This window comes from Lagenorhynchus albirostris, chromosome 19, assembly GCF_949774975.1.
Source record: "Lagenorhynchus albirostris chromosome 19, mLagAlb1.1, whole genome shotgun sequence".
In the NCBI taxonomy this organism is placed as follows: domain Eukaryota; kingdom Metazoa; phylum Chordata; class Mammalia; order Artiodactyla; family Delphinidae; genus Lagenorhynchus; species Lagenorhynchus albirostris.
Window position 1 is genome coordinate 8,985,736 of NC_083113.1, and position 136,772 is coordinate 9,122,507.

Below are 136,772 nucleotides of genomic sequence, written 5' to 3' on the forward strand. Positions count from 1 at the left end.
GACACTTACACGCGGGGGTCTGATTCCACAGCCTAGGCCCAGAGCTGCCACTCTTCTTTACACCCCCTGGTTTTACACAGACATCCAGCACATTCACCACTCCTCTCGGGCTCATGCAGCTCCAGTCCAGTGCACCCATTTTAAGGATGACAACGAAGAGCTTCTAGGACCCACACTTACCTAGGGACCCCCAGGCAGTCTCTTTCCTGAGGGCAGTGGGGAGAAAGCTGGGAAGGGGGAACAGAGAGCCGGGCCTGATGTGCCCTTACTCCATCCTGTTCCTAGCCTGTTCCTGCAACCAGCACGCCCGACGCTGTAGGTTCAACTCTGAGCTGTTCAGGCTGTCAGGCGGCCGGAGTGGGGGTGTTTGTGAGCGGTGCCGCCACCACACAGCCGGGCGGCACTGCCACTACTGCCAGCCGGGGTTCTGGAGGGACCCTAGCCAGCCTATCAACAGCCGCAAGGCCTGCAGGGGTGAGTGCAGCCTGAAGCCCAGCCTAGAGGGAAAGGAGGCAGGCAGGTCTGAGGGGGGAGGGGCCGGGGGCCTGGATCCTGGGTCTGAGGGGGGAGGGGCCGGGGGCCTGGATCCTGGGTCTGGGGGGGAGGGGCCAGGGGCCTGGATCCTGGGTCTGGGGAGGGGGAGGGGCCGGGGGCCTGGATCCTGGGTCTGAGGGGGGAGGGGCTGGGGGCCTGGATCCTGGGTCTGAGGAGGAGTGGCCAGGGAATTCCAGTCTCCTCAGTCCTTGGGGAGGAAGAGGCTGGGAGCCTGCACTGCACATCCCCAGCTCCTCTCCTCATGTAGCCTGCCAGTGCCATCCTATCGGGGCGACAGGTGGTACCTGCAACCAGACCAGTGGGCAGTGCTCCTGCAAGTTAGGGGTCACTGGCCTGACATGCAGCCGCTGCGGTCCTGGCTACCAGCAGAGCCGCTCCCCAAGGATGCCCTGCCAGCGTGAGTCCTGAGGGACAGGGCCCAAGTCTGAAGGGGGGTGGGAAGGAGACATCCCAGATCTCCAGGGGGCAGGTGTTGTGAGGACCTGCTCCGTAGGAGACGGAAGCTAGAGAGTGGAGGCTGGACTCTGAGTCCTTAGGGAGGTGAAGACTGAAAGTCCAGTCTCCTCCATCTTGGGGACGAAGAGGGTGGGAGCCTGGATACCTGGGTCTGAGGGAGGAAGGGGCTGGGGACCTGGGCTTCTGAGTCTTAAGAAAGTGGCCAGGGACCAGGACTCCAGGTCCTGGGGGAGAAAGGCGAAGTGTGCTTCCACTCTTGGGCCTCAGGGGAATAGACATTTGGGGTCTGGAAGCCTGCTTCCTCGGGGGGAGCGGGCTGCGCATGGGAGGCACTAAGGCCCTGTCTCTCCTCTGCTCTTTCACAGGAATTCCAGAGGCAACCACCACCCTTGCTACAACCCCTCATGCTTACAGCTCGGGTAAGACTGGCTGGCCTAGAAACCCCTGGCACCAAGAGGGATCAGGGATGGGCTGACTGGGCCTCCAGGTGGGGATCCAGGGGTGTTCCACCGAGCCCAGTCCCCAAGGGTTCAGGCACCCCAGCTGTCCGTCAAGATGAAATGCAGGGGATGGGCAGGGGCAGAACGCTGTAGTCCAGGCCTCAGGAGCCCACTGCAGCCTGACCCTCCCCAGACCCTCAGTGTCAAAACTACTGCAATATCTCGGACACCAGGGTACACATGAGCCTTCGGAGGTACTGCCAGCAGGAGTACGGTGAGTGCTGGGGAGGAAAAGGGCCAGCAGGGGCTCTGATCTGCTGCAAGCCACCCCCTTCTCTGGCCTTCAGTTTCCTCAGCTTAAATGGGAAGGGGTGTTGGACTCTACAGGGCCTTTCCTGATCTAGAACCTAACAGGACAGCAGACAATGGGCAGAAGGGGCGGTGGGGAAGGGGCGCTCCCTACCGTCCTAGGTCTCCTCTCTCCCATGTTATTGGCCTTGCAGAGTTTCACTATCTCCTTCAGCCTGACGTCTCTGAGGGAGGGAGGTGGCCTCCTGAGGATGGAAGGAGAAAGGGCAACTGGTTGAATGGAAGGGATCCTTGCACCGTCTTGTCTGTCTCAGACCCCCTGCCTCCTATCAGGGTCTGAGATATCGGAGCCCCACTCCCACAGACTCACCCCACAGTTCCCTAATCCACCAGTCCACACCAGCCCCCGACCCCAGGGCCTGTGGCTGCAGGCTCTCTTGGACAATGAGTTCAGCCCAGTCCCAGTTACTTCCCTCAATGGTATAGGATCCCAGACCTCTCCTCCCTGAGGCTCAGCATCTGCCCACTAGTGTCCTTGAACTTCAAAGGTGGAGGCTTCTCCCCCCACCTCCCACAGGGATCTTCTGCCCCAAAGACCCAGCTTGTCTGCCAGAGTCCTGCTCCCAACACGTCTCACCTCACCCTCTCAGAGAGGACACGTCTCTGAATCACCACTAGTATGACCTCGACCCTCAGCTTCCAAGGACTGATCTCCTTCTGGCCCCCAAATTAATCCTAAATGCAGATCCCTCCCATGGCAATACCCCTGTTTTCCAAGGGCTCTGTCTGCTCCTAATACCTTCTGACCCCTTGGCATTAGAGATCTGGACTTGCCTCTTGGGCCTTGTTCCCAGCCCCACCCACTGAAGGGTCCTCCTGGGACCTCTAACCCTTTAAGTAATCCCTGTACCCACTGCTTCTAATATGACCCCCAAAGCACCCCATCTGGCATATTCCTGGTAGGCCCCTGGGTTCCTCGCCCTGTCTGGCCTCCCTCTCCAGAGTAACCCCCATCTCCCCCGCCTTCCCAATCACAATCCTGTGACCCAACCTATCGCTCCATAAGCCCCACTCTCCTTGCTTTGACCCATCTCCCCAGAAAGATCGCACTCCTCACAGCACACAGCCAGACCCCCAGACCTCTCACCCTCAAAGGTTCAAGGTCTCTCCCTACTGATGCGATACCGGAAGACCACTCTCGGGTCCCGGGCCCCGGGCCCCTCCCCACCAGGACTGACCCCACGGGACCCGGAGCCTCCCCACCGCCCAGGCCTGACATCTCCCCTCCCCGCAGTGCTCCGTGCGCAGGTGCTGGCGTCCGAGGCGGCGGGCCCGGCGTGGCAGCGGCTGGCCGTGCGCGTCCTGGCTGTATACAAGCAGCCGGCGTGGCCTGTGCGCCGCGGCGGCCAGGACGCCTGGGTGCCCCGCGCCGACCTGGCCTGTGGCTGCTTGCGCCTGCGGCCCGCCACCCACTACCTGCTGCTGGGCAGCGCGGCCGCCGGCCCCGACCCCGCGCGCCTCGTCCTCGACCGCCATGGCCTCGCGCTGCCCTGGAGGCCGCGCTGGGCCCGGCCGCTGCGGCGGCTGCAGCAGGAGGAGCACGCTGGGGGCTGCCACGGCCTGCGGCCCTCGAGCCCGAGCCCCGAACCCAGGATCTAGAGCCGGAGCCAGGCGGCCTCAAACTCCAAGGGAGGGACTGGAAGCAACCGCCAGAGGAGTCTTCTACCTCGACGGTGCGTCCCCCAGCAAGCCAATCAGACGCCGCAGAGCCCCTGACGTCACTTGCATGTGCCAGCACCGAGGAGGCATGCGGGACGTTTAAATAAAGGCGGCAGACCTCTTGGTCTCTGGCTAGGACACTCGACCTGTGACCTACGCAGCTAGTCCCCTCAATAAAGTCTCAACTCTTGGGGAAAGTCGGCTACAGACCCCTGACCTGTGCTGGGAGGGTATCTGAGGGGCAAATGAAGAAGGCCACGAGGAAATCTGTGGAGCCGAATATGGCTACAGCTCTCTGACAGAATAGCCAATCCAATGAAAAAGCTGGTATGACGTCACTGGGTGCTAGTCAGATTTATATTGCCTGACGATTAGTTAAAGCCGGTGGGAGGGGAGGTGGCTAGAAAAGGCGGGAAATACACCTGAGGAAAGCACAGCAGTGTCAGATTTCCAGAAAGTTCCAGATTGAGAAACACTTGGTTTCTGATGGCCCCAGGATGGTCTCTGAGAAAAGAATAATGGAACTTTGAGTGACTATCTGAAGAGGGTTCTCATGGGTTCACCTGGTCTTGAAGCACAGCCTAAACCCTTTCCTGAGGGAATAGCCAATTGGGAGCCACAGAGTGGTGTGACGTCACTTAGTTCTAAGCAGAATTCGATTCCACCCAACAGCTGGATACCTACAGGCCAGAGGGATGGGGTTAAAAAGGCAGGAAGCTTAGGTACTATGGAATGGAAGGCCGTCAGGGCCTATGATCTTCCTTGTCACCCTGGCCTCTGCCCCCACAATCAACAAAAAAATTTCAAAGTTGGGTGACCTTGGTAGGAGAGAAAGTGAGCTAGTACTTTGAAGGAATCTCAGACAAAGTGATATGACTTAAGGTCCACTGGTGCCTAGAGAGCAACCTATTCTTTCCCTGAAAGAAAAGCAGGCCTCTTAGCCAGTGGGGAGTCAGGCTGGGCCATGATGTCATTGGGTGCTAGGCAGAGAGAACAGACCCTCCCGCCAATGTTCTGGGTATGCTCTTGAGGACACTAAGAAAGGCAGGAAATAGCCTTCAGGAGGTGGCTGACCCCCAAGCTACCAATACTATCCTATATATAGGGAGGCTTGCCTTTGGCTTCAGTGCGGGCATATCTGAAGTGCGGGGTGCGGACATATCTGAAGCAGGAGTTAGGAGTCTTTAAGGGGTTTTCTAAGAAGAGTTCTGTGTTTCAGAAAAGTTCTAGATTTCTTTATCTTGCTCTTTCCATCCTTTCTCAAAATCAGTTCAATTGGGCACTTACCCCACTACTTAACCCTCACATCTACTTACAACTTTAATAATATATTGGCCAGGGACTTCCCTGGTGGTGCAGTGGTTAAGAATCCACCTGCCAATGCAGGGGACACGGGTTCGAGCCCTGGTCCGGGAAGATCCCACATGCCGCAGAGCCCGTGCGCCACAACTACTGAGCCTGTGCTCTAGAGCCCGTGAGCCACAACTACTGAGCCCTCGTGCCACAACTACTGAAGCCCACGCGTGCCCAGAGCCTGTGCTCTGCAACAAGAGAAGCCAACCTCTCATTGCACATTGCGTGTGCAATGAGAAGCACACGCACCGCAACGAAGAGTAGACCCCTCTCGCTGCAACTAGAGAAAGCCTGCACACGATGAAGACCCAATGCTGCCAAAAATAAATAAATAAATTTAAAAAAATATATTGGCCAGCTATTTTACCAACAAAACTGAGTTTATTAGGGACTAGCAGAGAAATCACAATCAGCGATATGCAAGGATGGGTGACCATAAGCAAATACAGAGAACAAGCAAGGGGAACATGGTTTTATAGGGAAAAGAGGAGAGTTGGGAAGGGCTATAATAACCAGAGTCCATTGGAGGAAACTGGGAGTCCAAAGTATGGAGGCTTCACATTGGTTGGCCTGCTACAGCCTGACTGGCTGAGCTGCCCTGGATGGAGAGAAGTTATCTTCTTCCTTCTGATAGTAACCTAGAGGTAACTTCCTATCACAGATGTAGGTTTACTTCTCTCCTGTTAATTGAGGTCTCCTGGCGGGATCTGAGAGCGCCCCCTACAGGCCTGTCCCAACTCCAACTCAACTGAGGTTTCTTCAGTTACACATAGTAAATATGTTCATAATTCAGCCTTTTTTCTTTTTTTTTACCATGTCCACTGCTACCACCTTGATCCAAGCCATCACCACTCTTTGCCTGGATTACAGGTAGTCCCCATACTGGTCTCCCCACTACCCTCTTAGAGTCTTCTTCACACAGAAGCTAGGATAATGATTTAAAACCTAAGTCAGACCCCTGACCTAGGCCCCAGTGGACCGTGCTGTTACTATGCTCAAAAGTCTTGTCTTCCCATCTTTCTCAGAATAAGATCCAAAGTCCTTGCCCTGCTCTACAAAACCTTACTTGATCCACTCCCACCCCATACCTGACCTCACCTCTTACAACTTTCCCTCACTCACCCCTCTGCAGCTACACTGGTCTCCTTCCTGTTCCTTTAAAAACCAAGAACACTCCGCTTCAGGGCCTTTGCACTTGCCCTTCTCTCTTCCTGGAACACACTGCCTTGTATAGCAGCAAGCTAGTTCCCGTACTTCATTAAGGACTTCCATTAGTCAGGTTAGGCTAGCCCTGTTGGCTTGACACAACGAGAGTTGATTTCTTTCTCATGTACCTGTCCCATGCAAGTCAGCAAGGGGCGATTTTCCACACAATCATTGAAGCACCCAGGCTGAGAGGCATCCACCGTCTTGTCACTGCATCAGCTGCAACCCATGGTATCCTTGATCACTGAGGAGGGGGGAGAGAGAGACAGACAGACAGACAGAGGGTATTGAATGGTCCCACACAAGAAATAGATGCGTTTGGGCTTCCCTGGTAGCGCAGTGGTTGAGAATCTGCCTGCCAATGTGGGGGACACGGGTTCGAGCCCTGGTCTGGGAAGATCCCACATGCCGTGGAGCAACTGGGCCCGTGAGCCACAATTACTGAGCCTGCGTGTCTGGAGCCTGTGCTCCGCAACAAGAGAGGCCGCAACAGTGAGAGGCCCGCGCACCGTGATGAAGAGTGGCCCCCGCTCGCCGCAACTAGAGAAAGCCCTCGCACAGAAACGAAGACCCAACACAGGCAAAAATAAATAAATAAATAAATAAATTTAAAAAATGAAAAAGAAATAGATGCTTTAGCCCAGGAACGACTCTAGCCCTTCCACTCACAGCTCATTAGTCAGGATTACAGTTGCACAAAGGCAGGAAAGCAGAATTCTCCTATGTGCCCAGAAAGAGAGAAGAACCAGTGTATTAGTTTTCTATTGCTGCCATAACAAAGTAACACAAATTCAGCTGCTAAAACAACACAGAGTTATTCTCTGACAATTCTAGAGGTCCAAAGCCCAACATGGATTTTACTGGGCTGAAATCAAGGTGTCAACAAAGCTGCATTCCTTCTGGAACCTCTAGGGAAGAATGTTTCCTTTCCATTCCCTGCGCCTAGATGCCACCTGCATTCGTTGGCTCATGGCCCCTTCCTCTATCTTCAAAGCCAATAATGGTAAGTCGAGTCCCTTTCACACTTAAGATTTCTCCTGCCTCTTCTCTTTCTCCTCCTCCTCTTCCTCCTTCTTCTTTTTCCTCTCTTTTTTAATTTTTTATTGTTTTGCGGTACGCGGGCCTCTCACTGTTGTGGCCTCTCCTGCTGCGGAGCACAGGCTCCGGACACGCAGGCTCAGCGGCCATGGCTCACGGGCCCAGCCGCTCCTCGGCACGTGGGATCTTTCCGGACCGGGCCACGAACCCGCGTCCCCTGCATCGGCAGGCGGACTCTCAACCACTGCGCCACCAGGGAAGCCCACAAATCTAAATCTTAAAAAAAAAAAAAAAGAAAGAAAGAAGCAAGGATAGAGGCAAGGAGACTTAGCATCCATCACACAAGTAGCTGGCAAGTAGCCGGCATTCAAACTTAGTTCTTCAGAGCTGAGCTTATCCAATCAGTAGCCACTGCCACATTGGTGGTGGGTGGATAACATATCCGACAGAGCAGATAAAGAATATTTCCATCATCGCAGAAACTTCTATTGGACGGCACTGCTCTAGAGACGATTTTCATGAAGTGCATGGCCTCTGGAGCCAGACCGCCTGGGTTCTAATCCCTCTCTGTTCCTCAGTTTTCTCATCTGTGAAATGGGGGTGGTGATGATGATGATAATAGGAAGTAACCCACAGGGCATATTATGAGGATTAAATGAATTAACATGTGTAGGTAATGGGCTTAGAACAGTGTCTGGCCAGAGTAAGAGCCATTGGAGTTTGTTTTTATTATTTAAACACTGGTGGCCACACATCCCCCAGGAGAGGCGAACCCAGGAGGTGAGAACACAGATCGGGAGGATTTTTCCCAGGCTCCCCCAGAGAGTTAAGAGCAGGGAAGGAGGGGCGAGGAGGCCAAGAGGGGCTGTGGGAACCACCCGGGCCCGGAGAGTCCTGGCCTTGCTCCCTCCTACGCAGGGGTTGGGGACGTAGGAGACAAAAGTGAGGAGCGGGGCAAGCCGCATATGTTCTTTTTGACCCAAACTTTGTTCCCAGTGCCTGAGACGAATAGGCGTGAAATTCACATCTGGGACCCACCTCCGGCCTGGCCATTCCCTCCCGCCTCTGGGCATTGAGCCCAGTCTGTCTTGCTGCTATAATGGAAGCAGCACAGGTGGCTTCCAGAATTCAGAAGAGGCCCCTGCCCACCGCAGCATCACTGATGGCTTCCTGAAAGAGCAGACTCCTGAAATGCATATGAGCTGAGCACGAATTTGCCCAGCAGAGGAGGCAGAAAGAAAGGCCAAGTTAGAAGTTACAGTTTGTGCAAAGGTCCAGAGGCCAGAGGGCCCGGTGTGGTAAGAGAGGAGAAATGAGGCTGGGGATAGGGGGTAGTCAGGGCATGTGGGGCCTCTAAGACCAGGCTGAGGGCCTGAGTTTTTCCCCAGTGCCTCTGGGGAACCCTAGGTGGTCTATGACCAGAGGATCAGCCCTGTATGAGAAACAAACGTGATATGGACCATCACAGAGGTGGCTCCGTTCACTGGGCCAGCCCCAAGAAGGCCTTGAATACAGCCTGCAAGTCAGGAAACTTCTCTCAGAGGATGTGACGTCTGAGGTAGGTCTTGAAGGACAGAGGAAGGATTTGGACATGACAAGAAAGGTGGAGAGGTGGGGACTTTGTCCAGAGGTGCTGGGGAGCTATGGGAAGGCTATAACTAGGGGAGAAGTGAGGTCAACTCTGAATGTAGAAGACCCCTCCGGGGTCCCTGGAGGGTAGACTGGAGGGGGAGGGAGACTGCGGTGGGGGAGGGGCTGGAGGGAGGATCCTGGTGGGAGAAGATGAGTTCTGAGCCAGGGCTGGGATGTTATGGGGACAGAAAGAGGGTCAGGAAAATGTTACCTACACTGGAAGACTTCCTCTTACCCCCATGTAAGAAAATCTTTTTCTTAGCCATTTCTGAATGCAATGCCACAGTCCCTATATTTCATTTCATTCACTCACTTATTCATTCATTCAACATATTCTCCCAAATTCTCCCTGGGAAATGCTGGGACCAGGACCTGAGTCAGTCCCCGGATTTGCCCTGGAGGAGCTCCCAGTCTGGGAGGGTGAGGTAGGAGAGAGACCTGGGTACAGTCACATTGGTGTGATGTGTAATAATGGGGGCAGCACAGGGCCCAGGCTGAGAGGTCAGGGAAGACTTCTTGGAGGAGGTGAGGCCCTCCCTGGGCCTTGAAGGAAACCCAAGTGTCTCCCAGGCTGATGGGAGGGGTGAGAATCTCTAGGGAGAGACATCAGGAGCATCGTCTCATTCAATCACGCCCGACTTCTCTCCTGAGGACGCCCATGTCCTTTATGTAGGGTGATGCCGGGGACCCAGAGATAGGTCAGGCCTGGGCCCTGGAGGAAGGGCACACAGGGACACAGTCCCTCTCCTAATGAGATCTGTGCTCTAATGGAGGTACCCAGGACATTGAGAAGGTCCACAGAAGACACAGACCTAGCCTGAAGGTCAGGGAGGGCTTCCTGGAGGAGGAGAGTCAAAGTGTGGGGAGAGCCTACTCTTCCTGTCATGTCAGTCTGTCTTCTCTCCCTCCGTGTATCTCTGGTTCCTTCATTGGCTCTCCCTGTGATGAGTTCCATGTCTTTCTCATGATGTCTCCCAACCCCTGGGGTAGGCGGCTATAAAAAATTACACAAACTGCACAGCTAAAAATAAGAGAAATTTATTCTCCCACGGTTCTGGAGGCCAGAAGTCTGACATCAAGGTGTGGGCAGGGCCACAGTCCCTCCGAAGGCTCTAGGGGAGGATCCATCCTTGCCTCTTCCAGCTTCTGGTGGCTCCTCGTGTTCCTTGGCTTGTGGTTGCATCACCCCAATCTCTGCTCCGTCTTCACATCACCTTCTCCTCTGTCTCAAATCTCCCCCACCTTTCTTTTCCCTTTTTCTTTTTTTTAAGTTGAAGTATAGTTGATTTACAATATTCTGTTAGTTTCAGATGTGCACAAAATGATTCGGTTATATATATACATATGTATATATCTATGTAGATATATGTCTATATTCTTTTCTCCTGATTCTTTTCCATTATAGTTTATTAGAAGATATTGAATGTAGTTCCCTGTGCTATACAGTAAATCCCCGTTGTTTATCTATGCCTTTATAAGAACTTATCACTGGATTTAGGGTTCACCCAGACAATGTGGGATGATCTGATGTCAAGATCATTATCTTAATTACATCTCCAAAGACCCTTTTGCCAAATAAGGTCCTATTCACAGGTTCTGAGTGGGCATGTCTCTTTTTGGGGGGAGGGAGGCATCAGTCAACCCATGACATGTTGGGTGAGTTACTTCCTTCTCTGAGCCTCGGGGTTCTATCTGTATAATGGGGCTAATACTAACCCCCACCTGATGGGGCAACTTTGAGGGTTAACAAAACCTAAAGAGTGCGTGGTACAGCCCCAGTGTCTAGAAAACTCTCAATCAGAGTGGCTTCCATTTATTTATTTGGTTGCGCCGGGTCTTAGTTGCGGCAGGCAGGCTCCTTAGTTGCAGCTCGCAGGCTCTTTAGTTGTGGCATGCATGTGGATCTAGTTCCCTGACCAGGGATCGAACCCAGGCCCCCTGTATTGGGAGCGCGAGTCTTAACCGCTGCACCACCAGGGAAGTCCCTGGCTTCCATTTCTTATTGATTTATGTGTCTGTCAGAGCTGGGTTCTTCTGCCAGTCTTTTCCTGCCACTTCCCCGTAGTCTCTGCACATGTGTCTCCATCATATTTTCTCCATCCTTCTTTGCTTCCTTCCTGTATAACTCTGGGCAAGCCCTTTGAGACTTGGCTTACTCATCTGTAAAATGGGATAATAACATTCATAGAGAGGCTGTGATGATTACATGAGTCAGTTCATAGAAAGTGCTCAGAACTTTGCCTGGTATGTAGTAGGTACTTCATGTGCTGGCTGCTATTACTGTAATTATTATTATTACTACTACTGCTCTGCTTTGGTTTCCTTTGTCTTGACTCTTTTCCCTGTCTCCGCAGCTCCCTCTGTCTTCAAGAGTCTCTCTTGACACATTCCTGCCTTTCTGAATAAGTGTCTCACCAACCTCTAAGCCTCACGGGTCTTTAAGAGTCCGTCTCCATTCCTCTCTCTCTTCCTCTCCCCACCTGTGATGGTTTTAAAATAAGCCCACATTCTTTGATACCCCTCTGTTCAAGAGGAGGAGCTTAATCTCTTTCCCTTTGAATGTGGGCTAGACTTACTGTTTCACCTCCAATGAATAGAATAAAGAAGTGGTGGTGTCAGGAATTCCCTGGCGGTCCAGTGGTCAGGACTCGGCGCTTTCTGCTGGGGCCTGGGTTCAATCCCTGGTCAGGGAACTGGGATCCGGCAGGCTATGCAATGCAGCCAAAAAAAAAAAAAGGGATGATGTGTGACTTTGGACATAGGTCATATAAGACACTGCTCTCTCTCTCTCTCTCTCTCCCTCTCTCTCTCTCTCTCTCTCTCTCTCTCCCTCCCTCTCTCTCTCTCTCTCCAATCACTCGCTCTGAGGGGGAAGTCAGCGGCCATGTTGTGAGGACACTCAAGCAGCCCTATGGAGGGGCTCACCTAGTGAGCAGCTGAGGCCTCTTGCCAAGTACCATGTAGGTGAGCTTGGAAGTAACCTTCCAGCCCCAGTCAAGCCTTCAGATGACTGCAGCCCTGGCCAACAGCTTACTGCACCTTCATGAGAGACTCTGAGTTCTCTGTTGTTATCTGAGCCAGAGCCACCCAACTAAACTGCTCCAAACTTCCTACCCCTCAGAAACCATGACATAATAAATATTTGTAGCTTTAAGCCACTGAGTTTTAAGATAATTTGTTATGTGACAAGGGATAATGAATATACCTTTCTTTCTCGTGTTTTCTCTGTCTCTCCATTTCTGACTCTCCTGGGTGTCTCCATCTCCCTCCATCACAGGTCCTTGAATGTCCATCTCCAATTCTCTATCCCTGAATGACTCTGTGTTTCTGAATTCTCTTTAGTCTCATCCTTCATGTCAGCTGACCTGTTTCTGGGACTCTCTCCCCCTATCTGGGTCTCTCTGTCTCTGTCCATCTGTTGGTCTCTGTTCATACCTCTTTCTCTGCATGAGTGCGTCTCTTTATAGATGTGCACGTGTGTCTGCCTCGTTCTCTGTCTCCTCCTCTCTCTGCCCCTTGCTCTGGGTGAGTGTTTCTCTGTCGCTCTGTCTTTAGATCTCTTTTTCTGTTTCTGTCTCTCCCCACACACCTCCTGCCTGACATCTTGCTCTTCCATCTTTAACCTGGTATGTGGGACTCTCTCTCTCCTCTCTCTCTCTCTCTGTCTAGGTCTCTCTGCTTCTATTTCCAAGTTTGTGTGTCTACATCTGTGCCTCTGTGGGTCTCTGTATCTCTTTCTCTGCCTCCATCTGCATCTGTCTCCTTTTGTATTTTTTTCCTGTCATCCTGGGGGGTCTCCCTCTCTCTGTATCTCTCTCTCTTCTCGGTGTGTATTTGTTTCTGTATCTCCTTCATTCAATGTATGTAAGTCTCTCTGTCTCTCTCTCTCCTGCCGCCACCACCTCCCCCAGCAGCCCCCCAACCGCCCCAGCCTGCCCTCTCATCTCTACCCTGCATCTCCCTCCACCACGGCTCTCCGTATCCATCTCAGGCTCCCCTTCCCTTCCCAAGCCTCCACTGTTCCCTGACCTCACCTCTGCTCTCTCTTCTCTGCCTTCCCGGCTCCTCCAGCCTCTCTCTCTCCCTCTCCAAGTCTCTGCCTCCCCCTCCTGGTCAGCCGCCCACATCGCGCGCCAGTCTCCCAGGGGATCCCGCCGCCGGGTTAAGGGAGCCCCTGGCGGAGGCCCGAGTGATGCATTGGGCGGGGGGCTGCAGGCACTGATGCAGGCTCCAACCTGGGTCCCCGCGAGCTGGGAGACGCCGGATCCTCCGGGGCCAGCGGCCCTGAGAGGGAAGACATCCGAGGACTCTTCCAGCTCCACCTTAAGCGCCCCCCTTCCCCCTTCTGCGGAGGATGGAAACTGCCAGCTCTTGGGCCCCAGGTGTCCGGGCCACCCCCGCCCCCATGGCCCCAGCGCGGCTGGGAGCTGGGGACCATCCCCCCAACGACCCCTCCATTCTGCCCCTGGGGCATCCCACACACACACCCACGCCAGCCCGAGGAGGAGGGTTTTCTGCTGTGAGAGCTCCCCCCACCCCCAAACAACGATAGAAAAATTAAATAACAGCAAGAGAGAAAAGAGAGGGAGGGGGAGGAGGGAGGAAGGGAGGAGAGAGAAGAGAGAGACGGAGAAACCGAGGAGGCAGGAGAGGAGGAGGTGGGGAGAGGGAGAGGAGCTGGAGGCCGAGCGGGAGCGAGGGAGGAAGAGGAGAAGGGGAGAGAAGCGGGATGGAGGTATGGAGTTAGGTGGCTTGCGAGAGCGTAATGAAAAGAGAACGAAGAGGGGGGTGTGGATTAGAGACCCAGAGGTAACCCGAGGGAGAAGCATAAGGCAGAGAGAGTAGGAAGATCGGGAGGTAGAGGGAGAAGGAGGGTTCGGGAAAAGAGGAGAGGAAGGGGAGGCATAGAGAGGGAGGAGAGGAGAGCGGAGTAGGGGCGTGGGGGCGTCTCAGTCCCCGGCTGCCTCAGTAACTGGGGAACTGGGACTCCCTGTGGGTAGGAGAGGAAGGCTGGAAGTCCGGAGGGGTCGGGGTTCCACAAAGAGAGGAAGAAGCTGAGAGAGGGCGGGCCAGGGCATTGGGAAGGGGTCGCCCCGAGGCCTCCCGGGGATGGGGTGTGCAGCTCGTCTGAACGCCCCTCGAGCGCTGCTACTCTGGGCCGCACTGGGGGCGGCAGGTAAGGCCTGGGGGTTGGGGCAGGAGCCCCTGACTGGGGTGGGGGAAGGGTGCCAAGGAGAGGGGTTCAGGCTGCTCTCTCCCCAGCTCACATCGGACCCGCACCTGACCCCGAGGACTGGTGGAGCTACAAGGATAATCTCCAGGGAAACTTCGTGCCAGGTGCAGCCAGGGCGGGGACCCAGGAGTCTGGGCTGCCGGGCGCTTTCTTCCTGAGACCCAGGAGTTCTCTCCTTCCCGCCCCCGACCCCCGCAGGACGCAGGAGTCCCATCCCCTTCCTTCCTCCCTCAGGAGGCCCAGCTTCTGAACCCGAGGGGCTCAGCATGGGACATTATACATTAGCATTTCAAGTAGTGAGTGGGAGGGAGTGGAAGGTAAGGGAGTGTGGGGCTGGAAAAGTGTGTGTGTGTTTCCTGGGAAAGAGGCAGGTAGGTCCTGGCTCCTAGTGAGAACCAGAGGTTCAGTGGCCCCGTTGCCCACCTCGTCCAGCCCTCTCTTGCAATTCCTTCTCCCCACTACATTCATTATCCGGCTGTGGTACAAGTGAGATGAAAAGAACTACAACTCCCATGGGCTCTGGGGCAGGCAGGCACTGGATGGGTAGGCTGGCAGTCTAGGGGCTGCTGGGAGTTGTAGTTCCTTCCCCAATGACAATTTAAGATAGTTTGATCAAAGAGACTTGGAGGTGTTGGGGGGGGCGGGGCGGTCCTTAGGAAACTCCTCCAAGATTCTTCTAGGACCTAGGATTCTGGATCCCAGCCCCCTCCTCCCTCAAAGCCAGGAGTCCAGATTCCCAGCCCTTCGTCTCCTGGGATCCAAGGAGTCCAGACCACAGCCTTCCCAGCAGATCCCAGCCTTGGGATCCAGTCCATATTTCTGACTCCCTTTCCTCCCTGCCCCACACCTGCTCCCAGGGCCTCCCTTCTGGGGCCTGGTGAACGCAGCCTGGAGTCTGTGTGCTGTGGGGAAGCGACAGAGCCCCGTGGATGTGGAGCTGAAGAGGGTCCTTTATGACCCCTTTCTGCCCCCGCTGAGACTCAGCACAGGGGGAGAGAAGGTAAGGGGCCTGGAGGGCGGGGTTACCGAATCCACTGGGGCTGGGCCTGAGTGGAGGTGGGGGGGCAGGGCTTTCAGTTGGGAAGCTGGCCTTGGGAAGGAGGCCTACAACACAACGGGTGGAGAGGAGGCTACTTATACTCCACAGCGGATCACCAATTGTTCCCTCCTCAAACATGGCTCCTAGTCTTCCCATCTCTTAGAATCAGTGGTAAAACAGACTCAGTGTGCCAGGCGCTGTTTTCAAACTTGATAAATCCTCTAATTTTCACAACAACCCCATGAAATAGGTACAATTATTATCCTTATTTTATGGGTGCAGAAACTGAGGCACGGAGAGGTTAAGTTACTTACCCGAGGTCAAACACCTAGAGAGTGCCAGGGCTGGGATTCAAAGCTAGCAGTGTGGTCCCAGAATCCATGCGTCTGCCCGCTTTGCGATACCATTTGGCCGCGCCCCGCGGCATGTGGGATCTTGCTTCCGCCACCAGGGATCGAACCTGCACCCCCTGCACTGGAAGCGCAGAGTCTTAACCACTGGACCACCAGGGAAGTCCCGCAATACCATTTCTCATAAGAGGTGGCACTACCGTTCACTCAGCCAAAAGTCTCAGAGCTATTCCCCATCTCATTTCCTCTCTCACTCCCATTTCCCATCCATGTCCTTTCTAGTCTCCTTGCTAAACAGCATTTCACTTCTTGTCCCTCCACTGCTCCCACCATCATCTTGCACCTGGACTGGTGCCATTGCCTCCTTGCTGGCCCGCTTCTCTGCCTCCTGCAATCCATTCTCCATCCCACAGCTAGAGAGATGTTTAAAAACACAAACCAGATCATACCACTCTCTCCTACTCAAAATCCTTCTATTAGGACAAGTAATAACAGCACACACTTACACAGTACTTAGCACGTGCCTGGCACTGTGCCAAGTGTGTTACATACATTCAATTATTTAAATAAAAATACAAAATACCCCATCATTGCCCACAAGGCTGTGCACCATCTGGCTCCCATCACCACTCTCTCCTTTGCTCACTGGGCTCTGGTCCCACTGGCTTCTTCACTGTCACTAAAATAGGCCATCTCAGGGCTTTGCACTGACTGTTCTCCCTTCTGGAATGCCCTTCTCCCTGCTCCTTGCAACTAACCCCTCCTTATCCTTCAGGTCTCCATTCAAATGTCACTTCCTCATGGAAGCCTTTCTTGACACCCCACCCCCATCCCAATCTATGGGTCGTCCCCCCCTTTTTTTGGCTGTGCTGCTTGCAGGATCTCAGTTCCCCGAGCAGGGATTGAACCCAAACCCTGGCAGTGAAAGCGCAGAGTCCTAACCACTAGACTGCCAAGGAATTCCCTGGGTGTCCTATTATACTTTATCAGAACTCCCAGTTCTCCCCAGTGTGAGCATAGGATGTAATTAACTAAGCATTTACTTATATGATTCAGAATTTATTGTCTGCCTCTCCTCCACTGGAGCAGAAGCTCCATGAGGCCCAGAATTTTTGTCTACTTGCTCATTGCTCTCTTCCTGGCATCCATGGCACATAGTAGCAGCTCAATAAATATTTGTCAATTAAATTCACCACTATTGAGCACCTACCATGGACCAGCCCAGAGTCTGGAAAGACATTAGTGTTCAGACTATGCTGAATGATTAAATGTTTGTTGGCAGAGGGAAATGTACGAATGGAAAACAGTAGGGAAAAGGTCTTCTCTCTGCATCCCTGTGAAGGCCTCCACCTCTCCCACAGCTCCGGGGAACCCTGTACAACACCGGTCGCCATGTCTCCTTCCTGCCTGCACCCCGGCCTGTGGTCAATGTGTCTGGGGGGCCCCTCCTTTATAGCCACCGACTCAGTGAACTGCGGCTGCTATTTGGAGCGCGTGATGGAGCTGGCTCTGAACACCAGATCAACCACCAGGGTTTCTCTGCTGAGGTGATGCCTGTTAACCTCTGACCCTCGACCTTCACCCTGAGTCGACCCAGTTCCTCCCACCTCACCCTCCTCTTAATGCCTCATCCCATCCTCCTCCACAGAACTACCCCCGCAACCCTGAACACTAATCCTTAACCTGACTTGGGACCCCAAAGGCCCAGAGCTGCACCCATTGCCCATTCTGTCCCCCCTGTCTGCCAGGGGACCCCACTCTCTGTGCTCCCCTCGCAGGTGCAGCTCATCCACTTCAACCAAGAACTCTACGGGAACCTCAGCGCCGCCTCCCGGGGCCCCAATGGCCTGGCCATTCTCAGCCTCTTTGTCAATGTGAGCCCAGGCAAGATTCGGGAGGGAGGGGCTGGAAACTGGGGTCTGAGAAGAGGGAGGCTGGAAGGCCCCAGACTCCGGGGTCCTAGGGGAGGAAGGAGTTGGGGGCTTGGACTTCCGGGTTCCTATCTCCTCACCTCATACCTCCACACAGGTGGCTGGTAGCTCAAACCCATTCCTTAGCCGCCTCCTTAACCGGGACACCATCACCCGCATCTCCTACAAGAGTAAGTCCCTGGGCATTGGAGGGTGGAGAGGGTGGGGCTGGGGTGTGCACATAGGGGAGTTCAGCAGGGGCACCCCTCTTCACTCCGACCTGATATTCCCGCAGATGATGCCTACTTTCTTCAAGACCTGAGCCTGGAGCTCCTGTTCCCCGAATCCTTTGGCTTCATCACCTATCAAGGCTCTCTCAGCACCCCACCCTGCTCGGAGACTGTTACCTGGATCCTCATTGACAGGGCCCTAAATATCACCTCCCTCCAGGTGACCCTGGCAGCCCATTGCGCCCTCCCTGCCACCCCCAACCCGTTCCTTGGCCTGGGTGTCCCCTTGCCTCACCTACCCTCCTACCCCCGGTTGACAGGGAACTGGAGGGGATTCGAGAGTCTGACAACCCTGGAGCATCTGGTGGGGGCTGAGCAAGACCCCGCCCACCCGCTCTCGGGGGCAGGGCTTCCTGCGTGACGTCACCAGAACCATTCATTATTCACTCCCAGTTTCCCACCCCGCTTCCACGGCAGATGCACTCCCTGAGACTCCTGAGCCAGAATCCTCCGTCCCAGATCTTCCAGAGCCTCAGCGGTAACGGCCGGCCCCTGCAGCCCTTGGCCCACAGGGCCTTGAGGGGCAACAGGGACCCCCGGCACCCCGAGAGGCGCTGCCGAGGCCCCAACTACCGTCTGCATGGTATGATCCAGTCTGCACCCCCTCCACGTCTTGGTCTAACCCGCCTATGTGTCTCCCCTTGGTGTCTCAATATGATACAGTCCTACCCCCCTCTGCTGCTCTGTATGATCCAGCCTCTTGAGCTCTCACTCGCTCTTTCTCCCTTCCCCCTTTGTGTCAAAGTGGTACAACCCACCTCCCGGTCATAGACCATTGCTGGTCCATGATTTGTCTTCTTCGCTGCTTGCAACTTGGTGTATAACCCGAGCCCCCTGGTTTCCTTATGGTACGATCAAGTACTGGTCCGTGGTGCCTATTACTATGGCTTTCCGAAATGGTACTGCCCGAATCCTTTTCCCTGTTTTCATGTGGTACAACCCACCTCCCTTACTGAGAAACAGCATGGTACAATCCCCTCTCCCCCCCACTGCCTCCTCGTGGTTCAGCCCAGTGATCTAACGTCTACCTCTCTGGCTTCTCAACATGGTACAGCCCATACCCCCCACCCATGAATACCTTCACGTAGTTCCACTAATGCTGAAACCGGATGTCCCTATTCCACCCTCCTGCTGCCTCCCTATGGTTCAGCCCAGTGCAGTATAACCATTTCCCCCAGCTTCTCAACCTGGTACATTCCGGTTCCCCCTTCGCAGCCCTCCCTGTGGTAGAGCCCCGGGCGGCCCACCCACCCACCCCCATCCCCGCCCCCTGCATGCTCCCTTCAGGGTCCATCCTATCGTGCCCTAAACTAACGCCCCCCACCCGTGTCATCTTACAGTGGATGGTACCCCCCATGGTCGCTGAGACTCCCCATCGAGGATTGCGCCTGCCTTTCCCAAGCCTCCCCACAAGGGGGGGAGTCACCCCCAAAACAAAGCTATTAAAGGGACAGAATACTTCCTGTATCTCCGTGGTCTGATTCTAGGGGCGGCGGGGAAATATTTGGGTATTAAAGAATAGCAGCCTTCTTCTAGAAACCAATCTCCGTCTTCCTAAACCCCACTACTCGGTTTTTTGGCTTCCCGTTTCCCGTCATTTGGATTCGCGGCTCCTTTAAGCGGCTCTTCTCCCCTCCCACCCCTTTACCCACCCTCCCCGTCAGGCAGCACGCGCAAAGCCATGTGCTTCCCCCTCCCGTCTGCCTCATTGGCCCAAACTGGGTCACGGTCCCGCCCCCAACACCGTCTCCCATTGGGTGAATGTAGGTCAGGGTCCCGCCTCCCTCCAAAAGGCAAGGTAACTTCACGCACTGAGACCCTCTCTCGCACTCCCAGGACTTGGCGGATCCAGGGGTCCCATTGGCTGTGCGTCTAGAGGGGTCAAGACGCCATTGGCCCGCGCTTTCAGCCGGAGGGAGGCACGCGGCTGGGGTGCAAGGCCGGAGTCTGGCGGGGGCCGAAAGGAGGGGTGCGCTCTGTGGCGTCGGGTGTTTTGGTTTGGCTTTTTTTTTTTTTTCCGCGAAAGAAGTTTGCTTTGGCCACGCCTCAAGGCAGCCGCCTCCTCCTGCCCTCTCCCCGGCCCTCCGCGCACACCTCTTGGTGCAGATTGCAAACCTCCTTCCTAGGAGAGGGCTGCAGATTTTACAAGAGCCAGGCTCACCCACCTTGTAGAAGGAGCGCCTTGTGTCCCCTTGAACCCTCGGTTGCAAAGAGCCGGCCGCCTGATTTGATCAGCCCCTCACCCAGACTGTATGGTCTCCTGGGACCCTCTTGAGTTGCACGTTTCTGCACCGAGGACTGCAAATCCCCGTCGCTCCTAGGATTTGCAGTGTTCTGGATACTGGAGGCTTGCAAGCTACTCTCGCCCGCCCCTGGGCAGACACTCGCCCGAACCACAGGAGTGTGCTGCTGACTGGCAAGCCAGCTGTTCGCCTCTCCATGAACCCGTGAGCCTGCGGGCAGGTGCCGGGCGATGGCGCGGCCCGTGAGCGACAGGACTCCGGCCCCCCTGCTGCTGGGCAGCCCGACCGGGGCCCCCCCTGGCGGGGGAGCGCTGCTTGGGCTGCGGAGCCTTCTGCAGGGGACCAGCAAGCCCAAAGAGCCAGCCAGCTGTGAGTTCTAGCCCCCATCTCGCCCAACTCAGACACCCTACTCCCTTAGTGCCGGGAGGGTCCACAGCTACCTCCTACGTGCCAAGAGTCCATCCTCCCAACCTTTAGCTACCCAAATATTATACTTAGGTGTTTAGGCCCCTAGATCCCTCAGCACCCAGGACCCAAAAGTACCGGTTCTCATGCCTGTCCACTCCCAGGATTCAAGACTCTAGGCCCCAGCCCCCTCTTCCTTTTGGTTCCGAGAGTCTGGACCCCTGGGGTCCAGGGAGAAGGGAGGGGGGTGTGTCGGATGCTCACACGGTTGTTACACGGGCTTGGGCGGGGCCTCCTGGGGTCACATGGAGTCTAGGGATGAGGAATGTGCCCCAGGAATAGAGCCCCTTCCTGCCCCTTATTGTGTGGGGGCAGGGAAGAGGGGGTACAGTGCGCAGAGAGTGGGGGGGTTGTAGATTACAGAGGAATTAACAGAGCTGTCATTTTTAAAATCTCTCCTGCCCAACCCTCCACCTACCTCTGTCTGAACTTCCATCCCCCTTCTGTGTGTCTATCCCTTCCTGGGTCTCTGTCCCCATCTCTCTCTTTGCGTCGCTGTCCTCCCCTCTTTTTGAGTCTCCCTTCCTCTCTATCCCTTTCTCGGTCCGCCACCCCCGTCTCTTGTCTATTCTCTCTGGGTCTCTCTCCCTCTCTGAGCCTCTGTCCCTTCCTCTCTCTGGGTCTTTGCCCTACCTCCCGGGTCTCTCCCCCACTTCCCTCCTGCCCCCCCCTCTGGATCTCTGCGGTGTGGGGCTCCATCCCCTCGTTCCTCGTGTCTCTCTCCTCTCGGAGTCGCTTCTTCATCTCCGTCTTTCTCCTCCTCCCCACCCTGCCCGCTTTCCCTGGCCCGCAGGTCTGCTGAAGGAAAAGGAGCGCAAGGCGGCCCCGCCGGCAGCCACGGTCCCCGGGCCGGGCCTGGAGCCAGCGGGACCTGCGGATGCCTCAGCTGGGGCGGTAGTGGGCGGCGGGTCCCCACGGGGACGCCCTGGGGCTGCGCCCGGCCCGGGTCTGTTGGCGCCGCTGCTGTGGGAGCGGACGCTGCCGTTCGGCGACGTGGAGTACGTGGACCTGGACGCCTTCCTGCTGGAGCATGGGCTCCCTCCCAGCCCGCCGCCCCCCGGCGGCCCGTCGCCAGCGCCCTCGCCCGTGCGCACACCTGCACCCTCCCCAGGGCCCGGCTCCTGCGGCTCGGCTTCCCCTCGCTCCTCGCCCGGGCACGCCCCCGCCCGGGCTGCCCTCGGGGCCGCCGGCGGCCACCGCGCAGGTGCGACGGCTAGGGCGGGGCAGGGCCCTGGTTGGGCGGGGCTTGGACTCCAGAGGGCGGGGTTGTGAGAATCTGGGGGTCAGGACGGTGGGACTGGGGCTGCATGCCCGAATTCCGGGTCCCCTAATTGGGAGATGTCGGGAGAGGAGTCCGGATTCTGTGTCCCCTAATGGATCAGGAACTGCGTATCCTGGACCTATAGGAGATGAGGGACTTGGGACCCCAAGTTCCAGGAAGCCTGCCCAGTGGTGAGGTCGTGTGAATTTTACGTGGGACATGAGGACAGAGGCTCTGGATACTCGAGGAGTAGGGATTGGGGTCCCAGGACAGTGGAGTTATTTACTGGGGAGTGGACTGCACCCCAGAATCTGGACCCGGAAGCGGTGGAACTGGGGTAGGACCGGAAATCCTAGGCCCTCTACGAGGGAGGAAGACGAGGGCCGGACACAAACTTCTGTTTCCCCAGGACAAAAGGGACTGGCAGCCCTGCCTCCTCGGCCCCCCCATCCCAGTGGAGAGGGGTTGGCGCCCCGGGTCCCGGAGTCCTTCAGAAGGGACCTTCATCCTGGGTCTTCCATTGGGGCAAGGACCGAGCTTTCTATATTCCTGGGGTAGGGGCTTGGGGTCCCAGAATCGTGTATATCCTAGTGGCGAGGACGTTTGGGGCCTGAGAATATCGAGGGGGTCGGTTCTCGAGTGTTCCCTAGAGAGCAGAGAGGTCTGGATCCTTGGCGGTTGAAAGGTTCGAGCTGGGAGACCCCAGGGAGCAAGAGGAAAGGTGTGCTCCATCTGGCACCTTGGGGTAGCCAGGGGTGGACTGCAGGTTGGGGATTCCTGGACACACCTGCTCCTGGTCCGACCTCCGGGCAGGACCAGGGCCCTCCCCTTCCCAGTCGCACATTCCCGCGCCACGTGAGTCCTCTCCTCCCTCCTCCGTGCTTCGTGCTTCGCGCACGCGCGGTCACGCGGGAGGGGGCGGGACTGGGGAACAGGAGGGCGCCCGTGGCGGCAGGGGGGCGGGGCGGGAAAGCAGGCGCCAGCACGTGACTCGGCCCTGAACCTGTGTCCTCGGTTGGCCCCAGCTGGCTCTCTCTTAAAGGTACAGGCCTCTCTTACGCTTGAACCAACCTGGAACCTCAGAGCCCTTTATGCTTCTTGTCCCTAATTCTTTGGACTTAGCAGCTCTTAAGGAGCTAACCTGAGGTCTTTTCGGTGCATTAAATTCCTTTTCTCTGAACAGCGGGGGGTCTAGGCTTTGGTTGGGGATTCAGTTAAGAAGCGTAGGACTATAGGGAAGGAAGCTAACACTGTAACTCTGAAGTCCTGAGGTTTTAGAAGCAATAATTCAGGTTCCTGTGTTACTTAGGGCAAGTCACGTATGATTGGGCCTCAGTTTTCCTGTGTGTAAAAGTGGAGCTGGTTTCATGATTTCTAAGCATCTTTGTGGCTTAAGGAACCTTCATATTTTATATCAGGGAGGTTGATCCCTGGCAGGCTTTACGTTAAACCCCATAAGGGCCTTCCTTGTGGTGGATATGATACCTGAGCAGGGGGTAGCCTCTGGGAACCCCCTCCCCAAAATAAATACACACTCAGGTGGTACATTCTATTTCCCCAAGGCCTGACCTCTCGGGACACACCCAGCCCTGTGGACCCAGACACGGTGGAGGTGCTGATGACCTTTGAACCTGACCCAGCTGATTTAGCCCTGTCAAGTATTCCCGGCCATGAGACCTTTGACCCTCGGAGACATCGCTTCTCAGAGGAGGAACTTAAGCCCCAGCCAATCATGAAGAAGGCACGGAAGATCCAGGTGCCAGAGGAGCAGAAGGTGAGCATTGCTGGGTGTAGGACGCAGGCTTCGTGGGTGCTGGCTCCGCAGCCAGGGATGGCCCTTTCTTTAGTCAGACCTGGGTTTCTCACTTGGGATTAGCTCACATTCTCCTAACCTACAGCTAAGGACCAGTCCTCCTTGGCCAGGGGCTGCACAAGGACAGAGGTTTGGGCTTGAGATTTGTGAAAACCGTATCGTTGTGGGATTCAGACTCAGCGAGCACTGCTGGGACAGTTTTACAGGCTTGGAGCTTCTCCTGTCGGTTGGACCCAGCACCCTCATTGGGGCAGGCTTCAGGCTCTACCAGGCCCAGTTGCTAAGGATAGCATCCTTTAGGAATGTGGTATCAGCTTGTTTCTTCTGAGCAGCCAGCTAGGCAGGGGTTGGTCCTTGAATCTCTGAGCTGGGGCATCCTTCAGGGCAACTGCATCTGCCTAGGATGAAGCTTTGCCAGCCCCTCTAGGCCTTGTTTTCTGGACTCACTGTTAAGAGGCCTCAGGTTCTCATTAGCGGCCAGGGCCACATTCTGATTTGGGGTGCTTTGGGCAGTGACTGCATCTCTCTAGCATTCTGTCTTTGTCAGTCCTGGGTTTTTCCCTAACAAGAAGTACCTGGGCTTGTCTCACAAGACTTTGGCATGTCCTTGTGTAAGACACAACTACTTGAAGTAGTGAGTGCTGGCCTGTAAACCAAATCTAGACCAGTGGTTTCTCTTGCCATGAGGCCTTGTTGCTAGGGGGTGGGTTTACCCTAGCTAGCAGGGACTAGGCTTTAATGAAATGGGGATGGAGGGGCATCTTTCAGAGCTCTGGGTCGTCCTTGTACTAAGGAGTGGTCCTCCTCCACAGCCAAATTCCAGGACTGGAGAACTCTAAGCATAATGGTGTGGGGAGGTCTCAGGATAGGCCCATTTGCAACCAGGGACTGTTGGGGAGGAGGCAGCTCCCTGGCCTCTATTCAAAGCCAGTGGGTCAGAGACTGGCTGTGGTCACTGGGACCACTTACACCTCACTTTTGTTTGCTAATGAGGGGTGAGGTTGCCTTGGCAGCAAGGTCAGAAGGGCCCAGCTCTGAGAGGATTTTACGGGACACCAAACCCCATCACTAGGGAACCTAGGCTTTCCTTAGCAACCAGGATCTGGAAAGGTGATGTATAGGGCAGTGCTTTTCAATGGGAGAAGTCTTCAGACCCTGAAGGTCTTGTTGCTAGGGAACAAGAATCCTTAGCAAACCAGGAGCTAACTGCAGGCCTTTTGTCAAGTGAGAAGAGCTGGGCCTCCTCTGCACAGTGGAGACTTGAAGCTCAGTTGCTTGGGGTGGGAAGCTATCTCACGCCTTAGCTGTTGCTAGGGGCCTGCTGTCCATAGCAGCCGGGGCCCTAGAAGGCCAGATCCTTGGGTACCCATGCAGGGGAGATCGGGTATCCTCTAGGCCCCACTGCTGGGTGAGAAGCAGCCCGGGGTGGGGGTGGGGGGTAGGTTTCTTAGGTGCACTCTGGTCCTTGAAGTCAGAAGCAAAGCTGCTCCTCCCTTCTCTCGCTGGGCCGGGGCCCCTCTGGACCTCAGTGCTTTCCCACCCATCCAGGATGAGAAGTATTGGAGCCGGCGGTACAAGAATAACGAGGCAGCCAAGCGGTCCCGCGACGCCCGGAGGCTCAAGGAGAACCAGATATCGGTGCGGGCGGCCTTCCTGGAGAAGGAGAACGCCCTGCTACGGCAGGAGGTGGTGGCCGTGCGCCAGGAGCTGTCCCACTACCGCGCCGTGCTGTCCCGCTACCAGGCCCAGCACGGAGCCCTGTGAGGCCGCCCCCACCCCAACAGGTGGAGCTCTCCTCCGCCTCACTCAGACTTGCGCCCTGACGCCCTCTTCCCTCCCCGCCCTGTGGCCCACGGGCCGGCCAGCTGGGTGCCCCAGGGATGTGATGATGCAGATAAATACATTTATATTTTTAAGAAAAAGTGAGCCTCCCCGCTCCCTCGCGGGGGCGGGGAAGGTCCTCAGTGTGTGCCCCCCGGCACGTCGGGGACCCCATCCTCCCACCGCCTCCGTTAACACGATCCTGAATAAATCTTGAGAACCCCAGAGCCAGCTGTCGTGGGGGAGGAGGCAGCTCCCTGGCCCCAGTTCAAGGCCAGCGGGTCACGCTGGCCGCAGTCCATGGGCAGGTCTGGGCTTCGGTCCATAAAAGGCAGGAGCTGCTGGAAGTGCCTAGAGTCTGTTCCCTCCCACGGGTTGCTGGATGGAGGAAGGGGCGAGGGCCTGAGAGGAATGAAGCCACTACCTTTATTGCATAGACCTTTTCAATTGCTTTGAAGATTGGGGCTGGGGGACGCACAGAAGACGGAGGAAACGAACTTCCCCGCCCCCACCCACGGGGGGAGGGACATTAGTGCAAATCGGAGCGCCGCCCGGGGAACTTGCCCCTCCTGGGCTGATTGGCCAGCTTGGTGGAGACACCGGAGTAGACGGGGCCGGTTATCTAAGGCCTCCCCAGCCCGTACATTCCAGGTCACGTCACTGGACTACGCGTTAAGACAGGCTCCGCCCTCAGCCGACCTGGCTTTCTACGAGCCGTTCTCGAGGGTCTGGAGTGAACCCGCCCTCGTTGATCAGGCACTACCCTTGGGGCGAGCCCATTTCTCCGTGACCGTCAGGACCCCAACCCCCGGAATTCAGGACATCCTCCAGCATCACCTCTGGTCCCCTAGGGTAGGGCGCAATCCTGAGACCAGGCAGGACCACTGTAGCCTCCGCCCTGACTCTAGCAGCCACACCACGACCCCTAGCTCAGGCTCCGCCCCCTCAGGAATGTAAGCCCCGCTCCGGGCGAGTTCCAAGCTTGGTTGGAGTTAAGGCTCCCGCCCAGGGCAGCCTGAAGGACCCGTGAGCAGAGTACCGAGGCCGGGATGCACCTGCGCCTGTAATGGCCCATACTCCACCTGCTCCCCGTCCACCGTGAGCACGCCGCGGGGCGTGAGCGGCTCAAGGCGGAAGGCACGAGCCGCAGCGTAGCCCAGCTGCGGACAGCCCAGGCTGAAGTGGCTACCGCGCTCCATGGCCAGAAACAGGCGCAGGAGCGCCGCCCGTGAGATGCCACCGCGCACCCAGCACAGGTGCACCAGGCCGTCGTCAAAGCGCGCGTGGGGCGCTGCCACTAGGTCAGCCCCCAGGTGACTGGGTGAGATGGCCAAAATAAGCACAAAGTCCCCCTCCATTGTCACCCAGCCTGGGGGTAGTGGAGCGCCTAGAGGAGGGAGCAGGTGGTCAGGTGGGCCCCCAGCAGAGATGGCTACCCGGGCATCAGGGGTGGGAGGTGGGAGCCCAGAGGATGCTGGCATTTCTGAGGCCCCCTCGGTGATGGGTGAGAGTTGAGCTGCCTTGGGGGAGCCAGGCGGCGAGGGCAGCAGTGGGTCTGGGGACAGTGGAGCATCCCCGGCCCCACCCCAGTCCCCAGCCAGCTCTGGGCCCCCACCGTTGAGGGACAGGATGGGCAGGGGTTCAGGTGAGCCAGGGGAGGTCAGGGCAGGCTGAGGCAGGGGCAGGGGCAGGTCAGACACTGAGCGGTGCAGGGGTGAGTGGGCCACGGGTGGAGCTGGGCCGGGGGCTAGGGTCAGCTCTGACTTGGCACGTGGCAGGCCATGGGCAGGGGCGGGTGAGGCAGGCTCCACCGTGGCAGGGAGGTAGGAGAGGCGGCCGCGGTAGGTGTGCAGTGTGGCGAGGCCCAGGACCGTGCCCAGCGTGAAGCGAGCACTGCCCAGGGCCCTGAAACGCTCGCTCTGGATGTCCACATCTGACACAAAGCCCCAGGCCACAGACAGGAAGGAGAAACAGCGGGAGCCGGAGGCCAGAGTGACGGAGAGCAGGTCCAGCGGGTGGCTGCCACCCCGGCAGAGCAGCAAGGAGCAGTTGAGCAGCAGGTCAATGCCCAGGGCCGGCTCAAACCTTCACAGTCAGACATGGACGGATACGGTGGGAAAGAGCAAACAGGCTGGGTGAGATACACAGTGCCAGGCGGGGAGGAGAAACACACAGACGGGTGGGGCAGCAGACAATGGGGAGAGGAGGCCGGGCATGTCCTGGGGCCTGCCCGCAGCCATTTGGCCACCTCCAGACGGACTCTTCTTACTGAGCCAGGTTCCCTGTCAGTTCTTTCATTCCATAAGCATTCACTGAGTGCCTCCTGTGTGCCAGGCACAGTTCTAGGCACTAGGGAGACAGCTAGGAACAAGACAGGCAAAAATGTCTGGGGGGTGTGGGGAGCATCCCTCAGCCAGACTGACCTGGCTGAGGGGAAGATGTGGCGCAGATGTACCAGGTCCCTGTTATCCCAGGAGGGCTCCTCCCACCTACCCCCCGTGCTGGTTCACGGCTCCTGCCAGTGCGTTGCCCGAGCCACAGGGAAGGATGCCCACGGGGGTCTTCACGGCCTCTTCCCAGTCGGGGCGTTCTAGGAGTCCATTCAGTACCTGGAGGGTGGGAGACCAGACACCTGCGTGTTGGCCCTGGCCTCCGCAGTCCCGCAGGGCTCAGGCTTGGGGCAGGGTGGTCCTACCCTACCTCATACAGCAGCCCATCTCCGGAGACGGTGACGATGCCATCCCACTCGCTCAGGCTCAACCCCTGGACCAGCTCCCGGGCATGGTTATGTCGTTCTAAGGTGGGGAACCAGGAAGTGAGGCAGGCTGTTCCACCCCTGACCCACCACCACTCCCCAGGACTCAAGAGTCCTAGCCCCCAGCTCCCGCCTCTATCATGACACTGCCCTTACCTGTCTGGATGAGGTTGAAGGACAGCCCCGCTTCAGAGATCATGGGCAGCACATGGTTCTTACACCACTGCCAGGCCAGGCCCCGCCCCCCAAAGGGATTGACCAATAGGAGCAATCGGGGAGGCCTTGGCAGAAGGTCGGGGGTGATTTCTGCAGAGAGACGAGAAGGAGTCTACAGAGGTCAGGGCACCAAGCCCCTCACCTCAGAAACAGTAACTGCAAATAGCCTCCAGTGGAGGTGGTGGAGGGCTGGCATCAAAACCTGCTGGGAGTTGAAAGTTATTTTCTCCCCGGCCTCACCAGCTCAGGCCCAGGTGTACAGCCCGCCCCCCTCCCAGGTGCTGAGACAAAGGCAGGGATCCGGTGTCTAATCCCAGAGCCCTTTGGACTCACTGGGTGTGGGGGGGGGAGAGCTGTGGTTTCCACCTTCCACACCCCCAAACACCTGGAACCCAGGAACAGGTTACTCCACTGTGAGGGCCTCACCCCCAGCCAGCCAGGACCAAGGAAGGCCCGCCGGCTGGGGACCCTGGAACCTTTACCTTCCTGTGCCAACTGAGTACCCTAGGTGGGGGCCTCTGCCTGAAAGCCTCCTCTGAATCCCCACAGCTGGATTACATGCCACCTCTGGGCTCCTGAGACGCCCCAGGGGACCTCTGCGAGTGCCTGTCATCCAGGGTGGTGACTGAGCATATCTCACTTGGCTGCTCTCACCAGCCCGGGAGCCTCTGACTCATCTGTGGTCAGGACCCATGAAAGGGGGGAGGGGACAGAGACAGAAATCTCATGAGAGCAGCAGACCCAAATCCTTCTCTGCCTGGGATTTTGCCTTCTGTGCTCATCCCTGTCTGTGCATCACTCTTTCAGTATGAACCCAGAGAGACACATCACACAGACAGACACACAGAAAAGTAGAGACAGAGATGCCCACAGAGATGCCGCAGAGGGAGATCTGCGGAGACACCAAGGTGGCCTTAGGACAGAGAGGCCGCCCAGTGCCTCACCCCCGTCCCCAGGTAGTGGTAGTCCGCGGAGCAGACACGTGAGGGCAGTGGCCCAGCGCTGGGCCTCAGCACGGTTCTCCTCGTAGGTGGCCGCCCCGTCGGCCCGGAAGGTGCGTGCAGCTCTGCGCCGGCCCCCACGCCGGCCCCTCGGGTAGGTGTAGATGCAGAAGTAGGCTGCTGAGTCCGAGGGGCTTCGGCTCCGCAGGGTGCAGCAGCCTGAGACCTCAGCCAGCAGGACCAGGCCACCCCGGGGCCGGGCTTCAGGCTTTGGCCGCAGCCGTTGTATGTGCAGGGCTTGTGGTGTGAGAGTGAGGGCGAAGCGTGGGCCTCGGGCTGGGTAGGAGCCAAACTCGCCATGCAGGAGTGGGGTGCTGGGGGTCAATGGCAGTGGCGGTGGGGGGGCCATGGCCTTGACCCTGTCCAGGGCGCTCCTAGGCCTGTGGCCCCAGCTCCAGGTCAGCTCCTGCTCTGGCCTCTGTGGGGAGGAAGGAGGGTAGGAGTCAGAGTCCAGGACCCCCATGGTGGGCAGAGGGAAGCAGGGGCAGGGCCTGTGGATAAGAGGAGACAATGAGGGGTCCTGACAGGCAAGATGGGAGCACCAGACAGGCCCAGACAAAGTGTGGGAACACTGAGGACGCAGGGCAGAGGTCAGCTGGCCAGGAAGGCCAGCATCCTGGAGGGTCCACACCCAGGCATGCAAATATTCATTCCTTTATTCCCCAAATATTTATTCAGTAGTATGTGCCAATCATGGTGCCAGGCCCAGCAAACACAGCAGGGAATAAAACAGACAAAAATCCCTGCCTTCGTGGAGTTTATATTCCAATCAGAAGACAGGAAAACAAGATAGACATAAAATACATATTGTGTTGGATGACAATTAAGGACTTTGGAGAAAAATAATGCAAAGGAGAGAGATCAGGATGGTGGAGACATATAAATAGACATACAAAGGTAGAGAAAAACACAACAGAACACACACACACACAAACACCCCCACACACCTACACACAGTCAACTCCAGATGGAGAAAGTAACAAGGAAGAGGCACTCAGACACAAAGAAAAAGGTCTGAGAGCCAGAGAAACACTGAGAGGAGACAAACAGCTTCAGTGAGATGAAACCTAATATAATGAAAGATATTTAGGGAGCAGAGTGAGAGTTTAGGGGCTCCAGAGGCCCTCTGAGAGTCAGACAACAGAGTTAGGAGAGAAAGAGCAGACAGGAGAGGCAAGAGGTAGGGGATGTAGTAGCTGGAGACACTGAGAAAGGGGTGTGACATGGAGCAACTAAGGGGTCAGAGAGGTAGAGGAGCCACATGCAGGCACCTGCAAGGGACAGGAGCCAAGAGCTGGACCTCAAGCACTGACCTGGGTGTCTGGCCGCCTGCTCTCCAGGGAGAGAGTGGGAGCTGGGCCTGAGGTCCCCTCCCCCTGCCCTCTGCCCAGTTTCTGCCTCCTCCTTCCAGCTCACCTTTGTTCCCCACTGCCCCGCCCACCCAGTCACCTATCAGTTCTGCCCCTCACCTTCCCCAGGCGCAGAACTGCCCCAGACACACCCCCATCTGTGGACTCACTCTCAGGAGCCACCTCTGCCCCCTACCCTGGGCAGCTCTTCAAGCCCCACCCCTAAACTTGCATTGACTCCCCCCCCCACTTAGAGCCCTAGATCTCCCCCAGTTCTGGGGCCTGCGCCTTGGTCCCTAGGTCCCCAGGTCTCTGGCCTGGTCTCCATTCTCTCCACCCTCCATGTACCCCAGACCAGGGCCTGGGTCTCCATCCATAGGTCCCCCCAATCCATAAGCCTGAGTCTCTGTCTCCGGTTCCCCGGGTCCCGGCCCTCCATCCCCACCCCAGTTCCAGACCTGGGTTTTCATTCCTGGATCCCTCAGTCCTGGTTCTGGCTCTCCATCTCCATCCCACACCCCTAGTACCCAAGTCCCGGGCCTGCGTATCTGTTCCTCTTGCTCCCTCAGTCGTCCTGACTCGGGTCCCTGTCCCGACACCCCAGACCCTCCTCACACGCCGGATCCTCCTCCAGGCGGCCACTCAAGTCAGCACCAACTGCCCCCCATCAGACCCAAGGGTGGGGGGGAGGGTGTGCATCCGCTCAGCCAATGGCCGCGCGGCCGGCCTAAGTTGCACCAATAAGAGCGTTCGGGGGCGGGGCCAGCAGGCTCGCGAGCTTGGCGCAGGGGCCTGCCGCGGGAGAGCGGGAGAACTGGGCGGGGTAGCGCGCTTCGCGAGATCAGCCGCCATTGTAGGTGAGGGCACACGCGCAGCAGAGGCGGCTTCACGGAAGCATGGCCAGAGCCCCTGTCGCCATCTTTGTTGAGGGCAAGTGGGCTTCTCCCATCCTTTGACTTTATAAAGAGAAGGGGCAAGGGGGAGAAGGTCTTTAACTGCAGATAGAGAATGACCCTAACACAGTTAACAAAGACCCAGAGATATGCAAAAACAGTAAAAGGGAACAGTGAACCAGAGTCAGAGGCAATAAGAGACTTGAAGAGAGAGTGTTGTCTCTTTTTCAGACAGTTACAGAGAGTCAGAGAGATAGACATAAAGAAAAGCAGAGATACAAAGAGACAAAGACAATGGAATTAAGAATGTGCAAGGTGGGCTTCCCTGGTGGCGCAGTGGTTAAGAATCCGCCTGCCAATGCAGGGGACATGGGTTCGAGCCATGGGTTCTACATGCCTCGCGGCAACTAGAGAAAGCCCACGGAACGAAGACCCAACGCAGCCAAAAATAATAAATAAATAAAATAAATAATAGATTTTTAAAAATGTGCAAGGTAAGGACATAAGAAAACCCAGAAAATGATGGACACAGCGAGACATGGGGACAGACACTTTCAGAATGAAAACCAGGGAGGAGAGGCTCATTAATTCACAAACTATTTACGTTGGGCACAAGCTAGCGTGGGGGCAGCATGACATAAATATCTGCCCAGTGAATGACCCAGTTACACGGTAAGACGGAGACTCAGGAGAGAGACTGGGAGTATCTGAGAGAGACCTCTAGGTCAGGGGTGAAGGACAGAGAGAATATTAGAGGCTGAGAGGAACTGAAGCCAAGAGACAGAAAGCAAAGATGTTGACAGAGATACAGAGAGGCAAAGACACGATGAAATTGAAAGAAATCATGGCAAGAATAATATCAGGTGACCAATCAATGTACCTAGTGTTCAACTGAGGACAACAACAGCACCAGATAACATGTGCCAAAAAGTAACCCGGAGAGAGGGACAGAAACCCAGAAAGATGGAGAGACAGGGAAACACAGTGCGTGTGCTTAGGGCTCCAGGGGAAAGAAAGACAGATACAGTAATCAAAGAGGCCGGGACTCAAAGACCAAGGAACAGGGTCAAGGAGGAGAGAAGGAAACTGTGTTCCATCGTATGGTGATCTGGACTTTCAGATGGACACTTACCTGGTCCTGCTGCTCCTCTGCTTCAAGGTGTCCATTCATCTGCAGGCCCTCTGCTGTGTTATCACATCAGTAAGACCCTGGCCCTGGGTCGGAGGCCATGGGAAGGTGGTATGGACAAGGAGTCAGGCCTCATGGTGCAGGCCTGGCCTGTAGGAGCATGAAGGGCAGAGGAAAGGAGGCCAAGCTAGCAGTGCTGCAGGGCTTCCACGAAAACAAGTGGACAAGTCAGCTTCATCACTGCCCCAACCAGTCCATCTGGTCCCATCCAGTAAAGGCTAATAACAGCAATAGACGCCCCTTTTTGCAGATAAGGAAAGTAAGGCACAGAGAAGTTACACGACTTGCCCCAAATCACAGAGAGGTTGCCCAAGGTCACACCATTAGTAAGTAGCAAAGCCAAGAATTGAATTCGGTTACAGATGGTATCACCATCTTTCTGTCTCTTCTCCTCCTTGGATCTCTACCTTCCCTCTCTTTCTAGGTCTTCTAACTCCCCGGGTCACCATTTCGCCACCCTTGGTCTCTTTCCACTCCCCTTCTGGGTCTCCATTCCTCCTCCTCTTTGAATCTCTGTCTCCCTCTGAGTCTCTCCTCCCCTCTCTTTCAGGAGTTTTTTACTCATCCCTCTCTCCACCCCATCCCCCAAGCCCCGGGGGCCTCAGTTTGCCTCCTCTGTGCTCCAGTACCTTGCACGTCCCTCAAACCGAACCCGCTGGGCCACTTGAATCTCTCGGCTGGGAAAAGCAGCCTCCAGGTAGCAGGGGCTGAGTAGGGTTCAGGGAAGGGCCATCTGGGGGCAGAGGGAGAAGCTGAACCTAAAAGGTGGAAATACAGAATGCCATAGACTGGGCTGCATCAAGAAGATCTCGGATTAGACCTCAAGTAAGACTTCCCGAGCTGCGGCCGAAGCTGGGAAGCGCAGCACGAGATAAGGCAGATGTGAGCCTGATAAGGAAACGCCCAAAGCCTGAGGTCAGAGGTTTCCCGAGGTCCCGACTAGCCCCGCCAGCCCCGCCTCCTCACCTCCAATACTCGGCCCTCTAGGTCCTCCGGGAGCCACAGAGAGGCCTTCGGCGTCGGGCCAGAGCGTCACCGCACGACACGTCTTCCTAGCTCCGCGCGACATCTCTCTGGCTCCGAGATCCCCTTCTGCCGGAAGACTATCAAGAACAGGGACTGGATAGGGCCAGAGAGGCCTCCGACGTGCTGGCCCTTCCCTCCTTGGCGTAGCGCTTGTTCCCCTTTAGATGTTCCTCCACCCAATTCCGGAATCGCCCATCTAGCTGGTCCTCCGATTCACCATAGAGAGACATGAGTCAAGGTAGAGCGCCGCGTCGCGCCCGTGTGACGTCACGTAGGCGCCACTCGCTGAAGGCTTTCCCCGCCCATCCTAGTTCTGTTCTCTCTTTCCGGACCTGGCTAAGGAGGAGGCGCCATCATGGTGAGCGCGTTTTGCGGCGTTCGGGGCTTGATCATCCGCTGCCATCCGCCGCGGTCTCGCGCTGGGGACGTTCCACAGTGAGGCAGGGGTTCCGGGGTGTTCGAAGGAGGCGACTCCCGCTGTGGGGAGCTATTTTGGGAGCCCGAAGACCAGGAATGGGCGTTCTCAATCTCCCGCCCCTCCCATAATTCTGTATTATAGGTCCTATCGAATAGATGATCAAATCGAGGGGCAAGGAGGTTAAGTAATATGACCGGGGTCACAGTGCCAGTAAGTGGCGGAGCCAGGATTCGGACCCAGGCGCTGCTCCCACAGCCACTCTTGCCTGTGCTGTCCCTGGATCCGTCACTCCCCAGCCTGAAAAGCTGGGTTCTGGGGCGGGGTGGGGGGGTGTCAAGCGTCCGGTGCCCTAGTGTGGGGGCCAGGCAGGCTTCCGTTCGAGTCTCAGTTCCCTACCCACCGTATCATCATTCCTGTGCGCAGAAAGCATCTGTTAATTGGAGACCCAGTAATTATGCCTCAAAGATGTGAGTTCGAGAAGAAATAAGTCAAAGGAAGTGCTCACCACGGGTCCCTACATACATTAAGTGCTGGATAAATGAGAACAATTAATAATTAGGTAGTTCTTTATAACTCATGACACAGCCTGAAAAACTTGGAGGAAAGCAGGCAGGGGATGTAGTGGAAATCGTGGGCTCCCTTCAGTTTTAGCACTACTGTGGGAAACGATACTTCATAAAGAGGTCGTTCTAGGGTTGGTCTGTGCAGAGTAAGTTCTAGAAAAAAGGGTCGTTTCCTTTATAAGAACTTGGAGTCTGCCCTTGGTTTAAATGTTTTTGATAACGCTCCACGCATGGGAGCAAGGTTTGGGAGCTTAAATAATACTTACGTTGTTGAAAAATATAGTTTCTAAAGAAGTAAAAACTTGGGTTAACGCGGCTGCTGTGTTAAGGTCTTTCACGGTGCTGTGTGCCGTGTGTTGAAGGCTTTTTGTGTAGAATTAGGCGTTCCCCTCCTTTTTTTTTTTTAAACAAAGTCACTTGAGGCCCGGGGAGTTTTAAGTATTTTCCCAGAGGGTTCCCAGTGGTGATCTGGGATTTGTTGTCTCCAGAGACTGGGGCTGTAGCTGTTTCTTAGAGGTGAGGAATAACTGTTTATGGGGTGAGGAATCTGCCGGATCAGAGTTGGGTTCATGGTCTTCCCTTCACCCCTGCAGGGAGTTGACATCCGCCACAACAAGGACCGAAAGGTTCGACGCAAGGAGCCCAAGAGCCAGGACATCTACTTAAGGCTGTTGGTCAAGGTGAGGTTGGGGCCTAAGCCCTCTAGGCAAGGCCACCCTGGAGATATCAATACAAGTTCTAGAGCCTCCATGCTGGTATTGGTCCCGGGCTCCTTGCAGGGGCCTTCAGGGCAGGCTCAAATCTGTGCTGCTTTCCCTTAGCTTCTGGAGATTCCAGTGTTTTCAGCCTCTGGGCTGGTTTACCAGTGGGGAGGGGGATTTTCTGGGTCCCTGGCCAGGAGGGACCTAGGCCAGCTCTTTCCCGTGGGCTTAACGGGATGGGGCAAAGCCCTAAGTCACTTCTTTGCCCCTTCGTTAGAAAGCTGAGAGGGAGGGAGGGGGGCGGGTGGGCTGCCCCGGGTTTAATGCTCGTTTTCCTTCCCCTCCAGCTGTACAGGTTTCTGGCCAGGCGAACCAACTCCACCTTCAATCAAGTTGTGCTGAAGAGGTTGTTCATGAGTCGCAGCAACCGGCCACCTCTGTCCCTTTCCCGGATGGTGAGGGGCTGAGGCGGAGGGCATAGCCAGCCTGGGGAGCGACTGGATCGTGTCTGGAGCTGGACTTCGGGTGGAAGGGCGGGCTTGGAGCTCTCTGGTAGCGGCTTGGCTATCAGCTGGCTTAACCTCATCCAGTGGTGGGTGCAGAGCTCTGACCCTCTCATTGTAGCTGAATAGTGGGGGCATGGGACTGGCTTGGCCTCTTGGTCTCATTTTCCTTCTCATTGTGTGTGTCTGGGGGTGGGTTACAGTGGCTTTATGAGATCTTCCTGAGGTTTCAAGTTATAGAGCATCTTCTGTGTCAGAAGCTTTCTGTAGGAGAGAACCGTGGAGGAATCTGTTTGTATTTTCTTTGGAGATTTTCCCAGACTGGACCTGAGATTAGGCTTGTGCTAGCTTGAGAGGTGTGGCATGGGTAGGTTTAGCCCAAACGGGACACAACTGTTGGTTCTTGGGATGCCTGAATGGGTGGGATTGGATTTAACCACCACAAGGGACTTGTTTAATGTGCATTTCATCCCCACCGCCCCAGATTCGGAAGATGAAGCTTCCTGGCCGGGAAGGCAAAACGGCTGTGGTGGTGGGGACTATAACGGACGACGTGCGTGTCCAGGAGGTGCCCAAACTGAAGGTGAGCGGGGAGGGGGCTCAGGAGCGTGTTGGGTGGGTCACGGTGAGCTCCTGTGGACCCGGCTCAATTTCTCGTGCCGCCGGCAGGCTCATCTCACCTCTGGGTAAGGCAGGCGTCGTGCCTGGGTTGAAGGGTGGGGGGGGGTTGTCCCTCACATTGTTGATAGCAGGTATCCCTGGACAAGCCCCTTCTGGGACCCAGCTGATGATACTCGCTCTGGACCCAGACAGCCAGAGTTCAGACCTGGATTTCTCTGCCACTTTGTAATCTCTGGACAAAGTCCTGGATTTCTTTGTGCCTCAGTTTCCTTATACATAATAGCTTCAGGTTGCGGTGTTGAAGGGGTTTCTAGGAGTAAAGTGGTAAGAATGGCTGTCGTGAGCTCAGGAAGCTGCCTCCAGTAGTTGGTGGTGTGGTGATCGGGCCGAGGAAGCAGCTGGGACTCCTGCTGGGCCTGGGCAGTGGACAGGAAGTCCCAGCAGCCCCTGGGTCGCCCTCCAGGGGGCTCTGGCCACACCTGTCCTCTGTGTCCCCAGGTGTGTGCTCTTCGAGTGAGCAGCCGCGCCCGGAGCCGCATCCTCAAGGCAGGGGGCAAGATCCTCACCTTCGACCAGTTGGCGCTGGACTCGCCCAAGGGCTGTGGCACTGTCCTCCTGTCTGGTGAGTGCTGCTTAGTGGCTTGAGGGGGTCTGTAAAGAGCTGTGGGACTGCTAGCAGCCTTTACCTTGCCAGGCCTGGGCGGTCAGTGACACTCCCACCCCCCCCCCAGATCAGCCTGAGCCACCGCTTCCTTCCCTTCCCCAGGTCCTCGCAAGGGCCGAGAGGTGTACCGGCATTTCGGCAAAGCCCCAGGAACCCCGCATAGCCACACCAAGTGAGTATACCTAGCCCTGGACCCCAGCCTGCAGGTCTAGGCGTTGCCACGCTTCCAGCTGCTTCTGTTTCTCCCACTAGTCTAGCCTCAGGTTTCTCTAGAATTCCCCCACCCTCTTACCCGCTTTTCCTTCAAGACTGCCTAAAGTTCTGTTCCTCGGGTGTTGAGCTCCCTGCACAGCCAGCATCACAGATGCAGGCTTCCCAGGGCCTGTCCCCGTCTTTGTGGTGGGGCCTGCATTCTGTCCAGCGCTGGGGCGCCCAGGTGGATGGCCCCAGGGCCTAGTGCAGGCGCTTCAGCAGCCACTCCTGCCAGTGTTGCTTCCTGCGCTGCCAGGCTCTTCCAGCAGCGGACTTGGTGTCACCACTGACGCTGCTTGGGTTGAGCGAAGCCCCCTTCTGGTGTCCCTGTGCTTCTCTGTTAGAGCAAGCAGCTCTCTTCTGAGCTCCCAGCCAGACAGGTGGCGGGGGCGTCCCTCACTTGTCTGTAACGTGTGCCTCTTCTCATCCTCCCTTCTCTCTCTGCAGACCCTATGTACGGTCCAAGGGCCGGAAGTTCGAGCGCGCCAGAGGCCGACGGGCCAGCCGTGGCTACAAGAACTAACCCCAGATCCTACCTTGTTATTAAAAAGATTTTGGATGCTAATGGCTTTTTGTGTATTATTGGGGAACGGGGTTGGGGGAGGGAGAGGATCAGAACCGGCAGTGAGAACGCCTTTGTTTGGGGGAATGGTTGCCACGCCCCTTTCTGGGGAGACCAGCCTTTGGGGTGAACCCCTTCCGCTGTGCTGGGGGACCTGTGCTGGGGGACGGAGCCTACCGTCCCAGGTGTGTGTGGTCACTGCCCTAAGCCTGTTTGGCTCCCTTGGACCTCGCTGCACCGTTGGGACCTGGCAGCCATCTAAGGCCGAAGCCCCACCTCTTTCCCAGGTGTGTGGTGAAGCACCTGCTGTTTTCTCCAGTTAGCCGCGCCTACTCTTAAAGGAACCGCACTCCCCTCCCGGATCTCTGCTCGGGATGGCTGGCGGGGCTTGGACCAGGAAGTATAAATGGGGCGGGCCGCCGTGGCGGAGGGGGCACGTAAGAATAGGTGATGGGCTCCCCCTCCCCCGAAGCTTGAGTCAGGCGGGCTGTCAGTCTCTGGGCGAAGCCTGTTGAGTGTGTTCCTGGAGCTGGGACCTTACTGTCCTCTGTCTCCAGGGGCCTGTGTCAGCCCTACCCCTGTGTTTGCACAAGGGGCCGTGGTCCCCGGATCCCGGGAAGAAACCCGGTGAATAAGGCGAGGCGGCCGGAAGAGCCGCAGAAATGAAAGGAGGTCTCCAGGCCCTTGATCTGACTGTTCTCTGAAAAGGCAAGAGAAGGAGGGGTAGGGGTTGGAGACCTGGACGCAATGGGGGCGTCTGGGGAGGGCAGGAGGGAGAGGGAGTGGCCTGGCTTTATTCCCCTTCTCTTTGCAGGGCTGGTCGCTGCGGTCTGGAGGAAGGGAGCAGACGGGGTGCTGGGATTGGAAGGAGGGCTGCTTGTTGGCAGGGATCAGGGGTCCACCCACCAGAGGCAGGGTCAGGATCCTCAAAGGGGCGTCTTGGGAGGGAGAGACGCAGGGTGTTCCTTGTTTAGGAATAAGTGGATGGTCCGATAGCAGGAGATAGTGGGATTAAGGCAGAAATCCAGGCTGGAGTCAGCATTGATTAGAGGACAGCCAGAAACAACCCGGTGGCCCAGGAGACAGGCAGGGGCAGCCGTCTGAGGAACTGTGGCTAGTTAGTCGGCCCCTCAGTCTAGATGGGCTGGTTCCATGATAATCAAACCCCCTGTAGAGGGCATCCACCACTGCAGCAGCCTGAGTGGGTGTGAACGCTCAGGGAGCAGAGTCCTCAACCGGCAGAGGAGACAGACCTAGTTCCCCAGCTGGGGAAGGTGATACCGAGGTTTAGGGCTGCAGTGCATTCTTCCGAGGCTGAGAGGGGAGATTCAAAGAGAAGTCTTCCGGGATGGTCAGCCCGTGAGCGCTGGTGAGCCAGCCAGCTGGTTGTCGGGAGAAACCGGTTCTAACGGAGCCAGCTGGGGGCCCCACTCGGCGGTCAGATACTGAGAGTGTCAGTTGGAAGCAATCGGTGTCTTCCAGACAGACAGCCAGAGAGGGTCGGTTAGATGTGCTGACTGCCAGGGAGAAACAGGCATCTCGCCCTGCCTTTAGTTAGGGACATTTGGGTGCTCAGAGACGGGCAGACAGCCTGTTGCCTGAAGATGGGGAAGTCAGCCTGAGCCAGCCGAAGGGTCAGTTGGGGCATCATGTAGCCAGCGGGCTGGAGGTGGCTGGTGTGTCGGGGAGCAGAGATGGGCAGCTGATGGATCGCACAGTTGGAGACAGTGTCAGGTGGTCAGCCTGACCAACACGCAGGGCCAGTCATAGGCTCAGCCAGACCATCAGAGGCTGGCAGGAAGCTCAGATGGCCGGTGGGCTGTTGGTCTGAGCAGAGCCACGCAGCCGGTGGTTAGTCACTTGGGCAGTCTGATTATCAGGACGGCAAGCCAGGGACAGTGCAGGGAGCCATTTGGACTTAGGGCTGTCCTGCCTTGCACGGCCACACAGACTCTGTCGGGAGACCCCCAGATGCTCAGTGCCCAGAGACGGCCAAGCCCTTGGACATCCAGCCTCTCCGTCCTCCCACCTGAACGGCCTGATGGCAGCCTCCCAGCTGGCAGCACTGGGAGGAACAGAGTCAGGGGCCGGGCAGCTGCCCCTGACCGAGGCCACTCCCAGCTTCCTGTATTCCGAGGGCCAGAGGCTGGCGCTAGAGGCTCTGCTGAGCCAGGGTGCGGAGGCGTTTGAGGCCTGCGTGCAGCGCGAGGGGCTGCGGCCCTTCCTGAGTGGAGATGAGCTCCGGGGCCTGGTGGCGACGGCTGAGGACTGGACAGCAGCGAAGCAGGAGCCTAGCAGGGCAGCAGAGGGAGCCACCGCCACCGATGGGGACTTGGGCAGCCTGACCTACTGGCCTGGACAGTCAGAGGAGCCGGTGCCCATGCTGCGGCTGGGCTGGCCGGAGGACTCAGCCTGGAAGGGTATCACCCGGGCACAGCTGTACACGCAGCCACCTGGCGAGGGCCAACCGTCCCTCAAGGAGCTGGTGCACCAGGAAATCCAGGCCGCCCACAAGGTGGGGGCCTCAAGGGCCTAGTGTCCCTTCCTCAGACCCGGTCATCCTCACATGCCACCCCCCAGATGTGGGAGTGAGTACACATCACTTGGGAGCCAGGCATTCTGAGCTGTGCCCTCCTGGAACTTGTGTGTCCACATCCCTGGAACCCAGGAATCCACACCTCCCAGCCCCCAGGACTTGGGCATCCATACCCCCCAGATCTCATCCTCTCCCTCTTACATATGGGGGGGTCCCATCTTCTCCCCAGGACCTGGGTGCCTTAGGCATCCATGGCCCTTGGACCTACTTATGACCCCCCTGGTCTCAGTCATCTCCTCTACCACTTCCACCACCAGGGTGGAGGTCTCCATCCTCCTTTCGGGGAGGGCCCAGATGTCTCCCCTGCAGCACCCCCTGGACAGCACTTTTTTTTTTAACAGTTTATTTAGTTACATATTTTATTTATTTATTTATTTATTTTATTTTATTTTCAACTGCGTTGGGTCTTCATTGCTGCTCACGGGCTTTCTCTAGTTGCGGTGAGTGGGGGCTTCTCTTTGTTGTGGTGCGTGGGCTTCTCATTGCGGTGGCTTCTCTTGTTGTGGCGCACGGGCTCTAGGCGCGCGGGCTTCAGTAGTTGCGGCACGTGAGCTCAGCAGGTGTGGCTCGCGGGCTCCAGAGCACAGGCTCAGTAGTTGTGGTGCACGGGCTTAGTTGTTCTGCCGCATGTGGGCTCTTCCCAGACCGGGGCTCGAACCCGTGTCCCCTGCATTGGCAGGCGATTCTTAACCACTGCGCCACCAGGGAAGTCCCCCCGATTCTTTAACAATTTTTCTGTTACTGCTCCCATGCTAAGTGCTTTATATGAGTTAAGCTGCCTAATCCTCAGGAGGACCCTGTGAGGTTGAGACTTAATGTGCCCATTGAGGAGATAGGGAAACTGAGGCACGGCAGATCGTCTCTTGCCTGTGCGTGGCCGAGTGGGGATCTGAACCAAGGCTGTCTGGCCAGTGAGTCAGGGTTCATCACCACTACCTTTTTCCGCCTGCAAGATCCAGGCCTTCAGCACCCCCCAGTCCCCAGAGCTCGCCTTGGTGGCCTGGCAGGTCATCCCTCCCGAGGACCCAGGTGGGCAGCTGCCCACAGTGCCCTGCGAGGGCCTCCAGCCCGCTGACCTCTGGAGCAGGGCAGCCATGTAGCAGTGTCACAGCTCAAGGGATACGGTTGCAGACATGTGATTTATGATAACAGTTTTCAAGCAGTTAGAGGTGTGGGTCTCGAGGAAGGGCTGTTTTCTTCTCATTCACACATAGGCGCTGCATGAACATAGTGCATGTCTGGGGGGCCTCCCCCTCGGGCTCCCTGAACATCCCATGGAGACTGGGCCCTTAAACTCTCCAGAGCACGTCACCCTCTGCATGTCCCCCTAAGCCCTAGGCTCCACCCACAGCCCCTCTCCCCACCCTCAGCTGGTGGCCGTGGTCATGGATGTCTTCACTGACCCAGACCTGCTTTCGGACCTGGTGGATGCTGCCACACGCCGCTGGGTGCCCGTCTACCTGCTCCTAGACCACCAGCAGCTGCCTGCCTTCCTGATTCTGGCCCAGCAACTGGGGGTGAACCCCTGGGCCACTGAGGTAGGGGCCTGGCAGGAGGGACCCCTGAGTCCCCAGTGCCCTGGCACTGGGAGCATCAGACGAAGACCCTTCCATGGGACCCTGGGTCATCGAGGTGGATGCCAGCTGAGAGGGTCCCCTGAGATGTGATGCCCATGACAGGGGTGAAACTGGGGTCAGCCTTCTCATGGGGTCCCTCTGAGTCAGGAATATCTGCAACAGACCCCTGAGGCCCTGGGGAAGCTGGGACAGAACCTTCCAGAGAGTCATGGGCCACTTAGGTAAGACCAGCCTGTAGGGATCCTGAGCCCTCGGCACTGGGTGGAGGTCTGGGGGGTCGGCCTGAACAAAGGCGTGCCTCCTCCACCCCAGAACCTGGACATCCGAGTCGTGCGGGGCTGCAGTTTCCAGAGCCGTTGGTGTCGGCAGGTGAGCGGCAACGTGCGGGAGAAGTTTGTGCTGCTGGACGGCGAGAGGGTCATCTCAGGATCCTACAGGTGCGGCTACCCCCCCCTCACCACACTGCCCGGTCTCCTGTCCCCAACTCTCCCTCAGTGGTTTCAGACAGCAGTTGGCATCCCCTTTCCCAGACTCTCTTTCCTCATCTGTAAAATGGGTCTAAACCCCCTGCTCGGGAGAGGAGGCGTCCTGTAGCAGAACAGGCTGGCACTGGCCCTGCTGCTGGGCTGTTTAGTGGCTTGGGGGTAAGTCTTCATCTCTGTGACCCCTGTGTTTCCTCATCTGGAAAACTGGGCTCTCACTTGGTGTGTGGGAGTTTCCAAGCCAGGGGGACCTGGATTGAAGTCTGAGCTCTGCCTTGGGTGAGTAACTCCACCTCTCTGAGCATCTGTACAAAAATCAGAGCTGGGGCTTCCCTGGTGGTGCAGTGGTTGAGCGTCCGCCTGCCAATGCAGGGGACACAGGTTTGTGCCCCGGTCCGGGAAGATCCCACATGCTGCGGAGCGGCTGGGCCCGTGAGCCATGGCCGCTGAGCCTGCGCGTCCGGAGCCTGTGCTCCGCGACGGGAAAGGCCACGACAGTGAGAGGCCCGCGTACCTCAAAAAAAAAAAAAAAAAATCAGAGCTGGTATGCAAATGGCCCAGACCTCAGACCATCTCATGTCCCTCCTCTGCTCCCTTTGGGGTCTGATTGACCCTGGAACCTGGCTCCGTGACTTCTTAGTTCTGTGACATTGGGCCTTCCCCACTCTGAACCTCAGTTTTCCCATCTGGAAAGTGTGAAAATAGCAGCATTTACTTCCTGGGAACAGCATGTCAGGGGGCACGTGGACTCCGGGTCAGATGGCCTGGGGTCAAATCCTAGCTCGGACAGTTACTGGCTGTGTGACTTTGCATAACTGACTTCCGCTCTTTGTGCCCCAGTTTCGCCCTCTAGACAATGGGATGGTTCAGTTAGTGCGTCTACAGCAAGGTTTCTCAACAGAGGTTCTACTCACATTCGGAACCGGATAACTCTGTGCTGTGGGGGGGCTTTCCTGGGCTGAACTGCCCTCTACCCAGGAGATGCTAGTAGCGTTCCCCCTTCCCCAAGTACAACTACGCAAACCGTCTCCAGACTTTGCCCGGTGGCCCCTGAGGGGCGGAAGTGCCCACTTGATGACCTTTGCTCTAGGCTGCTGGCTTTGAACCTTGAGCAGGCGTCAGAATCACCTGGACGACTTGTTAAAAAAAAAAGCAAACAGATTTCTGATCCCTGCTCCTTTTCAGCCGGGCTGGGATGGGGCCCGAGAATTGGCATTTCTAGCAAGTTCCCGGTTGATGATACTGATGCTGCCAGCCCAGGGACCACACTTTGAGAACCGCTAGCACCGAGACTGGGAGGTTGTTTTTTTTTTTTTTTAAAGGGCTTCAAATGCTTGGCTCTTTTATCTATCTATCTATCTATTTATTTATTTATCTATTTATTTATTTTTGGCTGTGTTGGGTCTTCGTTGCTGTGCGAGGGCTTTCTCTAGTTGCGGCGAGCGGGGGCCACTCTTCATCGCGGCCTCTCTTGTTGCGGAGCACAGGCTCCAGACGCGCAGGCTCAGTAGTTGTGGCTCACGGGCCTAGTTGCTCCGCGGCATGTGGGATCTTCCCAGACCAGGGCTCGAACCCGTGTCCCCTGCATCAGCAGGCAGATTCTCAACCAGTGCGCCACCAGGGAAGCCCTTTTTTTCTTTTTTTTTGTCTGCAACACGCAGCTTGCGGGATCTTAGTTCCCCAACCAGGGATTTAACCCCGGGCCCTTGGCAATGAAAGCGCAGAGTCCCAACCGCTGGACCGCCAGGGAATTCCCGAGATGGGGAGGTTTTGAAGAGAATCCACGTTCCCAGCTTCACTTGGGGATTCAATGAGATAACGATGCCTGGCACGGAACGTAAGAAGTGCTCCATAAACGTCAGCTGTCGTTTATTATTTGTTTTTTACCATATTTCATAGACTCTAAGGTACCACCAAAGCAAAGAAACATCCTGATCAGAATGTGAAATGATACGCGTCTTAGAACCAATGAAATACAACAGCACAGTCAAACCCATAAGGCCTGGTTCCCCACCACTAAATCAGGCCTGATGCTTCGTCGGGCACTGGGCTCTGGTGACAGCCCTAGAACGATGAGGGCAGGGCCACAAGGGGTTGTCCAGGGCCTCTGGCCATTTGACAGGGGAAGGGGATGGAGGCAGGGGGCATGGGGGGGCAGCGCAGGCGGGAGACCAGTCCTGGGCCCTGCCCTCCAGGTTGGTCACAGCAAATGTCGGAGCAATTGCAGCGCGCCCAGCGCCAGGCTGGTGGTGGCCCCTGCCATCCGGCCGCCTGTGGGGTGGGGGGCCCCATTACACAGGTGGCCGGTGCAGCAGTTGGTGGTGAGGCTGTAGGTGATGCCCATGTAGCTGACGGGCTCCTCGCGGCCACACGAGGTGGCCGGCACGCAGCCTTTGTTGGTGATGGGGCTGACGCCGGGGGCCACCCCATGGCCCGTGAAGCAGTCCTCGTCATCGCCACAGCGCATGTGCATGCCGGGACAGATCGTGGAGTCGGTCAGCTCACAGAAGACGCAGTCCTTGGTGCCCGTTGTGCCTGGGGGCAGAGCCATCACCAGAAGCAGCAGCCAGCCGAGGACCATGGTGGCCTGGCGGCGGTGACGGTGCCCAAGCCAGGCAGTAGGCTTCCTGGGCCTCCCGGAACTGCTGAATGGCACTCCTCACGCCCGCAAGGCTTGTACCCCTGGTTCTGGTCTCCCAGGATCAGCACCTGGCGTGTCCTTGGTTCCCAGTGCTCTGCATCCCTCTCGGAAGCTCTGTTGTGACCACGGCTCTCCAGTCCTTGGGTCTCAGAAACTCCACCGGGATGGAGATGAGCCAGTGGCCGCTGCCTGACAAGAGACTTTGTGGAGCGGAATGGGGTGACCTCACAGACCCCACCCAGGGTTCCCACTGACTGCTCTGGGGGTGAGGTCATAGGTGGGGGAGGGGTGTCACAATCTGAGGGGCAGGCTGGCCGGCCGACCTGCCCGGGAGCAAGGACACTGCCGCTCCACCTAGGTAAGGGAGCTCAGACCAACTTTCATCATCTCGGCTGCGAACTCATCCACTCTGCTGGGCGCTGGGTGCTGTCCTGCCACGTGCAAGATACACAGCCCGGGGCGAGCCTGTTTTTCCGATGGGCAAACCGAATGAGGCTCAGGAAGGAAAATTGATATGTCCAAGGTCCCCTGAGCCAGGACAAGGGTCCAGGTTCACTTAATTCAAAAGAGAGCATTTACTGAGCACCTGCTGTGTACCAAGACCTGTGCTCAGTGCTTTAAATCACAGCCACTGTGGTCACAGCGATAGTAAGGGCACAGCTCACCACGGCTCGCAGGCTTTTAATGCTGGGCACCTACCAGGCCCTGGGCCGGAGGCCTGACCCATGTTCTCTGATTCTAATCTTCCTACGTTTTAGCTCCATATTACAGATGAACAAACTGAGGCAGGGGGCAGGCACACCTAGAGCCTGGCACACAGCAAGCACTTAATAAATGGCAATCACTGTAGGAAGCAGCTGAGTCTTCAGTCCCTGAGGGTGTCAGAATCCCATCTCTCTCCAGAGGGGGAAACTGAGGCAACCCTCCATGGGGACAAGGCAGAGGCCAGGTTTAAACTCGAGTCTGATTCCAGATGATCATTTAAGTATGTTAACTGATGTTGTCTTCACATCAACCCTCTGGGGTAGGTACTTCATTGTTCCCATTCTACAGAGGTACATGTTGAGGCCAGAGGGATGGCAGGACTTGGCGGAGGTCCCAGAGCCCGCCCTGGGACCAGGTTGGGGCCTGGTGATGGGGGCCAGACCAGGCTTCTGGGGATGCTTGGAGATCCTGACCCCCACCTCTGTGCCCCCCAGCTTCACATGGAGTGACTCACGCCTGCACCGTGGCCTGGTGACCCTGCTGACCGGTGAGATCGCCGATGCCTTCAGCCAAGAGTTCCGGACACTCTATGCAGCCTCCTGGCCACTCCCGCCCGCGCCCACCCCGGGTCCCTTTGTCAGAGCCCTGGGGGGGTTGCAGCTGGCCTACAGCCCGCATCACGTGGCCCGCCGCTGCTCCGTGGCCCCCCTGTTGCCGCCACCACTGCCTGATGGCTCGCTGGCCCAACGCCTGGCCGCCTGCCGAGTCTTCAAGGGGGACAGGCAGGAGACCCTGGCCAAGCCAGGGCCAGCTCTTAGCGACATCCTGAGGAGTGTACAGCGAGCCCGGACCCCCAGTGGCCCCCTGGCCCAGCACAGCCGCTCCCTATGGGACCTGAGCCGCCTGTCCCAGCTGTCAGGCTCTAGTGACGGTGACAATGAGGTGAGACCTGGTGGCTGGCCTGAGAGAGAATAGCTAGAAGAGGATAGAGGCATGTGAGCGCCTGCGATGTGCCTGGCCCCGGGGGTGGGGTGGGGCGGGGAAAAACAAAACTGCTCCCCTGCGTTCATAATCGCATCGTCCACTTCCTGTATCCCTACTGTGTGCTGGGCAGGGGAGCGCCTGGTAACACTGGGCAGAGACCCCGAGAGCCCTGGGTGTGAAACCTGGCAAGATACACCAACTGTGAGAGCTCCGGGCGTGGGAGGGGGAGAAATGCCTTCTCTGAACCTCAGTGTTCTCACCAAGGAAATGGGCTGAGCTAGTGTCCCCATCCTCAGTTTGCTTGGGAGGAGGAGTCAATGAAATCGAAAGAAATAGAATAATCACCATCATTACAATAAATTCCCAAAGTGGAATTTATTTTGATTTCCTGATATCTTCCCAGGGCAATGAAGTGATACTCTTATTACACTCACTTTTATGGATGGGAAAGCTGAGGCTCAGAGAGGTTGTGTTTAACTTGCCCAAGTCAAAGCAACGATCTTTTGCGGGTACCTTGCCACGTGCCAGGCCCCGTGCCAAGCGCTTTCGCAGAGGTGGTTAAATGTAACCCTATGAGGTGGATGTGATTACAGCTCTCCACCCACCCATTTCACAGATGGGGAAACTGAGGCACCAGGGAGGAATTGGACCTTAGCCCTGGTTGCCTCCCAGGCAAGGCTTTTAAATGCTCTGCTTGCTGGCTTCCTAGATTCGAGTGTGCTAGGGGTATTGGGGAGGGGATTAGGGAAGGTCAGGGGGGTCTCCCCTCCCTTCCCCCAGCTGCTTAGACACTGGGGTTCCAGCAGAGCCTGCCCCAGTTCTCTGGGGAACCCTGGGCGGGCCCTCAGTGTCCTCAGCTGTGAAGTGGGCTATGGAGAGGGTAAGGGCAGAGCCACGTGGGAGAAACCGGTGGATTCTCCTTGGATCCAGACAGACCTGGGGTCAGTTCCTCTGTGAGCTGTGCCCCCTCTGAGCCTCAGTTTCCCCATCTGCTAAGTGGGAGCTCAAGGACTCTCTGGAGAGTGAGGGAGAAAGTCCCAGGAATCATCTCCCTCCACCCGGGTCAAGGGGAGAAGAGGGATGGGCAAGGGCCAGGTCCTCACTTCACCCCCGTCCTGAGCCGCCCTCACCCAGCATCAACTCCCTTGGCAAATATTTGCTCCCCCCATGAAGCTGCCGGCTGCTTCCTGTTCCTCCCCCACTGCAAAGCTGCGCGTGGGGACGCAGCTCCTTGCCCCTTCTGTAGGTCTGGGCGTCCCTGGCCTCCCCACTCACTTCCTTCCTGGTTCTGGAGACCCCTTGGACCCTCCCCTCCATCATCACCTCCCTCCGGTCTCACCTCCTTCCTCCTCTGGGCCCCCAAGTGCCTCCTCTCACCTCCCTCTCTTTCCCTCCACAGCTCAAGAAGCTCTGGGGCTCCAAGGACACCCCAGCCAAGGCTCTGATGAGGCAGCGGGGCGCTGGAGGGGCCCCCGGTGGTGAGGCGGACTCTGGTCCGCTGGCCCCGTCCCAGCCCTGGGGTGGCCCCTTGCCTCTCATCCCTGCCCGCCGCCTCCACTATCCGTCCCCGACCCGAAGGCGGTTTGGTGAAGATGCTGCCTCCAAACTCCCAGAACCCAGAGGCATCCGGCAGCCAGACCGGGCCGCCCAGCCAGGACTCAGGGGGCGGCGCTGACAGGAGCCGAAGCCAAATGGGGCTGGCCCTGTCCCAAGACAGTCGGACAACTGTTGCTCAAAGCCCCCCTGCCTCACTGTTGTACCTTGAACAAGGCTTCTGACCTCAGTGTCTGGGAAGTGGAAGGGATTTTTTTTTTCTTTTCTTTTCACTTGTTCTAGAACTTGGGCCAGCCCGGTGCTCACTCTAGACCTCATTGTCACAGCCTAGAAAATGGGCATAAGGTCTCCACTAGCTGGCATCCTAGAACAGCACACATCGTGTTCCGGCCGGGTCAGAACTTCTCTGAGGAGAGGCCTGGCTGAGTGGCCCCCATGCTGGAATTGTGTGGAGTGAAGATGGGGCGTCCCTGGGGCTGAGGGGGGGCTTCCTGCACCTGCCATGCTCGGGAGCTGTGGGTAAACTGAGCTTGGCCAAGGAGAGGAGAGAACCTGACCAGGGGAGCCGAGCTGAATCATGAGGGACCGGAAATTGGTGAGGACACGCCTGTTGGGGAACAGGTCAGGGCCATGGAGAGGGACCCAGCAGGTGCTGGAACTGTTTTGTGGGCGCTAAGGGGGGAGCTGTTAGGGCTGCCTTTTACCCCTGCTCAGAATAAAGCTGCTTCGTGCCAGAAACTTGCATTTCCACAGTCTCATTGGAGACCCAGGAGTCCAGACCTGACCCCCCTACTCCCTCAGACCCAGGAGTCCGGGGCGCCAACACCCTCCTCCCCAAGGAGCCAGGGGCCCTGGTCTGCATCTCTCCGCTTCCCGAGGATCCAGGAGTCTGGGCTGCAGCACCCTGACCCTAGGGGGGTCAGGTGCCCAGTGCTGGCCTCCCTTCCCCCACCTTTACCTCTGGGAGAGGCTTCTGAATCACCGACCCCACTGGCGTGCCAGGTGGGTTAGCGGACCTCGCCCTCCCCAGGCCTTGGGTGCCCTGCTCGGGTCCCCACCCCGGCCTCGGCGGCCGGCAGAGGCGCCCCGTCCGCCCTCGCGCGCCCCCTGCCGCCCGCCTGCGGCACGCCACCTCCAAGGCGCATCGAGGAGCCGGGGCAGTAGCGAAGCGTTTATTCTCAGGGTCACGGGTGGGGTGGCTCGGAGGCCTGGTCTGGGCTGGGACTCGGGTCGGGACTGGGGTCGGGGTCCGGACCGGCGTCCTCGGGGTCCACGTCCCAGGGGAAGGTCGGCAGCCCCCGCATCCGCTCGCGGTAGACTCGGTCGAAGGCTTCGCTCTGCGCCACCGTGAAGTGGTTCTTCCAGTCACCGCAGATCCCTGGAGGGAAGGGAGGGACGGCCGAGGTGAGGAGTATCCAGAGCATCGTCCCCCGCCCCCAAGATCCCAGCACCTTCTTTCCCACCTCCTGGCCTTTGCCTATGGCGTTCCCTTTGCAAGAAGCGCTGGCCTTCCCCCGGCCCCCTCCATCTCCATTTTTGCCCCTTTCCCTCCTGCGATGATGGCTGACAATTACACTGGCAACCAGTCGCCTGGCCAGACCCCTGGGCGCCATTCTTGCCCCCTCCCTCCCTCAGCTTCCTCCTGCCCTACTCCTCCCTCCAGCAGACCTCCTACCTTCCTCCACCGACCTCTTAAATCTCTACCCAGAACATCCGCCGCCTCACCTAGCATTCCTGCACATCCTTCCCAGCCCCTGTATCACCTCCCCTGTGCCCTGTCCCTCACCTCCCTTGCTAGAACAGGGCTTCCTCGCTCCAGTGTTCCAACGCCTCCACTACCTTCAGTATTGCTCTGACACTGGGAACCAGTGCTTTCCCTGCACTTAGTGGGGAAAGTGCATGCCGACCGTTTGCCAGGATTCACTCCTTAGCCCCTCACAGCAACCGAGAAGGTAAGGGGCATGACTTTGCTAGTTCTCTGTGCCCCGAGGTGAGCACTCAGATCCCTCAAGTTTCTTATCGCATGGGATAACCAGGGCCACTAGCCTTTACCTGGAATCCTGGGGCCAAAGTCATTTGGATCACAGTATTTTTTTTTTAAACATCTTTATTGGAGTATAAATGCTTTACAATGTTGTGTTGGTTTCTGCTGTATAACAAAGTGAATCAACTATATGTATACATGTATCCCCATATCCCCTCCCTCTCACCCTCCCCATCCCACCCCTCTAGGTGGTCACTAAGCACGGAACTGATCTCCCTGTGCGACGCAGCTGCTTCCCACTAGCTATTTTACATTTGGTAGTGTATATATGTCCATGCCACTCTCTCACTTCATCCCAGCTTACCCTTCCCCCTCCCTGTGGATCACAGTATTTTGAATTTTAACAAATATACCACATTACATGACACCCCTAGTGAGGTCTGGGGGGCTCCCTGTGGTGGGCTGAATAATGAGCTCCCACCAAGATGTCCACGACATAACCCTTAGAACCTATGAATATGTGACCTGACACGGCAAAAGGGACTTCGCAGATGTGATTAAGTTAAAGATCTTGACGCTTAATGGCAAACATCCTTATAAGAGGATGCAGGAGGGTCAGCGTCAGAGAGTAGAAGATGTTTTTGAAGGTGGAGGAAGGGACCACGAGCCAAGGGATGCAGGTGGGTCTGGAAACTGTAAAGGCTGGGAACCAATTCTCCCCTAGAGTCTCCAGAAAGAACACGGTACCGACACTTTAATTTTAGCCCAGTGAGGCTGATTTTGGACCTCTGACATCCAGAATGGTAAGGGAGTGAATGTGTGTGGTTTTCTTTTTAATCTTTTCTTTTTTTTTTTCTTTTTTTGGCTGCACCGTGCGAGATCTTAGTTCCCCAACCCCGGGGCCACGGCAGTGAGTCCTAACCACTGGACTGCCAGGAAATGCCCTGAATGTGTGTGGTTTTTTAAGGCACACAGTTTGTGGTATTTGGTTCCAGCAGAAATAGAAAACTAATACACTCCCACCCTCAGCCTGTAACCCAACACTTGAATATTTCTGGGGTGAACTTTAATGCTAAGAAGGATTCCCAAGGACTCCAGATAGCCTCACAGCGTTCAGAGCTGGCTATGGCAACGCCCTGATGCGTCTTCTTCCCACGGGGAGCTCTCTGGGGGTGGTGGGTCTGAGACGGCAGGCACATCCGCAGCACCAGCCGTGTGCCAGGCCCCGTGCTAAGCCCTGTGTGTGGATTCATGGGTCCACAGTGACCCCATGAAGGCAGCTCTGTTGGAGCATCCCCATGTAACAGCTGGGGAAACAGGCCCAGAGAGGTTAAATAACTGGCCCAAGACACACAGCCAGGTGGTGGCCTAATGGGGCTTGGAACCCCAGGGTCCCCTCACCTTTCCGGAGGAAGGCACCATGGCTCTGGTCCAGCAGGCTGGGGGGCAGCAGGGAGAAGTTGGACATGGTGTTGGCTTTCATGGCTTTGAAGGCCGAGTGTGCCACGACGGACTCCAGCGCTTCCTCGCCCAGCGGCCGGCCCAGGAACTGACAGATGCGCTGCACGGAACTGTGGAGATCCTGGGGGCAGGGGAGAGGGGTCAGGGGATGAGTCAGCGGAGGGAGCGGAGCCCAGACCAGGAAGGAGCATCAGTCCCAGAGTTTATTTGCCTGACTCCCAACCCAGACCTGGAATCTGGGTGATTCTGCCTCTTTGCCTCAGTTTCCTCACCTCCAAGCTGAAGGGTTGGGCTATGGCCTCTGAAGGTTTTTGACAGTGTAGGGTTTTGGAGGGTTCTGTGGGTGGGAGGGAAGGGGTGGGCCTGGGTCAGAGGTCACAGCAGGGGGCAGAGGTCAGTCCAGCATCTTATGGAGAGTCACCCTCTTTCAGGTTTGAAACAGGTGTCAACCAGTCTGTGCCCCAAACTGCCCCCCACCCCCGGTCCCCATCCCAGAACAGCCCCGTCATTCACCCAGAGCCAGACTCCTGGCCCGGCCTCACCTCCCCTTGCCCCCTCCCCCTCTTGCCCCTGTCAGTCAACAGCCCGGTCTCTCCTGCTTCACCTCTCTGCCATATCCCCTCCTCTGTGTCCCCACAGCCCCTAGCACTGGCCAGGCCTCGTCCTCTCCCTCTGGACCCTCGCCTCACCCTCCTCCCCGGCCTCCCTGCCTCCAGTCCCTCACACCCAGAGCTCACCCTGCCCCTCCCCTGTTCCCAGCCCTCCTGGGCTTCCCAGGGCCCCAGTCCCCGGGCCTCGCTTTTAAGGACAGGCGTGGCCTGGTCTTTCCTCTCCTTCCCTGTGCTTTCCTCCCTGCAGGCCTTGGCATGGGGCTGCCAGGAATGCCCTGCACCACCCTTCTCCACCTGATGAACTTACCCATCCAGATGCAGCTCAAGTATCACCTCCCTCATGACTGATGGTTCCAGTCACTGTGGATTAAGCACCTACTGTGTACCGATCTCTAGTCCAAGCCCCTCATGTGTATTTTGCCAATCCTCCCAATAGCCTGGCAGGGGGTGTCATTACCCCCATCAGTAACTGGAGGCCCAGAGAGGGGAAGACACTTTGCAGGGTCACACAGCCAAGGAGGAGCTCAGATTTGAGTCTCCAAAGCCCACAATCCTCTCTTCTATCTCCCTGACTTCCCTGATACGCAGCGCCCGGCACAGTCAGCCTTCTGGTCAGTTCCACCGACCCCACGGCCCAGATTTTCCAGGTCATTCTTGGTTTCATAAGCCTCCATCCCTTTATCCTCTTGAACCACTGACGTGTCCCAGAAATTCTAACATGTTGGCAGCTCCTCACACTCAGGGGCAGCCCAGAAGCTCGGTCAGGCTGCGTGGCCCAGTTTTTGGTTCAGAGAACAAAGCTTGATGGAAAACAGAGGGGAGGGGTGATGCCGAAATCTTTTCTAGATCTTTCCATCAAAAGAGATTTACCAGGGTGGAAAAAAAAAAAAACCAAACCCATGGGGTCTGCAGTGAAGAGCTGTGCGCCTCAGGCAGTTTCTCAACTCTCTCGAGGTTATAAGCCCCCACTTTCCTCCTCTATAAAATGGGGGCGATAATAATATTGGGGTGAACCATTTAAAAATTATCATATTTTGCAGTTTGAGAGGCGGAAACATTGGCTATTATGGTTATTATTAATCAGATAGGCCCTTGCTCAGAACCTAATTACTCTTACTTTGGCACACTATACTAACACTTTGCTGTACCTTGTCAGACGGTTACAATATGCCAAAGCCAGGTACTGTGGTCCTTAAGAACCCTCTGAGCCAGCATTTTCCACCCATTTTAAGGATGAGACCTCTGAGGCTCTGAGATTTTAAAGAGGGTTTTAACGGCTTTTTGAACACCAAAATCCAGGCTCTTTCTGCTACACAAAGTACCAACAAAAAGGAGGATACGAAAAATACATGAAATGCACACACAGGAAGAGAACATGTCTGGGGCCGTTGGTGAAGGAACACGTATTGGGAACCGCTTAGATTCCCAGCCTCTCAGAACAGATCTTTGTTAAGAACATAGAAGAGTTGGACATGTTCACTGTGGATTGGTCCATCTGGAAGCCCAGCGTCCTCCTTACAGCCGGGCAAAGTCGTAGTCATTCTGCATGGTCCCTTCTTCCAGGCAGCCCTTCCTGATTGCCCCAGCCAGAAGGCCTCTCTCTCTCCCAGGTGCCTGCCCCAGGGATGTTTGACGGGGTCCAGACAGGCTCCCCGTCTGCCTCCAAAAGCTGTCTCCTTCCACTGCTTCCCTCTGCCTTTCAGGTCACAACCATAGTGAAACCATCATCACTTCCCATGGGTCACAGTTTTGTATCGTCTCATTTAACCTATCACGTCCCCTGCTCAGAGGCCACCTGTAGCTCCCACCTACTCAGAGAAAAGCCAAAATCCTCACTGTGGGTCCCATCCCCTCTGTGCCTTCATTTCCCACCCTACCCCCTCTCAGCTCTGGCCACTCCAGCCTCTTTGCTCTCCTTGGAACACATCAATCACACTCTCATCTCAGGGCCTTTGCACTGGCTCTTCCCTCTGCCCGAAACACTTTTCCCCAGATAGCTCCATGGCTCTCCCCTGACCACCGTTCTGAAAATCGTGCCCACACACATTCCGAATCCTCCTTCCCCACTTGCCTTTTCTCCTTAGCTCTCTGCCATCTGGGAAGGGGAGCTGGAAGCCGTGAAGAAGGGAGGAGTGAGGGGGCGCTGGGTAGAGGTGCGGGAGGGGGAATCACCTGCTGCAGCTCCTCGTAGGTGATAAACAAGAAGTTCTCTTTGCCCTGCATCCGAATCCAGCCCTTAATGTGGTCGAACCAGGAGCCGAACTGCACTGAGGGCAGACAGACAGGCAGGGTGAGGGATGGGCAGCTGGGCCAACCCCCGCTGGGGCTCAGAGGGGCCCAACTAGCCCCACATGGCCCCAGGCTTTGGCCCCGTAGAGCTGGAGGCCTCCCTCCAAGCTCCCCATCCCTGCCTCTCCCCAGCTCCTTCTTATCCCTCCTCTGTCCACTAGGGGCTCCCCCCACCTCACTCTGCCCCAGTCCTCACCTTCGCCTTTGAGGAAGTTCTTCAGGAACTGGTCAGGCGTGCCAGGGTCCTTCAACTGCCTGGCGATCTTGGAGTAGTGATAGAGTGAGACCACCACGTCCCGGGGGTTCCGGCCCATGTAGATCACCTGTGTGTGGGTGTTGGGAAGAGGGGAGAAGATGTCAGACCCCGAGGTTTCGTGCCCTCGAGACCTCTCTCTTCTGATCCTGCAGCAGGACGGACTCAGGGTAGACTTCTCAAGGGACTTCCTAGCTAATGGGAGTTCAGATCAGATCACCTCAATCCACAGGAGGGGAGAGCTCCCTCCAACCACATTCTAGGAAAAGAGAGGGACTGTTTCAAGACCAGGTGGAGGGACAATTTGGCTTCAGGAAATAAAGAGTGGAAGAGGAAGGCCTGGGGTTCAGGGTAGGGGAGATCATGGTGAGGGGTGTTGACCAAGAGAAGGACAGCCACCCTTCCTTCCCATTCCTGCAGAGGAGGCCCCAGCCTCCTCCCCTGCCTCCCAGCCTCCACACAGCCCCAGAAGGTCTTTCTGTACCCAGAGCTGACCGTGCCCTCCTCGGCTCTCCAGCGCCCCAGAGTGGAGTCCCAGACCCTGGGTCTGGCATTCAAGGCCCTGATCACCTGGTTCCAATCTGTTTACCGGCTTGATAGTCCACAACTAACCCCACTCCAGCCGCATCAGATCTGTCCTTCCCCAGGACCAAGGTCAGCCACCCAGGTGGTCAGCCATGACTATGTGGCCAACCTCCAACAAAAACCCTGCATGCCGAGGTTCGGGTGAGCTTCCTTGGTGATACTCCGTGTATGTTGTCACATGTCATTGCTGGAGGACTGAGCACTGTCCATGCAGCTCCACTGGGAGAGACATAACTTGAAGCTGGTGGCTGGTCTCACCCTCCCCCAGGCACCTCTTCCCTTCATCTTTTTTTTTTTTTTTTTGCCTCGCCACACGGCTTGTGGGACTTTAGTTCCCGGACTGGGGCTTGAACCCGGGCCCTCGGCAGTGTGAGCACAAAGTCCTAACCACTGGACCGCCAGGGAATGCCCACCTCTTCCTTTCATTGACCTTAATCTCTGTCCTTCCTCCGTGGTAAGCTATAATCGTGAGTATAACAGCTTTGCTGAGTTCTGGAGTCCTTCTAGTGAATCACTGAGACTGAAGGTGGTCTTGGGGACCCCTAGATTGCAATCTGATCTCTTCTCTGTCTATACTCACTTCCTTCCTTGGTGATCCCACCAGTCTCCTGGCTTTAATTTCTCTGTCTCTGTCTCTCTGTCTGTCTCTGTTTCTCTCTGTCTCTGTCTCTCTCCATATATATATATACACATCTCAATAGGTTGCAAATAGATGTGTCCAGCCCACATCTCTCCTGTCAAATCCAGATTTGTCTATCTCACTGCCCATTGGCATCCTCCACCTGGGTGTCGATGGGTCACAGCAGAACCATCTTCCTCCCAAACCTCTCCTCCACAACCTCTCCGTCTCAGTTCATGGCAGCTCCATCCTCCCAGTTGCTTAAACCAAACCCCCTGCAGTCACCCTTGACTCATCTGTTTCTCTCACACCCACATCCAACCTGCCAGCCACTCTTCCTGGTTCCATCTTCCAAATACACTCCAAACCCAGCCCCTTTTCTTCACCTCCCTGTGGCCACCATCCTGTTTGCCTCCATTGTCACCTCCTCCCTGGCACCTGGCTTCTGCCCTCACCCTGATGGTCTGTTCCCTGACTTGCAGCCAGAGGGCGCCTGTGAAAACCTAAGTTGGATCCTGTTTCTCCTTGGCTCTGAGCCCTCCCCTGGCTCCTGTCTCAATCAGCGACAAGAAAACTCCCCACCGAAGTCCACACAGCCCTGCACATTTTGGTCCCTGTTACCTCTCTGACCTCATCTCTCTTCCTCTCTCCCTTGCTCACTTAGATGCAACCACACAGTCCTCCTTGCTGGACCTCAGGCATGCCACATAGACCCCAGGGCCTTTGCACCTGTTCGTGCCTCTGCCGGGAATGTTCTTCCCCCAGACACCCCCTTTGGCTTCCTTCCCTCACCTCCCAGGTCTTTACTCAAACCACGCCTTCTTACTGAGGCCTCCTTTGACCACCCTATTTATAATTGCAACCCGTACCCCTAACTCTAACCCCCATGTTCCCCTCCTTCTCGATGTGAACTGATCACCTTGGATGTATTCAATCTTTTCCTTATTTACTCCATCTATTCTTTGTCTGTCCCCTTTAGAATGTGGGCTCATAAGGCAGGTGTTCCTTGTGTGTGTATTTGCTGCTGTTCTAGATCAGGGCCGGGCACACGGTAGGTCCTCAATAAATAGGTGTTGAGTTCATCAGTTAGTTATACTTTGCCCCACCAACACACACTCCCCTCCATCCTCCCACACCTTGGCCTTGGAGTTGAAGAAGGCCTTGGTGAAGAGCTGGATGGGGAGGTGAGAACTCATGAGGCGAGGGCTGGGCTGGTCGGGGAGGCTGAAGGCACCCATGATGGCCTCACACCAGGGCGACCGCTTCCAAATGGGCACTGAGCGGATCCAGGAGGGGTCCCCGTCCTTTAGGATTAAGCTGAGGATCTCAATCATCCAGTTTGTGCCTGTTGGAAGAATTGGGCAAATTAATCAGAGGTGGGGAGGGGTGAAGGGGGGGATACAATCAAATTCATAATGGCTGCATTATTGTACAATTTGCTACATATGTTTAATGCATGGATTCCTCACACAGCACAGAAGTTAGGATTGGTTATGTTTTTTTAAAATTGAAGTATAGTTGATTTACAATCTTGTGTTAGTTTCAGGTGTACAACAAAGTGATTCAGATATTATATATATATATATCTTTTGCAGATTATTTTCCATTGTAGGTTATTACAAGATATTGAATATAGTTCCCTGTGCTATATAGTAGGTCCTTGTTGTTTATCTCTTTTATATATAGTAGTGTGTATCTGTTAATCCCAAACTCCTAATTTATCCCTCCCTCTTCCCACTTAGGGTTGGTTATCTTTATTTCCAAAGCAGGAAATTGAAGCTCAAAGAAACAAAGTTGCTAACTAAGGCGGCAAAGCTTGGAAGTGGCAACTGTCCACCCAACCCCATTTCGTTTCTCTACCGGGAATATAACAGGACGACATTTTTCCAGCCTCCCCTGAAGCTACATGTGGGACCGTGGGACTGAGTTCTGGCCAAGGAAGTGCAGTGGCAGCCATGTGCAGCCATTTCCAGACTCGGCCCATAAACACCGGCCACGTGACCCCTCCTCTCCACCCCCACCCCCACCCCCGCCCCCTGCTGGCTGAGTGCAGAGATGCCAGTGGAAACTGGGGCTCCTGGGGATGGCAGAGCCAGAAGATGGAAGGAGCCAGGATGCTGGAGACTGCATGGATTTCCCCCCCACTTCCCCCCATCTATCCAGCACTAGCTGGAATTTACAGGAATGAGAAATAAATTTCTTTTTTTTTTTTTGGCGGCGCCACGCATCTTGTGGGATCTTAATTCCCCAACCAGGTATTGAGCCCGGGCCCTCGGCAGTGAAAGCATGGAGTCCTAACCACTGGACTGCCAGGGAATTCCCAAGAAATAAATTGCTATTGGGTCCAGCTTCTGAGATTCTGAAGCACTCCATTAATACATAGAGGAAGCTGGAACTGAATTCAGGTGGCTAGACTTGAAATCTCAGCTCTTTTCACTGCCCTTTCATGGGAGTAAGCCCTTGATTTCTTGAGGGAGCCACAAACGTCACATAGTAGGAAGGAATCTCATCCATGACCCAGTTCACAGGTCTGGATTCCAGGAGATTACAGGTAGGTCAGATGAGAAATCATCGTAATGTGAACAATCACCTGGCATTAGTATTATATTGTCCTGGATTCTAAGAACTACCCCGTGCCAGTTCCCAGTGTATTGCCTCTCAGCTCCAAATCCACTCTTGGTTGCCCTGCTTCGTGCCATTGGAGCTGTGTAAACGGATCTCCTTTGCCACCTAGCGCAATGTGAAGCTGTGTCAGTAGAGGGCGCAGAGGAACCCTGCAGAAGGATGGGATTTCTCCTCCTGGTTCTCCTGGGCTTCTCCCAGCCAGCTCTTGTGATGGACAGCGGCCAGCAGTGCAGTAGACCCCAGTGACACTTACTCCCCCTCACCCCGCCCCGCATCCCAAAGCAAATTTCCTTGGGTGCTCTCTGCTTCAGTTCTAGAGGGAGGGGCTTCGCCCCGTATTGGCTCTTCCTGTATTGTTTAGGGTTCTCTTTACCCCTTGGTGTTTTAATCCCCTGTTACCACTTAATAATTCTTTTTTTGTGGGTATGTGGCAAAAGATACCTAACATGAAATTTACCAATTTAACCATTTTTAAGAGTACGGTTCTGAGGCATTAAGTACATTCACATTGTTGTGCAAACATCACTACTACCGTCTATCACCAAAGCTGTTTCAAACAAAGCTTGCTGTTTGGGGAACAGTTTTCCACAACTTCTGTGGAGGGAAATTTGGCTATATTCATCAAAATTGCAAACGCACAGAGGCTCTGACCAAGCAATTCCATATCTAGGAATTTGTTCTACAGATAAACACATACGTGTGCAAATGACACTTGCACAAGATGTGGCATTGTGTGTAAAGTTTATATGGTGTATAAATGCAAAAGACTGGGGACTTCCCTGGTAGTGCAGTGGTTAAGAATCCGCGTGCCAATGCAGGGGACATGGGTTCGAGCCCTGGTCCGGGAAGATCCCACATGCCGCGGAGCGACTAAGCCGCCACAGCTACTGAAGCCCGTGTGCCTAGAGCCCCTGCTCTGCAACAAGAGAAGCCACCACAATGAGAAGCACGTGCACTGCAGTGAAGAGTAGCCCCCTCTCACCCCAACTAGAGAAAGCCCAGCCCACGTGCAGCAAGGAAGACCCCAACGCAGCCAAAAATAAATAAATAAATTTTTAAAAATAAATAAATGCAAAAGATTGGAAACCAGGAAAAGCTAATCAGTTAGGAACTAATTAAACAAGAATTCTTGTACATCTAATGTTATGCAATACTATGGAACTGTAAGAAAAAACAAAAACCAGGAAGCTCTTTGTTTGCAGTTCTAAGATAGGATGATATCAAAATACAAGGAAAAAGAAGCACAACCATAAAACAAAACAAAACAAAACAAAAACATGAGGCAAAATGGCGTGTATCGTGTTAACCTTTGTGGGAAAAAAGTTAAAAAAAATTATGTACACTTTTTTTTGTACATGCAAATTCTGGAAAGATACACAGAGACTACTGGTGACTGTGGGAGAAGAGAGATATTACAGTGTAAACCTTTTTGTACCTCTTGAATTTTGAACTATGAATGCATTACTTTCTAAGAGAGAAAGTAAGATATTTTAAACTTTAAAAAATAGCTAGAATAACTGGACAACCATATGCAAACAAAGAACCTTGATCTATACCTCATACCACACATAAAAATTATCTTAAAATAGATCATAGATTTTAGTGTAAAATCTAAAACTGTAAAGCTTCTAGAAGAAAATATAAAGGCCATCTTTATGCCTTTGGTTTAGGAAAAGATTTCATAGCTGTGACATCAAAAGTCTGATCCATTAAAGAAAAAATTGACGATTGGAGCTCATCAAAATTTAAACTTTTGCTCTGAGAAGACACTGAAAAGAAAATGAAAAGACAAGCCACAGACTCAGAGAAAATATTTGCAAAAGGCATATCTGATAAAGGATGTGTACTCAGATTATATAAAGAACTCTCAAAACTCAATAATTAGAAAACAAACAACCCAGTTAAAAAGAGCAAAAAAAAAAAAAAAAAAGTGGAACAGACACATTACCAAGAAAGATAATGATGGCTAGTAAGCCCCTGAAAAGATGCTCAACATCATTAGCCACTAGAGACATGCAAATTCGAACCACAATGAGATACTAGAACATGTCTGTTAGAATGACTTTTAAAAAAACTTGACAATATCAAGTGCTGACAAGGAAGCAGAGCATGTGGAGCCCACCTATGTTGCTGGAGAGAATGTAAGATGGTAAACCAGCTTGCCAAAAGTGCAAGATGGTTTCCACTATGGAAACCAGTTTGACAGTTTCTCATAAAGTTAAGCATACATAATTCCCATAAACTCAGCAATCCCACTTCTAAGTATTTACCCAAGATAAACGAAAACGTATTTCCATGCAGAGACTTGTACACAAAACTTCATAGCAGCTGTATTCATACTCATCCCAAACTGGAAAAATACCCAAGTGTCCTTCAACAGATGAATAGATAAACCCACCATGGTCCATCCAGCTGATGGAATACTCCTCAGCAACAAAAAAATACAACTTGGTTGGATCTAAAATGCATTATGCTGAGTGAAAGAAGTCAGTCTCAAAAGCTACATAGGGTACAATTCCATGTATATGACATTTTGGAAAAGCCAAAACTATTGGGGCCGCAAACAGATCAATGGTTGCCCGGGGCTGGGTTGAGGAAGGAGCTGACCACAAAAGGGTGTGAAGGGTTTTTTTGTTTGTTTTAGGTGGGTGATGGAAATGTTCTATATCTTTTTTTTTGGCCATGCCACATGGCTTGGAGGATCCTAGTTCCCCCACCAGGGATTGAACCCAGGCCTCCTGAAGTGGAAGTGCCAAGTCCTAACCACTGGACCGCCAGGGAAGTCCCTGAACTGCTCTATATCTTGATTGTGGTATATCTTGTATATGTCTCTCAAAACTCATAGAACTCCAAGAGGAATGAAAACACATCCACAGACAGATTTGTATATCAATGTTCCCACAAGCATTATTCATAAGAGTCAAAGAGTGAATACAAACCAACTGATTGTTTATCAACTGATAAATGAATAAGCAGGATACAGTATAACCATATCATGGAATATTATTCGGCCATAAAAAGGAAGGAAGCACTGACAACAACTTGGATGAAGCTCAAAAACATTACTCTAAGTGAAAGATACCAGACACAAAAGACCGTGTATTGTATCATTCCATTTATCTGAAACGTCCAGAACGGGCAAATGTATACAGTGAGAAAGCAGATACCTAAGGCTTAGGGATGTGGATGTGGGGATTGGGAGGTGATGGCTAATGGGTATGGAGTTTCTTGTTAGGGGTGATGAAAATGTTCTAAAGTTGACTGTAGTGATGGTTGCACAACTTGGTGAATATACTATAGCCATAGATTTTTACACTTTCAAATGGGTGAGTTGTATGGTATGTGAATTATTTTTTTTAATGTTACCAAAAAGCAAAAAAACCCTCATCGAACTCTATGCTGGAAAAGGTGAAAATAATATTTTGAAAATTTTCAAAAATATATTGAAAAACATTAAGAAGGCAGCTCCAACATTTTAGAGAAGAACTCCCCCACCCCCTGCCACCGGGCCTCTCCTGTCACTCCCTCCACCGCAGTCCCACTGACCTTCTCTTGCTTCCTCAAACTCACCGAGCCACCTCCCACCTCAGGGCCTTTGCACATGCTGTCCCTCTGTCTAGGATACCCTTTGCCACTCAAACTGCTCTGCAGATTCCAACTCTCTGCATGAACATCTTCTCCCCAGGAAGCCTGCCCTTATCCCGCAGACCTTCTTATTACCTACACTTAATGCTCTCTTCACCTTTCCTTGGGGGGGAGGGGACCCACCCTAACCCTAATTAGATAGTAATATAGGCGACTGCATGTTTAAATGAAGCCTGTATCTCCCAACAAATGTCTCCTTTGTTCAGAGCTGTGTCTCTGCACGTGATAGACAAACAGTAAGTAGCATTTCAGTAATCGAATGGAGAAAATTAAGATCTTTCTTTCCTTCCTTCCTTCCCTCCTTCCTTCCTTCCTGAAATATTTATTGAATAAGTTCCAGGCACTGTTTTAGGTTCAAAGAACACAGCCACGATCAAGATAAACCGGAATATCTGTACTCACTGAGCCATGTTCTAGTGAGGAAGCCAGACTAAATCAACAAATGAAAATACTATATAGTGGCCGTCAGTGAAGAAAAATATGAGGGGCGTTAAGGGATAGAGAGGGACAGGATGGGGACGCTATTTTAGCCAGGGAGGTCCGGGAAGGCCTCCCAGTGGGTGTGAGAGCCAGCCCGGTGGAAGGCAGGGAGCGAGGCACACAGGGATCTGGTGGGAAGGGTGCCCCCTGGCGGAGGGACCTGCCAGTGCAAAGGCCAAACTCACCTCGGTTCTGAACGGACCAAGGCGTCCCCCATCCGCCCCACCCCCTCCCTCTTTCCTCTTCCATTCTCCTTAGTGTACCCTTCTCATCACCCACAGCACTCTCCGTAGCACCCCTGCCCCGGCCCAGCGGGTACCTGACTTGGGGTAGGTGATGATGAAGATGTCATCGTCCTGCACTTCCGAGTTCTCTGCGATGCTGATGCTCTCAGGTGAGTAGATGCCGACGGGGAAGAGGATGCCTTTATACCTGAAGTATTCGCCTGACAAATTCTGGCTGTAGGAGGGTGGGGGAGGGACACCGTAAGGACCGGGAAGGAAGCGAGGACAGGTGTCACCCCTGGGAGAGTGGGGGGCCAGGGGCCTGCTTTTTTTTTTTTTTAAGGTCGGCTGCAGGCGGGATCTTAGTTCTCCGACCAGGGATCGATCCCGTGCCTCCTGCAGTGGAAGCGCGGAGTCTTAACCACTGGACCGCCAGGGAAGTCCCACGGGGCCTGCATTTGAGTGTCCTTCGAGGTCCCAGGAGCCCGCACAAGGGTCCAGCTTTACAGCTGAGGCCTCCAGGACAGATGGCGGCAGAAAGTGGCGGAGGGATCTCGGGGCAGGTGACGGAGGGCGAGCAAGGAGATGGGCGAGGTGCACCCCGCTCGCTGGTGGAACACTGGCAAGGAATTTTCTCTGCGCCCTTTTCCTCATCTGCAAAGTGAGGATGATTTACTAACACCCCATAACAATCCTATGAGTTGACAATGATTATTATCCCCATTTTCTGGATGAAGGAAGCGAGGCACAGAGAGGTTGAGTGACTTGCCCAAAGCCACACAGTTGGCGGGACAAGCAGCGCTTCACCTCTGCAAAGTGGAACTAAGCACTTTCCACATGTTTACTCTTCACCCCAACCCTCCCGAAAGGCAGCACCCCCCATTTTACAAACATAGGCCAAAGAGTCAGGTGCCCTGCCCATTCCTAAGCGGCCACAGAGCGGTAGGGCCACCTGCGAAAACCAGATGTGGAGTCCCTGGGAAGCTGGGGCAGTCTTAAGCTTCAAACCCCTCACTCAAGCTGCTTTTCCCAAAACCCTGCAATGTGTTCACATAACCATACAAGGAACTACAGTTTTCCAAAGTGAGATGTATTGAGAACAATCCGTTTAATTCGATCACTCTTGGCTTTGCCTCCTCCCTCGAGATCTCCTGACCCTGGCGTGGGAGAGCGATAGGTGTTTTGGGGACCTGGCTAAGGTAAAGCCGAGCTGGGGATACATTTCATTGGACCTTCCTGGGATATTTACAAGGTTTGCGGTCATGTCTGTGTGTAGTTATGGGATGGCGAGCTGGCTGGGTGCAGGATTTGCTTCCGGGACACTAGCTGGGCGCAAGTAATGACAGGAAGGCTGGGGACACGGAAGTCGGATCACGCTATCACATGCCCAGGGGCGCTTGGCACCAAAAGTATGGGGTGGAGGAGGAGACTCAGGTTTGAAGCCAGAAGCCGGTGTGTTATTTTTCTGGAATATTTGGAGTGTTTGCCAGCTTTCAGAATGAGACAAGTCACTGTAATTTCTTTGCTCGTTCTAAACAAACATTCCTTCTTCCTGATGTTGCAGTCACACGTACTGATTCTTTCTTTCTTTTTTTAAAAAAATTATTTATTTATTTTTCTGGCCGCGCCAGGTGGCTTGTGGGATCCTAGTTCCCAGACCAGGGATTGAACACGGGCCCCCTGCAGTGGAAGCGCAGAGTCCTAACCACTGGACCGCCAAGGAATGCCCCTGATTCTTTTTCTTAAGGGGAATCCCCTCAAAACAGTATAAGCTTCAGGACCCATGAAACACGGATTTGCCCATTCTTAGCCGTTACTCGGTGCTAATTTCCATTTGCGGTCCTTTCTGGTACACTTAGGACAATACATCGAACTGGGGGAAAAATTATGCGTGTAAGTGGATTATACTGTCTGTGGATTTCATTTCAGGAAAGTGAAGAGGATTTATAGATATTGTGAGGATTTATAAAGAGGGCTAGGGTCCCACCACACAGGTAAAACTCAGAAACAAAATGTTGAACGGGGGATGAAGGACACAAGAGAGTCTAGATGATCTGATTCGAATTAGGGGAAGTTCAAACACAGGGACAAATCACCTATGATGTTAGAAGGCAGGAAGATGGTTACCCCTGGGAAGTGGGGGCAGATGGGGGCGGAGCTGGTTACAAGGCGCGCCCTCTGCAAAATTCCTTGGGCAATTGACTGAAGCTCTGTTCACAGCACTTGTGTTTTACTTTAATAAAACTTGCAATGCACCTATGGTCATCTTATCTTTGATAAAGGAGGCAAGAATATACAATGGAGAAAAGACAGCCTCTTCAATAAGTCGTGCTGGGAAAACTGGACGGCTAGCTACATGTAAAAGAATGAAATTAGAACACTCCCTAACACCATACACAAAAATAAACTCTAAATGGATTAGACACCTAAAAGTAAGACTGGACACTATAAAACTCTTAGAGGAAAACATAGGAAGAACACTCTATGACATAAATCACAGCGAGATCCTTTTTGACCCTCCTCCTAGAGAAATGGAAATAAAAACAAAAATAAACAAATGGGACCTAATGAAACTTCAAAGCTTTTGCACAGCAAAGGAAACCAGAAACAAGACGAAAAGACGGCCCTCAGAATGGGAGAAAATATTTGCAAATGAAGCAACTGACGAAGGATTAATCTCCAAAATTTACAAGCAGTTCATGCAGCTTAATATCAGAAAAACAAACAACCCAATCCAAAGATGGGCAGAAGACCTAAATAGACATTTCTCCAGAGAAGATATACAGATTGCCAACAAACACATGAAAGAATGCTCAACATCATTAATCGTTAGAGAAATGCAAATCAAAACTACAATGAGATATCATCTCACACCAGTCAGAATGGCCATCATCAAAAAATCTACAAACAATAAATGCTGGAGAGGGTGTGGAGAAAAGGGAACCCTCTTGCACTGTTGGTGGGAATGTAAACTGATACAACCACTATGGAGTACAGTATGGAGGTTCCTTAAAAAACTAAAAATAGAACTACCATAGGTCCCAGCAATCCCACTACTGGGCATACACCCTGAGAAAACCATAATTCAAAAAGAGTCATGTACCACAGTGTTCACTGCAGCTCTATTTACAATAGCCAGGACATGGAAACAACCTAAGTGTCCATCGACAGATGAATGGATAAAGAAGATGTGGCACATATATACAATGGAATATTACTCAGCCATAAAAAGAAACAAAATTGAGTTATTTGTAGTGAGGTGGATGGACCTAGAGTCTGTCATACAGAGTGAAGTAAGTCAGAAAGAGAAAAACAAATACTGTATGCTAACACATATATATGGAATCTTAAAAAAAAAAAAAAAAAGGTCATGAAGAACCTAGGGGCAGGAAGGGAATAAAGACGCAGACCTACTAGAGAATGGACTTGAGGACACAGGGAGGGGGAAGGGTAAGCTGGGACAAAGTGAGAGAGTGGCATGGACATATATACACTACCAAATGTAAAGTAGATAGCTAGTGGGAAGCACAGGGAGATCGGCTCAGTGCTTTGTGACCACCTAGAGGGGTGGGATAGGGAGGGTGGGAGGGAGGGAGATGCAAGAGGGAAGAGAAATGGGGTTATATGTATAGCTGATTCACTTTGTTATAAAGCATAAACTAAAACACCATTGTAAAGCAATTATACTCCAGTAAAGATGTTAAAAAAAAAAACTTGCAATGAATGAATAAAACATTAAAGGGAAAAAATTACGCTTCCCACTAAAACAACTGTTTTTAATAAAAATGAGGCAAGGGAAAAAAAAATGGAGACGAGGTGCAGGGCCCAGTGAAGGTGAAACCCCAGCTGTCTTGCACAGGCCTTTTCTGTTAGTTTTCTCTTGTGCGCCCAGTTGACAGATGAGGAAACTGAGGCCCATTGAAGGCTGTGACTTGCCCAGGGATCTCCCAGTGTCTTTCCTGAAGGCCTCCACCAGCTTCAGAGATTTGAGGGATGGGGAATTTCTCCAAGGCTTGGCACCAGTCTCAGGCTTGCAGGAGAAGGACAAAAGCTAGAGAATTGTTTCCTCTGCCTGGGGTCAAAGGAGGGCTCTGGGGAGCCCAGGTAAGGCTCAGCCCAGCCAGGGTTTCCAAAGGGCAGTGTCCCAAGGCGGGGCCGGGGGGAGGCTACGGAGGAAGCTGGCATGTGGTCTAGGGTCTGTTGGAAAAGGCCCCCTTTGTTCCTGGCTGGGGGATGTTCCCCAGGGGACCAGGAAGGAAGGGCTGGTCACCTCAGAGGGGTGGTGGCAGGGGCTTTGCAGGCCCTGTTTCTAAGTAACCTAAGTAAGACAGATGTGAGAAATATTGTGTTTCTGGAGCTGGACATCGCAGGCTCAGAGTCTGGCTTTGGCACTCTCTAGCAGAGCTGAGGCCTGGGGCTTAATCTCTCTAGGCCTCAGTTTCCTCAACTGTAAAATAGGGATAGGAGAAGTAGCATGGTGTCTTGGTTAACGGCATAAACCCTGGAGCCGGAATACCTGAGTCTGAATCCTACCTCTCTCCAGTCATGTGGCTGTGGGCAAGTCATTCATCCTCTCTGTGCTTCAGTCCTTCCATCCATAAAATGGGGATAATAAGTAAACATTACCTCATAGGATGGTCGTGAGCATGTAAAAAGTGCTTAGAACTGGGCCTGACATAGGAATATACACTATATAAATGTTTCTTAATTTTTAAAAAATAGAGATAGTGGGAGGGTTTAATGCACCCATAGAAATAAAAATGATTAAAATAGAGCCTGGCTTGTGGTCTGCATTCGATAAATCCAGGCTAAAATTATTGTTATTATTATACTTAGTAATAGAGGCAACACCGGGCATCGTGTGAGCCCAGAGGAGGGGCTGCTTGGCACCGCCTTTGGCACACAGTAGGCCCTCAGCTTATTGTAATTACTTTATTGTTCAGTGATGTCATAGGTTGAGCGCAGGCAGCAGAATTAGTGATGTCACTAGTTGCCAGGCGGATTTAGGCCAGTGGGCAGGGCTGTGAGGCCATCAGTCACTAGGCAGATTAGCTGCTAAGTGCCTGGGTCTTGGCTCTGGTGGGTCACATGTGCTCTCTCTGTGCCCTGGGCAGCAGATCTCACCTCTTTGAGCCTCAATTTCCTCTTCTGACACATGAAGATAACAGTAATCTCAACCTCAAGGTTTTAATCCTACCTAAAGATTAAAAGGGATAATATACATTAAGCCCCTGGCTCCTTATAAATGCTCAGGACACTGAAGCGCCCTTTAGCGTGCAGCGCTATTTTTGTCTTTGATCTCACCAACAGCTCCTTGAAGGAGAAGTGTTCTCCCCAGCTTACCGGAGAGGAAAATGGGGTTGCCAACCAGGAAAAGATACTGTGCCCTTCAGGAGTCCTTGAAATAGTCACTGAATGCATACATGAATAAATATGAGGGTGTCCCGCCATCCCCCTCAGCACTTACAATCTCCAAATTGCGGGTCCAGGGTGGAGGCCAGGGTGGAATCCACAGTGCCGGCACATTGTTGGTGTCCAACCAGTATTTGACTGAATGAATGAACGTGTGAATGAATGAATGTGTGGTTGAATGAATGTGTGATTGAACGAAGGTGTGAATAAATGAATGTGTGATGAATGAACGTTTGAATGAATAAATGGGTGAATGAATGAAGGGGGTTACCAGGAAAAAAGTTAAGGAAACTCAAAGAGCACTTGTTACCTCCTAACACCTGCCTCTGTGGTTCTCAGCCCTGGGCATTTTAGAATCCCCTCTGGGGACTTTAGAAACTTCCAAAGCCTGGCCTCATTCCAGGTCAACAGTGTCCAGACCTTACCATGCGCCCTCTGGGCCGAGAACAACTATTGCTCGGTAAATGACTGAGCATCAACGTTTAATAAATAATCGAGACGTGACTGGGGGAGAGCTGGGATCTCCCTGCATGTTATGAGGCGACAGGTGAGAAAACGGAGGTTGAGGGAGGGGAAGCGATTTGGCCAAGGCCATGCGGCAAGTACCGAGCAGAGCTGAGATTTGAACCTCAGCCCCGTAGACAGTTCTGTTCCAGGCCCTCCTTCCCCACATCCCCCTACTCCAGTCAAAGCCCCCCAATGCACCAAGCACTATTCCAGCCTCTGGCCTTGCATCAGCTGTTCCTCCTGCCAGGAGGCTGGAGAGGGCGGACCCCACCTGGCTTCCTGCTTGGCTGGATCTTACTGTGTGTCCCCAAACAGGTGCTGTGTGTCTTCTCTCCCCACCTTGTAAATTAAATCTGGCCCTGGGGTGACCTTTCCTCTCCTTGGGCTCCGAGCCTATTCTTTTCCCGTGCCAGGTCCAGGGCCTGGCATGCAGCTATTGCTTGGTTGGAGCAGAGGAATGAAGGTGACAGCTGGGCTGGGGCAGAGACCAGCCGCAGGAGGAACAGCGGACAGAGCTACAGCCCACATGACAGGCAATGGGCCAAGGACGTACTTAGCCTCCTCGAAGGGGCCTGGCCTGCTCTGCTAGGGAGACCCCAGGACATGAAACTCTAAGAATGGCCCAACCTGGCGATCCTCCTTCCTCCCATCCCCCCGCCCCCCAGTCCACCAGGCCTTAGCTCTTCTTCTCTGTCCCCACTACCCCTGTCCAGCTCAGGTCTCCTCCTCGCCCCCCTGGACCCTCAACGCAGCCTCCTCCAGAGTCTCTTGGCCTCCAGTTTCTCCTTCTTGTTCATCCCCCACGTGGCCCAGAGCTCAAGGCCCTCCGTAGCCTGGGCGGGGGGGGCGTTCTGTCTGGATTGCCAACATATCAAAACACGGAGAGCCTCCCTCAATATTTATGAAGAAATACAAATAACACTCACAGTGCCCCCTGGCCCGACACTCCTCACTACATTATGTGCCTTAGTTCGTTTATTTCCTCAACAACTCTAGGAGGCTACCCGCTATAGTATTTCTATCCCCGCGTTACAAATGAGGAAGTAGAGGCACAGAGAGGCAAAGTCACTTGGCTAACATCACACAGCGGCAGACGGCAGAGCTGGGCTTTGAAGCCACCCAGTGCCATGGGGTAGCGCCTCGCCAATCGTCATACAGTTGTCCTCAGGTGTGCTCATTCTGGGCAGGGGCTCTGGGGTCTTGGGGGTGGGGGGCGGTCAGGAAGACCTAGGTTTGACCTCAGGCAGCTTACATGACCTCTCTGAGTCTCAGTGTCCACCTCCTTCCCCTTGGTCACAGGAATATTTAACTCCTAGGTGTATGTTATAATTATTATCATTATATTGTATTATATTCGATATTGTATATCAATTGACCTCAATGAAATATCTTAAGATAAGCACAGATTTTAAAGCAGAGTTTCTCCTTCTCCTGGGAGTTCACCCAAGAGAAACAAAAACTCTTTTTCACACCAACGTCTGTACTCGCATGTTTATAGCTGCCCTATTCATAATCGCCAGAAACTGGGAGCAGCGCAAACGTCCGTCAGCAGGTGAGTGGATAAACAGTGGTACATGTACACCACACGGTACTACTCAGCAAGGACAAGAAGCAAACCTTTGATACTCACCACCGCACAGATGGGTCCCAAAGGCATTGGGTGGAGTGAAGGAAAACAGACTCAGGAGATCGCCGTCTGTACAATTCCATTTAATGTCTGTGGTGGGTGGAATGATGACCACCCCCCAAAGAGGTCCATGTCTCAGTCTCCAGAAACTGCGAACATGATCCATTGCACCAGAAAAGGGATTTTGCTGCTGTGATTATGTTCAGGTTTTGAGATGGGGAGAGAATTCAGTGGGCCCTAAATGTAATCACAAGGGACCTTGTAAAAGGGAGACAGGAGGGTTAGAATCAGAGAGAGAAGATATAATAATGGAAGCAGACGTCAGAGAGGAGAGAGATCGGAAGAGGCTACGCAGCTGGCTTTGAAGAGACAGAGGAAGGGGCCACGGGCCAAAGGATGCAGGGCCTCTAGGAGCTGGAAAAGGCACAGAAGGGAAGGGGAGGAGTGCCACCCTGATAACACTTTGATTTTAGCCCAGCGACACTGATTTCAGACTTCTGACCTCCAGAAATGTATGAGCACAGATTTGTATTGCATTTGTGGTCATTTACTGCAGCAGCAATAGGAAACTAATATGTCATTTCTGACAAAAGACAAAAGTATATGGACGGGGAATAGATCAGTAGCTGTGGGGATGAGGGGTGGGAGGGGAGAGGGCAGCTAGGGATGGGGGAGGGTGTGACTACAAAGGGCTGATGGTGCAGTTTTGTATTCTGATTGTGGTGACGGTTACACAAATCTATACATGTGTTAGAATTCATAAAGCTATACACACACCCCCACACACAAATCAATTTTACTGATTGATTGATTTTTTTTTAAAAAAAACCTCGTTCATATAAATGTCAATACTTAACACCCATTAACCATTATTATAACAAGACATCCTGTTGGCCAGCGTCCCTCTTGGCTACCCAGGGTTGTGCAGAGAAGCAACCCTTGCCTGTATTACAGACCTGCCTTCGATTTGCCGTGTAACCCGAGGTCACTCTCAAAACCTCTCTGGTCTCATTTGATGAACGAGCAGTGATGGGTGGTCAGGGACCAGGGACCTCTTTTCCAGGGACCTCCCAGTCTGATGTTCAAAGAGGGCTCCCCATTCCAGGAGCTTTAGGCCATCTTGCCTGAGATGGGGCAAATTCATTCATTTGGCCCACAGATATTTATTGAGCACCTACTATGTGCCAGGCCCTGGGGGATAGGAAAGTGAGTACAACTGACAAAAACACACAACAAAACCAAAAAACATCAGAACAAAACAAAAATCCCTATTGCAGTTTATGTTTGAATGAACAATAAAATTAACACAGAATGTTCAAAATGTAGTGTATCGGATGGTGATGGAAAACATGAAGCTGGTGGGGGACAGGAAGCGTCTGGGGTTGGGAGGGTTTGCAATTTGAGATCGATGGAATCAGGGGAGGGCCCTCCAAGGAGGTGACATTTGAGCAGACCTGAAGGAGGTGAGGGAAGAGCTGTGAGTGTGTGTACCAGAGGGAATAGTGTGTACAAAGGGGGGAGAGGGCAGGCTGCTGGCATTCAGGGGTCTTGTGGGACTGAAACTGACCCCCACTCCTCTGAGAGGGCCCCGCCCTTCCATGCATGCGATCCGGCCGCATGAGGAGGTTTTCCGCAGCCCCGCTGTCCTGCTGACTCACAGCAGGTGCCTGTGGTCAACTCGCCTGCCTTTCTCGGGAGAGCGTTTTCAAGGCTCCTCAAGCCTGAGCTGGGTTCATTGTGCCTTATTCCCAGGGCACCTTGTGCAGTGGCGGCCGCCCTCCTTTGCCTGAGCTGCTCTCGCCTGCAGGAGTGCCTTCCCTCACCTCCCGAAATTCCGCTGCCTGGAGCCCATCTGGGCGAGCGTCCCCATCTCCTCAAGCGTCCCCATCTCCTCTGGCCACCTCCACCTCAGTGGAGTGACTCACGCCTTGGCCAGAGCACAGAGAACCGGGCTCTTTCACTCTCCTGCTCTCATCTGGGGCCGCTGAGGAGACATTAGAATAACCTCTTTGGGAGATCACTTGGCAACATTTTAAGTTATACAGGCCACCTCCACTCAAGCAGAGGACACCCGGTCCATGCGCATTTTTACCCCTCTCAGCACTCTGTTCTTTTCTTTCATAGCCCTTTTAATACTTAGTAACTATTTTCTTTGTCTATTGACTTCTTGAAATCAATCTTCCCCACTATTAGTAGCTACAAGGGAACAGAAATTCTGCTTCTCCCATGTCCCACCTCCAAGAACCAGCATCAGACAGGCAGGCAGCGCTCCATTATATCTGTTGGATGCACAAATGAACGTGACCTCCAGAAATTTATGGGATGGGTGACCTTGAGGAAGTGCTCGGTGATATATGGACCACCATGCTAATTGCAACATTGTAAGAGGGACCTGAACAACAGAGAACTGGATAAATAAATCAGGACTGGATGAATAAATCACGGCCTGCAAACCTTGGAATCCAGCCATTCAAAAGGAGGCATTTATGTTTTGATAGGGATTGGGGTTACACATGTATTTCTCAAAATGGCACACTTCATAAGTTTGTGCAGTGCCCTGTACATAAACATCATCTATTAAAAAAAAAAAGCCCATAAACAAGTATTGAAGTCTATTTCATAATATGCAGCCTGGAATGTTTAAGGTGAAATGTTCTGATGGTTGCAAATCACTCCTTTGAAATGCATCACCAATACAGATTGCTGGATGGATAGAAAGATGTACAGATATATGATAAAACAAGTAAAATAAAATTTTAGGAGTAGTGGGTATAGAGGGGGTGCATGCTGAATAATTCCTCCAACGTTTTTCTGTGTCTTGGAATTTTCATTATGAAAATTCCAAAAGATCGGAGGGGTAAGGAGGTAGCATTTATTTGGGAAGATGTCTGAGATATTACAGAGAGTGAAAAGACAAGGGGCAGAGCCAGATATAAAGTAGTATCTTACTTATGTTTAAAAAATAAGTAAGTAGGGCTTCCCTGGCGGCGCAGCGGTTGAGAGTCCGCCTGCCGATGCAGGGGACACGGGTTCGTGCCCCGGTCTGGGAAGATCCCACATGCCGTGGAGCGGCTGGGCCCATGGGCCATGGCCGCTGAGCCTGCGCGTCCGGAGCCTGTGCTCCGCAACGGGAGTAGGCCACAACAGTGAGAGGCCCGCGTACCGCAAGAAACAAAAACAAAAACAACAAACAAACAAAAAAGTAAGTAAAAACAAGATACACACATAGAGAAAAATTTTCTGGCAGGCAAGCCTTAGAAGTGGTTACTCTGGGGATGGGTCTGGGATGTTTGTGAGAACCAGAATTTTCCATTTTATGCCCTTCTGCACATCTTGAATTCTGAATGGTGAACACAGTGGCAGTGACTGCCATGTGCTAGCCCTCTGCCTCCGTTGCTGGTGGGACCAGAGAGGTTTCTCCGGGGACTTGGGAGTCATGGGTGGAGGATGGCAGAGCCGGGCCTGGCATCACATCACCAGGAGAGCCCACGTGGGGCTGGGATGTGAGTTTGAAATGAACTTCTACCGACTTAAGATCCAGAAGTGGGGGGATGTTTTTAACACCTGCTAGACTGCCTTAATACGGCACATGTGTACCTTTCCTTCTTTTTAGAAGATCTAATTAGGAAAATAACAGGAATTTCCTGGAGGTCCAGTGGTTAGGATTCAGTGCTTTCACTGCCGTGGCCCGGGTTCAATCCCTGGTTGGGGAACTAAGATCCCACAAGCTGCACGGCAGGACCAAAAAAAAAAAATTAAAAAAAAAAAAAGGGAAAACCACAAATTATTGGATTGTCTCTCTGTATCTATTGATCATCTGGGTTTATTAATAAGTTATATGTATTTATTATCATCTGGGCTTGTTAACAAGTTAATGGTCTCCCCCAGCACGGCCATACCAGCCTCTGGGGATGCCCATACCACCAGCTTGGTGCGTACCTTAACCGCACTTGTAGAAGTACATGCGAGCACAGTGTGGACACTCAGCTTCCTTCTCTGTTCCTGCTTGTCCGACTTTCTTTTTTTAAAATTATTAATTATTTATTTATTTAGGCTGCTCCAGGTTAGTTGTGACAGGCATGTGGGATCTAGTTCCCCGACCAGGAATGGAGCCCGGGCCCCCTGCATTGGGAGCAGGGAGTCTTACCCACTGGACCACCAGGGAAGTCCCCGTCCTCCTTCTAAGCAATATTGATATCAGACCTTACTCTGCATCTTGCTTATTTTTTAGTTACTCTACTAAGGCAGTCTTTTCAAATCTGCAGCTATCTCTCCGCAGCTATCTCCTTGTTTTTATCTTATTTATTTTTTAAATTAATTTTTATTGGGGTATAGCTGATCTACAATCCTTGTTTTTAAAAATAGCTTCCAGAGCATTATTGACAATTGCCGTGGTATGGAAGAAACCTAAGTGTCCATTAACAGATGAATGGCTAAAGGAGATGTGATAAGGACTTCCGTGGTGGTCCAGCGGGTAAAACTCTGCACTCGCAATGCAGGGGGCTGGGGTTCGATCCCTGCTCGGGGAACTAGATCCTGCCTGCATGCCGCAACTAAGAAGTCCGCATGCTGCAACTAAAAGATCCCGCACGCCGCAACTTAAAAAATAAAAAAGTGATATGTATATACATATATATATATATATAAAATATAATATTACTCAGTCATAAAAAGGAAGGAAATTTTTCCATTTGCAGCAACATGGATGGACTTGGAGGGCATTATGCTAAGTGAAATAAGTCAGACAGAGAAAGACCAATGCTGCATGATATCTCTTATATGTGTAATCCCCAAAACACAACAAACTAGTGAATAAAACAAAAACGAAGCAGACTCACGGATATAGAGAACAAACTAGTGGTTACCATGGGGGAGAGGGAAGGGGGGAGGAACAACATAGGGGTAGGGGATTTTTTAAAAAGGGTTATTATTATGGGATTATATGAAATCATGTGTGTGAAACTTTTGAAAATTTTAAAGCACTATAAAATTTAAAGAATCTTTCATTCAATAAAAAAAATGTTTTTAATAGCTGCGAGATATCCCATTTCCATCCTGAACATTACTTTCCTGTTGAGGAAACGTCCTATTTTTTTTTCGTGTTTTCAGTTATTTTAATAACAGATGGAAATTATTATCACCTGAAGTTTTGGAATCATTATTTTTCTGCTTATGAAAATTACATATAGAACATTTGGAAGATACAAAAAATAATAGAGAAGAAAATGAATATCGCCTGCAATTCCCCCACATAGAAATGACCATGATGTAGAGACAGGTGGACAGCCAGCTAGAACTTTGTCTCGCAAAGCCTCCTACTTTTAAGTGAATTTTGACAAATGCATAATCCCTCCATGCAATCCAAACCCCTCTCATAATATAAAATAGTCGATCACCCCAGAACATTTCCTGGTGCTTCTTCCCAATTAGCTCACACCTCCACCCTGAGGCTACCACTCTTCTGAGTTTTTCCACATAAATTGACTTGGCTGGTCTCGGGCCTTCTAGGGCTGTCAACTTATAGAAAGTACTCTTGGCATCTGGCTTCGTTTGCTTAGCATAATACTCTTGACATGCACCCATGTTTGTGTGTGCATTATAGAGTTTGTTCCTTTTTATGGCTGAGTAGAGTTCGACTGTATCAATAGATTACGGTGTGTTGACCCATTCTCCTGTTCATGGCTGTTTCCGGGTGCCACTAATATGCATAAAGCCACTGTGACCATACTTGTCTTCATGTGGAAACTACATGCTCATTTCTCTTGGGCATATAAGTAGCATTGGAATTGCAGGGTCATAGGGTAGGATGTCATACTGTTTGGATTAGAGTAACTTTCTAGATTTTAAGTTCTGATAGGGTCAATTCTCCCTCCCCATTCTTTTTTTTTTTCTTCCCTGGCTATTCCTGCACATTTAAAATCTATACACACTTTTAAATGATTTTTTGATTTATTACTTTGATGATGATGATGATGATGGTGATAGAGAACAATCTAGCTAAAGAAATGAATCACTTTCTTCAAATTCTCAGGGTTCTTTGTCCTGCATCCCTGGCTCTGTCCCTCAAAGCCCAGCAGATTCTTTGTGGGCCCGGTAGCTTGCACTGCCCCACCTCCCCTCGATCCCCACGATAGCACAGCCAGTGTTGTTCTGTTCCCACTGTCAAGTTCAACTTGTTCCCTGCATACGCCATGCTCCACCACACCGTTGGAACTCTGCATGTGCTGTGCCTTTAGCCTGAAGGCTCTTCTCGACTTTTCTCTCTTCCCTTATGCTCTCTCTCTCTCTCTCTCCCTTCCAACGTATATTTATTAAGCCCCTACTATGTACCTCTCCCCACCCTTGAGGCCTTTGCAGCCTGGAGCCATGCCATCCAATAGAACTTCCTCTGACAATGGAAACGTACTGTTCTGTACCATGGCAGCCGCTGGCCTCGTGTAGCTACTGAGCCCTTGAAATGTGGTCCGTGCAACCCGGAGGGGGGCACAACTTTTAATTTTATTGAATTATTATTGATTTCAACTGAAACACTGACACTCAATTCAATTATTAGAATACTTTTTTTTTTGTGTGTGTGTGTGTGTGGCACGTGGGCCTCTCACTGTTGTGGCCTCTCCCGTTGCGGCGCACAGACTCCGGACGCGCAGCCTCAGCGGCCATGGCTCACGGGCCCAGCCGCTCCGCGGCATGTGGGATCTTCCCGGACCGGGGCACGAACCCGCGTCCCCTGCATCGGCAGGCAGACTCTCAACCACTACGCCACCAGGGAAGCCCAATTATTAGAAGACTTTTTTATGCAGGTTTGGAAAAGCTCAGGCCTGAGAATCGACTTTTGTCAGCTGTAATGGTAATGAGAACTGAATGCAAATCAGATCTTTCTGATGTAAGGTTAGCACCTGATTTGAGAAGGTGCACACTGTGTTCAGAGGCTTCCTATGAAAAGACTAAAGTATCTTATTCATATTTTTTTCTATCGATTATAGGTTGAAAGAATATTTCAGATATAACAGGTTAAATAAAACTTCTAATTAAAATTAATTTCAACTGTTTCTTTTACTTTTTGTTTAATGGGACTAAGAAAATGTTTACCTAGGGGGCTCGGGTTATGTATCTATGGGGCAGTGTTGGTCTGGAGGGTGGACAGACCACAGACTCATTGATCCCATCTGGGGTGACCAGCGTCCACCCCCACCCCATGAAGGTGACGGGGCCACAGAGGGGCAGCCCCTCCCTGTAGTTCCAGGCCCCTGTCTGATCCCTTTCTCTAGCATGGAGGTAAAGAGAGGGGTCTCCGGAGCAAATCCCAGATGTACGAGTCCTCTCTGGGCCTCAGCTTTCCCATCTGTAAAATGGGAATCCTAACATCATCACCCTCACAGGACTGTTGTGGAAACGGAAGGGGTTCAGCCACACAAAGTTCTGAGCACAAGCCTGGTGTGTGGCCAACGCTCAGGAAAGTTGTAATTATTACCATCTTTCACCCCGTCCCCACCCTTCCTGGCACCTGGGTTCCTGGCTCAGGAACGGGAATTAGAGAAGGAGGAAGGAAAACCGTGTGATCCCTGACTCAGCAGAGAACGGCAAGTCTGACATGTCCCGGGGCATCACCCACCACACCCATTTCACTGATGCACAGCTATCTGCCGGACCCTGTCTGCCCGGCGGGTCCCAGCCAGCGGGTGACATGGGTGGGATTTGAACACAGGGTTGACTTCCTGAGGGTAGCTTGACTCGTGACGCGGGCATTCTTGTCTGCAGTGGCAGAGACCTCGGGGTCCCTGGTCCAGGTCCCCCAGTGAGTAGCCGGCCACGCCACTCTTGGGGTGTCTGATTCAGGCCTCCCAGTGAGACCAGGGTCTCCCTTCTTGCCTCAGCATTCGATGCCACTGATGACCCACCGGGTCCCGCTCTGCATCCCCCAGAGCCTGCCTTCGGCAAACTGGGCTGCTCTGGTTCTTTCCAAGTGTGTCCTGGATATTCCCACTTCCTGATCCCAATGCAGGACCGCAGGCATAAGTAGGATGTGGGCACACATCCTACCGCCCCCTCCCCGGCCTCTAGAGAGCAAGGGAACCGAAACACATCCTTCCCTTCACTCTCCAAGCCTGGGTCCCTTGCAGGGAGACCAGTGGTGGGGAGAAGGGAAGGTGGGGCTGTGAGCATCTTTTTCTAATCCTCACCAGGGCGCCTGATTTATTAGTGGAGGTCCAGAACCCCACTTCCTCTCTGCCTGCCCAAATTCCACGCAGGTGGAATTATTTATTGCCTTTTTATTAGCGTCACCCTTCCCCTTGGGAAAAGCAGCTCTGTGACTGGAAGGACTATAGCCATAAAATCATCCAAGTAGCTTGGCCTCCCCAGGGAAGGAGGAGCCAGGGCTGTAAAACCAGTGTTGGTGACTTCAGCCATAAAAACGGTGAGATTTGAAAAGACCTTGTTTGGGGTTCTCCAAGATCAGAGGTAGGGGAGGAGCAGCAACCACAGGTCCAAATGCTGGCTCGGCTTCGCCTGGCCTTGACCTTCTCCAGAAAGGGCTGGTCAAGGTGCAGCCCAGTGCATGGGGTATTCCAGGAAATGCAGCAGAGCACAAGATACCTACTTAGCCTCCTGTCTGGGCAGGGTTCCCTCCTGACCCTCCTACCCCCTCATCTTGCTTATCCCCAAATTCCTTCCACATCTGCCCACCCTTTCCAGGCTGTGATAGAGTCAGGCTGTCCTGGTTCACATCCTGACTACAGCTCACTTGACAGCTGTGTGACTTTGGACAAGTCACTCAACCTCTCTGGGCCTCAGTGGCTTTCGTCATAAATAGAATGATAATAGTTAATCATTCTCGTGGCTTAATCTCAAACAGTTGTTGTGAGGATTAAATGAGGTAATAGGTGGAAGACGCTAAGCAAGGTGAGCATTAAAAAATTCTCTAGGGATTAACATCTTCTGGGTTTGTCTCTGTGTCACCTCTGCCTCCTGAAACTTAGTATAACTGCCTGGGTCCTGCTTACCTCCTGCTTCTAACTTTTTCCTCTTAAATTTTTGGTTTTGCCCTTAAGATCCCTTTTTAGTCCTTTGGATACATACAAGTCTCCATGGAACACAGTTAACATATCGAAACCATAATTTGTAACGAATTATGAACTAATGAACTAGAACGTTCCAAGTGATATGTCTCCCAGGTGCCTCTGAGCTCCTTCTTGTCCCACTGGCCTCTCCCCCTCCCCACCATCCGAATTAAATCCCTGTCGGTCACTTGTTTTTTTAAAAGACAGTTTGTTTTTTTATTAATTTTTTAAAAGATTTTTTTTTTGATGTGGACCATTTTTAAAGTCTTTATTGAACTTGTTACAACATTGCTTTTTTTTTGTTTTTTTGGCCCTGAGGCGTGTGGGATCTTAGCTCACCTGCACCCCCTGCATTGGAAGGCGAAGTCTTAACCACTGGACCGCCAGGGAGGTCCCTATGCTTGTATTTTTAAAATGATATATTGCTTAGCTTTTCTTGTTTTGGGGGAGGCGGGGAGCTTAAAAATGGAGTCGGGCTGCAGTTAGTGTCCTGGGAATCGCTTCTTGCCCTTGACATTAGGACTCATTCATGTCACTTCCAGCAGCCGCTGTCCTTTTCCTCTATTGTCTCCTCCCCTGCATGCCCTGCCCCTCCTCACTTGTCTTCCAGCCCTGACTCATCCTGCAAGTTCCAGCTCAAAGCTTGCCTAATCTCTCCTCCATTCATTCCTTGACATCATTCTCAGAGCCTTCACAGGGTCCCCGAGCAGAGGACTGCAGAGGTGGTCCCGACTCTGTCCCTGTCTGTGGCTGGTTCCGCCTTTTGGTACCACGGCACAGGTTTGAAGCCAGAAGTGTGATCAGGGACCTACCTGTGGTGGCCAAGAATCTTAAATCGTGTGAGGAGTTCTCCAGGTGAAGGAGAGAGGTCATTCCAGGTGCAAAGGCTTCAAGGTGTGAGATCTGGGCTGGAGGGGATGCGGAAGCAGCCAGGTGGGGCCCATGGAGCAAGGAAGGTGGGGAGGGGGCTTGGGGGGCAGAGAGGCGCTCCCACCGAGGGAGAAAGGCCAGCAGCAAGACCCTAGCCCCACTCCCCCATTTTAAACCAGAGCAGCTCTGTTTTGATCTCTATTATGTATTTCTGTTTGGATGTAAGATTTCTCCTGGACAAAGGAATCTGTATCTTAAAAAGGTTTTGGAAACCATCGCTGTGGGTCCTGGGGAGCCATGGAAGGGACTTGAGCAGGGGGGTGGCCAAGGATAGATTTAAAGATTTAGAAAAGACTTCTCTGGGAATCCCTTCAGAGGAAACCATGTATGCAAAGGCACTGGGGCAGGGAATAGTGAGGTATAACCAGGGAATTTGAGTGCTGGGGTAGATGGAATGCAGGTGAGGGAGGGGATTGACCTGGAGAAGCCAGGGTGCCAGGGCCTGGAGGGCCTCTGGACTGGGAGGAGGGGAGGGGCAGCTCTGGGAAAGACTGGAGGCATGGAGGCCAGGGAGAGGCCCCAAGGGCAAAGATGAAGCCTGAGCAGAGACCATGAGAATGGAGAGAGTCAGGGGTCAGGAGAGTGGGTTGGGGAGTGACAGGCCGTGGGAGGGAGAGGAAGGAAGGGACAAAGACAGTTGAGGGGGAGGCAGTTCTGACCTGGTGACCGATGGGGCCAGCCCTGAGATGGCAACCTGGGAGGAGGAATAATTCTGGGGAGCCACTGAGTTCCCACACAATGCTGGGGACGTTATGTGTCTGAGGGGCCTGCAGCAGAGAGTCCAAAAGGGATGTTAAGGGCCCTCATGAGAGGCATCCTTCTGGGTCCAGGGGATTCCAGAAGCTCATGGAAAAGAAGATTTTAAGCCACCTCCCCGGGGGCTGCAGAATTTCGGTCCAGAAGTGTCTTATAGGTGAGGGTTATTCACTCCCATTTTTCAGATGGGGAAACTGAGGCTGGGAGAGGCCAAATGACTGAATCAAGGTCACACACTGAGCAAGGGCTGGGGATTTTATGGCCAACTGACTGTGCGGGAGCAGAGAAGAGGTTGGCTGCCAGGGCCTGGTGGGAAGAAAAGGCTTCCTAGATGTGGGAACCCAGGAAGGGAACCAGTTTATCTCAGGAGGGAGAAATGGCAGAACCCAGAGGCCCAAAGAAAAGAATGCTGAAGAGAGAATGCTGGGAGTTTCTTCAAACAGAGCTGGGACCAGCCTGGTAGCCACTCTCATCCTGAGAGGCCCAGAGACCCAGGAGGCTTGTCTATGTCACACAACACTCAGAATTTAACTGCTCGTCTCTGGAGTCTGGGGCATGAGGGTGAGGGAAGGGAGTGGCGAGCCTGGAACAGTACAGTCAGGGGTGGCTGGAGGAGCTCGGGAGGCCAGGAGAGACTTGCCTGGCAGAATGCAAGATATGGAGGGCTGGGATCATCTAAACAGCTCACTGTGTGACCTTGGGCAGGCTGCCTGCCCTCTCTGAGCCTCCACTTTCCCCTCTGAGAAATGGAGCCGTGGGGAGGGGGTATCACTGAGGCTGTGGAAGAGAGGGGAAAACACAGACTTTGGGGTCAGGTGGACAGGGTTCAGATTTGCTTCTGGCTGTGTAATCATGGTCCCATCACTTTCCCTCTCAGCCTCAGTTTCCCCATCTGGAAAGTGGGCACTATAAAAGCGTCTGACTCATTCCTAGGAACAAAGGAGTCACACTTCTGAGGTAGGGAAAGCTCTGTCTTGGAGACCCATCCTTTGGGTCCCCAAGTCCTCCAGGGCCACAGACTCTGACTCTGAGACTCAGCTGTATCCCAAACCCAGTCCACCTCTGCTCTCCCATCCTCCCCCCCCAAACAGAACAGAAGCCCCTTGAGGGCAAGCACCCCCATCTGAAGGGCTTTTGGTCGCGTCTGGGAGGAAAGCGGGTACAAAATGCCCTCCTGTTTCCCGGGCAACCGCCATGCACCAAGCCCCTTCTCTTATCCAGTCCTACCTCAGGCAGACAAACTGCTTCTGGACCCCTTTGACAGACAGAGACACTAAGGCCCTGAGACGGACAAGACACCCCAAGAATCCCAACTGGTGACTCAGCACAGCCCGGGTCCTCGAATCCCTTCGCAGGAAGGATCCGCACTCCAGGGTGGACGAGCCAGCCCAGCCCAGACGGTTCTGAGGCTCCAGGAGGCCGGGGGCCACCTTTGCAGAGGCCCCTGGCTCTTCCCCCAGGCCACCTCCTCCGGGGGCGCTGCCGGCACGTGCCCAGGTCTGGGCCTCACCTGATCTCCGAGATGTTTTTCTCATAGGGGTCCCACGCAGCCTGGTTCCCGGGCTCGGCAGGCTCTTCCATGGCAGGAGGGCGAGGGTGGGGAGAGGAGGACGCGCTGGGAGCAGATGGCACAGGGAGCAGGTGTGTGTGGCGGTGGCGTCTACCACGCAGGGAGCCCGCCAGGTGCCTACCTCCACGCCCAAGGGGAGGGGCAGCATCCAGCCGGTTCTCCCAGCTGCTACCCACGCCTCTGACAGTGGGGAGAGGCCAGGAGGGAGCCACCCTTCTCTGAGGGTGTAGAGGAGGGGTGATGGGCACCTCCTGGGCATCTTGCCAGTGACTGGGGACAGAGTCCAGGGGGTCAGAGACAATCCCACACCGGAACATTCCGTGCTGGTGGCTGTGGGCATGTCTGTGCCCATCTGGAGCCTCAGTTTGTTCATCTGATCAAAGAGCTAGTCTCATCTCAGAGAGTTCATTCATTCATTCATGCCTTTATCCATTCAAGAAATACTGATTGAGCGCCTCCTGTCTGCCAGGCGCTGTTCTAAGGGTTGGAATACTGCTGGGAACCAGACCGACAGAAACTGCCCTGGCGGGCTGACACTTGTAAGGGGCACATGTCAAAACAGATTGAAAGACGGGGACAGACGCAGCCAGGATCACAGGGGCACAAACAGGAGAGAGGGGGCCACTGAGAGAGGGTCAGAGACAGCAAGAGACACAGAGAGAACGAGGAAGAGACAGAGAAACATGCAGAGCGACAGAGACAGGGAGAAGCTGAGGGAATGCGAGAAACACTGAGGGTCAGAGATAGTGAGAGACATTGAGAGACACAAAGAGATACAGAGATGCAACAGATAAGGGCCAGGGCTGGTTGGTGTGGGACTTTGAAACTCACAGTGCCTGGTCTGAGTCCCAGCTCCAGCGCCTCCCAGCTGTGCGGCCTGAAACTAGTCCCATCAGCCCCCGGGCCTCAGTTCCTCCCATAAATGGTACCCACGTCATCGGGCTGTTGTGAGGACCGGATGAGACGTTTCTCAGATGCTTTGCGGAGAATCTGACACACAGGAGGCTCCGCAAAGCCCACGTCCCCTTCTGCTCTGTCCCCCACCCAAACCCAGCTCCTCTCCACCTGCTGGTCTCCTGACCCTTCAGACACTTGGCATCTGGTCCCCAAACCTAATCTCACCAGAAATGACTGCTTTTTTTTTCTTTTGCGGTACGCGGGCCTCTCACTGCTGTGGCCTCTCCCGTTGCAGAGCACAGGCTCCGGGCGCGCAGGCTCAGCGGCCATGGCTCATGGGCCCAGCCGCTCCGCGGCATGTGGGATCTTCCCGGACCGGGGCACGAACCCGTGTCCCCTGCATCGGCAGGCAGACTCTCAACCACTCTCAACCATGACTGCTTTTTATAGGACAAAGAATGTGTGTACCTTGTTTAAAAAAAAAAAAATTATCTGAGCCGATAAGTCCAGAAAGAAAATAAGCATACCTGGGACCCGCCTTCTACCCACAGAGATAAACAACGTTTTGACAGACTCTTTCTAGAAACTTCTCATCTTTCTACTATGTGCCAGAGAAATTTCAGTTGGATAAATAAATACAAAAATATCATCATTTAAAACTCTATTTAGTAGAGACACAGATGTAGAGGACAAACGTATGGACACAAAAAGGGAGGGGAAGTGGCGGGGGGTGGTGGTGGTGGTGTGAATTGGGAGATTGGGATTGACATGCGTACACTAATATGTATAAAATAGATAACTAATAAGAACCTGCTGTATAAACAATAAATAAAATAAAATTTAAAAAAACACCTCTATTTAGGACGCTCTGTTATGCCCTTCTAATCAATATTTCCCCAAAGCTAATACTATCCTGACCTTTATAACCACAAAATAGTTTTGCCGGCTTTTGATCTTCATATAAATGGGCTTAAACAAAAACAAACAAACAAACAAAACTACTCTAAAATTAAAAGTTTGTTTAAAAAGAAAAAAAAAACAACTCTTATTTACTGACTAATTAACAGTTTGCCATGTTGTGTAGGTGAGGGGGGTGGGGCATGTCAGACTCATGTAATCAATGTAGAAGGGGGCTCAGAGACGTAGAGTGACTTGCCCAAGGTCACAGAGCATTGCCCACCCTCACTCCGAAAACAGGCAGAAGACAAATGTCCTGGGGCGTCACGCCCCCTCAGTTTATCTGCCCAAAGGCCCATCTCTAGGATGTTGTGATATGAGGAGCCTCCCCCTACCTCACACCACCACAACTGAGTTCGAATTCTGCCTTGTCCACTTTTTTTGGCGGGGTTGGGGGCAGGCCACACTGCATGACTTGTGCGATCTTAGTTCTCCACCAGGTACGGAACCCGTGGCCTTGGCAGTGAAAGCGCAGAGTCCTAACCGCTGGACCGCCAGGGAGTTCCCATGCCTCAGCCACTTACAGTATTAGCCTTGATGTTCCCATCTGTGAAAAGGGCTCCCTCACAGGGAGGGGGGAACATCAAGAGTACCAGCTCTCTCTGTCTGGGGCTGAGTGGGTTTCCCACGTTGGGGTTGTGGGAGGTTGAGCGAGACATCCCGCCTGGCCTTCCGTCCTGGACTGCCTGACCTTTGTTCTGCCTTCAGTGATCCTTTGTTCCTAGCTCTGAGGCGGTGACAACCTTGCCCTGTCCCTCCTGTGGGAACCTCTCCTGAACCCCGTCCCCAGGGGCCCCACAGAACCAGAGGGGAAGAGCATGTGTGCCAGCCAGAAGTCTCAAGTTCCAGAGGAGAGGGAGCGTCTAGGGGGTACAGAATGCCTAGATCCTTGAGGGAGCCTGGGCGGGGGGAACTTGGGGGCACAGCCCTGGGGAACAAGGAGATCCAGGGAGACCCAATGAGAATTTCAAGGAAGATGTTTAAGGGAGAAGGCAGGCCTGGAGGCTGTACCAGAGTGGGCAAGGGACCAGAAAATAAGGGGCCCAGATACACGATGCTCCCGCCCCAGGGCCTTTGCACTTGCTGCGCCCCTGTCTGACATGCTGTTCCCCAGACACCTGCGAGCTTCACTGTCTCCCTTTATCCAAGTCTGCCCTGTCTCACCTCCTCCGAGCTTGCCCACCAACCTCTCCTCCCACCTTTCCTGTTTTGTTTTTTCCAGTAGCGCACATCACCATCTGACATTCTCAATGTTTTAATCTTTGGTCTTGTTGACTGTCTCCTCATCAGACTGTCAACCCCATGAAGGCAGGGCTTGTTATCTGTTTGTCTCCCATTGTATCCCAAGGGAAGTGCCTGGCGGAGCTCCTGGAATGTGGCAGATGTTCCATAAACACTGCTGACGGAATGCGTGAATTGTCACAGGTGATGGGGAATGAGTGACGGGTTGCATTGGTGATGGAGGAGTTGGCTGAGTCTCTTCGGAACATGGGCGTGGGCATGGGGAGATGAAAAGCCTGATTATAGATGGAGAGGGGCCCAGACTCCTAAGGAGGTGGCAAGAGGAACCAGAAGGTACCAGAGTAGCATCCTACCATCTTACCCAGAGACAGGAGGGGAGGGACAGTAATGGAGACCACTGACCCCACAGAAATGGATCTGGCGGGGGGAACCTAGGCATCTGGGGACAGGGAAGAGAATTGGAAGGGTTGGGAAGGAGAGAGTGGGAAACCCAGTGCCAGCCGCCACGGGGGTGGGTAGGTTCTGGGAGGAGCAGGGATTGTTTAATCATCCATTCCTCTGTCTATCTATCCATCCATCTATCCAACTGTCCACCTATCAATCCACTCATCCACCCATCCATCCATCCAACTGTCCATCCATCCATCCATCTGAACATCCACCCTCTATCCATTCATCATCCATCCATCTATCCATTCATCCAGCTGTCCTTCCTTCCATCCATCTCTCCCTCCATTCAGCATCCATTTGTCTATCTGTCCTCCAAACATCCATCCATCCACCCCACTGACTAATATCTGGGGAAGCCTCCTCTAGATCAGGACCTGGCACTGCGTCCACAAATGAGACAGGTGTGTAGAAACAGCTTATAGAGCTGTGCTGTCCAACACAGAAGCCACTGGCCACATGTACCATTGAGCACTAGAAATGTGACACCTGTAACCGAGGAAATGAACATTTCCAATTTCATTTCTTTCTTTTTTTTTTTTTTTTTGCGGTACGCGGGCCTCTCACTGTTGTGGCCTCTCCCGTTGCGGAGCACAGGCTCCGGGCGCCCAGGCTCAGCGGCCATGGCTCACGGGCCCAGCCGCTCCGCGGCATGTGGGATCTTCCCGGACCGGGACATGAACCCATGTCCCCTGCATCGGCAGGCGGACTCTCAACCACTGCGCCACCAGGGAAGCCCTCATTTCATTTTAATCAACTTAAATTTAACTTTAAAAACAGAAGCAATGTAATTCCTCTTAAATACAACATGAATGCTTTGGAAAGACTGTATTTCACTTAACCCTGGGAAACGGAGCATCGGAATTGAGAAGAAGCATGTAAGATATCTCGCAGGTAATCTCTGTATTGATGACGTTGAAATGATGATATTTTGGATATATTGGATCGAATGAAACACATTTCTAAAATTAATCTCACTTTTTTTTAAAAAATGAGGTTACTAGAAAGTTTAAAATGACACACGTGGCTAGCATAATAGTTGAATTGATTCTGCTGGCCTGGGAGACATTGTCTGCTTGGTAACCTGCCTGTAGATACGGGTCTCTTGGGGAGGAAGAGGATGGTTTCCCAGGGGCAAGGCTGCCCCAGTAGGGGAACACACCAGGTGAGTGACCTGAGTGAAGAAAGCATCCAGATGGAGAGCCTGGTGGGGCAAAGGCATAGAGGCTGGGCAGACAGATGGGAGGTATTCCTTCTAGTCCAAAGAGGGGACATCCGGGGATAGGGCGCATTCCTGGGTCCATGGGTGGGAACTCACACCCATCCCTGGGGGCTTAAGGGCGCAGGGAGCAATGCCAAGTAGGGCTGGGCTGGGCTGGTCAGGACATGCCCTCTGCTCCTGGGAGCCCCCAGGAAGATGAACACATCATCTGCATGTGTCACTGAACACGTAGTGCCCCCTCCTGCCGCAGCCTCAGGGACTGAATGTGAAAGGGTAGCAGAAACTGGTCTCCCCCCGCTGGGGCTGAGGGCCGAGGGCAGAGATGGGGAGCTCTCAAGTGTGCCACCACCACCCCAGTCCTGGGCCCCCCATGCCAATTCCCTGGCCTCCCCCCCAGGCTCCCCACTTGGGCTCCAGGAAGCCCCAAGATGTATCGTTTTGCTCCTGGAGCTCAGACATGGGCAAAGCAAGGTCACTGGGTCACGAGGTCATGTTTCCACAGAGTCGGGGCCATTGTCACCTCCAGAGCCCAACCTTTCCTTGAAAAGCCAGCGAGGGCGCTTATAGGCTGGGTTCCCCAGAGGGCAGAGGCTGGAGGTAGGGCTCCCAAATCCTGGAGCTGGGAACAAGGACTTTGAATGGGATGAGGAAGGAAGACAGTACAGGAGCTGAGGGCCTGGACTCCTGGGTCCTGGAGGAGGAAGGGATGGGGGCTGGGATTCCTGTGACCCAGACGGAGAGGAAACTGGGACACCTAGACATCTGGACCTGGGGAAGGGGTGGGTCATGGATGGCGGAGGGTGCCCTTGTCCCCAGGGCTACCAAGGGCCTCTCTGGGAAGGAAACGAAGAATCATGCTGGGTGGGGTGGGAAATGGGCAGCTGACACCTCAAGCCGGCACGGCTCCCTCCCCCCAGCCCTCTAATCAGTGGGTCCATCTCGGGGTGTGCAGCGTTGCAGAAACCTCCTTTTCTGCTCCGCACCCCGATTACTCCATCCCCATGGAGGAGCCTGCCCCAGGGCAGATACCGTAGACCCAGCTCCACCCCACGCACGCACGCAGGCGCCCCGCCCACCCTGCTCCTGGAGCCCGGACTGGCGGGGGCGGAGCCACACCTCGGCTCCTCCGGGGAGTGGATGGTTGGGGACCCTGACTCTGGGGTCCTGGAGGTGGACAGAGACTGGGGAGGGATGCTCGGGCTGGGGTCTGGACTCCTGGGTCTGAGGGGGGAGGGGCCGGGGGCCTGGATCCTGGGTCTGAGGGGGGAGGGGCCGGGGGCCTGGATCCTGGGTCTGAGTGGGGAGGAGGTTAGGGATGGAGAGGTTAGGTTCCTGGTTCCTGAGGCTGGGACGGACAGTGCCAAGTGAGCCTCCCGGGGTGGGGGTGTTAGGTATGGGAGTCTGGGGTCCACAGGGATGGATCCAAGAACAAAGGAGCGGCCCCTCCCCCGCGACTTTTGGTGGAGCTCCTAGCAGCATCCTCCCCTGTCCCCAGGGCTCTCTTCTGCTGAGATGCCAGGACCGGCCAAACCAGCTGTGCTAGTTGGGCATCCCCGTGACCTACTCCCCACATTCTCTCCCTTCCCTAAGATGGCCCCAGGGAGGCCTGGGCCCAGCTCCAGGGAGAGGATGGTGAGTAGGTGGATGGAAGGCAGGCTCACGTCCTGGAGAACAGGACGCCCCAATGGCTGCTTCATTTCTCCGCCTCCTTCCTGCCCTGCCTGCCCTGCTTGTCCAGCTCATCCCTGCTCCTTCCCTCATCCTTCCCGGGGCAACAGGCACTGCCCCTACTCCCTTCTGAGGTTAGCACTTCCTCCTTGACCCTCAGTCCCCACACAACCCGCTCCACCAAACATCCATCCTGCCCTTCCTGCTCTTTCTGTCCCATTCATTCATTCAGCAGTTCCTACAGAGGGCCTATTCTCTGCCACGTGCTGTTCCAGGCACTGGGGATACAGTGGGAACAAAAACGGAACAGTGACCCTACCTCCTAATCCCAGAATATGTCGGGAATTCCCTGGTGGTCCCATGGTTAGGACTCGGCGGTTTCACTGCCGGGGGCCTGGGTTCCATCCCGGGTCAGGGAACTAAGATCCCACAAGCCCAAGCCACCCAGCATGGGCAAAACACAACACAACAAAACAAAACAAAACCCAAAATATGTGACCTCAGACAGCAAAAGGCACTTTGCAGGTGTGATCAAGTTAAGGGTCTTGAGATGGGGAGACGGCCCTGGGTAATTTGGGTGGGCCCAGTGTAATCACCAGGGTCTTTACAAGTGACAGAGGGAGGCAGGAGGGTCAGAGTTAGAGAAAGGCTGAAGTCACTATGCTTCTGGCTTTGGAGATGGAGGAAGGGGCCACAAGCCAAGCAATGCAGGCGGCCTCTGGAATTTGGAAAAGGCAAAGGAACGTATTCTCCTCTAGGACCTCCAGAAAAAAACAACCTTGATTTTAGCTTAGGAAGACCCATTTTTTAAAAATACATTTATTATTTATTTTTGGCTGTGTTGGGTCTTCGTTGCTGCGTGGGAGCTTTCTCTAGTTGTGGCGAGCGGGGCTACTCTTTGTTGCAGTACGCGGGCTTCTCATTGCGATGGCTTCTCTTGTTGCGGAGCACGGGCTCGAGGCGTGCCGGCTTCAATAGTTGTGGCGCGCGGGCTCAGTAGTTGTGGCTCACGGGCTCTAGAGCACAGGCTCAGTAGTTGTGGCACACGGGCTTAGTTGCTCTGCGGCATGTGGGATTTGCCCGGACCAGGGCTCGAACCTGTGTCCCCTGCATCTAGTATCTATTTGTGTCAATTAGAAAAAGACACATCTCCCTTTCTCAAATGAAATTTTTAAAATATTAATATATTACTGAACAGTCTTAATAACGGTATGTGGTTGCCCTGCAAGGAGAGCTGTCCAATAAACATGTCAGTAGAGTGCTATGGAAGAAATGAAAGCGGGGGTGGGGGGGACTAGGAGACCGTGGGTTGGGAATTGAGTTGAATTGCAATTTCAAACCCAAATGGTGACATCTGAGCAAGCACTTAGAAGAGAAAAGGGAAGAAACGACGAAGAGGACAGCAAGGGCAAAGCTTCGGAGGTGGGACAGTGCCTCTCAAGCAGAATGGAGAGATGGAGGGAGCTGGGTCCCCTGTGGTGTGGCAGGTTCTCTCCCAGCTCAGGGAAACCGACACGCCTTGCCAAGGCACAAGGACACCCTTTTGTGATACCAAGATACACAATCATAGTTTTAATGTATCTGTCAAACCCTTATGTAGCACTTAGTGCCTGGGGTAGAGCCAGGAGATCTACACAGATCCTCGTTTGATCCTTGTGATGACTTTAGGTGGCCGGCACTTTTATTTATTGGGTTGGCCAAAACACTTGTTTGGGTTTTTCCATAAGACGTTACAGAAAAACCCGAACAAACGTTTTGGCCAAGGCAATATTTCTTTATTTACTTATTTGTTTAGGCTGTACGGGGTCTTAGTTGCAGCATGCAGGATCTTCGTTGCAGCATGTGGACCCTTAGTTGTGGCATGCATGTGGGATCTAGTTACCTGACCAGGGATCGAACCTGGGTCCCCTGCATTGGGAGTGCAGAGTCTTACCCACTGGACCACCAGGGAAGTCCCCCGGCTGGCACTATTATTAAGCCCATTTTACAGATGAGGAAACCGAGACACAGAGGGCTAACATCACTTGTCCAGCTTGGATTCGAATCTGGCAGCCCGTGCTGTTACCTTAAGGCGTGAACGGGGCTGGAGGAGAAAAACGTTTTTGCACATTTCCTGGCCCACAATCAACGCTTAATCAATAGTAGCTCGGGGTCACCAGTTCTCCTCCTGGCTGCCCATCAAAATCCTCTGGACACTTTTTAAAAGCCACTCCCCAGGCTAAGTCAGAAGATCCAGAATCCTAGTGTAACTGTCTGTCTCTCCTGTTGGTTGGTTGGTGGTCCCTGCAGGAGGGATCCTGTCCACCGCCCTCACCACCAGGAACCCACAGCTCTTCTCAGAACAAACTAGGAAGAATTCACAACACAAATGTTGAGCCCGGCGGTGCTTGGCAACGTTTGGCAACGTCTGGAGATATTTTTAGTTGTCACAACTGGGGAAGGGTGAGAAGCCCTACTCCAGACACAACTTCCAGTTTCCCCCCAAAACTGGTGGCGGTAGTGGGAGGGTCCAAGCTAAAGAAATCTACAAGGAGAGAGATAAATCCGGGAGGTGGGACGTCCCAAACAGGACAATATGCCAGGCTCTTCAGTGCCTCAGATTGCGAACAGCAAAAGGGAAGAGTCACACAAGTCAGATTTTTCTTGAAACTCCAGTTAAGTTTTGTGCATTTCACATTATGTAAATTTCACCCTGTTCTGACAAATACAACTGTGAACACTGAGCCCTAGTTAATGATATACTTGTTGAAGGGTTAGATGTGAGTGTACTCTTTTCTGCAACTCTGAAATGCATCAAAAGATTATCATATACCTTGATATTGTGATTTATAATAAGAAATATGCACTTTGTCCCTGTTCCCAGCACAGAGCTCCTAAAACGCTTGGAATCTCCTAAGTGATCAGAATGATAAAGTTGTCTTAATACTCATAATAAACCTCTTTCTACCACACCAGAGTTTATGTTAATAAGGTGACTTTTGGAAAGCACTTAAGGATGGAGGCTGGTTGCCAGGGCAACCAATCATGTGATTGAAAGGTTGGAACTTTCATCCAAGCCCTGACCTTGTGGGAGGAGACAGCGGCTGGAGGTTGAGTTCAATGACCAGTGGCCAATGGTTGAATCCATCACCCCTATGTAAAGAAGCCTCCATAAAAACCCAAAAGGATGGGCTTTGGAGAACTTCCGGGTTGGTGAATACATGGAAGTTTGTGAAGAGTGATGTACTCACAGAGAGTTTGGAAGCGTCATGCCCTTTTCCCATACCTTGCCTTATACATCTCTTCCATGTGGCTCTTCCTGAGTTACATTCTTTTTTTTTTTTTGCGGTACGCGGGCCTCTCACTGTCGTGGCCTCTCCCGTTGCGGAGCACAGGCTCCGGACGCGCAGGCTCAGCGGCCATGGCTCACGGGCCCAGCCGCTCCGCGGCATGTGGGATCTTCCCGGACCGGGGCACGAACCCGTGTCCCCTGCATCGGCAGGCGGACTCTCAACCACTGCGCCACCAGGGAAGCCCTAGTTACATTCTTTTATAATAAACTAGTGCTCTAGTCAGTAAAATGTTTCTCTGAGTTCTGTGAGCTGCTCTAGCAAATTAATCGAACCCAAGGAAGGGTCATTGGAACCTCTGATCAGCTAGTTGAAGCACGGGTGGCAGTCTAGGCTTTCAACTGGTGTCTGAAGTGGGCATGGGGGGTGATCTTGTAGCACTGAATCCTTAACTTGTGGCATCTGACACTATCACCAAGTAGACAGTGTCAGAACTGAGCTGAATTGTAGAACACCCAGTTAGTGTCTGAGAATTGCTTGGTGGGGTGCGGGGGAACCCACACATTGGAATTGGAACTGGTGGTAGACTATTACATAACCACTAGAATGGCTAAGATTTAAAAGACCAAGAGCTGGCCAGGATGTGGAGTAATTGAAGCTCTCCTATACTGCTAGAGGCGGTACAAAATATTCCAGCCAGTTCGGAAAACAGTTTGTCAGGGATGGGGTTCAGGGTAGGCCGACCCACAATGTGCTGCTTTTTGTCACATGGATTATTTTAGGCTGAAGATAATTAAGGCCCAACAAGACCTTTTCATCTCCCCCTTAACTGCCTAAAAGAATTCAGATAGGGAGCCTGGTCCAGGAAAAGAACGATGACCAGAGTATGGGTAGGTATGGAAGCTGGGGGGGAACTAGCTTGGGTCTGTTTGTTCAAATTCCTCTGTGTCCCACTGGCTTTCCATGGCATGGCAAACTTTTGTGAACCAAACATCTCCCTCCTTTCTGTGAATTATCTTCCTTCCCTTTGAAGCCCCAGGCTCCTACCCCCTTCTCCTTAGCTCAGGACGGCATCTAAGCCTCAATTGCCTGTCTTTGAGCCTCTCTTGTCTATGCGAGGCTCCCGTACACACAAAATTAAATTTGTTTTTCTCCTGTTGATCTATCTTAATTCAATTCAATTATTGGACCAGCCAAAAGAACCCAGAAGGGTAGAAGAAATTTTTTTCCTTCCCTGGATCCTGCTTGCTCTGAGACTTCTATAGCTGAGAGATCCTGGGACCTTGCACAGAAAGCTGGCAGAAGGGTATTATTTACGATAGCCAAGACATGGAAGCAACTGAAGTGTCCATCGACAGATGAATGGATAAAGAAGATGTGGTTTATGGAATACTACTCAGCCATAAAAGCGATGCAATTTTGCCATTTGCAGCAACATGGGTAGTTGGAGGGCATTATGCTAAGTGAAGTAAGTCAGACAGAGAAAGACAAATACTTTATGATATCTCTTATATGTGAAATCTAAAAAACACAACAAACTAGTGAATATATATATATATAAAATAAAAAAGGGACTTCCCTGGTGGTCCAGTGGGTAAGACTCCACTCTCGCAATCCCTGGTCGGGTAACTAGATCCTGCGTGCGCGCCGCAACTAAGAAGCCCGCATGGCACAGTTAAAAGATTCCGCACGCCACAACTAAAACCTGGAGACCCAGAGCAGCCTAAATAAATAAATATTAAAAAAGAAAGAAAGAAGGAAAGAAAGAAAGAAAGAGAAAGAAAGAGAGAAAGAAAGAAAGAAAGAAAGAAAGAGAAAGAAAGAGAAAGAAAGAAAGAAAGAAAGAGAGAAAGAAAGAAAGAAAGAATTAAGAAAGAATTAAGAAAGAATGAAAGAAATCTGGCAGAAGGTAAGAATTCTTACCATGTCAGTCTCCCAGATCTCTGCCTGAAGGTCCAGTGAGGATCTTTTTTTTTTTCCTTTTTTTTAATTTCTAAATTTAGATTAGCAGGAGAAAATATTTGTGGAACTAGTTTCTTGGGTATAGAGACACTGGTGAAGATTTGTTACACTTACTCTTGGTTTTTATTTATCCTTTTCCTCCCAGAAATGGTCACTGTCATGGTCCGAATGCGGGTTGGAAAAGAATTTCCAGACACCAGGCCGAATGTAAAGGAGATAGACTTTATTAGAGGGAAGGGTCGCTGCCAGAACAGCGGGCCTACTTTCTAGGAACCTGGGAGAGTCGAGCACAAACGTGTGCTATAGATCAGGTTTTATAGCCAGAAAACAAAAGAATGGTCCGAGGTGAAAATTTTGTTTACTGATTGCTCGAGGCACATATACCTTCCTTCTATAGGTTGAGAGTGGGACAGGCCAGATGCCTTTCCTTACTGGGGATAGGTCCCGTTGCCCAGGTGGGCATCGCCCAAGTGGGCTCAGGAATTTCGTAGCCTTTACAACATGATGGGGAGGGCGATTAAGAGTCCGGTAGTGGGTGTAACATTTTCAGGCAGGGTTGTCCTTGAAGCACCATGTCCTTGGAGCATCACAGTCACTGTTTTTCTTTGCCTCTGTCTGTTGTATCATTTGTCATAAGGAGGAAAACCTGGGCATAAGCCCGATAAGCCCGCCGTTTGAGCCAGCCTCACAGACTGGTGAGGTCACATTTCTCACCAGACCAGTGTCTCTTTAGGCAAACTTAGTTCTGGGTTAATGCACACATGAGATAAAGGCTGTTGCTAAGGAACATCTTGCAAGCTAAAGCCGTGAAATTGGTGGGTATGGGTTGAGCACTTAAAAGCTACTAGAGGGCTTCCCTGGTGGCGCAGCGGTTAAGAATCCGCCTGCCAGTGCAGGGGACACGGGTTCGAGCCCTGGTCTGGGAATATCCCACATGCCGTGGAGCAACTAAGCCCGTGCACCACGGCTACTGGGCCTGCGCTCTAGAGCCCACGAGCCACAACTACTGAGCCCGTGAGCCACAACTACTGAAGCCCATGCGCCTAGAGCCCGTGCTCCCCAACAAGAGAAGCCACAGCAATGAGAAGCCTGTGCACTGCAAGGAAGAGTAGCCTCCGCTCACTGCAACTAGAGAAAGCCCACGTGCAACAACAAAGACCCAATGCAGCAAAAAAAAAGCTACTAGAATACTCGCCACCTAACTCAAAGACTCCTGTGTTAGGGTAAGTTGGTCACAGAATGGGTTAGATTAACACTAGGTCACCCATCAACCTCAAGAAAATTTCCGTGCAGTGAGCTATGTATAAGGCCAACTGGCCCGAGGCAGGGGAACACAATCAGATTCACAGGGTGCATCAGAACGAAAGTCTCCGGACCACCCAGTTCCAGAAACTGCCCTGGCGACATTCCAGACCACCCAGTTCCAGAAACTGCCCTGAAGACATTCCGGACCACCCAGTTCCAGGAACTGACCTGGGGACTTTGAAACCAGCCCAGCCTTGCCGCCTTTCTAGGGGCGGGACTAACGGTCCCCCAGGATACCCGAAAAGACCACCAAATAAGGAATACCCTGCGCCCTCCCAGATTCACCACACCCCTTTCCCCTCTTCCCCTATAAAATCTTGCCCAACCCTCACCCGGGGCACGACTTCTCTGGCCCCTTTCTCTCGGACCAGTGAACCTCGCCCGGGAGCGCTCCCTAATAAAGCTCACTTGAAGCTTTCCTCTGTTTCGCGGTGCCCTTTGTTAAGATCCGACCTTAAAATGCCACACAATCCCCAGCCCAGTGGCACATCCCTCTCAGGTATTAAACCCAAGGTTTAGCTAAACCTGTTTATGTACATATAAGAAAATCAGGGACTTCCCTGGTGGTGCAGTGTTAAGACTCCACACTCCCAGTGCAGGGGGCCCAGGTTCGATCCCTGGTCAGGGAACTAGATCCCACATCCATGCCGCGACTAAGAGTTCACATGCCACAACTAAGGAGACCGCATACCGCAACTATGGAGCCCATGTGCTGCAACTAAGGAGCCCACCTGCCGCATTGAAGACCCGGCACAACCAAATAAATAAATAATTAATTAAAAAAAAAGAAAATCCGATGAGGTTTTCCTTTTGTCTCGTTCTACGTCTTGAGTACTTAGCTTTGTGACCAGTGAGAATATTCTCTCTGGTGTCCACCACCCGGAAAGTGCATGTATGGCAAGCATCTTGGTGGCTAGTCAAATATACTGGGGTTCTGAGACACAAAGTCACAAGCAGCACGCTCTTTGTTTGGTTATGCCGGCTCTTGGGGGATTTATCATAAGGGGTCCCAGTGCATAAGGGGTTTTTGTCATCTCAACCTTCGTTGCTCTGTTAGTGGGGCAGAAGACTCATTGCATTACTGTCATCAACCTTCTGGTTCCAACCAGTCTGGGGTCTCAATACTTACCATCCTCTACCTGGGTGGGGACCTTACTTCCTGCAGGACCCAAAGATATGTATCAGATTGTTATGTATATCCCTTGAGGAGGAACTAGGGCTCTGTTTTATCACTGAACTATTGTTTCTTGACTGTTTTTCCTTTGTTTCTGCATTCCGTCTCTTCCCTAATCAGTAACTGCTGGTCTGCTCATTGGAACAAAGGGAAGGCCTAGGAGTCTAAAGCCCGCTTTTTTTTTTTTTTCTTTTTACAAACAAGGACTGGGGGACACAGAGGGACTTTTGTACCCAGGAGGGCCCCTCAGAGCTCTGCTCGGTTTCATTTCTACTAATCCTCTGTCTGAATTGTCTGTCCACTCTAAAGAGACTACAAGACGCTAAACAAAAGTCTGTCAAGCTCGTTGCCTTACAGATGCTCCCGTATCTACCCTCAAAAGACGGTCCCCGTATGGGCGCCTCCCAGAGTTGATGGGACTCTGAGGTATTTTCTGGTGAACTACTCTGCTATTCCCTTAAACAGCCAAGGGGAGACTAAAATTAAAATTAATGGAAAACTGTTGCAGGAAGGGGGACCCCCTTCCAGGGCCTGAGAGTGGGCTCTTGTCTAACACTCAGAAATGAATTGTCCAAGGACACACAAAGTCTCTTTGCTGACAAAGCAAGAGACTTTATTGGAAAGGGGTGCCTGGCCAGACAGCAGCATAGTAAGGGAACCCAGGAGAACGGCTCCGCCACGTGGATCACAGTCTCAGGTTTTAAGGTTATGAAACAGGAGGGAAGGGGGCAGGGCACAACATTTGAAAGAATGACATAGCCGGAGGACATGACATAAAGTGATTAGAACCAAATGGGTCCAACCTGGCAGACAAGTCGACTTCCACTAGACCTTGAGCCTCAGTATATGCTCACTGTAACACATCAGCAAGCTAAATGACACACCTCAGGTGCCATGACAGTTCCAAGTCCAACCAGAAGGATCAAAAAGTGGGCGGTAGCCCAATTACTGGATATCCCCACCCCTTCCTGAAATAGCTGGAATACTCCGCCCACTCATTAGCCTATAAAAACGGACAACCCCCGTACCCTGGTGCCTTGCTCACCTTCTGAGATGGCCCAGGCTCTGTCTGTAGAGTGTGTTTCTCTCTAAATAAATCCACTTCTTGCCTATCACTTTGTCTCCCACTGAATTCTTTCTGCGATGAGAGGTTGAGAACCTGAGCTTCGTTAAGTCCTGAAACCAGGTGTGTGATCTCAGTTGGAAGACCGCGGGTTTGGGCCAGGTCCTGGCCACGTGGGTTCGAGTCCCAATCTGAGTTTTGGCCGGGTTCGAGTCCTGGCCTTGTGGTTCTGAGTCCCAGTCAGGGTTTTGGCCGGGTTCGAGTCCCAGCCACGTGGGTTCAAGTCTCAATCTGAGGTGCACAGTTTCAGCAATGGGGTTAGTTTCCCGGTTGTCTCTGGCCAATCATTCCGACTCAGGGTCCTTCCTGGTGGCGCGTGCATTGCGCTCAGCCAAGGTGGATTCCGGCGAAAAGGATTCTGGGGGGCTGGTAGGACATAGGGACGGGCGTCTCCTCTCTCGTTCTGACCTTTCCTGAATTCTTCCACTTGGTGGTAGCTTGTTAGTTCCACGTTCCTTACCAGGACCTCCTGTTTTAAGATAACCCATGCAAGTGATTATTATTATGGCTGTCCAGGGCAGGCAGTTTCTGTCAGTGGTTCTCCTAACAAAACCTTGCCAACTTCTGGTAGCTTACTGGAGCCTGCAGATGGGATTCTGGGAAAACTAGCAGAAGACAACTAAGGTTTAGAATTCTTACCAGAGTTAGCTCTCCTTACTTGCTTTTTATTATTATTATTATTATTATTATTATTATTATTATTAGCTGCACCACATGGCTTGTGGGATCTTAGTTTCCCGACCAGGGATAGAAACCTGGTCCATGGCAGTGAAAGCCTGAGTCTTTAACCACTGGACCACCAGGGAATTCCCATAACCACTGGACCACCAGGGAATTCCCAGAGTTAGTTCTCCTTGAGGCAGGAGATAGATGGGCCCCCGGCTGAGCAGCTGGAGTCTGTACCCTGTGGACAGATAATCCAAGATGAAGATAATAACAGGAGAGACGAGCTGAGCCCTGCCCAGATAAGAGATAAGGAGACCACATATTTCTCATTCTCAAGGTCAAGGAGACCTTCCCAACTACACATGCATAGAAAGGCTCCTCGGAGGTCAAAAAGGGAGAGGACACCACCCCATAGTAAGTGATGTCAACCTACCCATAGGCCTCTTTGCTAGAATCCATCTTGGCTGAGATGTACACACACACATGGGAGGACCCTGAGATACACCAAATACAGACTCAGAGCCAGACAAAGCAAGATGATTGCCCAAAGGAAACCCAGAAGAAATGCCCCATATAAATGATTCAAACTACCACGAGGGCTCGACTTTCTCTCTGAGCCCGCTGGTGTGTGCCTATTCACGCATACTGTACTCTTTTTCCATCTAATAAACACTTTACTTGTTTCACTAATTTCCATCTCTTTGTGGAAATTCGTTTCTACAAAGCTGATGGGCCAGAGCCTTGTCACTGGCTGTTGGCCCTTGTGGTCTAGTAGCTAGGATTCAGCACTCTCACTGCCAGGGCCTGACTTCAGTCTCTGGCCAGGCAACTAAACTCCTGCTTCCAACCACTGCAGGCTGAGGCCACCCAAGATCATCCTGAATCTCTACTTGTAGTGCCCAGTCAAGAGAGGAAAATAAAATTTCATATTGCCACTTTCTTTCCAAATCCGGACCCATTGGTTACTGTTCTTTTCTCTCCCAGGGATATTTACTGCCTTCTTGTTTGTCTTGTTTTGTGTCCTAGGAAATTAGCTTGGCTTTCTGCCTGCCTGGAACATACACATTGTCAGTTCTTCCTCTTGACTATCTTTGGGATTGACTCTAGAACTTGTGAAGGTAACATCTTGTACATACTCTTTGAGGATGCCTCTTGAGTCCATGGGTTGTTTATACTGAAACAGGAGGGAAGGGGGCAGGGCACAACCTTTAAATGAATGACGTAGCCATAGGACATGCCGTAAACTGGTTAGAACCAACTAGGTCCAAGATGGAGGAAGATTCAACTTCCAGTAGACCCTGAGCCTCATTATATGCTCATTGTAATACATTAGCATATGCTAAATGACACACCCACCAGCACCAAGACGGTTCAGAGGTCAATCATAAAAGGCCAAAAAATGGGTGGCGACCCACCCCTTCCCTGAAATAGCTGAAATAATCCTGCCACTCATTAGCCTGTGAAATCACCCAGCACATAAAAACTAACCACCCCATATTTCGGGGCCTCTCGCGTTTAGAGATGGACCACATTCTGTCTATGAAATGTGTATCTCTTTAAATAAATCCACTTCTTACCTATCACTTTGTCTCTCACTGAATTCTTTCCACAAGGAGACATCAAGAACCTGAGCTTCCTTTTAAGTCTTGAGACCAGGTGTGTGACTTCAATTAAGAAAACCATGGGTTCAAGTCCCAATCTGGGTTTCGGCTGGGTTCGAGTCGCGGACCGTGGGTTCAAGTCCCACCTGAGTTGCACAGTTTCAATACTGCCACAAAGGGGCTTCCTTGGCGCCACAGTGGTTAAGAATCCGCCTGCCAATGCAGGGGACACGGGTTTGAGCCCCGGTCCGGAAAGATCCCACATGCCGTGGAGCACCTAGCCCCATGCCCCACAACTCCTGAGCCTGCGCCTACAGCCCAAGCTCTGCAACAAGAGAAGCCACTGCAATGAGAAGCCCGCGCACCGCAGCGAAGAGCAGCCCCCACTCACCGCAACTACAGAAAGCCCGCGCACAGCAACAAAGACCCAGTGCAGACAAAAATAAATAAATTAAATAAATAAAATTTAAAAAATACTGCCACAAATATTTATGTTTGTCCCAGATGAAACCTGACGAGGATTTCATAACTCTATGATCAGAAATTTGGCCAAATTGGAAGCTGACATTCAGAAACTGATAGAATCTTTTTGGCCATTTCCCCTAAGCTAAATGTTTCCAGAGAGAAAGAAAAACATTCCAACATAGGTGAATGGGTTTATCAGTTCTTTGATGTCATTTTGGCAGCAACAGAATTCTTCAAGGGATTTTAAAAAACTGTCCATGTTTTACAAATCTAGTCTTTACGGTATCAGAGGTGAAGCTCCAGACACAACTCAAAGACCACTTACCCATTTTATCACTCCCCAAGTCTCCCCATTTATCTCAATAGGCTTATAAATATTGTAAAAATTCTGGCCTTAAGGGAACAAGAGCCCTTCTAGGAAGTGCTTGCATTCTTCCTCTGTGCCTTTGAGATGTAAATGTTTTACCTAGACTTCTCCAGGAATTTTTATCTAGAATTCAAAACAAAAACAAGCAAACAAAAAAACAAACTAAACCCATGCCCCATAGAGTTAAATAATCCATCCTGAACATGTGTGCTAACACAGTTAGGTGTTAGCAGACATTCCTGAGATTTTCTTACAGCTTGCTGAAAACCCCTTTGCTTGTAGCCCACCTTCACTGAGCAAGCTTGCCTTAATTATTTTGTTATAAATTACATACCCTCTAAGCTTCACATAGCTTAAACAATAAGATGTTTGTTGGAGTTGTTTTCCAGGAACTTGGAGTCAGCTGTGTCTAGTTCAACCTGGAGCCGGCTGGTTGGGACCATTGACCCTAAAACTGGGTCTATGCAGGTGTCTGATGAATGACTTTTTGACATCAGCAAGCCAAAAACCCCACCCTCAGATCATGCTAAGCGCTTCCATTTTTTAACATACATCCCATGAAGAAGCATGTGACTCAGATATGCCTGCACGGAACACCAGTTATCTCACTTTTCTCTAGCTCCAGTAAACTTCCCCACTCCCAAGACCACCCTGCTCCTTTATTCCATAAATATCTCAAGCCCCTCACCTTTGGGGAGGTGGGTCTGAGACTTGTTCGCCTGTCTCCTCGCTTGACTGTCTCGTGAATAAATTCTTTCTCTGATGGAAACCTCAGCATCTCAAAATTTTGTCTTGCTCTGTGTCAGGCAAACAAACCTGGTTTGGTAACAAAACCTTAAATATCTTCTCCACAAATACCCATCTCATGATTGAAAGTTTAAAATAGAAGCTATGAGGTCTCTGCATCTGTCTGCATGGTCATGTGTGTCTATATATATGTGTTGCAGAAGTGTGGTATTTTCTACCTCTAGTCGGTATTGCCTTGAGTAAGGAAGGTCACTTCCTGGCCAGGGCAGGAACCTCAGGCTATTCTGGGGACCCTGAGAAGAGAGGAATTGACCCAAATCTATAAGTTTGGCAGGCAAAGTCTGATGGTAAGTCTTTGGCTTGACTTCCTAGCCTTGAGAGGCTTTTAGAAGTCCAATATGAGGGCTTCCCTGGTGGCACAGTGGTTGAGAGTCCGCCTGCTGATGCAGGGGACACGGGTTCGTGCCCCGGTCCGGGAAGATCCCACGTGCCGCGGAGCGGCTGGGCCCGTGAGCCATGGCCGCTGAGGCTGCGTGTCCGGAGCTTGTGCTCCGCAACGGGAGAGGATCCAACAGTGAGAGGCCCGCGTACCGCAAAAAAAAAAAAAAATTAATTAATTAAATAAAATAATAAAATAAAAAAAGTCCAATATGAGATTCCTTATAAAAAGTTCAAGCAAAGCAGATTAAAAGATTCTATATGGTCAATCGCTGTTCTTGCTGCACTTATGTAAATAATCCAAGTTTTTTTAAATTAGACTTAATTTGTCTCACTATGGTTACCTTTTTTTGTGAATATTTATTTATTTATTTGTTTGTTTATTTATTTATTTGGCTGCACTGGGTCTTAGTTGCGGCATACGGGATCTTTAGTTGCTGCGTGAGGGATCATTTAGTTGTGGCATGCAAACTCTTAGTTGCAGCAGGTCGGATTTAATTCCCTGACCAGGGATTGAACCTGGGTCCCCTGCATTGGGAGCATGGAGTCTTAGCCATTGGACCACCAGGGAAGCCCTCACTATGGTTATCTTTGATAGAAATGAGAGTGATTGTAGAGAGAAAAATTATATTTCAGTAGACACCATAATACACAAGTGTGGATATCAGATTCTAGTTCTGTTAATTGTCTTTGATATTTTGTTTTCTACCTGTACACTGAACTAGAGTCTGAACTCATCTAGTTTCCTCCAATATTTGACTACTCTCCAAACTAACATTTCCAATTTTCTTCCTACCCTTCTGACTTGGAATCACTGAAGACTAGAACTGTCCTTTTCCCAAAGCCATGCCAACTAAAGTTGGACAACTTAATATAAAAACCACAACAGCTCACATATGGACACTCTTCAGGCCTGTAGCAATGTGACCACACAGAAAGATCACCAGAGACATTCAAGCTACAAACCAGAATACCTGTCACATTGCCACGGCCTGTCCCCACTCCATCTGAAGATGCTTTGAGCCCAACAAGTAGAAATCTTCTCAATTGTCTGACTTCAGAACTCAGAAACGGATTATAATCTTCTCCAATCATTAACCATGGTTTTTCTTTTGTTTCCATAGAAACGCCTTATTAAATACCCAATTTCTCATGCAGTAGAGGCCTAACTTTGGGAGCCCAGCTGTACCACCACCTCCTAAAAACGAGATACAACTGTTTAACCGAACTGACCTATTTTCAAGACTAAAAGATTCATTCAGTGAAATAATGGAATGTTCTACCGGTTCAGCTTTTTGTATGTGAAATTTCCAAGGAAGTTTCAGGGCAGGCTGCCCCAGAATGTGCCACTTTGGTATGTAGATTATTTTAAGCTGAAGAAAATCGAGGCCCAACAGACCCAAGAAATGCTTTTTACCTCTTCCTTAACTGTCTAAAAGAATTCAGATAGGGAGCCTGGTCCAGGAGGAAAGCTATCACCAGAGATAACTACAAAGGGTAAGAGTAAGTGTGGAAGCTGGGGGGAGCCAGCCAGGGCCTGTTTGTTCAAATTCCTTTCTGTATCCCATTGTCTTCCCAAACATGTTAACCAAACATCTCCCATCTTCCCCTGAATTATCTTCCTTCCCTTTGAAGCCTCAGGCCCCTACCCGCTTCTCCTTAGCTCAGGATGGCACATAAGCCTTAATTGCCTGACTGCCTTTGAGCCCGTCACGTCTATGTAAGGCTCCCGTACACACAGAATTAAACTGGTTTTTCTCCTGTTGATTTGTGTTCATTGTATTTAATGACTGGACCAGCCAAAAGAACCTAGGATGGAGGAAATTTTTTTCCTCCCTACTCTTATTAAGTTACATTTATCATATGACCCAGCAATTACACTCTTAGGTCTTTACCCAAGAGAAATAAAAGCACACGTCCATAGGAAGACCCAGACGTGAATGGTCATAGCAGCTTTATTTATTAAAAGCGAATACGAGAAGCAATCCAAATGTTCATCAACAGGCAAATGAACGAGCAAAGCTTAGCAGAGCCAGACCGTGGAACGCTGCTCAACAATAAAAAGGAATGAACCTCCGAAGCACACAAAAACGTGGACAGACCTCAAAATAATTCTGCTGAGTGAAAAAAGACAGACAAAAAATAGAACATTCTGTATGATTCCATTTATATAGAAGTCTAGAAAACGCAGACTAATCTAGAGTGACAGGAAGCGGGTCAATGGGTGCCTGGGGATGGGGGAGTCGGGTAGGAAGGAGGAATTACAAAGGGCACAGGAAACTTTTGGGGTGATGATGTGTTCACTATCTTGCCTGTGGTGATGGTTTCACAGGGGTACACACATGTCAAAACTTACCAAATTGTGCACTTTCAAATATGGGCAGTTTATTGTATGTTAATTATACATCAATTAAGCTGTAAGTAAATAAATGGAAACAAACTCATTCAACTGTATACTTTAAATGCTTAACCATGTAATTTAAGAGGGTGTGTTTTATTGTATGGAATTGTATGATTATTACGTAAATTATACCTCAATAAATCTGACTTGAAACAAATGATTGCAACTAGTAGATAAATAAGTCCTGGAGCTCTAACGTAGAGCAGAGTGATTACAGACAAGATACTGGATTATCAGCTTCAAAGCTGCTAAGGGACTGGACTTTAATTGTTCCCACCACAAAAAAGAAATGATAATCAAGTGACATGATAGAGATGTTAGCGATACAGTGGTAATCATATTGCAACACAGAAATGTATCAAATCATCATATTGTAGACCTTAACTTACACAATGTTATATGTCAATTATATCTCAGTTAAAAAAGTGGATAGAGGGGGCTTCCCTGGTGGCACGGTGGTTAAGAATCCGCCTGCCGATGCAGGGGACACGGGTTCGTGCCCCGGTCCAGGAAGATCCCACATGCCACGGAGCAACTATGCCCGTGAGTCATGGCCACTGAGCCTGCGCGTCCGGAGCCTGTGCTCTGCAACGGGAGATGCCACAACAGTGAGAGGCCCGCGTACCACACACACAAAAAAAGAATCTGCCTGCCAATGCAGGGGACATGGGCTCAAGCCCTGGCCTGGGAAGATCCCACATGCCACGGAGCAACTAAGCCCGTGCACCACAGCTACTGAGCCTGAGCTCTAGAGCCCGCAAGCCACAACTAGTGAGCCTGCGTGCCACAACTACTGAAGCCTGCATGCCTAGAGCCCGTGTTCCGCAACAAGAGAAGCCACGACAATGAGAAGCCGGTGTACCACAACCAAGAGTAGCCCCCGCTCGCCACAACTAGAGAAAGCCCGCGCACAGCAATGAACAACTCAACACAGCCAAAAATAAATAAATAAATAAATAAACAAACTAATTAATTTTTTAAAAAGTGGATGGAGGGACTTTCCTGGTGGTGTAGTGGTTAAGAATCCGCCTGCCAATGCAGTCGACACAGTTTCGAGCCCTGGTCTGGGAAGGTCTCACATGCTACAGAGCAACAAAGCCCATGCTCCACAACTACTGAGCCTGAGCTCTAGAGCCCAAGAGCTGCAACTCCTGAGCCCGTGAGCCACAACTACTGAAGCCCACATGCCTAGAGCCCATGCTCCACAACAAGAGAAGCCACCACAATGAGAAGCCCATGCACTGCAGCAAAGAGTAGCCCCCGCTCTCTGCAACTAGAGAAAGCCCGCGCACAGCAACGAAGAACCCAATGCAGCCAAAAATAAATTAAAAAAAAAAAAAGGTGGGTGGAAAGATAAGCCATAAAGCAAATGGAGTGAAAATTCTACAATGAATATAAAGGGTGGGTATGGAATATTCAGTGTATAATCCTTTTGATTTTTCTGAGTTTGAAATATTTTATATTAATGTGAGTAAAAAAGGGGTAAAGGAAAACGTTCTCTACTCATACTTCTGAACCAAATATATATTCCTACCCCCACCCCCACACCAACCAATTCTACAGACACCAACTGGGTGTTCAACAATTCAATTAAATTCTGACACCAGCTACCCAGAGTCAGCACAGACCCCACAGGTTAAAGGCTCAGTCCCAGAAGACTGGCCTGACTTCAGACACCAGTCACAAGTCACCTGTACTTCCAACCAGCCAGCTATAAATCGGGGGCTCCCACGACCCTCTCCTCAGGTTCTGGCCTCCAGAACGCTTAAGAGAATAGATGTGTGTTGTTTTAAGTCACTTAGTGTGAGAAGATTTGTTACAGCAGGAATAGGAAACTAATACAGCTGGTCTTTTTCAAGATTGAGTGAGAAGCAGGGAACCAGCGATGGGTTGGGGAGACCAAGCTTAATTATGATATTCCCAGACTCTGGAATCAAGGGTCCTGCCCTCTCACCTACTGCCCCTCTGCAATGTGGTTGAGGGACTCCAGTCCTGGAACCTAAGGAGAGACACAGCCCCAGCCGCATCTCCGTTTCCTGAGACTCTGCTCTGAGCCTCTCTGTGGGTGGAGTTGGGGCAATGTGTCTGGGACCTGAATCCCCCTCCTCAGACCTGAGACAGGACCAGATCACACTCAACACACTGGGGAGTCACCAGAGGGGGATAGAGGAACTTTGTCCATCAGTCTAGGGATAGCCTCGACTTGTTCCCAGAAAATGGAGTGCAAATTGCATTCTTCCAAATCACACCTTATTTTTGTTTTCATGAAAACACAGGCTTAAAATGGAAAATCGGACAATTACAAAAAAGGAGGAAGAGGAAAGGGCAGTGTTCCTGGAGGGCCGCTGGTATGGCCCCTGAACCTTTTCATGTTTCATGCCCCTCCAACCTGCATTTTCATTTCTTGGAATCTCCCTAGAGACGTACTTGAACATTAACCCACGGCAGGATGTGCAAGTATGTTAACTGCGCTGTTGTTGGTCACAGCAAAAGCATTTGAAACCACCTAGATGCTGCCAATAAGGGAATAATCAAATAAACTGATACTTGCCCTTCTATGAAATGCGATGCAGCAGGTTAAAATCGCAAGATGCTGCTGGTGATAGATTAAGTTCTCTGAGGCTTATTAAGTGATAAAAGCAAGTTGCAGGACAATTCATCCAGGACGCCATACAATGTTTAGGTGGAAAAAACCCTACAAAAATGTATATTTATGAAGATTTAAATATGTAGGAAATACCTAGGGGAAAAAAAACCGTGAGGAGACGGTTGATCCTACAGACAAGAATAGGTCCCCCTGGAGGGACTTCCCTGGTGGCGCAGGGGTTAAGAATCCGCCTGCCAATGCAGAGGACACGGGTCCAAGCCCTGGTCCGGGAAGATCCCACGTGCCGCGGAGCAACCAAGCCTGTGCGCCACAACTACTGAAGCTTGTGCGCCTAGAGCCCATGCTCCGCGACGAGAGAAGCCGCCGCAATGAGAAGCCGCCGCAATGAGAAGCCGCCGCAATGAGAAGCCGCCGCAATGAGAAGCCGCCGCAATGAGAAGCCGCCGCAATGAGAAGCCGCCGCAATGAGAAGCCCGCACACCACAGTGGAGAGTAGCCCCCGCTCTCCGCAACTAGAGAAAGCCCGGGGGCAGCAACGAAGACCCAACGCAGCCAAAAATAAATAAATTTATTTAAAAAAAAAAAGAGTTGGTCCCCCAGGAAAGACGTGGAGTGGCCAAGGGACTTTCTCTATAAAGTTGAAGAGGCAAGATTAACCCCCAGGGGTCCTCCACCAAAAAATAACCAGGAGTCATTTTCTGACATATTTATTTTTAAAGCTTTTATCTTTGTAAAATTATATTGTTAACATCATGTTTTTGTCTCCTAATTTCATATATACATATGAATATTTTATATAAATATAAAATTTATAATATAATTTTAATATAAATCTACAAACATTTAATATAAATTTATAATATAAATTTGTATAATATAATATAAAATTATAATATAAATTTATAATATAAAAATGTATATACATTTATGTTTACATTATATATATATACATTATATATATATGTTCATTCCCCTCTGTATGTGTGTATATAAAATCCCCTCTGTGCCTCTATGTTACGTATGTGTATATGTATATAAAAAACACTATGTATGTATACGTGTGTGTGGGTATGTGTGTATATATATATATATATATATATATATACACACACACATAAGTGTATATACAAACATACACAGAGGGGATGATACTACCTATGTCATTTTTTTCTTTTCTCTTTTTTGCATGTGTCATTTTATATCTTGCTATTTTACACACGGTTTTCAACACAAATATTTGCCGTGCTGCTTCAGGCTCTTCATAAACATAACTTTTAATGCCTCCCTAGGTTTCTCTGGGTGGATTATGACTTACTTCCTCAATTCCCTCTTGTTGGACATTTGGTTCATTGCCAAGTTTTCTCTGGCATAATTATGTTTGTGCCCAGCGCTGTTTCTGCATTTTGGATTCCTTCCACCATCACCAGAACTGAATCCCTGACTGGTCAGAGGAAGTAAAGACTTCTCTCTGAAAATGATTTTCTTTCTTTGTGGTTACCAAAAACATCGCATCCATGTTTGTGTAGAAAATTTGGAAACTACAGATAAGCAAAAGATGGAAAAGCAAAACCACTGGTGATTCTGACCCCATTACTGGCTATGGAGACTTCCAATAATTTAAAATTGAAACGTTTTCTTCCATTTCTTGTTGAGAATACATTACACAGCTTCCACTTTCTGCTTATTTTTACTTAATATATCACAAAAACATGTTTCCCTTTCCTTTAAAATGATTGCATAATATTCCATAACATTGCTATTCCATGATTTACAGAGCCTTTCCTCTAAAGCTTATTATTATAAATATATAAATGTATTATAAATATCTTTTGTACCTATTTTTTTTTACTGATACAAATAATGCAACAGAGAAAACCTTTGTGCACAAACTCTTGTGCAGATCTTACATTATTTCCTTCCCGCAGAGTCCCAGAAACGGAATTACTGGGTACGAGTGCCAACTCAGTTTCTAGAAAGATTAAAATAATTTCCACTTGTTTACAATAAGCACAGTAAGGCAGAGTTTGCATCACCACATCTTCCCTATTGAATGTTATAATTTTATTAGAGCTTGACTATTGGTCAGAGAAAGTTCAGTCTTGCTTTCATTTCTATATTCATTCATTGAGTCAGTAAATATTTATTGACCACTTGCTACAAGGCTGGCACAGTTCTGGGCATTGGAGAGGCAGCAATGAACAAAACAGACTCATTCTAGTGGATGAAGGGAGGGGAGATGAATGAACAGTAAATAAGTAAATAACTAAGTGGATAGGGCATTTCAGAAAGCAATACGTACCATTAAGACAATTAATACTGAGGGTAAATGCTTTCCCACAGCCTTGTAATCCACTGTATTTCTGCCTTGTGACTTTTCCGTTCATGTCCTTTGACCATTTTTTATTGGCATAGTGGTTCTGCATTTTCCATCTCTTTACCCGTTTATCACAACTATGACAAACAAAACAGTGGTATGTGTATTCAACATCTGCTCTGTGACAGCTATTTTACTAAATGCTTTCCTCTCTTTATCTCAGGCAATTTTGCCCGAAAGGCATTACCTTCATTTTATAGATACACAAATTAAGGGTCAGAGAGGTTAAGTAACTTACCCAAAGCCACACAGCCTTGGTGGCACAGCAGGGATTCAAAAGCAGACAGCCCAGGCTCTTAACCACCAGGCCCTTCTTTTTTTTTAAAAAAAAAATCTTTATTGGAGTATAATTGCCTCACATAACCACCAGGCACTTCTGTTTCTAAAATACTTGAGACACTAATGAGTTATCTTACTTGATAAGTTGCTTCCCTGGCAATAAAGTTTTTTATAAAGTTTGGACTACCAAGTACATATGTAACAGAACACATTTCAGAAGCGAACAGTTTCATGAATTAATTCTAAGTACACACACCAATTATCCAGCACCAGATTTAAACAGAACAAAACAAAACCGGGGCCCTTTTGCCCTGCAGCCCCACCCAGCAATGTAATCATGCCCCTGAATTCTCCTATCTGCTGCTAATCATGTTTTGACTGCCAGCTCTGAATTCCTGAAAGGCATACTTGACGAGGTGCCTTTGTCAAACCAATGGAGCATTGTAGGCAGGCACTCTTTTCCCTTTATACTAAAGGTACATAAAACCCACACTTTTTTTTTTTTTTTTTTTTTTTTTTGCGGTACGCGGGCCTCTCACTGTTGTGGCCTCTTCCATTTTGGAGCACAGGCTCCGGACGCGCAGGCTCAGCGGCCATGGCTCACGGGCCCAGCCGCTCCGCGGCATGTGGGATCTTCCCGAACCGGGGCACGAACCCGCGTCCCCTGCATCGGCAGGCGGACTCCCAACCACTGCACCACCAGGGAAGCCCCAAAACCCACAACTTTTCATTCTCTGCATTCAGAGGGTAGACTCTCATTTAAATTAATATTTAATTTAAATATTTAAATTTTTAAATTTTAAATTTAAATATTTAAATTTTAAACCAATTTTTAAAACATATTTAAATTTTTAAAACATTTAAATGTTAACTCATTTAAATTAATAGCAGACGTGAAAACACACCAAGCTCAAAGCCAGATGACATGGGGACAGCCAGATGAATGTAGAAAGGGCATCAAGGTCACGGGAAAAGAGCAGGTCCCCTGGGGGTTGTCAGGAGTGTCACTGGCCACTGGGAACATTTCAGCCATAGGTCTGAAAGCTGAGTGTCACAGACAAACAGGGCTGGATAATATTCAGTCATTTGCACCCCATGTGATATTGGTCCCAGATTGCAGCAGGCAGCCTCCAAGACGGCCCCCAAGAATGTTTGCTGTGTTGGGTCTTCGTTTCTGTGAGAGGGCTTTCTCTAGTTGTGGCAAGCGGGGGCCACTCTTCATCGCGGTGCGCAGGCCTCTCACTATCACGGCCTCTCTTGTTGAGGAGCACAGGCTCCAGACGCGCAGGCTCAGTAGTTGTGGCTCACGGGCCTAGTTGCTTCGCGGCATGTGGGATCTTCCTAGACCAGGGCTCGAACCCATGTCCCCTGCATTAGCAGGCAGATTCTCAAACACTGCGCCACCAGGGAAGCCCTCTGAAGCAATTTTCAACAGCTTTATTGAAACAAAATTCACATACCATGCAATTCACCCATTTAAATTGTATAGTTCTTGGACTTCCCTGGAACTGGAACACAGACATGCAACTTCTAACAGTGCTAAATGCAATAAGAAAGAGGATGGGAGGGATGTAATTTAGGTTGGGGGAGGAGTCAGGGGAGGCTTTCCTTGAAAGGTGACAGTAAAGCCCAGATATGTGAGGGGAAGGAAAGAGGTAGGAGGAGAGCAAGGCAAAGAGTACTAGGGCAAAAAAAAAAAAAAAAAGAGTACTAGGGCAGAGGGAATAGCACTGGGGGTGGCTCTGAGGCTGGACAGCCCTTCGGGTCTCAAGAAGTGAATAGGAGGCTGGTGTGTTTGGGTCTGCCTCCATCTTAGGAAGGGGCCGGTGAGGGCGGGTGTGCATCAGTGCCTGGCCTGCGATGAGAACAAACTAAATATTTGTGCTCATTCCTCCCCCTCCCCAATAGCCACCTCCTACCTTCCTCTTTGCACTTGCAGTTCCCTCTGCCCAAACACACTGTTCCCTCTCCTTTTCTCTGGCTTATTCCCACGGGCCTCAGTTTCATGTCACTTTCTCTCAGATGGTATTTCAGCTATTATCGTGTACTCTCTTGTTTCTTTTCCTGTGACCAATGGAGGGGCGGGGGAAGGGGGGCAGGAGGAATATATATATATTTCCTCCAGATGTTCTAGATTATTCTATCTTATTTTTCAAAAAACTTTGGTCACAACCCAAAAGCTTGATGCCAGCCCTCGGTAATGGCTTACTGTTCTTAGTCTGAAAAACTCTAGAGGACTTTCCACAAGTCCCTGTGACATGCACCTACCCACACCCAAAGTCAACGCAGGGAAGGGGTTGACTTCTTCCGTCCTGCACCCCCAAATTCTGGCATAGGGTCTGGCTGAGCACAGTGGGTTTAATGAACGTCTGTTGAGTGAATAAATGAACAAACAGCAAACCAGGGACAGAGTTAGGACTTCAACCCCACCTGTGCCGTTCCCTAGGACTCAAGAGTTCTGCCCACGTCATTTCCAAAGACTCAGGCAGCTGTGACCCGCCTCCTGCTACCTTCACCTACCCGCTGCTTCCTCTGGGTGGGGCGCGGGCGGGGGACGGTGACGATTAACCCGAGTCTCCCTTCTGGATGAACCAGAACTCCATTTCCCACAAGTCTCAGGGCTGGGACTACATTTCCCATGAGCCTCTGCTTTCTCCAGGGTCTGTGCCCTTCAGCCACCCTGGCAGATAATTGCATCTTTCCTTATCCCCCAGCCCCCACTTCCGTACTCTTTACCTGCATATGGTCAGTCCACCCTGCAGCCCTGGTCCCGGCACCCCCTCCCTAGCACCCCTCCTGGCTTGATGAACCTGCCTCAGTTTCTCCAATGAGCCTCACTGAACCTCTCTCCCTCCCCCTCCCCTCGGGTCGCCTATTCTGAGCGCGCCGGCTGCGCGTTTTGGACCCGGTGGGTCCTCGACCCCTACTGGGGGCGGGGGGCGGGGGTGGGCCTTCTGGGGATGGGGTGTCTGGGTCGCCTCCGCTGAGTGTAGTGAGACTGCGCCTGAGATGCGCAGCTCCCGCCCAGCCTCAGCCGGGAGGGACGCATCGCAGGGGCTCACGGACTACAGAGGCGTCCGCGCGCAGGGTGGGCGTCCGTGCTTCCGGTGTGTCTGCAGCTCGGGGTGCTGTGCGGGGGCGGGGGTGGGGGAGGGTGACCCCGAGACGGCGGCGGCCTGGCACGTGATGTGTGCGTCCTTGTCTGTTTTGTCTGTGTCCCTGACGGACCGAGTTCCAGTCCCCAATCTGCCACTTCCCGGCTGCCTTGGGGCAGATGTCTGCTCCTCGCTGTGCCTGTTTCCTCATCTGTACGATGGGAATGATAAAAGAACCTGTCTCGGAGGCAGATGTCAGGATTTAAAAGTAATATGTGTAAAGCGCTGAGAACAATGCCTGGCTCGCAGTAAATGCTCATAAAATAAATAAATAAACTATGATCATGTATCTTTTGTATGAGGCAAGTGCCTATGTTGTGTAATGGCTATGTAACCTCATAGGAAATGTGGGTATTTGTGATGCGTGTGTCTGTGTGTATCTTTGTATGTGTTCTGTATGCCTGTGTGTATGTGATATGTGACCACGGTGGGGTACTGAGTCTTTGTAACCTTGTGTGAAATTTGTGTACATCTGTGATGTGTGTGCCCAGGTATGTTGAGGTACGCAATGTGTGTATCTGTGTGTTCAATGTGTGTGCTTGTGTTGTGTGTGTCTGCGTGTTTCTTGTATGTAAAATGTGTGTCACTGTGTATATGTGTATGTAATATGTATGTATCAGTGTAATATATTTATGTGTATTTTTGTAGGTGACTTTTGTAGCTTTGTATAGTCTTTGAATGTGCCGTGCGTCTATATCCATGTGTGAGTTGTGCTTGTACATGTGTATCTGGGTGTGTGACGTGTCTCTGTGTATTCATGTGAGTGAAATGGGTCTGTGTGAGACGTGTGTGTCTTTGATGTATCTGTATCTATATATGTGTGTGTGTTGTGTGTGTGTAGTTGCATATGTGATGTGCAGGTCTCTCCATGTATCTGCTGTGTGTCTGTGTATATTCGTGCATGGTATACTTGTGTCTGTGTTAGTGTGTGTCACGTGTATGTCTCCGTGCAAGTGATGTCTGCGTATTTGTATGATGTGCATGTGTGTGTGTTTATCTGTGTCTGTGATGCGTGTGTCTGTGGGTCTTCTTTGTTGCCCATTTGTCTGTGGAATGTCTGTGTTCGTGACTTTGTACCTTGACACGTCACCGTGGTGTCTGTGTGGATCTTTGTCTGTGGCGTGTGTGTCTGTGGATTTGGGGCTTTACTTTGTCTGTGGCATGTGTGGGTCTTTGTGATGCATTTGACGTTCCTGCGTGGCCGGGTGCATCTGTGCAGGGGGCCGGCCTGCCTGTGCGTTTTTAGTGCAGCCTATCATCCCTGCGTCTTTGTGTGTGACGTGTACGTGTCCCCGTCTGCCGATAGCTGTCCACCTTTGTATGTGATGTGCTTGTCTATGAGGGTCTCTGCGACGTGTGTCAGCCGTGTGTGGGCTGTGTGTGCCTGCCTGACATCTGCATCGTGGCGCGGAGCACACGTGTCCCTGCTGGTAGCATGTCACAGCAGTGTCCAGGCCAGGCACTGTGGGCCCTGTGTCCCCCCCACACAAGGGTCTGCTGGTCCCTGTCTGTCCCTCCCCCTCCCCTCCCTCCTGGCAGCCAATGCTACTGGGGAGCCAGTTGCCATGACGACGCTCCATCCTCCCTCCATCCTCCCTCCTCCCACCCTTCCTCTGACAGGCTCTCTGCTCCCCCAATCCCGGCTGCCCTCGGGGGCGGGGCCCTCATTCTCCCCCCCCATCCTACCCTCTCCCCCCCAGCAACCCCGGCTCCCCAGCTCCTCTCCTCTGTCCGCCTCTCCATCCCTTCATCTGTCTGTCCCTTCAAAGAGGGGGAGGGGGGTACCTGAGCCAGTAAGCAGCCCCTCCCTCCCCCTGTCCTGAGTCTCCTGCCCCTCTCCTGGGCTGGGGGGAGGCCAGGGTCGCGCGGGTCCCCATGGCTGGGGGCTGAGGGCCCGCCCCCCCCTCCTCCCCAGCCGCCACCACCTCCACCTCCCTTCCATCCTCGACAAGATGCCTGCCCCCGGCGCCCTCATCCTCCTCGCGGCCGTCTCCACCTCCGGCTGCCTGGCGTCCCCGGCCCACCCAGGTAAGTCTGTCCGGCCATCCGGCTGTCCAGCGGCCCCCACCCCCACCCCGGCCTGCCCTGGAGGTCTGTCTGTGGGGCTCTGGCTCCATCACCTGTGTGGCGTCTTCCCGCAGCGAGCCAGGGCCTGGGGAGCCGCGGGGACGGTGCCTGTGTTAGCAGGGCCTGTGGGAGGAAGGCTGGGGGCTGGGTGGGGAGGGGGTCCGTTCGGGCAACATGTGTGTGTGCACACGCATGTGTGCAGGTGTGTGCAGGGAGCCGGGGAAGGACAGGGCCTCTGGGAGAATTGGGGACAGAGGGGAGGAATACTGTTTCTAAGGGGGACACAGCATTGGAGGCTGTCTCTAGCTTTGGGGGAGACCCAAGGCTTGCGGAGCTGCCTTCTCAGGGGTTTGGGTTGGGAACAGAGGACATGTGTGTGCTCCAAGCGTCCCTAAAAGAAACAAGCCTCAACCCCCGTAACTAGGAGGTTCCGGCATGGGGCAAGAATCTTCTCCCAGCCTGCAGTTGGGGGTTCATCCTCTTCCCCAAACAGCGGGTAAGAAGGCTGTTGTGGGAGCGTATTTTAAATTCTGAGAGCCCCAGCCTCCACTATTACTCCTCCTTCCCTCAATCCTCACTGAAATTCATCCAAGCCTGGGGGTGAGGTGATGGGGGGGAGTCCCAGGTTGGGGCGAGAGGAGGGACCCCACCCCCAACCCAACCACTTGAGAAGGCCCCAAACTACAACTCCCACAATGCCCTGGGCCATCCGGCTCCTCTGCCAAGGGGCCCTGGTTGCAGAGCATCATGGGAGTTGTAGTGAAGACTAGCTAGATGAGGAGGGGCACGGAATCCGGGAACCAGGGCCTTGAAGCCGGGACCCCAGCCCAGTCCTGTGCCCACAGATGGATTCGCCCTGGGCCGGGCCCCTCTGGCTCCTCCCTATGCCGTGGTCCTCATTTCCTGCTCTGGCTTGCTGGCCTTCATCTTCCTCCTCCTCACCTGTCTGTGCTGCAAACGGGGCGATGTCGGCTTCAAGGTGAGGTGCATGAGGGGATTCAAGATCGGGAGGAAGACGCCAGCAAGTCCTTTCCCCCTCAATCCAGGTGGTAGGAGGGGGAGCGGCGTAGCGAGTCTGAGAGCCCTTCAGGCCTGAAGTTATGGCAAGGTCCAGAGCCTTGGGATGGGAATTGGACTGGGATTGGGGGACAGTTATGAGAAAGATGGGGATAGTATTGATGAGAAGGACCATGGCATGTCTCAGCCCTGTGTTCTCCCCCCCTCCCCCCTCCCGGCCCCAGGAGTTTGAGAACCCAGAAGGGGAGGATTGCTCCGGAGAGTACACTCCCCCCGCCGAAGAGACCTCCTCTTCACAGTCGCTGCCTGATGTCTACATTCTCCCTCTGGCCGAGGTCTCCCTGCCGATGCCTGCCCCGCAGCCATCACACTCAGGTACTGCCCCGCACCCTGACTAGGGCCTCATGGCCCCACGGGACAGGGTGGAAGGCCCTGAGAGTTTTCCCTCAGGGAACAGGGAGCAGAGACCCAAGGCAGCCAAGGGGAAAGGCAGAGGTGGGAGCCCCGGAATCTTGGAAGCAGCCTGAAGGAAGTCAGAGAACATCTTGGTAGAAGCCATTGCTTCATCCACAACCAGATTTGGGGATTCTTGTGGGGCAATCAATGGTAAGGTCAGCCTAGATCTTAATGTCAGAGGTAGCCGATGGCAGGCTGAAGTCATGTCATAGGAGCTTGGGATGCCAAAGGGAAGGACAGATTGGACGTTGGAACCTTGTGGGCAGCCAATGAGGAGGCAGAGATCCCATCGTGGAATGTTGGGGCAGCCAATGAAAACAGATTTGTTGTGTCTGCTTTGACCCCAGTCCCCACTGAATTGAGGGGTGTTGTTGGCACTTGGGAGGGGAGAGAGGCTCAGGTGCCTCTCCCTTTTGCCCCCCACCAGACATGACCACCCCCCTGGGCCTTAGCCGCCAGCACCTCAGCTACCTGCAAGAGATTGGGAGTGGCTGGTTCGGGAAGGTAATTAAGTGGGGCTGGGGGTGGGCGGCGGAGGGTGCATACGATCCAGGGCGATGCTCCTGTTCTGTGTCATCCCCCCTGCTCCCACCACTACTCATCTGCCCCCTGCCTCGTCCCCCTGCCCCCCTCAGCCCACCCATTGCCCTCCCCTCTGTTCACCTCTCACCCACTCCCGTCCACTCCATCCCCCCGCCACCTGTCGGTCAGCGCCTCCCTCCTCACTCCATTGACCACTCCGCCTCGCCATCCGGCTCTCCACGCGTCCGTCTGTCCATCCTTCCACCCGTCCCTGCGTCCATCGGACTCTGGGCCTGTGAGTCTCTAACCCCGCGTCTGGTGGGAGTACGAGGGTGGTGGGATTTGAAGGAAGAGGCTGGAAAGAGGGGGAAGATGGGAGCCATACGGTGGGGTGGAGGGTGGTCCCTGGGATGGGGCTGGGGAAACCACAGGCGCTGCCTCCTGGGTCCCCCTTGATCAGGTGATCCTGGGAGAGATTTTCTCGGACTACACCCCAGCCCAGGTGGTGGTAAAGGAGCTCCGAGCCAGCGCAGGGCCCCTGGAGCAGCGCAAGTTCATCTCAGAAGCACAGCCATACAGGTATGGGGACTTCTCGCTGGATGTGGGGCTCGGAAGGCCCAAATATCTGAGTTTGTGCCTCAGGGAGGTAACATTGGGAAGTGGGAGGAGTGCAGTGTGGGGTCAGATCTGGATTCGAATCGTCCATCTACCTTTTCCTGGCTGTGCCACTCAGTCCAGAGAGTTTCCCTCCCTGAGCCTCAGGTTCTTCCTTGGGACAGAGCCGGGGAAATGAAGGCAGTGTGATGAAGGCGAGGGGACAGCACAGAAGCTGAGCTGGAGACCTGCCCCTCTCCACTCTGAACCTCAGTATTTTCATCTGGAAAGTGAGTCCAGGAAGTCTGAGCAGCCTCATGTAGAGGGCAGCTGAGAGGATGCGAGATGACCCTGTGTTAGGCACTGGGTACCTCATGGTGGTTCCCTTCCTCAGGCCCCTGCTTGTGCGTGAGGAAGGACAGAATCAGAATCACAGACCAGGGTCCTCCCACCCCTGCCCCCATTTGACTGGGAGGTCTGGGAAGGCAGGACCCTGTCCCTCCCTTGCCTGGTCTCCCCTCCACTCTGAGGGCTTCTAGACAAGAATTAAATAAACAATTGTTACATGAATGCCCTGTGGGGTAGTGAGTGCCCTGTCATGGAAAGGGTGCATACACGGGGACCTCTTATCAGAGGGTTGTAAAAGTGAGCTTTGCCCAGAGATTTTCTTAGCCCCTTCCTCTGAAACCTCCCATGGTTTTCTGCGGCCTGCAGGACAAAATCCCACTGGTCCCTACAGCCCACAAGCCCTGTTCCCTTCCTGCCATCAGCCCTCTCACCCCCTGCCACGCGGTCTCCCCACTGACCCTCCCACATGCCAGCTTCTTTCCTGCCACAGGACCGCCGTCCTGCTGTTCCCTCTGTCTAGAATATCACTCCTGCCTCACCCAGCCCCAGTTTCAGATGGTGGGAACCCTTGCCCTTCCTGGGTCTCAGAACAGAAAGGCCTTCCCTTACACATACACACTCACACACACACACACTCCCTCTCTCCCTCCCCCACCTAAGGAGGACCCTGGAATGCTCCGTCACGTTAACTTGTGTATTTTCTGCATAACACGTATCCTAGTTTGTCATTACTTCATCCTTTTACTTGCTTCCTTGCCTGTCTCTCTCTAGGCCCGTGCTGGCAAGCACTAGCCACCTATGGCTATTTAAATTCATCTTAAATAAAATGTAACCAAGTTCAAAATGTCTTTCCTCAGCTACCTCTGTCACATTTCGAGAGCTCAGTTGTCACATATGGCCGGTGGCTCCCGTGTTAGATCAGATCTAGAGGTGAAATGACTTCTGTGAGGTTACACACTTGGGAAAGAAGGAGACAGGATTCAGACCCCCAAGCCTGACTCTTACCCACAATGTGAGGGTAAAAGAGGGGTATCCCCCAGTGTTGGAGGGGACAGTGACAATTCTTGAGGAAACGATGTTGAAACTAAGGGATGAGGAGGACTTTGATGAGAGGAGAGTGTTCTCCACAGAGAGAAGCGTACATGCAAAAGGCCTGGAGCCTAAGCAGGCACCTGTGAGTTTGGAGAGCGGTACACAGGCGTGAAGAATGATACTGGGGAAGGCAGAGGGGCAGGAAAGACCGAGGAGTGAGCCAGGCTCTGTCCCAGGGTACCAGGGAGCCATGGAGGGTCGTAAGCAGGTGGGCATCAGGTCAGGGACAGACTGGAAGGGAGAGACTGGAGGCAGGGAGGCTGGCAGGAGGCTGAGAAGAGAGTCCAGGAGGTGAGGAGGCTTGAGCTAGGGCTGTAGGGAGGGCAGGGGAGGGGGAAGAGTCAGGGGGCAGGAAGAAAGGCTGAGGGGGTGGTGAGCCAGAAGGAGGGGCAAGGAGGTGCCTGGGGGTCTGGCTCAGGGACTGGGAGACAGTGGGGTGGTCCTGAGGTGGGGATGTGGGGAAGGAGTAAGGAAACTGAGACCAAAGAGGTTGAAGCAACAGTTTGGTTTTGCTGGGAGGTTGGGGTGGGACAGAGGGCTGGGGTGGGATGGAAGGGGCTGTTTCCTGACCCAGGCAACCCCCTTCCCCTCGCAGGAGCCTGCAGCACCCCAACGTCCTTCAGTGCCTGGGCGTCTGCGTGGAGACACTGCCCTTTCTGCTGATTATGGAGTTCTGTCAACTGGTGAGGGTCTGGGGCAGGGGAGGCAGAGCCGGGAGCTGGGTGGGGTGAGGGCTCAGGGCAGTTCCTAGGGATCTGCAGCAATGACATCATCATCATAGCAACACCTGTGACAAGCACCGCCACCTCTGTAGATGAGTACTCACTCCCCAGGTGGTGCACCCTGAACTAGCGCATGAGGTGGGTGGGTGCTGTTCCTGTGCGCTTCTAAGCAGCAGGGGAAACTGAGGCCCAGAGGGGGCTGCCCACTGAGGGCAGAGGTCATCCCATCCTCGCCTCGGATTGCCTGGTGTGGGTGCCTGGGAGGGGGCGGTGGTGCTGACCCCTCCCTGCCCTCGCTCCCAGGGGGACCTGAAGCGTTACCTCCGGGCCCAGCGGCCCCCCGAGGGCCTGTCCCCTGAGCTGCCCCCTCGAGACCTGCGGACACTGCAGAGGATGGGCCTGGAGATCGCCCGCGGGCTGGCACATCTCCACTCCCACAACTACGTGCACAGGTGGCAGCTCGGGAGCCAGCGGGAGGAATGGGGGGAGGGGACTACTTAGGGGAAAGAGGCCAGGCCACGGGGGTGGATGGTGAGGCCACAGGGGAGGGGGTTAAGGATGGAAGGAGGCCTGAGTGGGAGACACAAAAAGGGGGGAGAGCCCAGGAGGGTCAGGGGGAAGAGGCGGAGTCAGGAGAGTAGGGGAGGAGTCAGGAAGGGAGGAGGGGTCACAGAAGAGAGGGAGGAGTCAAGGTAGGAGAGGAGGAGGGAGGAAAAGAAGAGGGAAGGGGAGCAGTGCGGGAAAGTGGGCGGGGTCTAGGAAGGGGGGGCGGGCTTCCCCAAGCTACCCGCTTCTTACCTCGCCCCCCTCGCCCGCCCCCAGCGACCTGGCCCTGCGCAACTGCCTGCTGACCTCCGACCTCACGGTGCGCATCGGAGACTACGGGCTGGCGCACAGCAACTACAAGGTGAGGGCTGGCCTCCATCAGAGCTGGGAGGGGGCGGGGGGCGTCCCGGCCTGCTTGACCGCGCCCCGTGCCGCCCACACCCAGGAGGACTACTACCTGACCCCCGAACGCCTGTGGATCCCGCTGCGCTGGGCAGCGCCCGAGCTCCTCGGGGAGCTGCACGGGACCTTCATGGTGGTGGACCAGAGCCGCGAGAGCAACATCTGGTGAGGGGCCCGGGCCGGGGGGCGGCCGAGGAGGGCAAGGAAGGCAGAAGGGTCGCAGGTTCTACGGATGGGGCAACTGAGGCCTGGAGGGGAGGCCCCCTGGCCCGTCAGGGCAGGGCTCTGACCTTCCTCTGCCCTTTGCTCCCCGCAGGTCCCTAGGGGTGACCCTATGGGAGCTGTTTGAGTTTGGGGCACAGCCCTACCGCCACCTATCAGACGAGGAGGTCCTCGCCTTCGTCGTCCGTCAGCAGCACGTCAAGCTGGCCAGGCCGAGGCTCAAGCTGCCCTACGGGGACTACTGGTGAGGGCGGGGCCTGACCCCGGACCCCTGACCTTCCACCTCCCACCCCAGGATGATCCCAGAATCCCCCACGTCATTTCACACTCTCCCCCCTCCACAACTGCACCACTTGCTGCCAGCCCTAGAATGGAGTGGGGACGTCCCCACCCCTTCCGCCAGCATCTGCTACTTGGAACGGGGAAACTGAGGCATGGAGTGACAGCTGGTGTTTGAACCTAGTTTCTCCAACCCTAGAAGACCCCTGCTGCTTGGCTTGTCTCTGATTCCACAACTTGTAACCCAAACGCGAAGGCCACCTTAACCCTCATTTCTGCACATGTGCCTTGCTGTCCTCTCTTCTTCTAGGTCTCTGTCTCCCTCTCTCTGGTTTCTGTTCCCCCCTCTCTCTGGGTCTTGGTCCTCTTCTCCCTGGGTCTCTGCCCCCCACTTTCTCCTGGTCTCTGCCCACCCCCAGTGACCCCCCCGCCCCCCAGGACTCTGCCCTACTCACTCTTGCCTCCTCTCCCTCCCCCAGGTACGACATCCTGCAGTCCTGCTGGCGGCCGCCTGCCCAGCGCCCCTCGGCCTCTGATCTGCAACTGCAGCTCACCTACCTGCTCTCCGAGCGGCCCCCAAGGCCCCCCCCGCCGCCGCCGCCCCCCCGAGATGGTCCCTTCCCCTGGCCCTGGCCCCCGCAGCACAGCGTGCCCCGCCCGGGGACCCTGTCCTCTCCGTTCCCCCTTCTGGATGGCTTCCCTGGGGCTGACCCGGACGACGTGCTCACGGTCACCGAGAGTAGCCGTGGCCTCAACCTTGAGTGCCTGTGGGAGAAGGCGCGGCGGGGGGCCGGTCGGGGCGGGGGGGCACCCACCTGGCAGCCGGCGTCCGCACCCCCGGCCCCCCACGCCAACCCCTCCAACCCCTTCTACGAGGCGCTGTCCACGCCCAGCGTGCTGCCGGTCATCAGCGCCCGCAGCCCCTCCGTGAGCAGCGAATACTACATCCGCCTCGAGGAGCATGGCTCCCCGCCAGAGCCCCTCTTCCCCAATGACTGGGACCCCCTGGACCCAGGAGTGCCTGCCCCCCAGGCCCCCCAGGCCCCCCCCGAGGTCCCCCAGCTGGTGTCCGAGACCTGGGCCTCCCCCCTCTTCCCGGCGGCCCGGCCCTTCCCGGCCCAGTCCTCAGCCTCCGGCAGCTTCCTCCTGAGCGGCTGGGACCCCGAGGGCCGGGGCGCCGGGGAGACCCTGGCAGGAGACCCCGCCGAGGTGCTGGGGGAGCGGGGGGCCACCCCGTGGGCCGAAGAGGAGGAGGAGGAGGAGGAAGGCAGCTCCCCGGGGGAAGACAGCAGCAGCCTTGGGGGGGGCCCCAGCCGCCGGGGCCCCCTACCCTGTCCCCTGTGCAGCCGCGAGGGGGCCTGCTCCTGCCTGCCCCTGGAGCGGGGGGACGCCGTCGCCGGCTGGGGCGGCCACCCTGCTCTTGGCTGCCCCCATCCCCCCGAGGACGACTCGTCCCTGCGGGCGGAGCGGGGCTCCCTGGCCGACCTGCCCCTGAACCCCCCCGCCTCGGCCCCCCCCGAGTTTCTGGACCCCCTCATGGGGGCGGCGGCGCCCCAGTACCCCGGGCGGGGGCCACCTCCCGCTCCCCCCCCGCCGCCGCCACCTCCTCGGGCCCCCGCGGACCCGGCCGTGTCCCCCGACCCCCCCTCGGCCGTGGCCAGTCCCGGCTCAGGCCTGTCGTCTCCGGGCCCCAAACCGGGCGACAGCGGCTACGAGACCGAGACCCCTTTTTCCCCCGAGGGAGCCTTCCCCGGTGGGGGGGCAGCAGAGGAGGAAGGGGTCCCTCGACCACGGGCTCCCCCCGAGCCCCCCGACCCGGGAGCGCCCCGGCCACCCCCAGACCCGGGTCCCCTCCCGCTCCCGGGGGCCCGGGAGAAGCCGACCTTCGTAGTTCAAGTGAGCACCGAGCAGTTGCTGATGTCCCTGCGGGAGGACGTGACAAGGAAGCTCCTGGGGGAGAAGGGGGCAGCCGCCCGCGAGACAGGGCCCAGGAGGGCGGCGAGAGGCCCCGGGAACCGAGAGAAAGCCCCGGGCCCAAGCAGGGGCCCCACAGTCCTGGACAGCGGGAAGCAAGCCCCAAGCCCGCAAGAGGGCCCGAGCCTCCCCGTGAACGGGGTGACAGTGCTGGAGAACGGGGAACAGAGAGCCCTGGGCGTCGAGGAGAAGGTGGCGGAGAATGGGAGCCCGGGGTCCCCAGAGAGAGAAGAGCAAGTGCTGGCGAATGGGGAGCTGCCACCCCCAAGGAGGGAGGAGAAAGTGCTGGAGAATGGGGGCCTGGGGTCCCCGGCGAGAGAAGAGCAAGTGCTGGTGAATGGGGGCCTGACACCCCCAAAGATCGAGGAGGTGTCAGAGAATGGGGGCCTGAGACTCCCCAGGAACCCGGAGAGGCTGCCAGAGACTGGGCCTTGGAGAGCCCCAGGGCCCTGGGAGAAGATGCCCGAGAGTGGGGCTCCAGCCCCCATGAACGGGGAGCCAGCCCCAGAGACCTCGCTGGAGAGAGCCCTGGCACCTGGCGCAGTGGTCTTGGCCCTGAACGGCGGGGAGACAGCCCCTGGCCCCACTGGCCCAGCCCCCAGGAGCGGGGTGCTGGAACCCGGGACCGAGAGGAGAGCCCCCGAGACTGGGGGGGCACCGAGAGCCCCCGGGGCTGGGAGGCTGGACCTCGGGAGTGGGGTCCGAGCCCCAGTGGGCATGGGGATGGCCCCCGGCGGCGGCCTCGGAAGCGGCGTGGACGCAAAGGCCGGATGGGTCGACAGCACGAGGCCACAGCCGCCTCCACCGCCACTGGAAGCACAGCCGACGAGGCCGGAGCCAGCGCCCCAGAGAGCCAGGCCGGAGGCAGCCTCCGAGGGAGAGCCCGGGGTCCCAGACAGCAGAGCCGGCGGAGACACAGCACCCAACGAAGACGGGGACCCCCCCAAGCCCGAGAGGAAGGGCCCCGAGATGCCACGACTGTTCTTGGACTTGGGACCCCCTCAGGGGAACAGCGAGCAGATCAAAGGTGAGCAGGCTGCTGGGAGCACGGGAGCGCGGTTGGGGGCCGAGGCCCAGCTCCTTCCAAGATGTAGGGTGCAGTTGAGAAGCTCAGGCTCCCAGGTACCAGACAGGTCAGCCTGATGGTGACAAGTGCAGACCCTAGAGCCGCACTCCCTGGGCTCAAATCCTGGCTTTGCCCCTTCCTAGCTGTGATCTTGGACAGATGACCTTCTCTGTGCCTCAGTTTCCCCATCTGCCAAAAACGGATGACAAGGATAGCGCCTACCTAATAGGATTGTGAGGGTTAAACGAGTTAGGACTTCCAAAGCCTTTGGCCCAACGCCTGGCACTTCTAAGCACCTGCTGTTACATCACAATTCACGTCAACTAGGGGATGCAAACTCAGATGCCCACAGGGGTCAGACAGTATAAGGGAATGAATGACAGGTGGGAATGAATGAATGAATGAGAGCTGGGAGACGTGGGGTAGGAGTTGGGGAGGAAATGCAGCCACTTCTCAGCTCCATTCAGGAATGCCCACCTGGTGTTGCCAAATCTGCTGCTTTCCCCCTTTAAGCCAGAGTTCTGGGTGTATTAATGGTTGAAACCACTCAAAAGAAGCCTTTCTGTGGGCTGGGCTGCCAGTGCGTGATCTCTGGTTTAAACTTTCCAACAAGCTGAGGCATCTATTCATTGTGCCAGGCCTCCTGTGCACCAGGCCCTGAGCTGTCCAGGGCTGAGACCCAGGGAGCCTCAGACCCTGCCCTGCCCACCCCAGTACTGGTGGCTTGAAAGCCTAGTAGAAAGGCCTTTTCTGGAAACTGAGTTTTGATAGGAACACAGGAAATAGTTTGTCATAGAGAGGGGATAATTTAAGAGAAGATAAATGGAGAGTAAAATAAACAGCCCCTGCTTAGATGTGGACATAGGGACTGTGGTTCCACTGGAATTATCCAGAGGCCTGATTTCCTTAAATACTGGTATGAAAGTTATAAATGACTGGGCCTGTTTTATATTGGCAACCTCACAGCCACACTTGAAGGAAGGGTTATTATCTCTGTTTGCCAGAGGAGCCTGAGGCTCAAGAGGGAAAGGTCAGGAAGGGGACTGAGCACAGAACCTTCCTTCCTCAAACCCATGGCATTAGAACACTACCACTTCCTCAAGGTTGTTGTGGGGAGTTTGCAACCAGCTGTGTCAGGAAAGACCCTGGGCAGCATGAAAATGACAGGGGATGAGCCACTAAGATGCCTCAGAGGATCTGAAGCGGGGGTGGGGTGGGTCGGTGTTGTTGGGTGCAAAGAGACTGGGAATAGCATGCTTTTCTTTTTTTTTTTTTTTAAATCCAGTGAACTCCTACTCATCCTTCATGACCCCACTCAAATTCCCCCTTCCCTGGGAAGCCTTCCTGATTTCGAAAGACTGTCACCCTGTCCTTCCTCTGGGTATCCACAGCCCTTGATAGCTTCCTCTATAAAGCCCCACTCCACACCATCACCTTGAGATGGGTGGTCAGGGAAGGCCTCAATAAGGAGGTGACTTCTGAGCAGACATGAAGGAAGTGAGCCAGGTTGACATCTGGGAGAAGGATGTTTCAGGTAGAGGACACTGAGATGGGCATTAACTTGGCATGTTCATGGAATAGCAAAAGGCTGGTGAAGCTGGAGTTGAGTGAATGAGGGGTGGAGAGTGACTCGGTCCACATACATCTTTCTCCTTGCCCTGCCCTGACCCTCTTCTCATCCCCACCATCGCCCCCCACAGGGCCTGGCACACAGCTCACTTATGCAGTAATGGAGGAATGAGTGGCCCCTCCATTTACCAGTGAGGAAACAGAGGCTCAGAGAGGTGGATCTGCTTGCCCAGGGACACACAGCAAGAGAGCAGGGTAGGCTTGGGATTTGAAGTGAGGTTTCCTCCTCCAGGGACCTGAAGTCCTTCCCCCCCAGCAGGCTGAGATCAAGGAGTCTTAGGGCAGGGAAAGGACCTGGAGATGGCTAGACACCCCAATTTTCTGGCGATTGAGGGCCAAAAAGGGAAAGAAAGTACCTTGGTCAACATTGTGTAGCAGGGAACATTTATTCACAAATATTGACTGAGTACTTCTATGTGCTTGGGGTTTGGGGACGCAGCCAGAATGAGCCCAACTCAGTCTCTGTTCCGTGGCAAGGCAAACATTAATCACACTGCCACAGAATTACAGTTCTATACTGAGATCAACCGCTAGGAAGGCGAGGTGCTTGGTACTATGGGGTGCAGAGCGGGTTGCCTGGCCTGACCTCTTGGTAGATCTCCAAAGGCTTTGAAAGTCCAGACAGAGCTGGACGATGAATAGGACTTGAGTTAGATAAGGAAGTTCCAGGCAGAGGGAACAGCCTATGCAAAGGCTCAGAGGTGGGAGGAATGGGGATGTGGCCCATGTGGTTGGATGGAGGTCAAGCCAGAATGAGGTGGGGACAGAACCAGGAGAGGTCAGCACAGCCAGGGCACTCAGGCCTGGTGGCCCCGGGAGAAACTGGGGCTTTGTGCTGTGGGAACTGGGGAGCCACGGGGAGGGTTAAGCACTGGAGTAGGGGGAAGACCGCTACCCTTCTGCTTGGAGACCCCCAGTGCAGCCTTTTGGTTCACAAGGGTGGAAACAGGCCCAGACTGTGGCTGAGATTACCTAAGGACACAGAGTTAGGCGGGAGGGCATGCCTCAGTTTCCCCAGGAACAGGAGCTCACCGGGTGTCTCCCCTCGCAGCCAAGCTCTCGCGGCTCTCGCTGGCGCTGCCGCCGCTCACGCTCACGCCGTTCCCGGGGCCGGGCCCGCGGCGACCCCCGTGGGAGGGCGTGGACGCCGGGGCAGCTGGCGGGGAGGCCGGCGGGGCGGGGGCGTCGGGGCCGTCGGAGGAGGACGGGGAGGACGAGGACGAGGACGAGGAGGAGGACGAGGAGGCGGCAGCGGCGGGCGCGCTGGCGGGGCCGCGGGGCCCCGGGAGAGCGCGGGCAGCCCCGGTGCCCGTCGTGGTGAGCAGCGCCGACACGGACGCGGCCCGCCCGTTGCGGGGGCTGCTCAAGTCTCCACGCGGGGCCGACGAACCCGAGGACAGCGAGCTGGAGAGGAAGCGCAAGATGGTCTCCTTCCACGGGGACGTGACCGTCTACCTCTTCGACCAGGTGGGCTGCCCCCGCGCAGGACCCCGGGGCTGGGTCTGGGAGGGGCGGGGCCTGGATGAAGACCACGCCTAGATTGGGGGCGGGGTCTACAGGGTGAGGGCGGGCCAGGGAATGGGGCGGGACTTGAAGGACCAGATGAGGCCTTGAGTGTAAGGGCGGGGCCAGGGAATGGGGCTGGGCCTGGAGGAAGGCCGCGCCTCAAGTAGGGGCGGGGCCTGCAGGGTGAGGGCGGAGCCTGGGGAGAGACTGGCTAGGGAAATAGGGCAGGATGAGTCCTTGAGTGTGAGGGCGGGGCCTGGGGATGGGGCGGGGCCTGGGGATGGGGCGGGGCCAGGGGAAGGGCCGAGTCCAGAGCAGAGGTGGGGCCTGGGGTGGGGGAAGGTGCTGGAGGGCTAGGGAGAGGCCTGGAGATGAGAACGGATCCGGAAGGAAAGCGCGGTACCTGGTGGTCAGAGGCTAAGAAGAAAGTGAGAGGATTAGGGCGTGGTCTGTAAGGTGGGGGCGGAGCCTAGTGAAGTTCGGGATGAGGTTTCTGCACCAGCGCTCTAATGTTGTGGAGGCCGAGGGGCCGGCTCAGGATGGAGGGGATCTTATCCACTAGGGGTGGGCCATGGAGAAGCTGCAGGGAGGGCTTAAAGAGATGCTGCTTGTAGTGTTAAGATACTAAGTGCAGTAGTGGGTTCAGGGATGGGGCATAGCTAATGAACTGGGGCGGGGCTAAGAGAGATGGGTTGGGGATTGTGTTAAAAGTAACTAGCCTGGGAGGTTAGTGTTGAAGAGAAAAACAGGGCGGTGTAGTGCTTGTGGACTGGGGCCGTGTCTAGATGAACCTGGGGCAGGGCATACTAAGGTTCTGAGATGAGTGAGAACAGGGTCAAGAGCTGAGGCCTAGGGCACTGAAACAAACTGGAGCGGGGCCTCTTCAGAGGGCGGGGCTTAGGGGCTCGCGGGAGGGTCCGGAGATGCTCAAAATGGGTTAAGGGTTTGGAGGACCATAGGAGCAGGTAGTTGTGGGGCCCGCACTTGGACGCCTGTGGCCGAGATCTAGGACGTGAGTAAGGGTCATGGAGAAGGGACGAGACTTACGGAGACAGTCCTGGGTTAGGGGCTTCCGTGGAGGCAGCGCGTTAAGGAGCCAGGAGAGAATTCCTGCAGTGGACTGCTTAGCTGTGGGCGGGACTCCGTGGTCGGGGGAGGAGCTTCAGGCCGGGGGAGGTTAAAGCTGGCCTGAGGCTTCGAAGGCGGATTAGGGGGTCTTCAGAGACAGCGATTGTAAATTGGGATGCCTGAAGCCCCAGAAATGTTAGCGGGGTTTGTTGCTTGTTGGGATGTAGTGAGTGCGATGTGACGGTTCGCCCCCTCTTGCCTCCCCTAATATGCCTTCATAGGAGACGCCAACCAACGAGCTGAGTGTCCAGGGCCCCCCCGAGGGGGACACGGACCCGTCAACGCCCCCAGCGCCCCCGACGCTTCCCCACTCCGCCACCCCCGGAGATGGGTTTCCCAGCAACGACAGCGGCTTTGGTGAGGGCCGGGGCGGGGCAGAGTTGGGGGCGGGGTCTATGGGAAGGGCAGCGTCGGGGCGGGGCCTGCTGAGGGGCGGGGTCGGAGGGCTGAAGAAGTGACTGAGAGTCTGACCGCGTCCTCTCCTCTCCCTCCTCACCCCCCCCGCCCCCAATGCTAGGAGGCAGTTTCGAGTGGGCGGAGGATTTCCCCCTCCTCCCCCCTCCAGGCCCCCCCCTGTGCTTCTCCCGCTTCTCCGTCTCGCCTGCGCTGGAGACCCCGGGGCCCCCCGCCCGGGCCCCCGACGCCCGGCCCGCAGGTATCGTGCTTCAGACCCTTGGTCCTGCCCCACGTCTGCCAATCTCTCCCCATCTGTCTCTCCCACTTTCTTGTCCCCATCTCTCTGAATTTCTTTGCCTCTCTCCCAGTTTCTTCCTTCCCCTCTCTCAGTCTGGCTGCTCACCAGTGAAACCCCACCCACCTCTGGAACCCGCTCAGACCAAGAGGTGTCCATCAGATGGGCTTGGGCAATCACGCCCTTCCCTGAGCCTCAGTTTCCCTTCTGTAAGGATCCCCTCTGAGTCTTGCACATCTTTTTTTTTTTTTTTTTTTTGGCCACGTCCCTTGGCATGTGGGATCTTAGTTCACTGACCAGGGATGGAACCCGCGCCCCCTTAACCACTGGACCGCCAGGGAAGCCCCAAATCATTTCTTTCTTTTTCTTTTCTTTTCTTTTCTTTCTTTCTGTCTGTCTTTCTTTCTCCCTCTCTCTCTCCCTGCCTCCCTCCCTCCCTCCCTCTCTTTCTTTCTTTTTCTTTCCGATCTTTGCCCCATCTTTGTGCTAAGATTCCTGTCTGGTACTTGGCGGATCTTGATCCCATCTCCTTTGGGGGGCATAGGTTGATCAGAGGCAGACAAGAAGCCAGAGGAAACCAGGGGGCTCAAAGCTGGTTAGTATGAACCAGAGCAGAGAGGACATGGCCAGGGAGCACCATAGCAATAACAGCCAGCACTCTCACAGACCTTAGAATGTGCTTGCAACATCTGACCCCATTTAATCCTCCCTATGATTCCATGGGGTGTATTCTAGTCTCATCTCCATTTTACAGAAGAGAAAACTGAGGCACAGAGAGGCATGAGGAGCCGGGGCACAAACCCTGGCTGCCTGGCCTCTGAGTCTGTGTCCACTCCAGTAGTCAGCATTTGTCAGGTACCTTTCTTGCGTTTCACTTACGCCATAATGCTAATCCTCACCACCACCTTAGGAGAACATTCCTGCATACAGGGCTTGCACTGGGCCAGGCGGGTGGAGGTGTTCCCAGAGGACAGAACTAAGTAGAGGGAAGGTGCAACTGGCTCTTTTCAGGGGGGACTCCATACCTGCTCCCCTACACTGTGCCCGAGTTCAGGTGTTGGCCCTGCCACTTCTTGGCTGGGTGACCTAGGGCAAGTCGCTTTCCCTCTCTGTACCTCAGTTTCTGTAGAACGAGGAGGATAGCAGGATCTAACTCCTAAGTTTGTTAAGGGGATTGAATGGCTTAATCGTCCCCTTGCACGCTGCAGTGGTCTTTAACTGGTAGCTGTTACTGCGTTTAATGAAGTAGATGCTTGCATCGGCTGTACTGGGCTCGTGGGATTCCGTGCTGGGCAAGATCAATGAGCCCCCCTCCGCCCTACCCACAGCATTGCCCCACAGTCCCACAGTAAGTGAATAAGTGCCAACTCAGGGTTGCTGAGAAAGCAGATGACAAGAGGAAAGGGCTTTGTGTCCCTTTAACCGGGGACTTGAAGGGTTGGTTGTCGTTAACTAGGTGAAGGGGAAGGGGACAGCATGCTAGCAGACAGGACAGCTTGCAGAGGGCCTGAGGCAGGAGAGAGCTTGGCTGATTCATGGAACAGAAGGGAAGCGGGTGTGTCTGGAGGTTACTTGCAGAGTTGGGTGGAGGGGGGTGGGTGTGGGAAGTGAGAGAGAGCAGGACAGACCCCACAGGGCTTGAGGGTAAGCTGAGGGGCGGGGACTTTGTCCTGGGGGCACTAGGGAGCCACGGGAGGAGTGTGAGCTGGGGAGGGGCAGCATCAGCCCCGGGTGTAGGAAGACTTCTCCCGGGCCTTGTGGGGGCCAGTGGAGGCAGGGAGGCTGGGGAGGAGGCCAGGCAAGGCTCCAGCGGGGAGAGGAGAGGACATACAGAGTCAAGGGCAGGAGGGATGGGCTGAGGGTTGACCCTTCACTTGGCAACATCCTCAGATTTCACCCCCAAATGTCACTTCCTCCCAGAGGTCTTCTCAGAGGCCCCCAAGAGGACAGGGTGAGGTGGGTTCCAGGGCGTGGGGACACCAGCCAAGTGTTGAGTCAGCTGAGGCCCATAGGGCCAGCAATCCAGGATGACTTCACCTTTGTTCACCTGGAGAGGAGAGGGAGGGCCCGATCACACAAAATCCCAAATCCCTTTACTCAGTCCTTAGCTATTCCGCAGCTGGGCTGGGAAGCTGCTGAGCCGGTTTCAAGACCACGGCTGGGGGGTGGCTCTGCCCACTTCACACACGTTCCCTGGGTGCTGAGTGATGCCAGGAATCTCAGAGTTTCCCTACTTCTTTGAAAAGGACACGAGGGTCATGCTCCCCATTTAAAGGGAGGGAAACCGAGGCTCAGGGACTGGAAGTGAGGGCAATGACTTGACCCAGGCCACTCAGGTGAGAAGTGGGAGGTGGAGTGGGAGGGTGCCCGGTGGGTAGCCCTGGTTGAGAGTCTCCACCCCACAGACCTTGGTTTTCTGGATGTGTTGTATGGGTGGGAGGCTCTCCTTCTGCCGGGAGAGAAGGGATCATGGTGGGAAAGTCTGGTGGGACGGCACTTTCTGCAGGGCCTCTACTGGGTGCTGGGGGTGCAGCAGTGACCAAATGCAGTCCCATCCTCTCTGATCTTCCAGTCGAGAGGGGCAAGCAGACAGGAAGCTAGCTCTTGGACAATAACTGAGATTATCCCAGAGGAGAAATGTGAAAGAAAATAACTATAGTGGAAGGGAATTCCCTGGCAGTCCAGTGGTTAGGACTCAGTGCTTTCACGGCCGAGGTGAAATCCCTGGTCGGGGAACTAAGATCCCACAAGCCATGCGGCGCCGCCAAAAAAAAAAACAACCCCTCCCCCCACTATAGTGCAGTGAGATAGAATGACCTTGGGGGGTGAGGGGGACGACTGCTTGACTGAGAATGGCCTGGAGAAGACCCCTGAAGAGGGGGCACGGCGACGGAGGCCTGAGTTCTATGGGAAGGGCTAAGGGCATGCTAGGCAGTTGGAACAGCCAGTGCAAAGGCCCTGGGGTAGGACGGTGCTTGGAGGAACAGCAAGGAAGCAGAGCACTGTGGCTGGAGCAGAGTGAGTCGGGGGCGGGAGTAAATGACAGAAAAAGGACAGAGCAGATCAGGTGGGGCGCTCCCCATGGTGAGGGCTTGGTTTTCACTCTGATCGACAAGCCAGAAGCCATGAGCCTTTCTGCCCAGTAATTCCATTTCTCTCTCCTCTCCCTCCATCCTCAGGCCCCGTGGAGAACTGACTCCCCGAAGACTTGACCCCCCTGCACCCCCAGAAGAGGGGTTGAGAGTAGAATCCTCTGTGGACGATGGAGCCACTGCCACCACCACAGACGCCGCCTCCGGGGAGGCCCCCGAGACCGGGCCCTCCCCCTCCCCCACCATGTGCCAAACAGGAGGCCCTGGCCCTCCGCCCCCCAGCCCCCCGGACGGCTCCCCTGAGCCCCTTGACCCCCTCGGTGCCAAATGAGGCAGGAAGCCCCTCACCCCTCCCTGGAGAGCCGCCTTTCTCGGAACTGAACTGAACTCTTTAGGGCCTGGAGCCCCTCTGCACAGTGGAGGCCCCTCCTCACCCACTCCCAGCCCCAGACAGGGGCCGAAGGCTTCAGGGACCTGGACCCCCCCATCTCGCGTCTCCCCTTTCCCACCCCAGCCTGGCCCCTGGAGGGGCCTCTGGTTCAAACCTTCGCGTGGCATTTTCACATTATTTAAAAAAGACAAAAAACAACTTTTTGGAGGAACGTGGGGCATGTGTGTGTTTCGGGAGATGAAGAGGGGAGGCTGCAGGGACCGGGTGCTGTCCAGGAGATATGGCCATCCTCACAGCCCCATCTGACAGGAACACCGAGGCTCAGAAAGGCAGAAATGCCTGTGTGGCAGCGAGACCCCCGGCTTCTCCGCTTCTCTGGATCTCAGTCTGGTGTCGGCATCACCAACTTCTGCTGCAGCCTCAACTTACGGTTCAGGAGGTGACGAGGAGCCGGCGAGGGTTCGGGAAGGTGGCAGGTTATGGTCAGAGCTGGGTTTCTGCAAGGTGGCCAGAAGCTGTCCCAGGGCCAGTGCTGGTGAGGAAAATGCTCAGAAATGACCTGCCAGCACCCACACTGGATCATGGCCACATCCCACACACCTCAGAACGGCACTGCCTGTACCTCGAGGCACAGACCCTCTGCCTCGAGGGTCAGAATCTATCTCCCTGCCCATGGTAACTGTGCCTCAGTTTACCTGTTTCTTCATGTGACCACCCACCTGTCTGACATTCTCTTGCCTTCCCCCTAATTGAACCTCTCCATTCAAATTTCTCTGTTTTTTGTCCCTTTATCTCCCTATTTCACCCGGTCCCAGTTCTGTCTTTGTTTTCCCATCCCGTGTCTTCAGCCTCTTTCTTCTCATCTATTTCTTCGTCTGAGTATCACCCCATCTCTACTTCTTTCTCCTTGTCTGCGTGTCCCCGTCACCTTCCTGTCTCTATTATGTCTTTCTGCCACGGGTTTTTTGTCTCGATTTCTTTCTTCTTAATTTGTCCTGGTCTCTTGACTGATTCTGTCTCCATCTTTGTCTTTTTTTCTTCTGACTGGGTCTGTCATTGCATCTCTGATCTCCTGGCTTCAACCTGTCTTCCTCCCACCCCCACCCGCCGTCACCTTGGTACCAGATTCATTTGTGTATATGAAGGAAGCAGTTTGGATGAGGGAGGAGGGAAGGGGTCAGGAGTGGGGACCCAGCTGGGATGCTGTGTGGACTCCTGGCTTAGGAATTAAGATGATGAGAGCATTAGGGTCACATGTAAGTTGTGGGCGATGGAGAAAGAGCGAATGAGAGGATTAGGTTTTGCCTCTGTCCCCTACTGCCACTTCTGATAGATCTGGTGGTTCTTGAACTGATCTTGTAACACGTCTGCCCAGGGTGGGTGCTGCATGGAACCCAGCCAGGTTAGGCAGTGAGAGCCTAGGCTCCTGGGTCTGAGGGAGGAGGGGGCTGGGGGCCTGGACGTCCTGGGTCTGAGGGTGAAGGGGTGTATTAGCTCACTAGAGCTGCTGTAACAAAGTTCCACAAATTGAGTGGCTTAAACCAGACTTTATTGTGTCAGTTCTGGAGGCTAGATGTCCAAGATCAAGGTGTCGGCAGAGTTGGTTCCTTCTAAGGGAGAATCTGTTACAGGCCTGTCTCCTAGCTTCCAGTGGCTGTCTGGCAATCTTTGGTGTTCCTTGGCTTGCAGAAGCATCACCCCAATCTCTGCCTTCGTCATCACATGGCCTTCTCTCCTTGCATGTGTGTGTCTGTGTCCAAAATGTCCCTTTGTATAAGGACACCAGTCAAGTTGGATTAGGGCCCACACTAATGACCTCATCTTAACTAATTGTATCTGCAATGCTTCTATTTTGGAATAAGATCACATTTTGAGGTTTTGGGAGTTAGGACTTCAATATATGGATTTGTGGGGGGCACGGTTCAACCCGTAACAAGGGGGTTGGGAGTATGGGGTCCTGGGAGAGGAGGGAGCTGAAAGCCAGAATTCTCCATCCTTGGGGAGAAGACGGATTGGGGGCAAAACTGAAGGACAATTCTGAGGAGACTGGAGTCTGATTTTAATGTTCCACAGGCATCTCCAGCTTAATTTGGCTAAAACAGAACCACTGATTTCTCCCCCCATAAATCCTCTCTTTAGCCATCTCAGTAAATGACATTGCAATTCACCAGCTGCTCAAGCTAGAATCCCAGAGTTGACCCAGCCCTCAGCAAGTCTTGCTGGCTCCTCTTCCAAGAGGACTCTTGCGGGTCCGGGTCTCTCCAAGTCTATGGCCACACCCTCTTACACCAGAATGACAGCACAGCCTCCTAACTTACCTCCCTGCTACTGCCCCTGCTCACCTCCAAATTACTCTCCTGCAACAGCCAAAGGCCCCCTCCTGCAACATCAACCCAAATGCATCACTCTCCTGTGTCATGACCTTGGATGGCTTCCCATCAGCTAAGAGGACATTCAAAGTCCTAACATGGCTGTCCAGGCCCCAGATGATTGGGCCCAGGCATTTCCTCCATTTCCCATCACCCCAGCCCCACTCCACCAGCACCGTACAGGCGCAGCAGCATGCTGTCAGCTACTCCGACACAATGTGCCTTTCCCTGCCCTGGGACATGCTGTTGCCTTTGCCTGGAATGCTCTTCTGGGGCATCTCCACTGAGCCAGCTACTTACCCACAACAGGCACTCGGTACCTATGGGTTCATTCCATGGAGGAGAGCAACACAGGGGGAGACACTCCATCTCCCCCTGGTGGAGACACTCCATCTCCCCCTGGTGGAGATGGTGGGACCCTCCATCGACCCAGGACCTCATTTCCCATGACTTTCTTGGGTCAAGGACTCCATTTCTGTGGAATTTTTGAGGAGTTGGGAATTCCATTTCCTCATTTGGGAACTTCATTCCCCATCAGCCCCTGGGGTGGAAGCGGTCAGGCAGGGCCTTGTTTCCCAACCTGAGAAAGTTGGGGGCAGGGGATCAGCCGAAGGGAAACCCAACATTAGAGTCTTAAGAAACTACATTTCCCAGGAGACCTCCAGAATGGCTCTCCCGACAGTGGAGCGGCCAGCGCCGCATAGCTTGCTGGGAATTGTAGTCTGGCAGTCTCCCGGGAGGGCTGGGTGCACCACCTTGGAGTTGTTACAGCGATTAGGAGCTTTCACACCCGCTGATGTCTGTGGCCAAGGGCGGGGCCGGGTCAACGCCCGAGACCCGGGATCTTCCACACCCCACTGGCAGCACTCAACAATTAGGAGTTAGATGCCTTGGGGACACGGAGGATAACTGCAGCTCAGGCACGCCCTGGGACAACAGGCTTCCCTTCCAGCAGGGGCTTGGTCCTGGGCCTGTCTGCAGTTGTGGTTTCTCGTACTAAATCCTCCTCAGCTGCAGATCTGGACGTAGGAGAGAGACGGGGTCTCCCGACACCCTTCTCGGGATCCACGTGCTTTTGTTCCTTGGGGACACCACGCACACCCCAAGCTGGAAGGCAAAGGGGGACAAGCCTGGACCTGGGGCTCAAGGGTACCCCACCCCCCAAGGTTTCACCCTCAAAGAATGCGGTCCTTACACTTCTGTAAGCTGTCAGATTCCCGGGAAAGGAGATGTTATAAAAATGCCGGTTCTCAGCACTACCCCTGCGTGG

The 136,772-nt window shown here is 53.4% G+C and overlaps 9 protein-coding genes and 1 long non-coding RNA gene across 17 annotated transcripts in view; 6 read left to right on the forward strand and 4 right to left on the reverse strand.

Annotated features, from left to right (window-relative positions):
- Nucleotides 1–3,676, forward strand: part of NTN5 (netrin 5) — a 9,080-nt gene extending 5,404 nt beyond the window's left edge. Inside the window, exons 3-7 of one of the 2 annotated variants that reach the window (XM_060130489.1) lie at nucleotides 286–474; nucleotides 803–952; nucleotides 1,377–1,430; nucleotides 1,645–1,725; nucleotides 3,055–3,676. In XM_060130489.1, the coding sequence (XP_059986472.1) occupies nucleotides 286–474; nucleotides 803–952; nucleotides 1,377–1,430; nucleotides 1,645–1,725; nucleotides 3,055–3,419 (839 nt within the window). In that variant the 3' untranslated portion in view covers nucleotides 3,420–3,676. The remainder of the gene's footprint in view (nucleotides 1–285; nucleotides 475–802; nucleotides 953–1,376; nucleotides 1,431–1,644; nucleotides 1,726–3,054) is intronic. The other variant, XM_060130490.1, reaches the window with a different exon arrangement.
- Nucleotides 3,677–13,611: 9,935 nt separating this feature from the next.
- CA11 (carbonic anhydrase 11) lies at nucleotides 13,612–18,991 on the forward strand. The gene is made up of 9 exons (XM_060131429.1): nucleotides 13,612–13,884; nucleotides 13,971–14,045; nucleotides 14,799–14,941; nucleotides 16,692–16,877; nucleotides 17,109–17,204; nucleotides 17,359–17,431; nucleotides 17,536–17,690; nucleotides 17,948–18,113; nucleotides 18,871–18,991. Exons 1-9 carry the CDS (start codon nucleotides 13,818–13,820, stop codon nucleotides 18,894–18,896), a joined length of 987 nt encoding a protein of 328 aa, XP_059987412.1. The 5' UTR covers nucleotides 13,612–13,817; the 3' UTR covers nucleotides 18,897–18,991.
- A 323-nt stretch (nucleotides 18,992–19,314) lies between these two features.
- Nucleotides 19,315–25,358, forward strand: DBP (D-box binding PAR bZIP transcription factor). The gene is made up of 4 exons (XM_060132668.1): nucleotides 19,315–20,142; nucleotides 21,032–21,442; nucleotides 23,062–23,273; nucleotides 24,861–25,358. Exons 1-4 carry the CDS (start codon nucleotides 20,004–20,006, stop codon nucleotides 25,074–25,076), a joined length of 978 nt encoding a protein of 325 aa, XP_059988651.1. The 5' UTR covers nucleotides 19,315–20,003; the 3' UTR covers nucleotides 25,077–25,358.
- A 182-nt stretch (nucleotides 25,359–25,540) lies between these two features.
- On the reverse strand, nucleotides 25,541–33,717 carry SPHK2 (sphingosine kinase 2). 6 transcript variants are annotated; one of them, XM_060132662.1, is made up of 8 exons: nucleotides 33,503–33,717; nucleotides 33,166–33,294; nucleotides 32,480–32,626; nucleotides 29,049–29,523; nucleotides 28,045–28,194; nucleotides 27,834–27,928; nucleotides 27,627–27,742; nucleotides 25,541–27,218 (listed from the first exon to the last, which is right to left on the reverse strand). In XM_060132662.1, exons 3-8 carry the CDS (start codon nucleotides 32,516–32,518, stop codon nucleotides 26,126–26,128), a joined length of 1,968 nt encoding a protein of 655 aa, XP_059988645.1. In that variant the 5' UTR covers nucleotides 32,519–32,626; nucleotides 33,166–33,294; nucleotides 33,503–33,717; the 3' UTR covers nucleotides 25,541–26,125. The 6 variants fall into 6 exon arrangements, with proteins under 6 accessions (XP_059988645.1, XP_059988646.1, XP_059988644.1 ...); XM_060132663.1 differs by lacking the exon at nucleotides 33,166–33,294; XM_060132661.1 differs by lacking the exon at nucleotides 33,503–33,717 and having other exon boundaries at nucleotides 33,166–33,446.
- A 131-nt stretch (nucleotides 33,718–33,848) lies between these two features.
- Nucleotides 33,849–37,849, forward strand: RPL18 (ribosomal protein L18). The gene is made up of 7 exons (XM_060132670.1): nucleotides 33,849–33,920; nucleotides 35,137–35,223; nucleotides 35,592–35,699; nucleotides 36,232–36,330; nucleotides 36,867–36,990; nucleotides 37,135–37,204; nucleotides 37,732–37,849. Exons 1-7 carry the CDS (start codon nucleotides 33,918–33,920, stop codon nucleotides 37,805–37,807), a joined length of 567 nt encoding a protein of 188 aa, XP_059988653.1. The 5' UTR covers nucleotides 33,849–33,917; the 3' UTR covers nucleotides 37,808–37,849.
- An 815-nt stretch (nucleotides 37,850–38,664) lies between these two features.
- FAM83E (family with sequence similarity 83 member E) lies at nucleotides 38,665–49,103 on the forward strand. The gene is made up of 5 exons (XM_060130442.1): nucleotides 38,665–40,361; nucleotides 41,813–41,980; nucleotides 42,332–42,456; nucleotides 46,342–46,789; nucleotides 48,231–49,103. The coding sequence occupies exons 1-5, from the start codon at nucleotides 39,888–39,890 to the stop codon at nucleotides 48,504–48,506; spliced, it is 1,491 nt and encodes a 496-aa protein (XP_059986425.1). The 5' UTR covers nucleotides 38,665–39,887; the 3' UTR covers nucleotides 48,507–49,103.
- Nucleotides 44,702–45,082, reverse strand: SPACA4 (sperm acrosome associated 4). The gene has a single exon (XM_060132480.1). It carries the CDS (start codon nucleotides 45,080–45,082, stop codon nucleotides 44,702–44,704), a length of 381 nt encoding a protein of 126 aa, XP_059988463.1.
- Nucleotides 49,104–49,543: 440 nt separating the features above from the next.
- Nucleotides 49,544–83,143, reverse strand: SULT2B1 (sulfotransferase family 2B member 1). Of its 2 annotated transcripts, XM_060131601.1 has the most exons (8): nucleotides 82,963–83,079; nucleotides 67,695–67,749; nucleotides 63,257–63,396; nucleotides 57,324–57,532; nucleotides 54,927–55,053; nucleotides 54,614–54,708; nucleotides 51,771–51,951; nucleotides 49,544–49,763 (listed from the first exon to the last, which is right to left on the reverse strand). In XM_060131601.1, the coding sequence occupies exons 2-8, from the start codon at nucleotides 67,706–67,708 to the stop codon at nucleotides 49,570–49,572; spliced, it is 960 nt and encodes a 319-aa protein (XP_059987584.1). In that variant the 5' UTR covers nucleotides 67,709–67,749; nucleotides 82,963–83,079; the 3' UTR covers nucleotides 49,544–49,569. The 2 variants fall into 2 exon arrangements, with proteins under 2 accessions (XP_059987584.1, XP_059987583.1); XM_060131600.1 differs by lacking the exon at nucleotides 67,695–67,749 and having other exon boundaries at nucleotides 82,963–83,143.
- Nucleotides 83,144–115,311: 32,168 nt separating this feature from the next.
- LMTK3 (lemur tyrosine kinase 3) lies at nucleotides 115,312–135,042 on the forward strand. The gene is made up of 15 exons (XM_060131618.1): nucleotides 115,312–115,417; nucleotides 116,302–116,435; nucleotides 116,698–116,848; nucleotides 117,357–117,433; nucleotides 117,912–118,030; nucleotides 120,081–120,168; nucleotides 120,511–120,659; nucleotides 121,030–121,114; nucleotides 121,199–121,320; nucleotides 121,472–121,621; nucleotides 122,136–124,657; nucleotides 127,377–127,792; nucleotides 129,181–129,316; nucleotides 129,477–129,614; nucleotides 132,830–135,042. Exons 1-15 carry the CDS (start codon nucleotides 115,342–115,344, stop codon nucleotides 132,844–132,846), a joined length of 4,380 nt encoding a protein of 1,459 aa, XP_059987601.1. The 5' UTR covers nucleotides 115,312–115,341; the 3' UTR covers nucleotides 132,847–135,042.
- On the reverse strand, nucleotides 134,666–135,865 carry LOC132509978 (uncharacterized). The gene is made up of 2 exons (XR_009537189.1): nucleotides 135,803–135,865; nucleotides 134,666–135,513 (listed from the first exon to the last, which is right to left on the reverse strand). It is a non-coding gene; the product is annotated as an uncharacterized LOC132509978 (long non-coding RNA).
- Nucleotides 135,866–136,772: the final 907 nt, after the last annotated feature.

Bases quoted from the DNA above. Each gene is read 5' to 3' on its own strand.
- DBP (XM_060132668.1), top strand. From the start codon at position 20,004: ATGGCGCGGCCCGTGAGCGACAGGACTCCGGCCCCCCTGCTGCTGGGC. The intron at 20,143-21,031 runs GTGAGTTCTAGC...CCTGGCCCGCAG, and splicing joins GCCCAAAGAGCCAGCCAGCT to GTCTGCTGAAGGAAAAGGAG. The intron at 23,274-24,860 runs GTGAGCATTGCT...CCACCCATCCAG, and splicing joins AGGTGCCAGAGGAGCAGAAG to GATGAGAAGTATTGGAGCCG.
- SPACA4 (XM_060132480.1), bottom strand. From the start codon at position 45,082: ATGGTCCTCGGCTGGCTGCTGCTTCTGGTGATGGCTCTGCCCCCAGGC.
- LMTK3 (XM_060131618.1), top strand. From the start codon at position 115,342: ATGCCTGCCCCCGGCGCCCTCATCCTCCTCGCGGCCGTCTCCACCTCC. The intron at 117,434-117,911 runs GTAATTAAGTGG...CCCCTTGATCAG, and splicing joins GGAGTGGCTGGTTCGGGAAG to GTGATCCTGGGAGAGATTTT. The intron at 121,622-122,135 runs GTGAGGGCGGGG...TCCCTCCCCCAG, and splicing joins CTGCCCTACGGGGACTACTG to GTACGACATCCTGCAGTCCT.
- SULT2B1 (XM_060131600.1), bottom strand. From the start codon at position 83,033: ATGGAAGAGCCTGCCGAGCCCGGGAACCAGGCTGCGTGGGACCCCTAT. The intron at 57,533-63,256 runs GTACCCGCTGGG...TTCTTCCAACAG, and splicing joins CATCACCTACCCCAAGTCAG to GCACAAACTGGATGATTGAG. The intron at 49,764-51,770 runs GTGAGGGGACCC...CCTTCCCTCCAG, and splicing joins TGGTGCCTTCCTCCGGAAAG to GGATCTGCGGTGACTGGAAG.
- SPHK2 (XM_060132663.1), bottom strand. From the start codon at position 32,518: ATGAATGGACACCTTGAAGCAGAGGAGCAGCAGGACCAG. The intron at 27,929-28,044 runs GTAAGGGCAGTG...TCCCCACCTTAG, and splicing joins CTTCAACCTCATCCAGACAG to AACGACATAACCATGCCCGG. The intron at 27,743-27,833 runs GTAGGGTAGGAC...CCCACCCTCCAG, and splicing joins GAGATGGGCTGCTGTATGAG to GTACTGAATGGACTCCTAGA.
- RPL18 (XM_060132670.1), top strand. The intron at 35,224-35,591 runs GTGAGGTTGGGG...CTTCCCCTCCAG, and splicing joins ACTTAAGGCTGTTGGTCAAG to CTGTACAGGTTTCTGGCCAG. The intron at 35,700-36,231 runs GTGAGGGGCTGA...CCACCGCCCCAG, and splicing joins CTCTGTCCCTTTCCCGGATG to ATTCGGAAGATGAAGCTTCC.
- FAM83E (XM_060130442.1), top strand. From the start codon at position 39,888: ATGGCAGCCTCCCAGCTGGCAGCACTGGGAGGAACAGAGTCAGGGGCC. The intron at 41,981-42,331 runs GTAGGGGCCTGG...CCTCCACCCCAG, and splicing joins TGAACCCCTGGGCCACTGAG to AACCTGGACATCCGAGTCGT. The intron at 42,457-46,341 runs GTGCGGCTACCC...TGTGCCCCCCAG, and splicing joins GTCATCTCAGGATCCTACAG to CTTCACATGGAGTGACTCAC.
- CA11 (XM_060131429.1), top strand. From the start codon at position 13,818: ATGGGGTGTGCAGCTCGTCTGAACGCCCCTCGAGCGCTGCTACTCTGG. The intron at 14,942-16,691 runs GTAAGGGGCCTG...CCTCTCCCACAG, and splicing joins TCAGCACAGGGGGAGAGAAG to CTCCGGGGAACCCTGTACAA. The intron at 18,114-18,870 runs GTATGATCCAGT...GTCATCTTACAG, and splicing joins CCCCAACTACCGTCTGCATG to TGGATGGTACCCCCCATGGT.